The sequence below is a fragment of the Strix uralensis genome, chromosome 17 (genome assembly GCF_047716275.1).
Source record: "Strix uralensis isolate ZFMK-TIS-50842 chromosome 17, bStrUra1, whole genome shotgun sequence".
In the NCBI taxonomy this organism is placed as follows: Eukaryota; Metazoa; Chordata; class Aves; order Strigiformes; family Strigidae; genus Strix; species Strix uralensis.
Genome location: NC_133988.1, coordinates 1,419,406 through 1,556,372, shown reverse-complemented (window position 1 = coordinate 1,556,372; position 136,967 = coordinate 1,419,406). Strand labels below are relative to the sequence as shown.

Below are 136,967 nucleotides of genomic sequence, written 5' to 3'. Positions count from 1 at the left end.
GTACCTTGATTCCTGAGAGGAGGTAAAGATTAAATCTCTTCCAAAGATAGCAAGCCTGGAGCACAGAGATGCTCTCTCACTCCCGAGTAGTCCCCTCTGCTTGTCATCATCTTTGTTCCTCTGCCCAGAAAGAAGAATCTTTATAGGGTGGCATTGGATGTCCAGCATTGAGTGATAAATCATATGATCACCTTTTCTGAGAGAGGAAATGCTTCGGACAATTACTCTTTACCCTTCTTAGGCTTCTCAAAGTTTTCTTAAAAACAGATGTTGATACCACTTTGTATAGCAAAAGGGTTCCAGTAGCCCCTTTTCTGACCAGGCTTTAAAACTAACACAGTAATAGTCATAGTAATAATATTACCATCATCACCAGTATCCTTGCCCAGATCTTAAATACAAGATAATCTAACGTTTTCTTTTTTTGGCTAGAAAATACTGCAGTAGGCTGAAGGAAAGGACTCTCATCCGGTCAAATGTTGGTTTTGAAATAGCTGTGGACCTCCATTATGAACATACTGAACTGAGGCAGTGAGGTGCTTGCACAGTTGTTCTCCTGTAGTTTTGCCTTGCAACTTGTGGTGTTAAGTCTGAATGTCATTTCAATGGAAAATGGCATTTTGACACCCATCTCGGTGATTTTGTGTTGGACCAATGGTATTAGTACTAAATGTCTCACCGTAAAAACTCGCTGTCAGTATTAGTGGACCTGGGTAAGTTCTCTGCATGCTTAAACCCAGCCTGTCCCATGGGCCCAGCTTCTGTGTAGCTAACTGATGGGGTGAGTGTTGTCCCGTGCTCCTTCACAGCTTGTGTACGCATTTGAGGGCTGTAATTGTTGTTAGCCTTCCTGTCAAGGCACTTTGTGTTCCTTGTCTCTGGAATTGCATTTAATTTCTCCCAGTAAATTCTATGGTCAAACGATTGCTGTCTCTTGGGGGAAGGGAGAGGAATTGTTCTGTCCTATGGATGATGTTAAAAGGCTTTGTCCCTTGAACAATAGAAAGGCTTGAACTAAAAATGACAGACCCTCTCAGCTGTAAAGCCATCATGTCCTTTCATTTTGTCCTGTGCTAATAAAATACTCTGTTAATTGCTGTGGTACTTGCTAGTAGTGCCTTTTCACACACAGCTGTCTGCTGTCAGTAGTCCAGCAATCTGCTGCAAAAGTTAGCTTTTGTATTACTAGTGCATTAATTAATCATAGTGTTCAGTTCAACACCATGAAGAAAAAGTAACGTTTATCCCAAATTCAAGACCTTTTTTATAGTACTGCCTTATGCTCTGGTGCCGGTGGTTTTGAGTCTGTGGTGTCAGCAGTGCAGCAGAGCTGCAGTGCTCCAGGGGATGTTTTGGTTTATGGTCACGTTGATATTTGTGGTGGACACAACACACAATCTTGTGGACATTTTTTGTAAAAAGAAATGTCTTCATGCAGTTCAGATGGGGCACTGGGCTAGTCTGAAACTTAAAATTATTTTTGTCAACATACAAAGCTTTTGATAATGTAAATGCCATTGAGCAATGTGTGTGAATATATTAAAATAACCTTTTTTGTTCCCTGTCTCTCGTTCCAGATGAAGCTGCCAGTGTTATTCAGTTTGGTAAATCAGCTAAGCGGTCACCTGAGTCAACTCAAATTGGGCAGTATGGGAACGGCTTGAAATCGTAGGTATAACAAAAGCCAGCCTCCTGAGATTATGGAGGTTAGAGTTGAGATAGTAAATGTATTTTTTGCTTGGAGGTGTATATCTTCTTCACTGGAAAAAAAAAAAGGCAGTTGAAATCTAAATAAAGATACCATAATTTGGTAGATGGGAGCTCTATGAACACTTGCTGTAGTTCTTCATTGGCAGAGAAGTCTGTCCAAAACTGGTGACAGTGTTTTGCCATTATGTTTGCATGATGCAGAGGTTACAGATGAGAGCTGAGGAAAAAAAAAAAGAAAGAGCAGGGAACAAAACCTTAATATGCATGTGGCAGACAGATAGGAAGATTGGAGCAAAATAGTGCTGCAGCCTCTCACTAGGAAAGTTGTCTGGTGCAAGGTGGATGGACTTAAACCTTTTCTTTTTTTCTTAAATCAAACAGATGCATTGAGAAGGAGAGGAATGATGGAAGGAATGAGAGGAGGAGTGGGATTAAGTGGCAGAGAAATAGAGGTGGGAAAGAGATCTTACTGGTTGGAGGGGATGTGCTAGGAAAGAGGAAGGTGTTTGCTGTGGTGAACTGATGTCTGTGAAAGTTAGAGGGCTTTTATGGCTTACTCCGGCTGTTCTGCTTTATGCTCTTCCATGTGGCTTAATTATCTATATGCATCCTACTGGGGAAATCTGGGACTCTTACAATCTGGGGGGACAGAAAAAAAGGGGATGTAAGGGCTCTTGAGATACTATCGATCCAGCTACAGTGCAGGACAAATCCCAGCTCTTGCCTGTGCACTTCCAGGACAGATCTCTGTCCTGTTCTTAACCTTGAGCAAGAGGCATAACGTATTACAGCTGCAAAATGCAGACTGAAGCCTAGACATGCGAAAGGTGGGCTTTGGAAACATGTTAAGCCAATCTAAAGAGAACTGAACTGACAGAAGACTAATCCTTTTTTTGAGGCAGTGTTAATTTTTCTCTGTTAAGGTCTTTTTGGATGAATTGGGTAGTAGGATAAAAGAGAAGATGTGGAAGGCACTATCGGGGATAGGAGAGTGGGGAGGAAGATGGGACTGTCTCTTTTGTGACAGCTAGCTACTAAATTGCATTAACTGAAGTGTCAGTGAGTCTCTTGAGTTAGACATTAGGAAATAAATTCTGTCTCCCAGAAGCTTGTCTGCTGCTGTTCATTCTGTCTGCAGTGAAATGAAGTGTCCATTTGCTTTCTCACTTACATTTCTGCTCATATATTTGAAGGTTGTTGTCACATCTCACCTTAGTCAACTTTTTTTTAGATTTAAACTTTCTACATTGTATGAGCCTGGAAAGCCATGCTTACTTCTGCACCTTTTAATTGTGACTGGTGTTAAATGTTTTGAAACCTTGTGAAAATGTGCAGATTGAGATGCCTTTTGAAAGGAATGAGATGTTTAGAGAGAAATGGTAGTTGCTCTTTAAGCCTTTCTTCTGCCTTACCTGGTGTTGGCATCTCATAATTGAAAATAATGGGGAGAAAACTCAGTAATGTGGTCTACTTCCTAGAAAGTGTTGTGCATCAGGTGTAAAAATAGCCTCAAATCTGTCTCCAGGGGTTCCATGCGGATTGGGAAGGATTTTGTCCTCTTCACGAAGAAGGAGAACACCATGACTTGCCTCCTCTTGTCACGGACGTTCCATGAGGAAGAAGGCATTGATGAGGTTTGCATGTACTTTGGTGTAATGAACTAATGTGGTGAATGCTGTCTCTTCTGAACTTCCCTGGCCCTCACAGGAGAAGAGTCTGTGTCAGTGTTGGCTGCCACTCTGGTTGGATCAGTGTATGGTTTTCTCTTGGTGGTACACTTGTAGGGTTTCTGCAGAGTCATCAAAGATTTTTCTTCCTTTTGGTTTTAATTCTGTTTGAGAGGTCTCTCTAAACTACAGCAAGTTTGAAGGGCTTGTTTCAGTCACTTAGTTGCTTATGCTGAGTTCAGGACATACCTAGACTTCTTGCATTTTCCCACAAAATTTGAGATGTATTTAAATTTATTGCTCGGTTTTGATTTTCTCTAGAGAATTAAAGGTGTGTTTGAAGTTGCTACCCGCAGGCCATAAACTGCAGCCATGTCTCTTTTAGATCTTTTTTTTTAAATAAAAAAAAAAAAATCAGTGTGGTTCTACCTATTGAAAACTTGTATATCTTAACAGACAATTCAGGCATTGTTGTTCTGTATCCAGACTCTTAACATGGAAGTATTTTTGTGCTCAAGCACAAGTATTTTCCAGGCAAGGCCGATAATGAAAGGTTTTAAATTTGCTCTGGGATAGTATCTAAGAAAGCATTTTCCACTGTGATAGTGAAGGGAGCTCTACAAAGAAGCTGTTGAGGGAGCAGTGCTTGCTAGTAGCCAGCTGATGGCTGAAGCAAGTTGGGAACAGTGATGTAGTTCCCACAGTGGCTCTGGAGCCACAAATTTTGGCTTGACCTCAATTCTAAAGTGAGAATGGGATTCACCATCCTTGATAGGCAGCTGTGGCCTATCTGTGTTTTTGTTTTAAATGACAGAAAACACCAGTAACCTTGATAGAATCCTATAAAAATAATAGAGAGAGATCAGGATAAATACAAGGGAAGGTCAGGAGAGAAGTTAAGCACAGAGGTTGGCATTTTTAAAGAAGCAAAGTTTGGGTGTTTTTTTAGTGTTATGAAAGTTGTTACAAGAGGAGTGGAAAAAAGATGAGTGTGTGAGTAGCCAGTACCATATAGATTACTTGGGAATGGTTCAGTCTAAGACTAGATGTTGTAGGAAGGCAACTCAGAGGTTGGCAAAGCTGTCCTTGAGCATTTGACAGATGTGCAAACCACTGAAAAGCTAGGAAGAGCCCTTGCAGTGACTTAGGGGGCTGTCGGAAGGGCTGAGTTGTTCGGCCATGGTCTGCGGGAAGGGGCTGGCTGGAGTGGGTGAGCCTGAGTCATTCTTAGTACGATGCGATTTGCAGGTCATCGTTCCCCTGCCCACCTGGAACACACGAAGCCAGGAGCCTGTGACTGACAACATGGAGAAGTTTGCTATTGAGACAGAGCTAATTTACAAGTATTCCCCCTTCAAATCAGAACAGGAAGTGATGGAGCAGTTTAATAAGATCTGTGGTGAGAAAGGTACGTATGGACAGTGCTGGTCACAGACAGGGTGTTTGGGGTTTGGCTGGGATTCACCTGATGAACTTGTTCCTTGCTCAGGCACCCTGGTGATCATCTTTAACCTCAAACTAATGGATAACGGAGAGCCAGAGCTGGATGTGACTTCTGACCCCCGAGACATTCAGATGGCGGAAACACCCCCAGAGGGAACGTAAGTGTGATGGATGTTACAGGCCCTTGGGCTCTGATCAAATTATGTGTAGGGTTTGGCTATATACTGTGTTCATGTGTTTTTTAAAGTCTTCTCTTTCTATGGTGAATTGGAAAATTGAAATGATTAGTTTCTTCTTTAGCAGTTTGGAGTTCACGGATGTAAATGGCCCGTGGGTGTTATGGTTGTGAGTTTGCCTGCATTGGCTTGTCTCAGCTTAGTCAAAGCAGCAAACTTGATGCCCTTCTTTAGGCACCTTAAAACAAAGGAGCCCTAAGCTATAGGTTTAATTTTCTGCACTCAAAGATGTTTTTGTCAGAATGACAGCTGGTTGTGAGTCTGTGCTGCTCTCAAACTGACGTTCAGTTTTGTGATTAAATGAACCCTAGAGAAATGCAAGGTGCTGTGCAGATAAGCCTCCACAAGTGAAAGGTATGGTTGGGTGCAGGTGGGGTGTATCACCACATCTTTCTGGGAGCAGGAGCAGCTCCTGGACTTCCCTGCAAAGGAGGAAGGATGCACTCAGAGGACCCTCTTCAGGGAGAGCTGAGTGCTGAGTAGCCTGAAAAGGAGAAACTGAGATGAACTGAGCCGAATGCTTGGTTAAATCCCAAACCTTCGTGGGCACACCTAGCAAGCTTTACTTTTATGAGATTACCTGCTTCCCTCGAGTGCTTGAATTTCCCATCGAAACACTGTAAACCTAGCAATTTCTGTATGTATTAGCTTGATGTTATTGAGTACACAGATACAGCAAACTCCTTGGGGACCTCCAGGGGTCCAGTATGCTTCTCAGTTTCTTTAATGCCTGCTGGTGAGCTTTTGGGATTACCACTGATCACTGGAAGGAGCTTCTTCCTCCTGACCTTGTGATACCTTTTCTGTGTGTAATCAGTGCAGTTTCTGTCGGAGCATGCTCCTGACTAACCAAATGGTAAGAGAATTCGCTAGCAAGTGGGGCACACACCTAGTGTTAAATGGTCCAGTTTATAGGTCTGACCTTTATTATCCAGCTGTATCCAAAACATCCTTTTCAAGCTATAGTAATATGTGCATCAGTGTTTTGTAACAGCATTTAAAATGTACAGCTCAACAGAAAATCTCTGTAGAAGACAGGGAGAAAAAATTTAAAAGAAAAGCCTCACTTAATGTAGCTGCATTGTAATTAAAATGGAAAGGCCTTTTACCTAGCTTTCTTGCTGAAGAAAGCATGTTTTGTCATGTTTTGAAGTAGATGGCTATGAGCTGAAATAACAGTCACAGTTGCATGAGATGTGAGTCCTGGCATAGGTGCTTAAAATACATCAGGGGTAGCGCAGAGCAGTGTGGGGAGGTGCTTCTGTTGGTCCCTTGGCTCCTAGGTAGCAGTTTATTGGGAAATGAGAATCTTAAGTTTTGTCCATGGAGAAACTTGTTCATTGGGTTTGGATAGAGGAGGAGGCTCTGTGACAGTAGTATGTAGTTGCTCTTAATTGGAGGGGAATGAGGGGGGAAAAAACTGTGAAGAAAAGAGGAAGCAGAATCCAGACTGAAAGAGACTCCAAGATGAGCACTGACTAAAGAGACACTTGATTACTCAGGGGGTGAATCGATGGAGTCCTCTTTGGGCTACGTGGACCAGAGTGGGAGAATGTCTGCCTGTAGTCCTACAAGGAAATGCTGAACAAACTGCTCCGTCTCTGTAAGCATCCCTCTCTTGCAGAAAGCCCGAGCGCCGCTCCTTCCGTGCCTATGCTGCTGTGCTTTATATTGATCCCAGAATGAGGATCTTCATAAATGGACACAAAGTCCAAACCAAACGACTTTCATGCTGCCTGTACAAGCCAAGGTGAGTGTTGGACACACAATCTGCAGATGTGTGGGACCTTTTGGAGTTGCCTTACAGAAAACGTTCAGCATTTTGCTCTCCAGGTGCATCCAGTGTAATTCCATGTTAAAGCCACAGAAACAGATTGTGAGAGAATGGGATGTGGTATTCACATCATGGAAAAAGAGCTAGGTAGTGGAGAATCTAATGCCTTTGAAAATTGCATGAGCAATATGTGCAGTTTGGCTCCCTTTCAGAGCAAACAGAGATGAAGATGCTGGCTGTTCAAAATGCCATATCCATACAAAACTGTTGGGTAACTGCTTTTTTTTAAAGTAGGACAAGGAAATACATATGGTAGGTGTTGGAATTATTACTGAAAAGAAACTAGACGGAGCACTTTGAAACAGTTGCATTGAAAATTAACTTATATGTAGCTGATCTAGGTTTGAATAGAGATTGGGAAATACTTTTCCCTATCTTGCTTTTTAATTCCCTTAAACAAAAATTTGAAAGTGAGCTGAGCCGAGTGCCAGTTGGCTTGACAGGAACTGGAAAACATTATAAGGATGGAAGTGGAAAGGAAAACATCTATTTAAGTCTGCTTGAGGCAATAGTGTTCTTCAGTCCCTGGGATCACACAGGCTGTGTTCTAAATACCTTAACATGTCTTAATAAAATAGTAGTAATTTTATAGAGTATTTGCAGATTGGTTTAATACAGCATTTCGGATTGCAGTAGTGTTTCATTAGTATGGGTCCCCTATCAACCTGTTGGGTACTTTCACTAACTGCAATCTGATGGCATGCCCTTGACTGCTGCCCTAAGAGCCTGGCCAGTTTTCAACTTACAAGCTTGACACACAGACCACGCTGTACTTCCTCAGCTTCTTAAATGAAAATGTGTGAAATGGTATCAGAAACTTGACTGAAGTCAAGGGAGATTACATCCAGTGTTCTCCCCATGTTGACCAAGCCAGTCATTTCATTGCAGAAGGCAGTTGGTAGGTGCAGCTTGACTTGCCACTGTAAATCCTGATTTTCTGGGTAGAGAATCTCTGAATTTCTGACTGCATTTTACCTACCTGTGAGTGCCTTGTGCTGCAGTCCAACAAAAGTACTATGGAGAGAAAGCAGAGGAGGAGGGTGCAGGTTTTCTCATCAGAGAACAGCTTCTTGTGAGACTCAAAGACAGGATGTCATCACTATGGGGTGGTGCTAGCATTTTCATGATAATGTAACACAGACCAGGTCACCCCAGATGTTCATCTGCCTCAGTATCTTCTTTTTCAAGTGGTCAATAGTCAGTGTCTGGGGAGGAACACGAGAATTTTGTTCTATACCTTAAGACTGTTTCTGTTGAAAAGAGACTGTGTTTTTAGGCAATTTAGGCAGCAGCTCTTCTGGGTCCCTATCACCAATTCTGTATCTGCTTTTCATTGTTTTTGAGGAATAGTTGCAGCTGTAGAAGGGGAAATTCAAGTTGTGACTGCTCAGCAATGGTAATTTGTGACCTAGGAATGATCTGGCATGGAGGGCAAGAAGGCTGAATCACAGAACGGGTTGCGCTGGCTGATGAGATGAGAAATGATGCAGTATTGTCTCCTAACAGTGGTGTAATGCCAGGTGTTATGGGGCCAGTTGTGGTAAATGGAGCTGGTGCTGGGCTAAGGTGCCCCATGCTGATGCTCACAGGATCAGTGCTGGTGCATGTGTATCTAACAAATCTGCTTGTGCTGCATTTTTGCAGGCTCCTTGTAGATCTGCTTATGGTGGTAGGCCAGTAAAAATTCACCAACACTGTAAAAGACACATTTAAAATCCCCACTCCGGCAGCAGAGTAGTAAAGACTGTGCAAACAAGGCCTTCCTGTAGAGCACAGTGTAGATCTTCTTGGACTTGGGGCAATTATTGTAGCCTTACCAGGTCTTTCTGAAGAGTGTCCAGACTGCTTCCTTCTAGTCTCAAACTCCTGATGCCAGATTTGGACTCCAGAACCTACGTGGCCATCGGGACGAGCCATTGAAGCCTTCACCGTGGGTCCTGAGAGCCCTTGGGGTAGGTGCCAACACTGTGCCCTAGACAGGTTGTAGAAACTCAATGTTTTACCTTCAGACACCTGAGCAGAGCTTAGTCTGCTCTGGGTGGCTATTTCCTGAAGGAAAACCAGTAAATCAGCCCTTTCTGAGGGTGCAGTTACTCTGCTTTTACAGCTATAGGTGACTTTTTTTTTCTTTTTTCTCCCTGAACCTGCTGAAGAAGGTTGCCTATGCACTGGGTTTTCCGTTTGGACCAGAGCTCACGTGTTCCCATTTAACTACTGGGCTTTGAGTGCTCTGCAGGGTAACACTACTCCCCTGCACTTGTACAGGGACTCCAGTTTGTATAGGGGCATACGAGGGAAGTGTACCACCATTAAGGTGTTCCTTTAGAGGGCAGTTGATGCATCAGCAATGCTCAGCTCTTTAGCATAGCTGTTTTTTGCAGAGCCTCAATAGTTTCGGCCAGGTAACTGTTCAACTTTCCTGGTCTGGCAAAAGGGTGGGTAACAGGCAGTAAGGGTTCTCCTGTCATACAGCCTAAGTAGGTGGTGCACTGTGTGTGGTACGTACTTAAGGGTTCTCTGCTAGTCTTTGGGGAAGTGTCATGATACCTGAGCCTAAACAGGTATTAATTTTATTCATATCCTCCTGATAAAGGCAAGTGAATTACTGTGAGGGAATGCCATTCCTCTGTCAGTATGGAGACACCTCTGTCCATCCATACTGCTGGTTTTGTAAGAAAGTCTGGTATAAACCAGCCTGGCATGCAAAGGGCAGGTCACTACCTGATGGTGAGCTGACAAATGACTCCTGATGGCTGTCTTTTTACATACTTCTTGGTGAACTTTGGGTCAGGTGTCTTTCTGTTTGACATGATGCTTTCATGCCTTTTGTTGGGTATTGGTAGGTACAGCTGTTGGCTGGTCTCTCTGCTGCCCAGCCTGCTTCCAAGCTCTGCTGGGGAGGATTGCCTTCAGGAGGTGGTGGCTGCCTTCCTGCAGTAGGGCTGTAAGTCGGATTGCCTTCATCTCTGAAGGAAAAGCTTGTACAGTAGCTTGTCTGCAGGTTCATATGTTGGTGTTAGAGAACAAAGAATGTAATGTCATGGGCTGTCATGGGCTTTAGGATATTTATGTGCCTTTACTAAAAACAGAGGTTTTGCAGCTGTTGCACTGTTCCTTGTCAGGAATAACAGCTTGACTCCTGAGCATGGCACGCATGTTCTTTTGTCATCAGCCTTTCTGGAAGCTGTAGTTCTGTGGGTAGAGGCTTCTCCATACCTTTCTGGAGCCTGTAACATCCCAGTGGCAGGGGCAGGTTTTGTGCAGATCCTTCACCAGTGTTTGCAGGCGTGATACCTCAGTACCAGCCTCCCTGGGAATGGCTTGTGGCTCCTGCAGGATTGCTTCCGTCTGTTCCCTCCCTCAGTAACAACAGTTACTTCAGCTTGTTTAGCAGCGTGGGCTGTGCAGATAGAAGTGCCCAGGCCAAGTGCAAGGGTGTTCCTTCATGAGGGCCCTCCAAGGCAGTCATAATGAACATCTTGAAGATGGGAGGGTATGTTTTACTATTGTGTCCTTCAGACTTCTTGTCTGTCTGACCTGTTTCTGTACATCTTTATTAGGATACACTGCTCCAGACCACTTGAACAGAGGCTTTCCTGGCTCTGACTGAAGTAATTTGGTGTTGGAAAAGAAAGTGAAACAGGAAGGTGGGCACAGTGATCACTCACAGTGCCTATACCCTGCCATTGCTCATCCTGCACCCTGTTGCAAACGGGTGCTCTCTGTAAGGTCCGCTTCAGGTACTGCCCTACCTTATGAGCTGGGTGTGTTAATTCAGCTTCACCCTGCTTTTTTGTTCTTCTCCCCCCCTGCTCTCCCCAGAAAGTCAGGTGGGATGTGGATGAGGTAATCTAATTATGCCAGCATATTGAAAGCAGTTTTCAGAATGTGTTCTCTCTCTCTCAGCCCCAGGTGACTTTAATCACCCTTAAGTAGATTTGAGGAGCATCAGAAACCTGACTGCATCTCCTAACATGGCTATTGGGTGATTTCTGGAAGAGTTAGCACCTGCCTGCTTTTTCCCCAGTGAGGAGATCCTTATGAATAGCAGAAAATTGCTTTAATAAATGCAGAAATGTATTTAAGTGGACTGTGCTTGTGGTGTGAATTTTCTGGATTTGGGAACAAGGTATTTCTGTTGGTGTGGCTATTTCTGACATCAGTATCGACATCCCTGCGTGCTCACCCACAGAAACATATCTAAGTGAAATTTTTCATCTGTGCAAGGTGATTTCTCATGGATCCTGATAGATTATCTGCCATTTGGGGGGGGATCTTGTGTCTCATTGGGATCTAAGTGTGGTTCCTCCTACATTAATGAGTTGATCAATCAAGCCTTATGTCCTTCTGTGTTTCTGCCTCTCTGTAAAAACAGTGTTTCTATTGGCTTTTGCATTGGCTAAATGCTGGAGAGGTTTATTTTTTCATAGAAAGTTATTTGGGATGGGATTTTTCCTCTCAGTACATCCAAAACCTTGTGTCTTAAGGCAGTTTGAGTTCCTGCAGGCTCTAATCAACCTTCTTGGTGTCATCTCTTCCCCAATTATGTGCCTCTGCACAGAGGTGACACTCACGAGCCTCTGCCTCTTATACATGCCTGACTCTTTCGCTCTGCAGTAGTTGGTCAGATTGTGATCTGCATTTGGCATGTTATGATATAGGGAAGGTGAAGCAAGCCGTTGCAACTCAAGCACAATTTACAAGGTTGTGAGTCAGATTTGTGACATACAGAAATGTCCTGAAACTTCAGAGTTGAAACTTGAAGCTCCATTCAGAGAGTTGCTCTGCCACTTAGAGGCTTTGAGCTAGCCCTGCATAGAGATGGGCTCTGTCAGACTGTACCTGTGGACAGCTGTTTGCAGGAGAAAGGAAGGGTTATTTATCTGTAATGGGAGTTTTTTGAGAAGCTTTCCATATATTTTCACTCCTCCTTTCTGCTTCTGAAGAAGTTACTCCTCTAAACCTTGCGATTTCCTCCAGGAATATGGATATATATCTCCCCCACTGGCTAATGCAGAAGGGGATATTGTGGTTGCAGCTACTACTAAAGCATCTCTTTAAAAGTTTTTGCCTAGCTGCATCCAAAACTGCCCTGTTCCTGACATGTAAGCCTCCTTTTCCATTTATTGAATCTACTGAGAATAGTAAAGTAGTATGTGGAGACCTTATTCTCTCATACAATGCTGAAATCTTGGTTTGACCTTACTGCTGAGTTTGCTCATTAATAAGTTTTGATCATCACAGGATGTACAAATATACTTCAAACCGTTTCAAGACCCGTGCAGAGCAAGAGGTGAAGAAAGCAGAGCACATGGCAAGGATAGGTGAGTCTCTGAGGTATGCATGCATCATGATTTTGCTGTAGCGAAGGAAAGGACTGAAAGAGGCTGCCTTGCTGGATATGACCTGAAATTGCTTGCTTCTGTGATCATTATGGTTGCTCAGGAAATTAGTTATAACACCGACTGCAGATGACCCAGACCTACTTCCATGCAATAGAAGGAACATACATTGTTCCCTAAGACCAGTTCTTCCTCTGGGGAATACAGGTACAGAATAACCCTTGAAGTCACAGCTGTCTGCCCTTGCTCCATCTGAAGTCTGGCTGCGCTGCTGCCTGTTACCCCACAGTTCTGCTCTCACTATCTGCATATCATTAGCTTTTGGTTCTATTCTCCTTCTCCTTCCCTGTTGAGGCAATTGTTCAAAAAACAGATTTTTATTCTGTCACTTGATGTAAAGTGATTGGTATGGGTGTGCACAGGAGTCCTGGTTTGTTTCTTGGGGTTTTTTTCCCCCTTCAAGATATACCTTTGGTCCATCTAGTCTTTCCTTGCTATTATATCCTGTAGTCCTTAAGAGAAACCCGATTTGACGTTACTGGATATTCAACATATAAGAATTGCATAAGCATATAAATATAGCATATAATTTCATTAAATTTGCACAAACTTAACATACAGAACAGTCTCCCTAACCCCTGATGGGGAAATGCCGTAGTGAGGGAGGAGTCTTGGAAGTTGTAAGACATTGACCTATATCTTCTGGTATGTTTCATAAATCAACTTCATAAATCAGAGGCCTGTGTCCTTTTTCCCTGTGTAAGAGCTGCTCTGGGCACGTGTGTGTGTGTATTCAGGTCAGTATGCAAGTGATGATGCCACATTCAGCCTGTGCAGTCATTAAGGGCAGCATGACTTTTGACCCTGCCCAAAGCAAAGCAGCAAAGTGAAGTTGTGTAAATTGCTATGTTCCCTATTCCTTCTTTATAAAGTACAACCTAACACGATAGACTTGAAACTATGACGTTTAAGCAGATTTTATCCTGCGCCTCAATCCTCATAGATGAATTTATTTTTTAGATTGAATCTTCTAGCCAAAGCAGGTGTTCAGCACAAGCTTGCATTACCTTTCAGGAAGGTGATTTAGAGAGGCTTCTTTCTTGCTGCAGTCCATGAGGCTTTCATGATGTTTAAAAGGTGAGCTTTAGTGTCTTGACACTCAAAAATAATGGCATTCGTGTCCCAGTGCTAAGAACAGGTACTATTGGCACAGAAACGTAAACTGACTTTCATCACCAAAGCTAACTCAGAGCCTCTGGTGGTGAAGTGGGTGCTGAGCAAAGGGCTTTGAACATGGTGGTGAAAACTCACTGCAGACCTCAGACTGTTTTCAGCAAGATTTGACCACGTGAAGCCTCCAGGACTAAAACATTCTTGTTACATTAACCTCAGCTTCAATGGCACAGATCTCATTTATTTGCTTCTAGGAAAATGGATTTAATCTGTAAGAAAGAGAACAAGTTCTCTTGTTCTGCTGTTGTTAGAAAAGATTAACTTCTCATCATCTCTAGCATACGCTTTCTCTTGAGGATGCACACCACTCTTACGAGGGATCTTCACCAGGGAATGATTTGCAGTTTTCTCTTTCAGAACTAGGGTTGCGTTGTGTGAAACAGTGGGCCTCAGCTGAGCTAGTTGCAGTTCCATTATGCCATGGCTGCTTGCCGGGGATGTGTTGAAATCCATCATACTGTAGAGCTCTTCTGTGGGATCAATGGGTCTCTGCAAGTAGCTTATGAGCTTGTTGAACCAAAACTTATGATAACTGAAAAATAGCTGCAGAGGAAGAAGGAAAAAAAAGACATATAGGCAGCACTATCGGTGTCATGGCTTTGGCATGTCCAAAAAGCCACAGCTCAAGAGTGAAGATATACATATATTTAAGATGAGGAAAAGCCAGTCTTCATTCCCTGGGAACTGACTTCCTGGCTCATGCAATAAGCTGTAGCATCCAGATCCCTCAGTGAGCAGATGTACCTGGGAAAAAGGTACCACTCCTGGACAAGGTAGCAGTGAAAGCCCATCAGCTGCTTTCTGTGTATTTCTGAACCAAGACTGAATGCTGCATTGGGGCATCTCAGTGTTGTCATGGTCTGGTTTCGAGAAATCCTCTTAGAAAGTTTGAAAAGCAAACAGACAGAAAGGCGAGGAATTATGTGGGTGTCCCATACTGAAAGTCATTAGCAGCTGTGTTCTGCGCTGGGTATTAGTCTGGAGTATTTTTGTGTGTCCAGTGACTTGCTTGGCAGTACATGGGTATGCTGTGCCTTTTGTCTCCTGGGAGGACGTGAATGTGGATTCTAGCTGCCGTATGCTCATCGTCCTGCTTAGGGTGTGCATTTTTGCCCATTAGGGCCTCAACCCTCAGACTTGTGTCCGAGTCATTCCCTGTCAGCCCTGCCATCTCAATTGTCATTGCGTTAATGAATCACGTTTGACCTGTGCCCTTATGGGTTACCACTGTGGTGTTCCCTTTAGACACAGTTGCATTTAGCCCACCAGCTCCTACCATACAAGCTTTGACTTAAATGGACCAAGTGTTTTAAGCAGTCTCTAGACTCCTGTGTTTTCATGTTTAGCCAAGCTGTCTCTGATGAAGTCTGTTACACAGTGCAGTTCTGCCCTGACTTGCTTGGAAAGCTGTGGTGAACCTCAGAGCGTGCTTCTGTGGGAATTAGTGGAGTCGAACTCAAATGTAACACTACATAGAAAGGAAAGGTGATTTTTATTGTAATGGTCTAAGTTGCCTGTGTTCATTTGCTTTCCCATACCTGCACACACCAAAACCGTGCGTTTCTTCAAGTAGTGCTGAGCAGGGCCTGGAGGACAGTGGATACAGGTTATCAAACACTGGCTACAGCATCTGGATTCCTTCTGGCTGGGAACTGAGTGCTGCCTTTTGGAGAAGTGCTTGGTAATCTCTAGGAGCCAGTTGCTATCCTGTCATCTTGTTTACCTCATGCTCCATAAATCTCGCGCAAGGTCGCTCCTCCACTGTTGTGTTTCCTTGTTTTGGGTGTCTCGCAGCCACAGTGGGCTGTAGTAAGCTCATTCCTTACCCACCGAGTAGTCTATCCATCAAATCCATGTGTCTCCAATTTAGAGACAAGGATGTCATGCAGGACAGTGTCAAATGCTTCGCACAAGTCCAGGGGGATGGCATCAGTTGCTCTTCCCTTGTCCACCAACTCTGTAACCCCGTTGTAGAAGGCCACTGAGTTTTAGGCGTGAGTTGCCCTTAGTGAAGCCGTGTTGGCTGTCACCAGTCACCTCCTTACTTTTCATGTGCCCTAGCATAGTTTCCAGGAGGATTCATGCCATGATCTTGCCAGGCACAGAGGTGAGACTGACTGGCCTGTAGTTCCCTGGGTCTTCCTTTTTTCCCTTTTCAAAAATGGGGCATATGTTTCCCCTTTTCCACTCAGTGGGAACTTCACCAAACTGCCATGACTTCTCAAATGTGATGGATAGTACCACGAATCATGTCTGTGCCTGTCAGCATGTGCCACTCTTCTAACCTGTGCTTTATCATTTCTTCTAGTCATCTTGCATATAAACATTTCTGTTCTTTATTTATACCAGTCTGTTTCTGTTAGAAATTTTTACAGTTCATGAAGTCTGTGGTGTCACTGCATCGTCTTTCAGGAATTTTCCGTGCTCGGAAGTGAGCTCAGGGGAACATTGTGGCAAGGTCAGTGCTGCATCCACAGCACACGTGCCTGAGTCGGGTGCTTGCAGGTGACAGCTGCAGCTCCGACTTTCCCTGCCCAAGCAGGGTATTACTTGCCAGTCCATGTTTACCCCTGTGGATCTCATAGCCTGTGGGACAGAGGAAGATTACTCACTCAACGAGTTCTTGTACAGCTGTGAGCAGAACAGGCTTCTGGCCTGAAAGGGAACGCGAGAGAGTTGTAGCCAACATGCTTTTGGATGGAGGGCATGCAGATGCAAGGTACATGGTGCTAATTTGCCAAAGTACCTTGTGTCTCAATTTTAGGAAGGGATTTCCTTGCTGAAAAAGAAATTTATTGAATGAATCTTAAGCAATATGAGGGTGATGTGTACCTATTGCCAGGCAGTCTGAGAGAGAAGAGAAAAGGGGAATTTCTTTAAGTGATAGGCTGTGTGCGCAGAGATCAGGTGTAGTGGTAGGTTTTCAGTACACTCTGTCCTGTTTTGTGTGTAGCACAGATCTGACTTTTTTCAGGCAAAATTTAACAATTATCAAAGAGAAAAGCATTTCTGAGAGTCTTCTTTTTCCTTCATCCCTGCAAGAAAATTACCTCTTTGTAACTTTTTTTTTCAAGCCTGAATTCAGTCTTCCTTATGTGAGAGCCTTTCTCTGCCTTCACACCTGTGGGCAGAGCAGGCAGGGCCACTTGCATCCTTATACTCTTTCCACTGGCTCACAGGCTTCCTCATGGATCTTTCCTTTAAACGTGCTTTTGCAGAGTTTGGCCCTACTATTACGCCGGTGTTGACTGCAACCTCTGGACAAGTTTAAGATGGCATGTCGGTGGTGCACTCTCATATGTGAGGTTTTATTTTGTACCTTTTTGTGTTACCTTTGTACCTTTACACGTGTCAGTCCAGCAGAGGCTCTCGGGAAATCGGTCTCCTCGGGTGAATACCTTACGCTACGCTGTCTGTACTGAATGGTTGACGTTATCCTTTTCCCTGTGTGTTTCAGCGGAGGAGAAGGCTCGTGAGGCAGAGAGTAAAGCCCGTGCCCTTGAGCTGCGCCTAGGAGGGGATCTCACACGGGAGTCCAGGGTGAGCCTTATGCTTTGGCAGCACATTATGTGTTAGGCAGTGAGGGACAGTTCAGAGCTCTGGCTTTGGAGCAGCACTGGCTGGTCCTAGTGTGTAGGTTAAGCAGGTGGCGACTTCAGTTGGTGAGTTGCCAGCACTGTTCAGACAGCTCTGTGGTCTCTCACCGCTGCAGTTTCTTCAACATCTACATGTGGTTTCCAGCCCAAGTAGGAAGGATGCTGACATTCCCTTGCCCTCAACCTCCAGTATATCCTGAGTGGGAAGGCCACCCCCAGCCCCTAGGCACTTTGTTTGATGTCAGCCTCTGCAGAAAAGGCATGGGGAATGTGAGGCATTTGAACAGAAGTAAAACTGGGTGCTTTTTGATTGTTCCCTCTCCCTGCCTGTGCAGCTGGCTCCAAAGCATTTTGGGGGGCTTTTGAAGGGACTGTTTGCTTCTTCCCACCGGGGCTGTGGCTTTTGACGGGGGCAAGGCTGAGACCCAGCCTGCTGCTGGGTGGGAGGAGGGTTTGTGGGGACGCCAGGTGAGTCAGCAAGTGACACCAGATTAAAATCACCGTACTTCCTAGTGGCATCTAATGGAAACAGTAGTATCCAAGTACCCTGGCTGTTTCTCTGTGCCTGTTACTCTCTGGTATCACTTACATTAGATATTTAGCTATGTTTAGGCATTTTCTTCTGAGCAACTTTGTAGCTGCTTAAACAACCCAGCAGCAGGTGCTGCCCTAAATGTAAAGACAGGCTGATTGTCACTCTCTGCTGTTTGTGAATTCTTTACATTTAAAACATTTCTGAGATCTGTTTGAAGGGGGGAAAAAAATCATAGAAGTGAGTTAATTTCATGAATTTCACAGCAGCAGTGTTACTGTGTGATGCCTGTTTGCAGGTTATGCTACGTCAAGTCCAAAACTCTGCAATAACCATGCGCCGGGAGGCTGATGTCAAGAAGAGGATCAAGGATGCAAAGCAGCGGTGAGTGCAAGGTGCTTCAGAGCTCTGATTTTCTCAGGCAGTTCATTCCATGTGCTCAGATGTGTCTCCTACTTTGCTTGTGTGGTGGAGGGAGCAGTTCAGCTCAAAGCTTACATCTTTGAGGGCATGCTGTATGCCCTGGCTGTTAAACCAAGGGGACTGAGTTTGCTGTTCTGGTTGCTTCTGCTCTTCCCCTCTTACTTGCTGATAGACATCTTTGGATTTGGCTTGGTTTTTGTAGATGGTTATCTGGTTTTCACATCTGCTCTTTTGCTTTTTCATCTGCCGGTAAGAATCAGGAAGGCAAACAAATGTTAGCAAGTTACAGTGAAATGGCTTTTAGGATTGTAGAGATGTTTTCTAAAAACTTGCTGAGTTCTGTTATACTGCTGTGAAATCCCAAGACAATGTTCTAACTTAGCTCTGGTTGCAATTAACTTCATTAACGATGTTCTCACATGAATATTTCACTCTGTATGCAGTTTTTTTCAAATTTGTCATATGCATTTCACAAATTAAGTCATAACCAGAAACAAATGCTCTTAAAACAAATGCTGAGTCTGAGAAAGTTAGGGATTTGTGTATAACAAGTCTCTGTTCCCACCTAGTTGTTTTGCATGCTAGTTTACATGGCTGCTTAGGTCAGATCTATCCCAGACTTGTTGCCAGAGATAGATCTAATGCACCTTAAGATGCTATAAATAAATAAAGCTTTTAATTTAAAGTGCTAGACCTGTGATCTGAAGAATGCAGAAACTCTTGGAAGAAGCTGTTTTTTTCAGCTTCCATGTACAGCTTGTCTTTTAATTCTTGGTTTTGATGACATTAGTGCCCAAAGTAAAATGTTGTGAATAGTCTTCTGGCCTTCCTGCTAATGGGCAAAATATTTTTTCCTTTTAAAAAACTGAAGAACAAAGAACTTGGACAATGTAAGTTTGAAAATAGCTTTTTTTATGTCCTTTATTGACTAGTTGGAAATGAGAGATTCCAAGTTTTCTTCAGCAGTTCTTCCTGTTTGAATCTAAGTTTTGTAGGCCACATGTAACCAGCTGGTTTGGAAGAATACCCCAACTGTGGATATGTCAAAAGGTTACCTCTAGTCAGGTTTCAAATATGTGATGATGAGTAAAATAGATGTGTGTGACTGCTAACCAACAGCAGAGGAAAAGGCCTTTGTGCAGATTTCTGTGCAGATTCGGCCATGTGTGCTCCCAGGCGAGAGCTGCCGGGTGCTCTGCCAGCTCTGGACAGGCATATGACTTGCCCTGTGTCCCTGCATTTGTCACTGGTGATCAGAGACACTTCAGAGGGTCACACTATTCCATAATCTTGTATTTTATCCAGAAAACAGAAGAAATTCCTGAAAAATGTGTATATAATAGGCAATCTCCTGTAAGAAATAATTTCTGTAGCCTGTCAGAAAACTCTTGAGTTATAGAGAATGTCTTAGGACAGTTTTCAGCTGTTTCTCTGGTGCTGGATGCATCAGTGAAAGAAATGCTTTCTGGTTCCCAAAGCCTGGGTAAGGTCAGGTTATAAATCCAGCAGATGGGACACATACTGAAGTCCTAGTAATGAAATCCTGGGCTTTTGGTCCTCCACTTAATTTTCCATGGTTTGGATGATAATTTGACTTCTTGTCCTCTCTGACAAAAATGAGGAGATGCCCTTCATATTTTGTAGGTGAATGCATGTTGTTACTAGAAATGTAAGGCTCTACATCCTTTTCCAGCAGTTAGAAGAATAAAAATAATCCATGAGGTGGCTGTTTTACCACACCTAGTCATGTTCTCAGATCACAGTTGTCCACTTGGATGAGCTGAAACCAAAAGGGTAACATTCTAGCCCAGCTTCTATTGACACTTGGCAGCGTTCAAAACACCTCCTAGCAAAGGTTTAGGTTTAAAATTACTGAAAGCTGCTATTCCAGGTGTCTTCCTAGTAACTTGTTTTAGAATCATCTGTTTTAAAGAAAGGTGTGTTACAGGGTACCAATACACCTGTGTGGGGAAGAGCATGGCTTTAAACGGAAAATGAACATGAGATTAATCTATTTCAGGGATTTATTTTGAGATGCTTGACCGTTAAGACAGACTTACATCTTACGTCTGCAGATTATTATTGTGCAGTGCTCATGCATGCACAGCTCAGGTTCTTTTAATATCTGATATTAGTAGACAGTCAACAGACCATTTTAGAGAATTCACTATCTTCAACTAATCACTTAAGGAGAAGTCAAATTCTTAATTGGGATAAAGGACATCAGTGCTAAGAATTTGATATGGGGGAAAAATTAAGGGAGGTCAGAAATTAGAGGGGTGGGTAGAACAATAGTTAAAAGTTTAGACCTTATGTTTGATACTTCCAGCCTGAAACTGAGGATTCTCATTATGAAAAATCCTCAGCATGGATTTCATGGAAGCTGTGGAAACTGCTTGATTTAGTCTGTTAAAGAGCAGTAGTTCTGTTTGTGAGACACGGGGATTTTGTTTGATTTATAATGCAAAGAGAACAAAATCTCCTGAGGCTTTCTGCATCGCAGGAGATACGTCGTTCCTGATAATCAAAGATTCAGACTCAGAAATCCATATGTGCTCATAAACATACTGGAGACCAACTTTTGAAGTCATCTGCTGCATAGATAAAGCAGAAATCATACAAATTGCTATCCTGTCATTTCCAGGGAAAAAAGCTGTGTTTGGGTTGTGTGTTGTATCTTCCAGATTTCAAACTTGTAGTAGTAGCATTGTAACACTTGTAATTATGAGAACTTTCCCAGAATCGGAATATTAAGACTGTAGTTTCGTATCAAAATCTTAATTTCCATTTTTTATCTAGCAGAGAGATCTACGTATGGAAAATACAAACCGAAATAGCATTGGAGAGGACCAGTCTGTACCTAACAGTACTTTCATAAAACTAGTTAACTAGGATTTTTTTGAACAAGCACATCTGAAGTAAAAACCAGAATCCATTCCTGAAGGACAACACATATCCAAATGAAGAAATTATCTGAACAGATACTGTCCAGCCTAAATTGGTGTCTGTACTACAGAGGTTTTGTATTTTGTTCATGTTTACTTGTAACGCACATTCAACAAATGCTTTGTGTTTTTAGACACAGCAGACTACAGGACAGATGTTAGTAAACCCATAATGCTCAGTGGTGCTGGACTTCCATACCCTCTGTCTAATGACAGAAAATAATGAGTTTTATTTTCAGCATCTCTTGAGACTCTTTCATTCTCTTACAGGGCACTGAAGGAACCCAAAGAATTGAATTTTATCTTTGGTGTGAATATTGAGGAGCGCGAATTGGATGGCATGTTCATTTATAACTGCAGCCGACTGATAAAGATGTATGAGAAGGTGGGCCCGCAGCTGGAGGGTGGCATGTGAGTTCCTGGAGATTTTTCAGCAATTTTTTTGCTTAAGTCTGGCATGCTCCTACATACAACTTCGGCTGTGCAATAACCTTGTTCTGCATGAATCATTCTTCACGAGTGTGAGGCTTACTCATTTTGTCAGCCTTTAGTTTGGACTCTTGACAAATAAATTAGATGTAATTTATTGCCAGATATTTCCCTGGTTTCTTGATAAGAGTTCTCTACACAGCTTTTCGTCATACCTGCAGAAGTATGAGGCTTTTGTTCTCAGTGCTGGCATTTGGGGCTGATGAATACTGGTAGCAATACTGCCTCATTCTAGGTACAGGGAGAATGGGTCATGAAAGCAAATACAGGTATTTAAGCCCACCTTGCTTTTTGCGTGCTGGCTCAAGTCTGATTTAAAAAGCTGATAAATTAAAACTGGTACTGCTGCAGGAGTAGGTGGGTATTTGAGTGTGTGTGTGTGTGTGTTACCTGCTATTTCAATATTGTTTCTCTGAACAACGACCTGGTGGTTTAATGATGTTTGTGACTGTGTCCCGCTTCCAGGGCATGTGGTGGAGTGGTAGGTGTGGTGGATGTGCCCTATTTGGTGCTGGAGCCCACCCATAATAAACAAGACTTCGCTGATGCCAAAGAGTATCGACACTTGCTGAAGGCCATGGGAGAGCATTTGGCTCAGTATTGGAAGGATGTTGCTATAGGTAATGAAGCTGCACGATTACCAGGGGCTGGAAGGGGAAACTGGTGGCTGGAAGTCAGCTAAAGGGAAGGGCAGCCAAGAATGCAGGTGGTGATTTTTGTGGTAATGGCTCTGTACTGAGCAGGGGCTTGTTTGTTTTCCAGCCCAGAGAGGTATTATCAAGTTCTGGGATGAATTTGGTTATTTGTCAGCAAACTGGAACCAGCCTCCATCTAGTGAACTGCGCTACAAACGCCGGAGAGCCATGGAGATCCCCACTACGATTCAGTGTGGTGCGTCTGAGCAGGCTGTGGATAGGACACTGGTCCTCCCTGGGGGAGGGGGGAGGGACTCCTGCTGCTGTTGGGGAGCAGCTAAATGGGTAGGAGATTTGAGATGAACTTCACTACCATTATCCCCTTCTAGAGCTTGTCTCCTTCTGTGAGTTGCCTTTGTCTGCACTTGATGGGTGTTTAGACCTCTTGGCGTAAGGTTCCTTTCCTGCACAGTTTACTAACGGTGATGTTCTTCAGGTGCCCTTACAGAACGGGGCAGGTGTGGCCAGTAGCAGTGTTGAGAGTGGGCTGAGAAATGTCATATGAGCTGAAACTGGCCAAAGCCACCCATCTCAGCATTAATCTGGAACTTCCCCATAGGCAGTGGAAAGTGGCCAAGTAATTTGTATTCTAATGTGCTGTCCTGCTAACTGGTACGAGCACAGAAGGGAATCATTTCCAATCGACTTTCGAATTTAATCCAAGTTCTCTTCTGTGCACCTCTAAACCCCTCTGGCTAAGCCCTTACTGGAGTAAGGGAGATCTCAGCACAACCACTTTGCCTCTTAGAGGGACACCAAATGCTCTCAACCTAATTTTCCCCACAGGACTTGGGGATAAGGATGTAGCAAGGAATGTGAGGCCAGTTTTGTGGAATTACTTTGTTAGGCTCTCCTGCCTCATCAGTTTTCTCAGTCCTTTCCAAGTTCCTCACAAAGAGGAGGGGCTTTCCTGTCATTCTTCTTGTCCTCTGCTGTTGACATATTTCCAGAGCCTGATTTAAGAATGTTTGTATTTTTGTGGAAAAACTTCTTTTTTTAGCTGTTGATTTCCTGGTAGGCCAGCAATGCTCTGGAACCCAAATCTGTCTTCCTCGTTCATCTAAAATTTATTAGATTATTATAACTTTTTTTTTAGTGGATAAATCTCTGACTTGTTTTGTGTTGATACCAGTAAGAGACAGCCTTACTTCTGAGATGAGCAGTGATTTCAGAAATGGCTCTTCAGTTTGGTTTGTATGTATTGTCATTGCAGCAGTGAGTGTGAGGTCCTCTAGCATTGGTTGATGCCAGGCTTCATCAGATTCTTGTTATGGACGCCTTGTACAAGATTTGAGGTCTTCCTCCAAACATTTTGTGAGCACAAAGCAATAATTGATTCAGTATATCCTGTGGCTGTCTCACTTTTTTTTTTTGCCACTAGTCTCACTGTTGTTGGATATACTTTGTAAATTGGTGTGGTCCTTGGGTGTTAAATGGGCTTCAGAAGTGCTATAGAAAAAAATGATTTTGTGACTCAGGCTGTATATTTCTGACTTGCAAAGTGTTTGTTGAACAGATGTATGTCTGAAGTGGCGGACTCTCCCATTCCAGCTGAGTTCAGTGGAGAAGAACTACCCTGATAGCTGGGTATGCTCTATGAACCCTGATCCCGAACAAGACAGGTAAGAATCACTTCATGTAAAGACTTTTCTGCAGCATGCCTTATCTGCACATGGGGGTTTTTTTCCTGGTCATCTGTTCTTTGAGAACAGTTGGAGGGATAGGCAGTAATACTGTACCTTTAAGATGTGCTCACAGTCTGTGAAAAAGTACTGATGATGTACGTATTTGGAGCTGACATGTTGGTGGGCATTTGTGCAATGTACAGATTGCAGAGTGCACCCTCAGCAAGTTGTAGATGATACCAAACTGGGAGGAGTAGCTGACACACCGGAGTTGTGCATCCATCCAGAGGGACCTGAACAGGCTGGAGAAATGAGCTGGCAGGAACCTCATGGGTTCAACCAGGAGAAGCACAAAGTCCTGCCCCTGGGGAGGAACAACCCCAGGTACCAGTATATGCTATTCAGCCTGGAGCAGAGAAGGCTCAAGGGGATCTCATCAGTGTATAGAAATACCTGAAGGCAGGCTGCAAAGAGGACAGAGCCTGGCTCTTCTCAGTGGTGCCCAGCGGCAGGACCAGAGGCCGTGGACACAAGCTGGAACACAGGAGGTTCCCTCTGAACATCAGGAAACACTTTTTCCCTGTGAGGTGACCACACCCTGGCACACATTGCCTGGGGAGGTTGTGCAGTCTCCATCCTTGGAGATATTTGAAAACATCCTGGGCAACCAGTTCCATAGCCCTGCCTGAGCGGGGGTTTGGACCACACGACCTCCAGAGGCCCCTCTGACCTCAACCAGTGGTTTGGTGAGAATAAGTTCCTCTGTGGTTTTTCTGCCCTGCCACTGGAAATAGGATTGTAGCCTTAGTTTATGCATGTTAATTTTAGTGTAGGTAGCATAGACAGCAATTAAAGAATAGTCATAAGCACAGGCTGGCAGTGATACATGTTCAGTGGGGTCTTTGCAATTCTCTTTATTGCTACTATCGCAATTAGACACACAAACTGCAGCAACGCCTGTGAGTTGCTGTGAGCTCAAGAATGACATCTTGCACACTTGAGGGAGCAACACATAGATTCATTTCCCAGCAGTGTGTTTCACAGTTATAAAATTTAGGTAGAATCTAGTAATTTAGTTGAATGAGGAAAATGATTGCTCTAGGCTGCTGTGGAGAGAGACACTGCTTAAAAGCTGATTCTTGTCTTTGTATCATGAGGGAGGCTGCTCAGCTGTAATTCAGGTGCCTTGGCTCAGTCCTTAAAGACAAAGGAAATCAATCCAGGTGGTAACTTTTAATTGGAATAAAAATCTTAACTTCTGTGTCTGAAAAGGCTACAAAGAAGTGTTCGTGTTGATATTTGGAAAGTATCGATTTTTCCAGCTTCTTCCTTTTGGCACCTGTCATTGGAAGAATACCAGTGCTAACTTCCCTGTTGCTCCATGTGTTTGTGCCCTGCTGTGGAGCTAAGAAGAGTGTGGTTGTGCTGAGGATGTCCTCTGGCTAAACTGCTGGGGCAGGGCTGCATCTGCAAGCCTGAGAAGAGGCTGCCACACCTCCAGCCCCCCAGGTGGAAGCAGTAGCAAGGCTAGGAATGTGTTGCTGGGAAAGGGCAGGTGAGGTGCTTTGGACAGGTGATCCAAAATTCTGGTCATTTCAGCTTCTTTGAAACGGATCTCAGGAGTCTTGCTCTGGGAAGATAAATAACTAGAATATTTTTGGATTGAATAGGCTCAGATGCACTTCCCAGCAGTGAGTATGGTTGTGTCCTTTTACACAAGCCAGAAGGTTTTCTACAGAAGTTGCACTAGCACTCCTCTGGCTTGCTTGGTGCCAGTAGAAGCAGGGCTTCCTTGCAGTCACTGCACTTCTGAACTTCCCTTCCAAGTGCTCTACTGCCTGATGTTTCTTGCTTGTGTCCTTGTGCCGTGGGTTTGGACACCTTCACCTCTGTCTTGACCATGTACCCCAGCTGTTCCATTTCAGGTGTTTGTACTGTCTGAGGGAGGAGTGAGGATTTGGGAAGCATTGCTGTTGCCACCATGGGTGGGGGGCCTCAGGCTTGTCTGTCATGACGGTCTGTGCAGAATCTCATCCAGCCAGGTTGAAGATGAAGCACTGTCAGAGTTGATGTTCAGACTCTCTCCTGGCGTCAGAAGACCATGTGGTGGTTTTGCCTGCCTTGGCATTGTCTGCCTGCACTGTGTTCACTTTGGCACTGAGTTGTTCCCCATCCTTCTGACTTGTCCACCTACACCTCAGTTTCTGCTGGTGGCATGTTGTCCCAGATCACAGGAGCGGAATGCTCTTCTCCATCTCTCATGTAAAGCAGTCACCGTTTTTGATGTCATGGTCTATGCTGGGGTCAGCACTAAGTGGCACCATCGCTCACTTTGTCACAGAGGAGGCAGTGTCACACTTCAGTGTCAGGCTCACTCTCCCTTCTTCTACCTAAAATCCAGCTGGGTCCTAAATGGTGTTTGGATTCACGGCTGAAACACCAGCTGAAGATGACTGTCTGGCTCAAAGCTCCTTGTGCGTCACCAAAGCCTTGGTGCTGAGTTGCAGACTATTCTTACTACAAAGATAATTCCTTTTTTCTGACTTGCTGCCTGTAGTGATGCAATCTGTGGTTTTGAATGTCATATATAATCTTAATTTTTTCCTGTCAGCAGAACTAAGGCATGCTGTCATACTTTCTAGTGCTGTAAGATACAGCTTAACAACGTTTTCAGGCTCAGTCCGTACAATGGCAGAGGAGATGGCATTTCTCTGCTGGGAAACTTGTGTATGGTGCCACCCTTTCAGCTTTATCTTTGGGAATTGCAGCTTTGGTGTCAGGCAGTCATTTTGCAGTCATTTTGACAGGTGCTTTCTTAGCCAAGGAAGTAATCACTCTGTGAAAAAACAACCCTGCAGTGCTTCAGCTAAGAAGAGGCTGGTGGAGAAACTGCTGCTTGTGCTCCTTTTCACTGACAGAACTGATCACAGTACGTCTCTCGCAGACTAGGGGATATCCCATCAGTTAGCAGGTTCGGGGTCAGAGATACTGATAAAATCATCTCTCATCAGCCTCTTGGAGCTCTGTGTGATCCACAGCGAGAGTGGGGTCTTCCCTTTGTCTGTAAGACCCACACTTGCAGGAAGTTTTTATTGGCTTGACTCCAAGGCAGCGGAGGAGTCAGCTGGATCTCTTGTGTTGTGCAAGAGTTGTCTTGGTACTGCTGCTTTCCTCCTGTCTCACATCATCCCTGCATGACTTTGCCCTTTGCCCAGGTTGATCCTGTGTGTGTCAGTCCATGACTCAGTTCTGTGACAGGAGATGAGCCTTGGAACCTCTCAGTCCCCTCTTCTTCCTCTGGCAATGCTCCTGATGGCCAGCTGCTCACCCAGAAGTTTAAAGGTGATGCCAGTCCACTTTCATGTATTTCCTACCTGCGTTTTCCTCCTCTCTCAAGGACTCTTCCAGGATCCTGCATCTGAGAGAACCTGAGGGAGTAGGATACTCACCACTGTTTTGTAGGCCGTAAGCTGAACAGGATGGGAAGAGCAAATAGTTAAGGGATATGGCAAAGGAAAACTTTGTGGCCTTGGGCAGCAAGGCAAAGCGCATCTTCTGTTGGAAGGCTTGTGTAAACATTGTCTTAATCACGGGTTACTGGTAATAAGCTTTTCTTTCTAAATGGAAAGGAAGCCTATGCAAAGATTAACCGATATGAAGACATAAGTTGGTAGGAAGGAAGATTGCTATAGAACTCCAGAGTACAGAAACAGTCTAGAAAAGCAGTCACACCTATTCCTAAGCTTTGTCTAGCTCCTGGGCTCTGAACTGATAATTCCCAGTGTAAATGGCTTTTTTTTTAACAACTGTGCTTTTGATCCTTAAATCGTATATGTGTTTCCCAAGAAGAAAACTACTGTTTTTGAGGCTGTGGCTACTGCAGAAAGGAAGGTGGTTTTACTGCTGCATTTGGGATGGGATATGGGGACAGTGCTGTGTGTGTGAGGCAGTGCAGATTCTGCTGTTGTTGCTGAGGTTGTCTTGAATTCCCTTTGTGCTAGATGTGAAGCTGCAGAGCAGAAGCAGAAGGTGCCACTGGGAACTCTGAAGAAAGACTTGAAATCACAAGAGGAAAAGCAGAAACAACTGACAGAGAAAATCCGCCAGCAGCAGGAAAAGCTGGAAGCTCTGCAGGTGAGGAGGTCTCCAGCTAGGCACAGCAGGCTTGAGGGACCTCCTAGTGCCGATGGATGATGCTGAGTCATGTCTGTCTCAGCCTCTCATGCCACCTGTGCTCCTTCATGGGTTGGGGGTTGTTTTAATAACAGAAAACGAGCATCTCAGCTTGCGTTTCATTTTTCTGCCAGGAAAATGGGAGTGACTGTTGGTGTTCAGATGAAGGGATGTCTCTTGAAGGACACAGAACACACCGTATAACTTTATTTTAAACTGGAAAACTGCTGGGCTGGGTTCAGGCAGGCCCTGACAGCTTTTAAAGATGCCCTTTCTGATATATTTTTTTTTTTAATAGAAAACCACTCCAATTCGATCTCAAGCTGACTTAAAGAAACTGCCTTTGGAAGTGACCACACGGCCTGCAGGAGAGGTAAATGGGATACTGCTGTGGGCTTTATACTCTTCCGTGCTATCCTTAGCTGCTCTGAAAAGCAGTGCCCAACTCTTCTGTCCTTTCTCTATACCCTCATTTGTTTCAGAACACGCAGTCACAGACCCGAACTCAGCGCCCGCGATCTCCTCCTTTACCTGATGTAATCAAGAATGCTCCCAGCAGACCACCACCACCTATGCCTCTTACCAAGTCCATGAGTCAGCTGAAAAAGAGCTCTTCAGCTTGGCCAAATATCAGCACTCCCAAACTGGCAAGCATGCTCTCCAGGGAGGAGGCCAGCACTTCCAGGACACACCAGCACACTGTGACAGCTGGAAAGTCTAACAGTGCTTTAAAAACTCTTGCCAAACCAGGTACAACAACGAAGCCACCCTCTGCTGTCCTGCAGAACCCCAAAAGCTCACGTGAGACACCCAGTCCAAAAGCTACCAAGGTGCCAGCACTAAAGAAATCTGCAGCTGTCAGATGCTCACAGGTGAGACTTGATGGGATGAAAACTGTCAGCTCCTTACCTGCAGTTCTGTATAGCCTGTCTTGCTGTGTTGCATGGGATTTGCACTGTAGTCCCTGTGCAGAACAAGGTAACTCTTATTTCACCCTTGGGTTAGGGTGCTCTTCTACACCCTTGTGAAGACTTGTTTCATCTCTTTCCTGTTAGACCAGACTGTTTTCCCACGAAAAAAAAAAAAATGTGGAGTGGCAGGGTGAGTGCTTGTATGATCACGTAGCACCTGCTAAAACCTTCTGGAAAAGCTAATTAACTATCAAATGAAATAGTGGATGCTGAACGGTTGGGGTTTTTTTTAAACTTGGCTAAAAGAAAGTTTTGGTTGGTAGCATGCTGGAATTATAGCTAGAGCTTGTTTGCTTCCTACAGACCTCCACCACTCGGAAGAGGATCTTGAACACCATAGAGGACGGGTCTGAGGAGGAGGGGGAACACAAGGAGAAGACAAAACGGGGCAAATTTGTGGCAGTGAAAGAAGAGAAGAAGGATTCCAGTGAGGTGGTGGTGGAGGTGAGAGTGCACTGGTTTCCCTAGCACGAGGTATTTGTCAAGTGTTCATAATCTTGGTGGGAGGCAGCTAATCTGAGTTCTCTCTCCTCACAGCTCACAGACAGTGCTGGGGAAGAAGAGCTGGCAGAACTGAAGAAAGCTCAGAAAGGTGAGAAATGAACCCTTGAACTGCCTCCACTATCTTAACACAGTGGTAAAGAACTGTTGCAGGACTAGACTCACTGGTTAAACGTGTGATTTCATTAATGAGCTTTTTAAAATAAGAATTAGTGTAAATTTGGGTTCCAAACCCTGAGATGACTCTAACTTGCATGATACATTTTGGCCAGGAACCCCTTGCTTAGACAAGAGGCAACTGTGGCATGGGAGGATCTGTGATCTGAGGGCTGCATCATGTTAACGGTGTGATGCTTGGCTGTGTGGTGTGGTCTGATGTCGTGCTCACCCCTCCTAACTGATTGGATCATGGAGCTACGTGAGCTGGGAAATGCTGAGAAGTGTATGTAGACCTGCTGTGAGAGGAGAGGGGCTGAGATACCTCTGGGAAAGACGGTAGCCAGGATGGTACTGCAGCTTCTGCCAGAGTAAGGCATTTCTTCAGCCCAAGGGGCTGTCTGGAAAGTGACCCACTAGGAACATGTGGCAGATTGTCCTGGTGGCCAACACGAGCCTGGAAAGCCCGTGTCGAACAGCCCAGATTACAGGAGAACGCTTCTGTCTGAAAATGCCATATCATTTCCTTGCATCTGAATGTTTTTCTAAGCAGGAGTTGAACTGTGTGACAGTGGTGGGTTTATGGTTTATGTACCATTTGAAGGACTGTCACAGGTTTAGGTTTGCCCCCCACTGAGGGTGGCTGTCCTGTCTGGAGCTCACGCAGAATGTGCTCTCCAGCACCTGAATGTTTGCAAACATTTTTACTGTCATCCTCCTTGCAGATAAAGGGCTGCATGTGGAAGTGCGTGTGAACAAGGAGTGGTTCACAGGCCGTGTCACAGCTGTGAAAATGGGCAAGCATGCAGTGCGCTGGAAGGTGAAGTTTGATTATGTACCTACAGATACCACACCAAGGGATCGCTGGTAACTATCTCTAGCTACTGGATTTTGGAGGCTTGTTTTGCTTTCAGGAGGAAGACCCCATTTTACTTCCATAGATGCTGAAAAGAAATACGTTGCTGTCATGTCAGGGAGTATGTGTGTGCTCCGGACTGTCCAGCTGCTTCTGAAGGAATGGGCATGACGGAGTCCATACAGTCTGCCCGTGGCTTTGATGGGATGCTCCTGTGGAGGCAGCTGTTGTGTACTGTAGAGGTCTTAGAGTGACAGCTGGGTACAGGTTCTGATGAAGCTGTTGGTGGTGTTTCAGGTATAGCCAATGTAGAAAAAGATACCTGACTTTCCTGTAATATTTTTTTTTTCAGGGTAGAGAAGGGCAGTGAGGATGTGAGGTTGATGAAGCCTCCCTCTCCTGAGTACCAGGCTCCAGATACGCAGCAGAAAGAGGAGGTTGTTGTGGCTGAACCTTCTACCTCAGACTGTGTCAGAATTGAGCCAGACACCACTGGTCCCAGCAGCAGCCAAGAAACTGTAGACTTACTAGTCCAGATCCTTCGGTGGGTTCATTGCAGCTATTGTGAGCTGCTGCAATCTGATGGCTTTAGTCTTTTAAACTCCCAATTCTGGCTTTGTGTTTTTCTTTCCTGCATAGAAATTGTTTGCGGTACTTCTTGCCTCCAAATTTTCCTATCTCCAAGAAGGAGCTGAGTTCCATGAGCTCGGAAGGGTTGTTGGTGTTTCCCTTGGTGAGTTCAGTATTTCTAGAAAAGTAAGTTTGGGGTTTTTTGCCACACACATTCCATTCTTATGGCAAGTTTGCATCCTGTTGATGCAAGATCTCACTCCTCAGAAGGTTATTTGGATCCTTACCAGACTAAAGTCACTGAGAAAAAGAACGAGAGCCTCTGAAACATGGTCTTTTGACAGTTGCGTCTGAGGATTTTTTTTAATTACCATACATCTGTGTGGGAAAGCTGTTGGCTGCTACTATCCTAACTGCTTATACATTGCTGTTAAGCTTTTGAAAAAGAGAGGCCAGGTTAGAGGCTTGTAGAAGTAGGATGTAGGCATACCTGCTCGTTCTGCCCCTGGCCTTATAAATCTAACTTATGCAGAAGCAATCTTAAAAATGGGAGAGAACACAGAAGCCAACCCCCCTCACGCTTTTCCAGGTGAGCAGACTGACTGCCTGTGAGTCAGCTGTACATCTTAAGGCTTTTGGTGTGCCCTCCATTTATTTGAGCAAGGAACAGGTGAGGCTGAGCCTGCACCAGTATCTGCGTGCTGTTATTGGAAGGTCCAGTGCAGGCTGAAACATGGAGAAAGGGTACTGGCTTCTCTGACTTCTGTCTTCTCTGACATACCAGAAAGGGAGATCTTTTCAGGACTTTTGTCACCTACAGGTGACCAAATGACAAAAGACACTGTTTATTTGATAGTGCTCCCTCACTCACAGTGTATATATTGGCAGTCCTCTTGTTTCTTCCTCTTTTGTCTCTGTTAATTCAGGCATCTGCTTGAGTTACCAGTCCTGCTGCTTCTGCAGGACATGTTGGTCTTGTCTGGAGTCTTCTGCAAGTGTTTTTTTGTTCCTACCTTGCAGTAATAAGCTGTGTTGTCTGGGTGGCCTACGCTAAGGAAGCTCACTGCTTACAGAGGCTGTCAGATCCTTCTGCAGCATAACTGTGGTTTTGGGCTTTTTAAAACATGCTGTGTCCTTAATCTGAATTCAGGCAGCTTTTGTTGCAGTTCTGGTCTTTGAGGAATGTGAAAACCTGTGTGATTTTTGTGCTGCCTGTAGTAGGCAAATCAGAAATGTAAATGTGAGCATGCGGGCAGGGCGTGCAGGGGCGCGGTGTTAGGCGGGTGGTGTTCGGTTATGGAGTGCTGGTAGCTGGACTCTTCTACAAGCTGCGAGTGCTGGGGTTTTCTTGACACTCGGTGCTGCTTCTTAACGTGTCATCTGTTGTGTTTTGTCTTCTACAGAAAGAATATTTCAAACAGTATGAGGTAGGTCTGCAGAACCTCTGCAATTCGTACCAGACACGTGCTGATGCCCGGGCCAAAGCCTGTGAAGAAAACCTCCGCAACTCGGAGAGGAAGCTGAAGGAAACAGAGGAGAAACTGCAGAAGCTGAGGACTAACATCGTGACCCTTCTACAGAAAGTGCAGGAGGTGGGTGAGGAAGGGGTGTAAAACCAGAGCTGCCCCAGGCATAGCAACCTGACCCAGACCCAGGCCCCTACAGGCCCTTGACATGTTTTAGTCCAGTATTTAACTGGGCTTCAGCTCTCTCTCCGTTGGGTGCAGTTTAGGCTTACACCATCAGAAGCAGCTGCTGTTGCTGCCCACCTTTTGGGATCCGTGTCTTGGGGGTCCTGATGAGTGTTAATTTTCACAGATGGATTTTTTCATGGCATGTACATAGTGCACAGCTTCTATTTGTTTTCTGCTTTCTGCTATGAAACGTGGGGCTGCAGGAGAATTTCCCTGGGCATAGGCAGTGTTCTACAGGGAATTTCTGCCCCATTCCTGAGCAGAAAGGTGGTGCTGGATTCTGAACCCCATGTATAGAAATGCAAACCTTTAAACAATAATATAAAAAACTTTATGGTGAAATCTATTAATTATACTATTAAATATTAAAATAGCAAATCTGTCTTTAAATAAAAGCTTTAAATAATTAAACTTTAAATAAAAAAGCTACTTTAAATAAAATTAAGACCACCCAGTGGAAAAGCTGATGGAAGCAGTTGCTCCCTATTAGGAAAATGTGTGTTAAAGCTAAAAAAAAAAACCCAACACCTAACTTGACCCAGATCAGCAGATAGTAAATCTATTGCTTGAGTGCATTGTTTGATCATCAGGTACTGACTGGTTTCCAGGCATTGTCCATCAGGCTCTGACAGGGAAAGCTGGTGGTGTTTCACAGCAGATGTCAACAGCTGGGAAGTGCTGGAAGTCGGGGTGTAAAGGCTGACCAGGACAGGTGTTGCAGAGGATGCTGTGCTGCTCTGTCTCGTCTGTTCTTGCACTGTTCTTCAAGATTCACTTTTCACTGGTATTTCTTGTGTCTTTGGTTTCAGGACATTGATATTAACACAGATGATGAACTGGATGCATATATTGAGGACTTAATCACAAAAGGAGATTGAGCAACCCCAGTACAAGCCCTAGAGAAGTGCAGAGGAGCGGATTGCTGCGATGGCAGATGTGGATTCCTGCTGTGGAGGACTGTGACAGCTGATGAGGAGAGGGTTTCTAGACAGTACTTATGTTGTGTTGGTGTACAACTTGTCCTTGTGACTTTACATGAAAAAGACATTTGTGCTGTTGGCAGGAAAAATTTTAACATTGTAGTTCTCTGAATATCTTCCTTTTGTTTATAAATATTTATTTTTAAAAGAAATGGGAACTGTGCCTGATATGATGGGAGGATTGCTGTGTGTTTTTAGTGAGGTAAAAGTGTGAGTACTGTTTTTGCATCTGGGGTTATATTCATATGCTGGACCTGGAAGACCAGAACATCCTGCCTAGCAGGTTGTCTCAATTATGAACCTGGCAGCAACTTAAAAATAAGCCTTGAGTTCTGGAAGAGGAGATCGGGACTTAGACTTCAAAGATACTGAACTTGGGCTGGAGAAAGCCTAGTCAGGAATTTGAGCTACACAGAGGAGATCAAAACGCAGTCCCTGTGTGAGTGGAGGGGATGACATCTTGGTGGTTCTGAGGGGGTTGGGGGTGGGGATTGGCACTTGCCAGTGCAGTGAGGCTCCTAAATGAGGTCTGTGTGAGCAGGTGGAGTTGTCACCGTGCTAACAGTCAGAGGCTGAGGATCCTTTTAGAACATGATGGCCTCCTAGGCTGCTCGCAGTGGGTTGTGGTCATCAGAGAAAGCTGGAGTTCAGATTCTTTTCTAGCAGTGACCCTTGCACACTTTTGCTGCTGTTTCTTTGAGACATAATTGCAACAGCAAAAGAACTGCTCAACCAGCTGAAAATAAAGTGACCCTCTGTTCTGTTGTCACTCCCTCAGGTTTGTGTTGCTTTGATCAACTTGCTCTTCCAGGTAATTGTATTAGAGTGCTGGAATTGGGAGCCTCTGGAGCCCTGCATCCCTGAGTTATGTCTGGCCCTGGGTCAGCAGCAAGGACAATGCCTTTCCCTCGTCCTTCCAGCTGGAGGCTGCACTACAGCTCCTGGCAGATCACTCGTAGCCAAGGTGATTCGGTTTGAGTTTGCTGGCTAGCCAGCTTCTCAGGTCTGCTAGGACAAGATGCCCATGAACTCAGTGCTCAGAAAACTGAAATCTGCTACAGCCTGGTGGTTTGAAGAAACACAGCATGAGCAAGAGGTGCCCGCCTGCAGGTACATCAACTGGAACGGACCAGTGGGGTTCTTTTGACAGCTGAATGTGTAATAGATGTTTTGGGGGGGGGGCGGGAAGCCAAATTAAACATCTGTTGTACAGAATCTTAAGCACTAATGGTTTATAGTCCTGGAGAACTCCCAAGTTCTACATACCACAGGAGAGAGGGGAGACTTTTGCTTATTAGCTGAATTTCAGGTCTTTGTAACAGCACACAGTGAGACTGACTGCTTTCATTCAGGATCTGGGTTTGGACATCCTAGTATAAATGCAGGTAAGGAGCATCCCCCCCGACCCCTGTACACCTTCCTGGACAGAGGGGCAGCATTCCTCAAGTGTAGGAGCAAGCTCCACCACTCTCCTTGATTTCCTTACACATATTGAAGGTTTTAATTGTGATGGCCACACATGGTGCTCCAGATGAAGATGATCCTTCTGTAGAAACTGAGTTTTTTATTACGGTGAAAAAAAATCTTTGTCCTTTCCAGGTGACCAGCAGAAATTCTAAAGAACCTAATTTCATTAAAATACAGTTTAGAGATGCTGCTGCTTGCAAGCTTCAATTTGTAACACCCAGAGTATACCAGTGTGGCACAAATAGCTCTTACACATTTCTTGAGCTTCCTGACACAGTTTGATCCCCTACTCCTGCTCTCCTGTTAGGAAGGTGTTACTCTGTTTTTTTTCCTGTTCTCTGAAAACTTCTCATTTCCAGTTTTAACTTTTTTTAATGGCATTTTATTTTCTTGATCTTGTACTAAGTATTTTGGTTTGAGTTACATTTCTTCCCTGGAGTTACTTTGATCAGTACAATTGAGACGTCCTCTCTAAACTTCCATTTTGCTAGGAAAAGCAAGCCAAGAACTTTTAAGTGCCAATAAAGTTTTTCATTCTCAAAACCTTCCTGGTAGTCCTCTGCAGCTGCTTCAATTTGATTTTTTTTAAATTTTTTTTGTCACCTTGTTAAGTAGACCTATGCATAACATTTGATTTTAGTAATGCCTTTAAGAAACGTAAGAACAAAATGACCTCTGGAGGTCATCTAAACAACCTGCTCCAAGCAATGTGTACTCAAAAGCTGTACCACATTGTTCAGGGCCTTTTCCAGTTCAGCTCTTAAAATCTTTGAGGGTGGAGGTTGCACCACTTTTCTGCATCACGCAGCTCTCCAGTGAGTGTGTTCCTTCCTTGTGTCTAACAGGGTGTCCCTGTTGCAGCTTTGGAGGCTGTTACAGCTGCCTATTGAAAATACCTTAGCTGCTGCAGCCTTGGCAGTTAGACCTCGTGCTGAGGTCAAGCCTTTTGGTAACCACGTCTGTGCTCAGTTCCCTCAGTCTTCCTCTCAGCTTCCAGCTGTTTCTTACAGCAGAAATACTAAGGAGTGCACAAGTTGCATTTTGTACAGCATATCCCCTCTATAAGAGCACCCTGAGTCCCTCCTTTATGCCCGTTGTTACAGTCACCCGTTTTGGAAATTCCTCCCCCAGCTGACACCTAGATACTTCGTAGCATACATGTTTCTGTAGGTAAGGTTGCTAATGGGTTTAATAAAGAGGCAGGAAGATAACATTAGCTTTTGGGTCTCATGATTATTGCTCCAGAATGATTGTCTTGGGGGCTTCTGTTAGCAGGACCATGATTGTCCTTGGTGCTTCCCTCACTGGGGTGCCAGCACTACCCTGGAACGCGAGGTCCCTGTCGGTGATCCTCCACCTCGGACAGATTTGCCATTTCTCTTGCAGAGTGGAACGAGAACACCTGAGCTTGTGGCAGTTGATCCCTCTCCCAGGGTGAGGGACACAGTCCTGCCTGCACATCTTTGAAGGGTCGGGCATTGCAGCTGTTCCTTAACTGGAGGCTTGAAACTCTGTGTCACCAGCACTGGATCTGGGGTTTGATTTTTATGACAACGTGATCAACGTTGCCTTTTTTTATAAGTCATTCCTGCAGCCTGTAGCAAGGACTGGCTGGGCTTTGGGGTGCTGCTTGCTCTCAGCTACCTTACAGGGTTATTCTTTCTCACGTGATGGGGCACACTCGGTCTCCTCTGCCGCTTCCTTACCCCAGAGGCACAGCAAACTTCTCTGCCAAGAAACCCAGCCTGGTCTCCAGGCCCCAGGCTATCTTTATCTACTCAGGACAGTACCAGTTATCTTAAAATCCCTCTTAGCAGCATCTGGATTTGTTTGTGGTCCCAAGAGTGCTGTCCTGGCCCTACGTACTGGTCAACCTCACTTGACCAGTGCCCACTCCATTGAAGTTACCAGATGGGCAACTCTTGGATGATCTTGTGATCCCCTTTCTCATCAGCAAAGCTGCAGCTGCACAGCACGAGACCCTCTAAACCTGCACTGGAGGGAAGGCTCCAAGAAAGCCCTGGGGAGGCCTGGGGGAATCAGGACACCTGCTGCAGCAGTGAAATGAGAGACAAGGTCCATGGGGACCTCAGGGGTCCCTGCCATGTGGTTTCCCTGTGTGGAAACCAGGTGCTTTGGGCCACTCCCTCTTCTACCGGGGCTGCAGCCCACTGAGCAGAACAAATCCTAAATGCACTGTCCCCTCATCCTCCTGGGAGCCCCCCACTGCAGGGTACCACCACTGTGCCTGCCCCAGAAGAGCACAGGGGACTGGGCTGGGGATCCTGAGGCCTGTCTAAGGCTGCTGTTGTTGCTTGAACACACTGAGCAAAGTGTCTGAGCGGGGAGGGCCGTGTTGAGTCGTGTGAGTACAGCAGGAGCACAGTGTTGCAGAGCCCATTGCTCTCACTGGGAAGGAGGAGCCTGACTCCTGGTGTCGGGCAGCTGGGACTGGAAGAAAAAACCCCAGCAGCCTTGGCTCAGCCTGGAAGAAGGGAGGGTGGGTACCAGTCCGGGGTGTTTGCATAGTGCACTGAGCCCACAACCCTCGTTTTCCCTGTCCTTTTTCTGAGAAGCTGTGGCTGCCCAAAGCAGTGGTGCCGTGTTGCTGTGTGCAGGGCTGCCGTGCCTGGGGCTGAGTGCGCAGGTGCTGGGGTGGGCTCTGGTCTGGCTGGGCTCTGCAAACAGCTGCTGAGAAGCTGCAGGGAGAAGCCAGGCTGGGGCCAGCACCACCATCACCCTGGCTCCTGCTGCTGGCGTCCGTCTGATCTCAGACTACACAGCTTTGCTTTTGCTTACCAAGGAAGGCACAGGCAGCTGTGGTGCTGCAGGTCTGGTAGTCTCGTGCCCTCCTCACCCAGCGTGGCTCTGGCGCCAGGGCCATTCCCCTTCTGCTGCCCTGGGCCATGTTCAGCCAGGCTGAGGTGGAGCTGCTGGCTCAGCTGCCAGGCGTGGGCTGCATGGCAGGACCCCTTGAGCGAGGGCACTGCCACCGCTTTATCAAGTGCCTCTTTGTGCAGGAGCCACCAGTGCCTGGGAACACGGGACACATGTGAAAGCATCAGCCCCTGGTGCTGCCCTGTCTCCAGGGAAACGTCCCCCAGTGGGAGAGGCATCCCCGGCCCCTGCCAGGGCACCCCCACCCTGCCTTTGTTGGCTCCCCTACGTTTCTTTGGGAGACAAGGGGATAAAGTCTTCCTTTTCCTGCCAGCCGCCAGCTCCTGCTGCAGCTGCCTGGAAGTGGCTCCCCTTGCCCTGAAAGGGTCAGCTGGCATCTCCCGGGAGGAGTGAAGGCAGGCACTCAGCACCGGATCCAGCCCTGGGCCAAGGTGCAGCAGCACCTGGGGCTGAGCACACAGTGGGGCCCTTGTCAGAGCACCAGGAGCCACTGGCAGGAGCCTTGTCCTGGGCCCTGCAGGCAGCTGGGCATCCTCTGCCCAGTTCAGCTGCTCCAGCCTGGAAGGAGGAGCTGCCCAGCCACAGCGGTGATGCTGCTTTGCCCTGGGTGCATCACTATGGGTGCCAGGGTGCAGGCGCTGGCTCTGGGCCACTGAGACTGCCACATGCCCTTGTCTCCTGTCTCTTGCCTCTGCCCGCCTGGCACAAGCCATGGCCCTGATGTACTGAGCCAGGGGAAGGCTGGATCAGGATGGGTAGTTTTATTTTAAATCTTCTTCAACCCTGCAGCACCCGAGTGTGACCACAGGAGGTTTCTCACATCCTCCTCCCCCCACTGTCAGCCCAGCTCCCTCCTGGAGGGCCATGGCACAGGCATGTATGTCCCTCTGGGGTGATGGGGGAGGCAGCTGCAGTGGGATGGAGAGGATGTGACTGAGCATTCAGCATCTGGAGCCGTGCCGGGTTGGGGGGAGCCCACTTCCTACTAGTGCAGCTGCCCAGGGACTCCCTGGGAGCCTTGGGGCCCATCTCCCAACTGCTCCTCCCAGATCCTGCTCTTGCCTTGCGGTCCTTTGGCTTAGGTGGGGCCATGGGCTCAGCACTGTCTGCTCCTGGCAGCCCTCCACTCCTCCGAGCTGCTCACCTGTCTTCAGGCACTGGAGAGGAGAGCTGCTCTGCCCCATGGCATGGGCAGGACCAGCCTCCCACTGCTCAGTTCCCCCCAAACCCATCCTGTAGCATAGGTCCAAAGCAGCTGGTGCCCAGAGAGCCTGAGCTCTGGAAGCTGGATGCAGCGCCCATGGGCAGCAGGCGCATGGATCGTCTGGATGCATCTTCCAAATGCAAAGCAGTGATGCACATGGAGCAGAAACCCTGGCAGGGCGCAGAGCTGTCTCTGCACTTCCTCTGCCAGGGGCTTGCACCCAGAGCAGGGAAGGCATGTGCCCTGGCTGGCGTGGTTACTCTTTGCATGGCCCTGGCCTGTCCCCATGCTCACCCCACGCCTGACCAGCTGACGCTCAGGGTCTGTGTGGCACCACCCTGGGTCTAACGTGGCTCCACCCAGAACAGGGGCTGTGGTGGCTGCAGAAGCGTGGCAGGGCCAGCCCCTGTCGCCTCCACACAGGCTCTGCTCCCGAGTATCGCTCAAGGCTGGTGAGAGCGATGGGACAGCCTGCTCTGTCCCTGCAGCCCAGGACAAGGCCCTGCAGCCCACACGGCTGGTGTGGGGCAGGTGCCTCGGGGTCGGGGCTGGAGGACAGCTAGTGTGATTTGTTCTGGGGCGAGATGCAGAGAGTGGGGCTTCCAGGGAGGGTCTGAGGACAGAGCAGGTGACCAGCGTGGACACAAGCGTGTGGGTCCACCCCGAGGGCAGCAGGGCCATGAGCCCTTCCCTTTTTCCCTGCCTTCCCTCCACAGAAAGCAGTGCCCGCAATGGGACAGCTCCCACCTGCCAGTCCCATGGGCACCATCTCCTCTCAGCTGTGCTTCCGTGGACGAAGGGGGCTGTGGTGGGTGCCTGCCCCTCTTGGGATCCTCCCCGTACCCTTGGCCCTTCCTCAAGGGCTTCTTACCAGGATTCATGTTTCCTTCCTGCAGTCTGGAGCCATGTCTGTGGCTGCCCTGGCAGGTGTCCCAAATATTCTGGTTCAAACTTTTTGTAGGGAAGAAGAGTCCACAGCCCTACGGCAGCAAGGCTTGGGCAGGGGGAGGCACTGCCCAGAAGGAGGGATGGGCAGGGTTTGGGGGTTTTTAACATGCCGTTAGAGAGCTGCCCAGCTGAGCTGAAGGGGAAAGAGAAGCAACAGGAAGCTATAGAGCATGAGCCTCCCCAGTTTGGTGCTGGTGTCCTGCGCTGGCATGGGGAGATGGCAGCTTTCCCCAGGGGTGCCCCAGGAGAGCAGCAGCAGGGGCTGCTCCAGGGAAGGACTCTTCACCAGGTGCCTGGGGGGGACAGTGCTTACAGCCCATGTTACACTGCCCTGATGTCCTGTCCAGACGTCCCATGACCGGTGGGCCTGAGGACCTACCTCCTACCTATGTCTGTGCTGCCTGACTCTCCTCTGCATGGAGGGGAGGGACTCTCCCCGTGCATGGCTCCGAGGGGGACAGCCTGTTACTCTCCGCAACTGTGCAGGTCTCACTTCAGTCTGAGCTCAGCAGGCTGTGCCTGCAGAGGTGTATGAGCGCCGAGACCAGACAGCAAAAACCCAGCAGGATTTGCAGAGCCAGGGGAGGAGGAAAGCACATCCACTCGCACGTGTGGCGCTGCCAAATGGGGTGTCCGCTCTGCTCAGGCTCAGCTGTCTCTAGTGTAGCTCCTCTGGTGGGGCAGCATCCACACCACGAGGCTTGGCTGGGCCTGTCACAGCTCCCACAGCAGCACCATCAGCAGCTGTGCTCTCTGAAAGCTCAACCCCCAGAGATGGCCATTAGACTCCACAAAAGGGCTGCCCGTTGCCAGCTGGAAAGGGGTGATGCATCCGTGGCGTTCCAGAGATACCATCACAGCCCTAAGTAGGGCAGGCTCATGCTGACAGCAGCACGGGATGGGTAACGTTCCTTACTTCTACCCAGTGCAACGCTCCAAAGACCCTGTGCTGCCTGCCTGGTGTCAGCTCAGCGGGCAGAAACTCAGGGGCCCAGGTGACACCCCTTGGATATGGGCAGGGTTTTCCGAGAGGACACCTCCAGCACCAGATTGTGCCTGGGGAGAGGCTGGCTCACCTGAGCTGAAGGAAAATGCACCCAGCTCCTGGCAACCTGGGTCCAGCAGACTGCAGGGCCCCCTTAGGACAACCATGCCTGGAGGATGGCAGCACGCCCGTGTCCTCACCCAGCTGTCTTGGACAACCCTCAAGGAGCTTCTGTCTGCGAGGAGAGGAGCTGAGCAGCCTCCAGACACGGCTGGACACAAGCTGGATGGGCCCTGAAGGCGGGCAGGGCGGAGGGGACGCTGCCTGGACGACGGTGAGAGTGGTGGCTCAGAAAGGTGACAGCGGCCGTGCCAAAGCCCCCTCACCGCAGGGAGCCTCCGGTGGAGGGAGGGGAGGTCCCCAGGCGGCGGGGAGGGACGGACGGGGCTGGGGCCGGCCCCACCCCGGGCTGGCGGGGCCGGCCGTTCCCCCGCGGGGCGCAGCACCCGCTCCTCGGGCCGCGCGGGGGTCCGGGGCGGGGAAGGGAGCGCGGGGCTGCCGGCGCCCCGAGGTGACCCGAGGCCGCGGGTGCTGGGAGCCGACACCCCGTCGCCGGTCTCCGTCCTGCCCTGCCGGCGGGGGGCCGCGCGGGGCTGCCGAGCGGAGCCGGAGGAAAGAGGCAGCGGGCTCCGTCGGCGGAAAGGGCGTTTATTGGGGCGCGGCGGGGCCGCTACAGCTTGGTGCCGGCCGAGGGCAGCTCGGAGCGTTGCGTGGGGCCGCTGAGCGTGGAGGAGGCGGCGGCGGCGGGCGGGCGGCGCGGCCCCAGCAGCAGGCGGCAGCGGGCGCGGAAGCGGCCGTCGAGGAAGGCGTAGAGCAGCGGGTTGAGGCAGCTGTTGAGGTAGGCGAGGCAGGTGGCGTAGGGGTGCAGGCGGGCGATGAGCCCCAGCAGCGCGCAGGGCAGCTCCAGCAGCCCGGCGGCCGCCAGCGCGAAGAGGCTCTTGAGCAGGTGGAAGGGCAGCCAGCACCCGGCGAACACGGCCACCAGCGCCGCCAGCAGCCGCAGCAGCCGCCGCCGCGCCGCCGCCTCGGCCCGCGGCGGCCGGAGGTGGCGGCGCACGGCGCTGCCCACGCAGCAGTAGCAGACGGCCATGAGCAGCAGCGGCGCGGCGAAGCCCAGCGCCGTGGCGCCCAGGCTCAGCGCCGCCGCCCGCCCCGCGCCCCCCGCCGCCAGCTCGCACAGCGTCCGGTTGCGGGGCCCCCGCCGCGCCTCCCGCAGCAGCAGCGCCGGCAGCGCCGCCGCCGCCGCCGCCGCCCAGAGCGCGGCCAAGGGGCCCAGCCCGGCGGGGCGGCGGCGGCGGGGGGCGCGGGGCGGCGGGGCGGCGCGGGCGGCGGCGCGGCAGCGCTCGGCGCTGAGGCCGCCGAGGCAGAAGGCGGAGGCGAACATGCTGAGCAGCACCAGGAAGCTGCTGAGCTTGCAGAGCGCGGCGCCGAACGGCCAGTGGAAGCGCAGCGCCGTGTAGGCGGCCCAGAGCGGCAGCGTGGCCACGAAGGCCAGGTCGGCCAGCGCCAGGTTGCCGATGTAGGCGTCGGCGGAGCGGCGCCGCGCCCGCGGGCCGCGCCACACCGTCAGCAGCACCAGCCCGTTGCCCGAGAGCCCCAGGGCGAAGACCAGCAGGTAGAGCAGCGGCAGCAGCGAGAAGGACGCCTCCCAGTCCGCCTGCCACTCGCACGCCTCCCCCGTGGCGTTGCCCGCCGGCTCCTCCCCGTAGTAGTACTCCTCCGCCTCCGCGTACTCCATCGCGACCGCCGCCCCCCGCGCCCCGCCGCGCCGCTATAAGGGGGCCGGCGGCCCCGCCGCCCCCCCCCCGCCCCGGGGCGGCCCCGGGACAGTCGCTCCGCCCGGCGCAGCATCCCCCCCCCCCCCCGCCCCAATCCGTCGGGTGCTGCCCGGCAGCCCCGCAGGCGGCTCGGTTGGCTGCGGGCATCCCGCGCCGCGGCGGCGGGAGCGGTTCGCTGCCCGCGGGGCACCGAAGGCGACGGGCGAGGAGCGACGGCAGGCGGGCGCGGGGGCATTGTGGTAACACAATTCGCGATGCCTCTTGCAGCGCTCCGCGAGGGGCTGCCGTGCCCGCGCACCCCGCGTGCCTGGTGCGGTGCCCGAGCTGAGGACTGGAGCAGAGTGCCGGGCATCCTGCGGGATGAACAGGCAAGGGTGCAGAAAGCAAAGGATGCAGACGCCTCCCGGTGAGCACGGCACGGAGGCAGAGCAGCACGCAGCGTGGGGAACCTGCGGGGTCCTTGCTCTGGGCATGTCAGCACTGTGTCCTTGCACCCGGCGCTCCTTGGTGGTGCCGTGCTGGAGCACAGCCTTGGCCGAGTGGGACTTGGAGGTCTGGTGGAGGGAGATGAAGCAAGCCCCAGAGCATCCTGGCCTCGTGAAGCACCCCCCCCACATCCCCGCCAGCACCTCATGCCTTCCTCCAGCAGCTCCCTCCAGCACCAAACCTGCTCTTGCCTCCCTGTTCAAGCGCAGAGGAATGGAGGAGATGTGGCAGGGTGTCCCTCCCACTGCTTTCTGCAGAGACTTGCACGTTTACTGTGTTTCCTCAAAGACAGAAGTGAGTTTGTTCTGTCCTAGCCAGTGTTTTCTAAGAGCCTTCCCACTGGACCTGGTGATAAGGAGAAGGTGGCCACCTCCTGCAAAGGAATCTCTATGTGGCGAGCACAGGAGGAGAGCAAGCCTGCCCTGGAGCAAGGGCAGGAGCTCTTATCACCACTCGGTTCAGGCAAGGGGGAAAGAGAGGCTGATGCTGTGGCTCTGAGAGCGTGGAATTCCTTTTGAAATTGCAGCTGGGTTAGCTGGACGTGCTGGCCACCTCCTGGTTTGCAGCATTCAGCAGCAGCAGAGCCCCGTGTCAAGTGTTTACACATTCCCCAGTGACACTGCACCCACTACACCCACTAAGCATCCTCAGTGTCCCCTTCCCCAGCCGCGCCGAGCACGGGGAACAGGCAGGGTCGTTGGGAGCCCTGGAGCCAGCAGCATCTGCAACATCTCCGGAAGCAAGTTCTCTCCCCCCTGGGCTGGTTTCCTATGGATCACAGTCTCAGTATTTCAGAGAAATTTTATTTTCTTTCTTTTCCTCCTCTCAGACACACCATAAAAACGTCCTTGTTCGAGGAGAGCCTTGCAGAAGACGCTTCCCCTGTGTTGGTCCCGAGGTGGCGGGTGGCCAGCTGCAGCACTGCCAGGAGCGGGGAGGGAGTGCTGGGCTGTGGTGGGCTGCCCGCTCACTGGGAGGGGAGCGGTTCCTGTCCTGCAGTGGGAAGTGGGCAAACTGAACCCGGACCATGGCCAGTAAGTACATGGGAGCCAGGCAAGAGGACCTGCCTGGGTAGCAGGGACATTTCTGGGTCTCGTCCTCTGTCCTGTGTGCCCGACACTGCAGAGCCTTTCCTCAGCTGCCACGCTGCGTGAAGCCGGGGGTCATAGGGGGTGCGGGTCGGGCAGGAAGGGTGTCACACACCTGCTGCAGCTTTCGAGCGGGCAGTGGTGTCGGTGCTGGGGCGCTGAGGGTGGTGAGGACATGTCGGTGCCGCTGAGGACATGGCGAGGCTGTGCTGCATATGCACACGGGAGGGATCCCTGAGCCCTTGTGACTGCGCGGTGACGAGGTGGACTCTAGGAGAAGCTGGAGATGTCTTTGATGACGACCTGGAGCTGTGATGTCTGCAGGGGGGTGATGTTCTGAGAAGAGTTTTGCACCATCCCAGCCCTGCCACCCAGGGCAGGGTTGTGGTGTTTCCAGGCCCTAGCCACTGTCCCCAACCCAGCTCGGGTGCAGGTCCGGGCCTGATCCTGTTCCTTGGGCCCAGGGCTGCGCCTGCACACGCTGCCCACTCCAGGGGATTTTGGCAGACGCTGCCCTGCCGGCAGCCTGGGTTTCCCCGGGCCTGTCCCCGCGGGCAGGGATGGGACAGGAGCCTCTTGCCAGATCCCGGCCCCTCTCCGCATCCCCACATCCCAGCGGGCAGCCCCGGGCCTGCCACCCTGCCAGACCCAGCAGCAGCGGGCAGGGGCAGGGCCGTGCCCAGGGGGTCCGGAGGGGCTGCGGGGAGGGAGGGGAGCCCCCCCCAGCCTGGCCAGCATCCAGCCCTTTCCTCCCGGGAGCGGCAGCGTCTGCCACGGCCGTGCTGGTGTCCCGCCCGGAGGGATGCCCAGCGCTGCCAGCAGCAGCGGGAGCTGCTCTCGGGAGAGCGCTGGAGCCTGGGGCCCGGGGCTGCTCCTCTGCCTGCTCCCGCGGGGACCCGGTCCCGGGGCTCTTGGCCCTGCCGGTGCCTCCACAGCCTACCCCGGAGCGAGTCCGCCCGCTCCCTGCCTCCGGGCGGCCGGCAGCTCTCCGCTCCTGCCGCGACCCGCTGTGCTCCCGCTGCCCGGAGCCGGGCAGCCAGCCCGCTTCTCGCTGCGGGACGCGGCCAACCGAGCTCTGCCGCTCAGCGAGCCCCCCCCGCACGGTGCTGCACTCCGGCTGCCCCGGCCTGCAGCCCCCGGCCCCTGCCTGCAGCCCCCGGCCCCTTCCTGCAGCTCCCCCGACCCTTGCCCGAAGCCCCCCCGGCCCCTGCCTGCAGCCCCCTCGTTTCACACCGCTGCAGAACAGCCAGTAGGAAAAGCAAAGACGTGAGAAGCTCTTCAGGGGGTCCCCGCGGGGCAGCGCGTCCGGACGTGGGACCCGCTGCCTGCACGCGCTGCCCACCCGTGATGTGGGGCGTCACCGGCAGGACACTCCCCACCCCACGGCGGGGATCATCGCCGACGGAAAAGTCTCCCGTGGGAGATGCTCCGCGCCCCGAGCCTGGAGCCAGCCGGGCACCCCGGCCAGGGCCCGCTCGGTCCGGGGAGCTGCTGCGGGGGGGGAGCGCGTTTGGGGTCGGCAACCGGGTGCCTTTTGCACCCTGTTTGGTGCCCGGGTCCCACGGGTGGGCGTGGGACATCAGTCCCGGGACAGCCGCTGCTGACTCCTCTTTCCCGGGAAGGGCGGGTCGTTATCGCCGTGTCTCTGCCCTGCGCCCACCAGGGTTTCTTTGTCCTGCCAGCTGCTGCCCAGCCAGGAGGGTTGGGCTGAGCTTAGCAGGGATGTCCCATGCCCCGCCTAAGGCGGTCAGCATCTTGACCGCTTTGCCTTGGCGGGGGCTCCGGCACTGTGCCGAGCCGAGCCCAGCCGAACCCAGATGAACGGAGCCGAGTTCAGCCGGGTCTTGCCGAGCTCAGCCCAGCCGAGCTCAGCCCAGCCGAGCCGAGCCCATCGTAGCTGTGTCGAGCCGAGTCCAGCCGAGCCCAGCCGAACCGGACGGAGCCGAGCTCAGCCGAGCTGATTTCTAGCCGAGCCCAGCCGAGCTCAGCTGAGCCGAGCCGAGCGCAGCCGAGCTCCGCCCAGCCGAGCCGAGCCGCTGTCGAGCCCAGCCGAGTCTAGGTCAGCTGAGCCGAGCCGAACGGAGCCGAGCTCAGCCCAGCCGAGCCCACCCCAGCCGATGTCGACTCGAGCCGAACGGAGCCGGACGCAGCCGAGTCTAGCCGAGATCAGCCCAGCTGAGCCGAGCCGAACGGAGACGATGCCCAGCCGAGCCGAAGTCTAGCTGAGCCCCGTCTAGCTCCGCCGAGCCGAGCCGATGTCGAGCCGAGTCGAGCCGGGCCCAGCCGAACCGGGTATAGCTCAGCCGAGCCGGGCCCAGCCGAGCTGCCCGCAGCGGCACGAGCGGGCAGGGCGGGCAGCGCTGCCTGCGGGCGCGGGGCGGCTCCTCCGCCGCCGGTGATGGGGGGCAGGAACCGGCTCCTCGGCACCGCGCCCCGGGCGCTGCAGCTCCTCGTCGTGCTCCGCTGCGGCCGGGGAGCGCGGGTCGGAGAGCTCCTGCCCACGGCGGGGGGAGGCGGGCAGATGGGGGGGGACCCTGCCCGGGGCCGGGGAGCGGGGGGGTGGGCAGCACCCGGGGGTCCCCGTGTCTCTGGCAGCGACTGCCCTGGGGACAAGGCCACGGAGCGAAGGGCCGGGGCCGATTCGCGGGGTTCTGGCGCTCTCTAGAGGCACCAAGCGCCGGCCAGGACCGAGGCTGCGCCCGCCCTCGGCTGCCCCCGCGGCAGCTCTGCCCCGCGCTCAGCACCTGCCCCGGCCTCGTTCGCCAGCCGCCTCGTTCGCCAGCCGCCTCGGGGCTGGCCCCGCCACGCCTGAACCGTTGCCCGGGGTCGCCCCGAAAGCGGAACCGCCCGAAAGCGGAACCACGGCGGTTCCCTCGCGGGTCCCCGCTGGGCTCTGCCCGCAGGACGGGGCCCCCGGGGCTCCGTTCGTGCAGCCCGGCCCCGCACGCTGGGCGGGGGGAAGCGGCGGGTCCCGCTACCGCGGGGACGAGCCCCCGGGGGAGAAGGGGCGGGCCGGGGCGAGGGCAGCACCGGCCGGGGCTGTCCCTGGCGGGCCCGGGCCGGCCCGGCGGGGGATGCCGGTGGCCGCTTTCCCCGGGAGGGGCAGAGGAGCTGCGGAAGGAGCGGGGCGGGAGCGTGAGGAGGGGCAGCTGCCAGGCTTTGTGCTCCCCGGGGACACTCGGGGCTCCCCGGGGGCCGGGCCGGGCGTTCCCCCCCGCCCCCCCGTTTCTGCCAGGATCTGTGCTCTGACCCGTGTCGCACCGGAGTGTGTGTGGGATGAGCTCTGTTGCCCGCCCTGCAGAGATAACCCTGGCTTTCCTCGAACAGACGAGCGGGAATCTTCTCTCGAGCTGGAAGCAGAAACTCCTTGGGTTTTGGCATGCGGATTTTCTCAGCTTGCTCCCGCCGGCACCTGAGGGGACTAGAGATTTCATGGAGCACCGTGGGGACGTTACTCTCAGGAGTGTTCCTTCCTGCTGGTGGACAGATAGATTGTCATGATTTTCTCGCAGAACGCCCACTCGATCGGCAGTTGCTGTTTTTAGCAGGCCGTACAAACGTCACCGTTAGGCTTTCACGGGGTAAAAAGGGGCTGCTTCTTGGACTGTTGCTCAGCTGGGTCACTGTTCATCGGAGCTTTCCAGTAGTGTCTGGTTTAGAAGTAAAACGTGGCTGCCAGAAAGGCTCAAGAGCGCTGTCTAAGAGGGTGTTTCCTCTCCAGAACCCCAGGCAGAGCTGTCATTAGGCACCAGAGTTAATGCTGACGTGAGAGGCCTGGGCTCTCCCTTTGCAAGACCTGCCACAAGGTCAAGGCCAACTCCTCTGATGCTTTGGGCTCATGCTGGAACCCAAAGCGCTCCAAGCCCCCAGATGCAGCTGCCTCTGAAGGGCAGCAGCAGCCAGGGCAGAGCAGCACGTGGCCGTGGGGAGCTGGACAGGTCAGCTGACTCCAAAACAGTCTTCCAGGGCACGTATCAGTACTTTGAGTGTCTCTTCTACCTTCCTCATATTTCATTCCTGTGTCATCCTTTGCCCCATTTGTCTGCTTCCTTCTCTTCCATAGGTGACAGAATCTAAGCAGCATTGCCAGTGTTTGGAGAAAAGCTGTCAGACGCTTTCAGGTCCCCGTGTCCTTAAGCAGAGGTTCTTCCTGTTTACCTCCTCTGTGTTCACGTCATCTGTAGAATCACAGCAGGGTGAGAACTCAGTGACTAGTCAAAGCAGTGCACTGGCTTGCACACCTGAGCCAGGGGTGACAAGGGAAGAAGAGTTTTCTAGCTGCCTCCCAGCCTGTTCCTCTGAGTCGGCTGATGAATGCTGCCCCTCAGCTCCAGGCTGAGACCTGTATCTGTGGCTTTCCCAGAATCGTTGGGGTTGGACGGGACCTTTGAGATCATTGAGTCCAACCCCTCCCGCTCAAGCAGGCTCACCCAGAGGAGGATGCCCAGGACGTGACCCCTCAGGTTTTCAGTGGACTCCAAGGGTGGAGACGCCACAACTTCTGCGGGTAACCGGTTGCAATGCTTGACTACAGCTGCAGTCAAAAAGTTTTTTTCTTGCGTTCAGATCTGATTTCATGTTTTGCAGTTTGTGCCCTTTGCCTCTTGTCCTGCCAGCAGGTGCTGCTGAGGAGAGCCCAGCTCCCTCTTCCTCGTTCCCTCCCATCACGTGTACGTTGACAAGATCCCCCCGAGTCTTTCCCAGGATGAACAACCCCAGCTCTCCCAGCCTCTCCGCATACGAAAAGTGCTCCAGTGCCTTCCTCATCTTTGTGGCCCTTTGCTGGGCTCAGCCAGGTGAGTCTTGGCCTGGGGAGCCCGGTCTGGCCAGAGGACCCAGAGTGGCCTCAGCACCCTGAGCAGAGGGAAGGATCTCGTCCCTCGGCTGCAGCAGAACTCTTCCTCGTGCAGCTCAGGGTGTTGTTGGCCCCTTCAGCCCAAGGGTGTGGTGCTGGCTCGTGGTGGCTTAACTTCAGGCTTGGGTCTTGAGTACCTTTCAGAGGCAAGCCCGTTATTAGTTATAGTCCAGCAGGCTGCTTTCTTCCGGAGAGCGTAGCTTTCAAAGAAAGAAAATTTGTGCCTGCGCTTAATAATCACAAGCATGCGGCAGCCGGTTCCAGATGCAGCGCTGTGGTCAGAAGCATTTCTGCTCACCTTTCCCCTTCCATGGCGATGCACAGACCATGTCAAATCATCTGCTTGTTGCCTTCTGTTCTGCCCAATTCCCAAAGGTATTTCCTGCAGTGATTGATAGGGGAGAAGTCTGAAGCCAGTTCTTTTCCTGCTCATACAAATGTAGTCCTTTCATTTCCCTCCCCCGCTGACAGTTTCTAGTCACAAGAAAACTGCTGGAAATGAGTGAAGAATGAGACCAGGATCCAGAATGCTTTCTAATCTCTTCTAGCCAAGGCGTGAGTTGTAGATTCAGAAAACACAAGGCCAGAAATGGCTCTGTCATGATCCAGTCTGGCAGTTCTCTCTTAGTCCTGTGTCTTGCCCCAGAAGTTAGGCTATTCCAGAAAAGATTAAAACAGTAAATAATTTTAAAGTGTATTCTTGATTTCAGGATTAAATCGGGGAGGCGTCAACTTGAAGCCTTCTGTCATTTTCTTCTGTTAGACTGAAGAGCTCATTCAGCCTGAGCACTGCCCCGCCCCGGGAAGGAGTTTGTCTACTGCAGTCAGATCACCTCTTGATCTTTTTTTCTTTTCTTTACTAGAAAAGCAGAAAGCCCAATACTGGAACGAGTGCATATTTTCATTTTTTAAGTGAGACTTTGAAACTTGAGTACAACTAGAGATTAAGGGTATCTGTCTTGTTGGCTAGAGGTGCTAAAGCCCTGATTTCTAATGAAATATTGGAGTAGCCATTTAGAGGATTGCTTCCTTTTTGTGACTTTTTGTAAACTCATTTCTTACTTATTTCTTTTTAGGACTGAAGCAGAGTGTGTTCACCATATGAGTAAAGCAAAGCATGGATTTGAAAGGGTAAGCTACAGAATATTCAGAGGGAGACAACAGCATCTGCTTAGTCCTAGATTCTTAAACTGGCAAGCATAAAAATGCCTTCAGGTATTTTTATTCCCCTTTTCCCTGCATCACCTGCATTTGTGACTATTGAGAGTATTTTCTGAGGAAGCAAACTCCTTCCTCTTGGGATTGTCCAGAGACAGTTGCCTGGAGGTATAAAAGGAACAACTGCTTCTCCCACTGTTCCTTGGGAGGTGAATAATTGCGTTAAATACCTGGATTTCTGCGTGTTTCTGCACAGTGACACGCAGGAGCCTTTTGGGCCTCTCCACAATTGTGGGCTTGTGTAAAACATCAGGTGGCCAGGGCGTACTGCCGGGGTTTCGTGAAACCTGAAGGAAATCTGTCTGCCCGGCACACGTGGGATTGCCTGTACACCACGGGCGCTCGGTCCCGCAGGAGCAGCGTGGAAGTGCCGCAGTCCCGTGGCTGTCCTGAGCAATGGCCTGAGGAGGGAAGGGCGGGAACACGTTGGTGAAGAAACTCCTCCAGGTCGCAGGAAAAAACCCAAAATAACAGAACAAGAGAGTAGGCCTTGCCTTTTAGTTCTTGAAGCAAGCAAACCAACCAAAATCTCCTGTCCAATAGCATTTTACATGGTGTAACAGTTCTGGGGTTCCTTTTCCTTTCAGAATCCCTCCAAAGAAAGTGTCAGTGGAGTCCAGCATCCCTTACTGTGGGCTGCAGCCACGTGCGTTTCTGTAAGTAAGGAATTCCTGGATTGTTTCGTTCAAATTGGTCGTATTAAATCAAAAGCTGCAAGGATTACGCTGGTATTATTCCTCAGAAATCATGTTTGGTATTTTCCAGCCTGTGAGATCAGGAATCAGAAGCACTGTGAAGCGGTAGGTCACCAGTGATGTTGGCAGAGACTCTCACCCCGTAAGGAATTCCCACCCATAGAGCTGGGCTGGGAGATGGGAGCCTACCTCCAGGTCAGTCTGCAGTGGGACTGCCTTGGAAGCTCCCAGGCGTGGGGTCAGTCAGAGCCTGGAGCCACCTCTCAGTTCAGGGTCTGCCGCTGGGTGCGCGGGGAGCGCGGGGAGAGCCAGCTTGTGGTTTTGTTCCTGCTGCTGTTTCTTACAGGGGGACCTGTGGAGTCTGACCCTGGACACGGAACAGCAGCTGGTCAGGCTGAGGGTGCAGCGCAGCCACTGCAGCCGATGGACCGCAGGGTCAGCACAGGAGTGTGGAGTCAGGAGGAAGAGGTCTCTCCGGGTTCTGGAGAAGGTACTAATGCTGCTGCTGTGAGCAGCTGCTGTCCTGGCTCTGTCCCAGCCCGTGTCGGAGCCTGAGCCTGGCTCTGGCCGTTCAGGTGACACCACAGCATCTTGAAGCATGGATACCTCTTGTCCATGGTTAACCCCAGGTCTGCCAAGGCAAAGGAACATTCAGGGAGGTCCTTTTGTCTCGTGGTAAGGTGCAGTGTTGCCAATAAATGTTCCTCTTCTGAGCTGTCTTTGGGAAGAAAACACCTCACGGGAGGGTCACTGACCTCAGTCACAGCCCCCGTCCAATGTGGCTTTTACCAGCTGAGGAGGGCCACCTCCAGCCCCATTTCAGAAGGACTTAGGCACTGCCCCTTCTAACAGGGCACAGGTTATTCTTTGTTTCCTCTGTTTTTTCCGTCTTTCTCCGTATTATTTTGGGCTGGGGTTGTGTCTTTCTGGAGGACAGAAATTACCTTGTTATTCCAGTTCTCAGAGGAGTATTTTAAGTACAATGTGCTCTTTTTGCTGTTGTTTCCCCAGCATAATCTTTTCGCCACTACAGCATCTTTTTGGTGGAAAGAACTGACCTGGAACTGCTAATTGTTGTGGAAAGGTAAACTTGTAGCATGAACATTGGGTTGTATTGTGTCTTTTGTAATCCAGCTTTTCACATTGCTTGTCTCAGCTACTAAAAACTTTAAATTAAGTTCTACTTTGTTTCCATTTCCAAATCAACGTCCTGATGATGTTGGGTTAGAAAGTCTTTTTCTTTACCGCCTAGAGTTTCTGGAAAACAAGCTTTAAGATTTTGATCCTTGAGTGTCATAAACTGGGAATTTTACATTTAAGAACCGTTAGATGAGATTCTAATAAAACAAGCATCAACTTGGAAGTGCATGTTGTTTTAATCAGCCTTACCCTGGCAGGAACACTCTGTCCCTCCAAGAAGCAGCAGCGGTTTCTGGTATTAGATGGCCTCCTGTACTGTGCTTCACAGCATTAAAAAGGTGAAAATTGGTGAAGATGTTTTGGGGTAGGTTTTACCACTACACTCCAACCTGTGAAATTATTTATGCCTTCGATATGTAGTGGGATGATGCAGAAGATTGGTGTGGGAGTTAAACGCATGCAACTGATCACACAGTGATTAAGCTATGCTACTTTAATATGGTGGACAAGCCTTTTATAATGAAGGTGAGAATCACAAGATACAATCACATGGTACAGTTCTTTCTGATTAGGCAGTTAGCTTTACACATGCTCCTTAGGCTCTCTTCTGGTTGGATGAGAACTGCCACATCGACATTCTACAAACTTCTCTGCCAAGACCAACACCCTGAAGTTGTTTACCTTCCTGGGTTCTTCCTCATTCTTCCCGGGTCAGTCCCTCGTCACATCCTTGCTCATACATAGGGTTGCTCACACGTCCACTTTCTTGCAGGGACTCCTTCTGAATCCCCACAGGATGAGGCTGGCGGTTAAGGTTTCAGACGTGCCTAGGGCACGCTGAGGCAGCTTTTTACCATCACACTAGTGCATTTGCCATAAGCCATCATTCTTCAGCCACCTCCTGAGCTGGGACAGCGTAAGCACGTCCGTGCACAGCGCCAGTCTGCCACAAAACACCGAGCGATTGGTACTTTACCAGCAGCAACACGCGGCCGTTTGACTGCGTCTCGGGGGTAACTTGTCTGGCAGAATGAGCCGATGCTCTAAATGAGTCAGAGAATGCAACACATGGTCTCTTTGGCTTCTTTCCACCCTGGAGCAGGGATTATGCACCCTGCATACTGACATACTCATTGCTGGACTCCCCTCGGCAGTGAAACAATGCTTTCCCTCAGGAAGAAATGGAGTTGAGAAACTAGATCCGTTTATCCTGGAGACCGTTTGATCGGTGTGTGCAAACCCCTGACGGGAGAGCGCAGAGAGGACGGAGCCTGGCTCATTCCACTGGAGCCCAGCGGCAGGACCAGAGGCCGTGGGTTTGACTGAAGCACGGGAGGTTCTCTCTGCATGTCAGGAAACACTCTCTCCCCGAGAGGGTGACCGAGCCCTGGCATGGGCTGCCCGGGGAGGTTTGAGAGTCTCCTACCTTGGAGACAGTTCAACACCGTCCGGACACGGCCCTGGGCAGGTGGCTGTAGGTGGCCCTGCTTGAGGAGGGGCTTGGACCCGATGAGCTCCAGAGGTCCCTTCCGACCTCAGCCACGGTGTGATCCTGTGAATATTCCCGAGGGAGTTTCCTTCCCTCCTTAAACCATCTGTATCTTGGTCCATGAGTTTCTTCTCACTTTTAACCTTCTGATTCTCTCCCCCATCCTGCTGAGGGGGCAGTGAGCAGCTGGGGGGGGGGTCACCTGCCAGCCAGGATCAACCCCCCCTCGAAGGGGCTGCAGCTGGCAGAGGAGCCCAGGTAAAGCCTGAGAGCCCCCGCCGCTGCGCAGGGACCCCGACTCCTGCACCCCTTCACCCTCCTTGCCTGGCTGGTGGGACCGAGTGTGACCTGCAGCAGGAACGAGCAGGAGAGGAGGAGTCTGGGGTGAAGCTGGGCCTGGGAAAGGGGAGGAAAGGAGTTAAACTGGTCTACTTCAAACGAGCGTGGTTCACATCTGCCTCCACTGGGGAATCTGACACTGTCCCATGCCATGGAGCACTGTCATCCCTGAGGCCAAGCACCTTCTGGACAGCCTGGCACTGGTTATTTTTCTGCTCAGCACCAAGGACTCAGCTGTACCTTGTGCGATCTCCCCTCTCACCGACTCCTACCACAGCACAGCAAAACACAGCCCGGTGACGTCCCGTGAGGACTTCAAGTCTGTCCAGCACCTGTCCTGTAAACTCACCTGCAGGCAGGGTCAGGAGGAATTGCCACCTGTGGTGACCAAAAGCTGCGACATGTATAAAAAAAAATGAAACGTTTTCGTCTGACTGTAAACTGTTCCTGTCAACCAGACTGACACAGACGGACATGCGCTCAGGAGACACGGGCAGAGCAGGAGGGTGACAGAGAGATGATCCTAGACCTGAATTACTGACAAGAATCAGCAGAGGAAATCTGGCCGAGAATTAGGCAGACAAATGTAGGCTGGGACAGCTCTCAGAGAGAAGCAATGCCTGATGAATTGTTAGCAGAAAGGCGGGCAGGCAGCCGGCCATGTGATGGTGTCAGTGGTGGGGTCGGCGGAGGAGGAGCACTTGGCTGGCTGAAGCTGCAGCATGCACACACAGACCTTTTGATTTCTCCACCTGGAAAATGCCATTACAGAATGGTGGGTAATATTTTCAAGACATGCATCCATCCTGGTAAATCATTTTAGGCGATAAAGAAAACGGTTTAATTAAATCTAAGCAAAAGCATTTATGATTTTTAACTGGGACAGGCATTCTTTTATCTTCGAGGAAGCGTTTTGTCCTTTAAACAAGCGGCCTTCTTCTAAAAGGAAAGGGAAGTTACTTAACATTTAGAAACAAGCAAGCGGGGCTATTTCTCGGGGAACAACCCCCTCTCTTTCCCTCGGCATCCCAGACGCTTCCAGAGGTACCTGGGCTCAGGGCACTGATGCCGTACTGTGGGCACTGGGGACTATGGACCGCGATGCTCCCGGCTGCTGACGTCAGTGTGATCAGGCCGGGGAGCTCGTTGGAGAGAGAAGCTGGAACCAGAAAAGGCTCCTCTGTTTTTCCTCCTCACACAGGACAGTTTTGCGCTCCTTACCCACCCCCTCAAAAGGGGGGATCTCATCTGCCCTGGTGCTGCTTGTCCTGCTTCTGGCTTTGCATTTGTGTGTATTCAGTGGGGTGTCCTGCCTCTCTGCGGTCCCTTGTGCTTATTTTTTCCTTCCTCTTGCAACCAGTGGCCCTCGAATGCCTCCCATGTGCAGGTCTGCAAACCATCCCCCTGGCCTGCCTGGCCTTGCCGGGTGCCTCTGGCCGGCGGGCGTGAGGCTCCGGGAGCGGGAGGCCCGTCAGCGGGGATGCGGGTGGCGGGTCCGTGTGCCAGAGGAGCTGCCGAGGTCGCAGAGGCCTGTGCCCGCATCACAGCCACCTCCCGGGGCATCGGGAGAGGTTCAGAGCATGTCGAGAGTCACCGGGATGGCCCAGGGAGGCTGTGATGTGGATTTGTACTGACCCCGGGGAAGAGACCTGCAGAGGCAAATCGAGTCACAGAGTCACAGAATCCTCGAGGCTGGAAAAGACCCTGGAGGCCAAGCGTTAACCTGATGGTTAGAATGGGCTGGAATGATTTCCATGGAGACTGGGGACGCCAAGGGGGAAGGGAAGGCCTCCCGCTGAGCCGCGAGGCTCCCAGTGGGCCCCTTAGAAACTTCCTAAGCTGCTGGTGGAGCTTAGGTGCAGCTAGGCCCAGTCTTAGTCTCAGGCTAGGACAAGGGTTTATGTCTACTGGAATTAGCGACGTGGATTTCATGAGTATTAACTCAGCATGCTGTGAGTCCCTGAGCAAGGCTCGACTGTGGATAAGGGTTCTCTCTGCCTTGGCTCAGGAAGGATCGTTTAGTCTCAGGTGAGGGATCTCAAACCCTGAGGCACACCCCTGCTCAAGGGGAGAGGCGCTGGGCCAGTTGTAACTTGGAGAGAACCCGGATTGGGCTCATCCAACGATCTGTCGTTGGTAAAAGGTGTCTCTGCCTGGAGGAGCAACCTGGAGAGGCGTCCCAGCTCAGGGGGCGATCACGGCCGTGCAGCCACGCTGCCCACGGGGAGAGCTCGGAGAAGGCTCCTTTTGGCTGTCGTATTTATTGGCTCACAGGCCAGCTGCACGCAATGGGAAAGGTGTGCACGGCCGTCCTTGCAGCCACGACTGGCTTTGTTCCTTAAGAAACGAGTCTTGGAAGAACCACCTGCTATTCCTGGGTGAATCGCGACTGGTGATGCGAGCTCACAGGCATCGAGGCTCACTGGGTCGCTCTGTTCCTTTGGGGGTTTCTGGAGGAGTTCTTGGCCCTGCTACAGCTCAGGCCTTTACCTCCTTTGGAGCCTGTGCCGAACTGTTGCTGGTTTGGTTAAGGGGTGGAGTGCATCCGTCACGCTCCAGCCTGTGACTACAGCCAATCCGCTCGATCAGCTCACAGGCACGGTTCCCTCTTGCCTCCTGTCGTAAATAGGTGGCATATTGCAGAGCAGTGGTGAGAGTCCAATTATTGGATAAGCTGGTTAGTTTAAGGGCCAAAACTAGTGTTGTTTATACACTACATTGGCACGCTTGCTGGCCCGTGCTAAGGAAATAGCTTTCAGTATAAAATATTACTCTTAATCACACTGTTGGGGGGTTCCTTGCGATGAGCAGGGAGTATTCGCTTTGTTATGTACCAGACCTTCACACGCAAAATGGTTCTAAGAAATAAGCTATCAAAATCCCAGTCAGACGGAGTGCTAGATTCAACGTTCCTGTTGCTGTTGGTGACCATCCAAACAAGGTATCCCACCAGTGACGTTCTCCATCCTTTTTCACTCTTTCTAGGACGTGGGGTTTCTTCTCGGCATCGTGGTGGACAGTAACCAGGGTTCTTTGTCCGTTGTTCTGGATTCCTGTTAGCAGCTGACTCTGGTCATCGTGTTGCAAGAGTTTTCTCACCAACGTAGGATTCATCCCAGTGGGGGTAAGTAGTAAATCTTGATACCATGTGTAGTTTGATTGTAGCCACTGGGAGGCTGTGACAGGAGCTGAGCAGTTAGTTGCATCCCATGATTTTGGTAATAGTACAGATAGAGACATCTGAGTGACTATTCGCCTCTGCAGTGGTGTTGTCTGTAAATGTGGAATTATAAAGCGTTCTCACACAAATACATCCATTTCCAACGGACACGGGTACAGTCTCGGGGGTTTCATCAGGATGTATTTCCAAATGACACACGTTTTGTTCCGTGTCAAGACAAATGTCTTGGGTGTTATTGGTATTACTTTCAGAAACAAATCTTTGTTGTTCCCCTAGAACACGTGCACCAAACCCAGTAGTTTTCCCCATTTTGTTGGGCCCACACTCTGTGTTCTGGTGGACAGAGTACAGTTCCATGGTGGTTTAATCCCAGCGCAATGATCTGGTATATGGGGCGTACCGCAGCGTTGCGTGTTGTCAGAGCCAAAGCTGTGGCTCTGCTGCTGGTGGGGTCGTGAGGGGGAGTGACTCGAGGCCACCAAGAGTGGAATTCTCTCTCAAATTCAGTGGCATTATCCCAGACCTCTTTTTGAATTCCAGTGGTAAGGTGCCCTCTTCACCTTCTCTTACAGTCGCTGCCACAGTAGATGGTACCCACAGCGGAGCCTGAGTGTGGCTGAGAGCGAGAGCCGTTACTTTGGGCTGCACCTGGTGCATTCACAGTTAGCAGGGGGAATTCCTGACCACGTGGAAGGAACCTACCCAGGCAAATGGAGTTAGAATCGAGCTAGAATGATTTCCACAGAGACTGGAGATGCAAAGGGTAAGGGAAAGCCTCCCGCTGAGTCATGAGGTTCCGAGTGGGTCCCCTTGGTTTCTAAGCTGCTGGTGGAGCCTGGGTGGGGCTGGATCCAATCTCAGTCTCAGACAATGGTTTATGTCTAACGGAATTACCTATAAAACATTTATAGTGATACTGAATAGCTCCATGGATGGAGTAGTGTTTCATGAGTATTAATTCCGCACGTATCAGTCACTAGGTGAGGATCTCTGGGCCTTGGGTCAGGGGGGCCTTTCTGCCTTGAGAGGTGTCCCTGCTCAAGGGGAGTCACCTGGCGTGCAGTCCAGCTGCGGTTGGTCCCATCCTGATGGTCATATCTATAGAGTGAAGTAGCTGATTGCTAGTCAATAGTAGAGACAACGTAGATGACTTTGTTTTACAAATGGAATCTGTTCTGACCTTGGGCTATCTTGCAATTTTCAAAACCACCTTTTGAAATACATTCCTGAGGCAACATGACTCCCTTCTACATGAGCCAGGATCTTGGGCAGATCCCAGAGAAGAGAGCGTCCTTTCAGGGAGAAAAAACCTCTGGGTATCTCCCTTGGAGGAGTCTGGGGCGGCTACCTGGGATCTGATGACCCTAAAACAAAGGAGATAAGAGACCAGGGGATGCCTGGCAGTAAGCCTGGGTGGATGCTGGAGGTGAGAGCTTTCCCCAGAAAATATTTCAGGTGGCTTCCTTGGAGGAGTCTAAGGCTGCTACCTGGGATCTCAGGTCCCTGCAGCAGGACTCAGGACGGTCTGGGACATGTCTGGGAGGAATCTTGGGCAGATCCCAGAGAAGAGAGTGTCCTTTCAGGGAGAAAAAACCTCTGGGTATCTCCCTTGGAGGAGTCTGGGGCGGCTACCTGGGATCTGATGACCCTAAAACAAAGGAGAGACCAGGGGATGCCTGGCAGTAAGCTTGGGTGGATGCTGGAGGTGAGAGCTTTCCCCAGAAGGTAAAAAATATTTCAGGTGGCTTCCTTGGAGGAGTCTCGGGCTGCTTTTACCAGGGATCTCAGTTCTCTAAGAGAGAGGTCAACACATTTTGGCATATGTCTGGGAGGAATCTCTGGCAGATCCCAGAGAAGAGAGTGTCCTTTAAGGGAGAAAAATCGTCTGGGTATCTTTACATAGGATCTATTCCTTTATTTCCTCCTGTTCTTCATCCTGTCAGTATAACTCTTCCCTGAGAGGAGGTTTGTGTTTGAGGAAATGCAGTTGCTAAAATTGCTGGTTTTTTTCTTTCTAACATTTATTTTCTTGTTTTGTTTCTCCTTCTCCAATTCTTCCTGTTATTACATACATTACATGTATTTTCTGTTAACTGAGATAATTGACATTCCAGACATGCTGTCTACTTTTTGTAACTTTCTTCTTATATCTGATGCTTACTGCCCCATGAACGAAGTAGTAGAATTAATTTTATTCGCCTCATTCTCAGGATCCAAATCTGTCCACCTCCGTGCTCTTTCACACAGCCTTTCATAGAAGGCAGGGGGGTCCTCACTTTTACCTTGTACCATCTGATATAGTTTTGAAAGGTTTTTAGGTCTGGTTACCCCATGTTTTATTCCATACAATATCAACTGTTGATACTGTTTATTCATCAGTCTACCTGCCCATGTATTTAGATTCCAGTCTGGCTCTTGTGCTGGCACAAAACAACCTGGAGCATTCCTTGTATTTAGCCTCTCATTCTCCTCCCGAGCTTTTCCCAGCACCATTCCCTTTTCCTCCGGCAGAGGATTGTTTAGCATCACCTGCACATCATTCCAATCTGGATTATAATTTTCAAGTAGCATACATTTTCTCCAGATTTTCTCAATATGACCCAGCAGACTCTTTCCAGCTCATTAAATCTGGGGTTGAAAAGGGAACTTTTACATCTGCAGGTGTTCCATCTGGTCCTACTGCCTGGAGCAGCGAAGCTTGAAGCACAGGATTCTGTTGTGCCCGAGTTCTGCCTGCAATGGGGCTAAATCCTTCACCTCCAATTTTCCTCACTTTCAACACTAACCTGATCTTTATCTAGGGAAACCAACAACTGCTCATCCTCTTCTTCATCCTCCATTTTCAAACATTTTTTTCCAATATTACAAGCAAAGCAATACTGAGGCAATTCCTTTCTATCCTCCATCATCTTTAATACATTCGAATCTGATACCAACAGTTTGCATTTCTTCCTTGTTTCATGATCATTTATTAAAGTAAAGAACAAATCCACATATGGGATTTCATGCCATTTATCCAGCCTTCTGCAAAACAACATGAGTTGCAAAATTATGTTATAATTCAAAGTCCCCATTTCTGGCCATTTTTCCTCATCCTCCAGTTTATACTTTGGCCACCACTGAGTACAACAGGCCTTTAATTTTCCCTTTATTAGGGGATCCCCACCAAACTTATCCCAATGTTTTCAGTATGCATCCTAATGGGGAGCAAGGGGAAACCTTCGCAGATTGTCCTGTCCCTTGTCCTGCTCCCACATTGTTACCTGAAAAGAACATTCTTTACCAAACACCATTTCTGCCCAGGCCATCAAGATACTATAGGGGGTGGTTGGTTTTTTTTCTGCACACATTGGCTGCTGCTCCTCTGAGAGCGAGATGTCTTGACTGTTTGTTTTCCTTTGTTCAGCCGAAACAACTGAGTATTTCTGCAGGTCAGACTTTTTCTAATGAAGCCTTTAAAACAAAATCTGCTGCCCTTTTCGGGGGAACATTTTTTATTCAAATTTTATTCATATTATTATCTCATTTAAATGTGTGACAGTTTCACACCTGGTAACTTTTCTAGTAGTAATCCCTTATCACTGAGAACCTAAATAGGATAGTTCCTGAGCTTGGATTTCTGGTTTCTTGTCACAGGGTAAGAGAATTAGACTGAGTGACTCCAGCTGGGGAATCATCTGCTGTAGATATGAGCTGCTTGCTGGCTTTTGGCTAAGCTCAGCTCTAAATAATTCTGTAGTTTGAAGAACCTGTTCTGGTCATTTATAACTGAATTTTTGAAACAAAACAAATTAAAATCCAAAGAGACTTAACCCGGTATACTTTTCTTTCCAATGAAGTATATCCCTTATGTAAACAGTTTAGGTGAGAAGCATCTTCTATTGGAGTTGGGACTTCAAAAATCACACTGAAGAAGTGGCAAATCTCAACCACAATATTATGTACATCAGCCTCAAAAATACTGAGCTCAGGATTCTGACTCTGTGTTGCAGCTGTTAAGCATCTTTCTGAAATCAGGCCTGCAGAGTCAGTGTGCCAGTAGTGGGAGAAGAGAAGGTAGCAGCATGTGGAGCTGCACAGAGAATGAAACTGGTGAGTTTGGAGAAAGAAGAAAGAGAAAGATGGTCAACAAGTTGAAGGGGGAGAGGACCAAAGTGCTTATTTTGCAAACTAAGAAGGTGTGCTACTTGCCAGCCATGCATGTTCTCTACAAATCTGGGAAAATATGGAAATTGAAGAAAAAATAGTAATATTCTGTATTTTAACAGGTCACAAAAAGGTGGTTGAAAGTGCTGACAGAATACCTAGTTTAAAACAGTGATTTTAAAGAATATTAATATTACTGTACAGATTGGTGGAGCGTGTAGCACGTTTATCTGCTTGCCACGTCTGAAGTAACATACTCTTCAAAACAATAACCACTATTTCTCTTGAGTTTCTGTTGTCAAAATGTGTTTGAGCATTGTTACAGTTTAGAACAGAAAACAAGACAACAGCAAGATGTATTTTCTGTTCTGTTTAGGGGAAGCAGAAAGGGAAATAACCGTATCCATGTCTTCCTGCAGATGTGCCACTAGAATGGAGAATGATGTGGTGCACAAGAGACACGTATGACAGTGGTATTCTCTAGTGCCATCTATTGCCGGAAAAGCAGAACGAAAATGAGTATTTTTGTTACGTGTGTGTCTAAATTGAGCAGAAAATGAAGGGTACCTGTTCATCTTATTCCAAGGTCATTTTAACTATGTGGATTTAAGTCTGACCTTGTTTTTATGGATATGATAGGAAATACATTTTCAAAAAATGGATTTATCGCACAGTGGCATCAGAGAAGGTGTGGTAAGTTTCTATTCCAGAAAGCTTGCAACTGTTGGCATGTGGTTAAATGTCAGTGGCTGTATTTTGGCTAAATTTATTAATCCTGATTATCACCACCACCCCCCCCCCTTCTATTTATGACACTCAAGTTCACATAATGCACTAGAAGATTGATCCTAATAGTCCTAAAACTGCTTTAGATTTAGCAAAACACTGAAAACTGGCTTTTTGTAGTGCTGGAGTTTTATATTAAATGTGAAGAGAATAAAATGTTTTTTAACATGCATCCCAAAATTGTATGAAAAGTAATTTGCTAATGATGAAAATCCTTTGAAGACAAAGACTTAATCTGGATCTGGAGCATCTTAATACTTTATCAGGTCTTTCAGTTAGCAAGCATGAAACCTGATTTCTCCACCTGCCCCTTGAAGGATGATATTTGTTTTATTATACAAGTCTAACTAATGCTAATGGTAAGAATAATGAAAGATTTATAGGGCCAGCCTGAGATCAGTTTTAAGTTCTAATTGTGGTTCTCAGCATTACAGATCCTTCTTACTGCCTCAGTGCTGTTGTTCATCTCTACCAGAGAAACACCATATCCTAAAAAAAATGTACATTTTTGGCTTGTAATATATAAGGGAAAGAAAACATGTCTTCTCTGTGTTGTTTTCCTCATGAAGCACCTAGATGGCAAGGTGAGAGCAGGAAAAGGTGGAGCAGCTCGGGAGTAATTTGTTCTTCCTCAGGTCCAGGCAGATCTCTCTCTGGAGTTTACTGCTGCTTCACAAAACTAACATTGTTTGGCTGAAGCTGTGCTCTGTCCTCATAGACAGACAAGTGTCCTGTTACCCTGCTGAGCTTCTGAAGGACTAGATTGGTGCAAAACTTCAGGGAATCAAAGGAAGCAGCTCTCGAGTCTATAGGCATCCGTAGATTGAGAGAAGGTTCAGAAGGAGAAATAAAGCATGGCCTACCCATCTCCTGAGCGGAGAAATGATGTGGAGAAATCTGACTTCGTCATCCTAGGTAAATTCAGGACCGAAATCTAATTTAACCAAATGGAAATTATTTATTGATTAAAAAAAAAAATCCCTTCAAATGATATCTAACTTCCTTTTCTCCTGGTTGCATCTTGGACCTGAATTTGAGGTCACTTGTATTCTTTGTGCCTTTCTCCACTGATCCAGGATATGCTTTCTCTTCCAAAACCTGTTTTAACGTATTTTTTTTCCTGTATATTTGTGGTTAGCCCCTCTGTCTTTCTCATTCTGAATGCTGCGACAGCCAGAAGCAGCATAAACCCTTTAGCAACTACATTTTGCAATATGAGGAACAGGAAGGATGTAGGTGCCTGCTGGTTTACTTCATGGATGGGTTTTATATGTTCTCTGTTCTTGAATCTCCGTGCTGAATCTCTTCTTCCATCTCTGTTCCAATACATTTAATCTTCTATTGTGTGTTTGTAGCTACCTGCTCTCTTGCTGTTCCTTAGCACTGGTCCACCTATTCTGCTGTTTTCTTGTTCGTTCACCCGCCTGTCATCTCTCCACAGAATTAGAGCATCTGAGCAAAGCCAAGAAAGTTTCAATTCTTGGCGCAAAGTTTAGACCCCCTTTATAATTTTCCCTGCAGATCCTGTTGATGTAAAAAGAAAAATAATTTTTAACAATTAAATTGTATGTCTTTATAGGAGTCTGTGTGCCCTCTTCTAATGAAGTTTCAGGTTTTAAAAAGGTTATGTACAAAATGTATGAGCAAAGGCATCTGGAATCATGTCCAGCAGTGGGCACTTCAGCTTGAAAATGAGAATAGTGCTGAAAGCTGTAGTCTAAATACCTTTAAACTGGCTATCTTTGTTTAAAAATGGAATATTTTTTTAAAAAATATTAATGAGAATCATTTAGGCAAGGGGTCTTTGCGTTGTGATTGGTATTTTGTTGGCACTGTCTTCTACAAACTATCTGCGGCCAAACACCACTGTACCATGTAAGAATCTGGGAACTGAAGGAGAAAAAACACTCCCCATATAGTTTCAGGTGTGACTTTACCAAAAGAAATGGTACCTTTGTTGTGACCTGGTGTCATCTAAAATTGAACATAATAACATATGTTAAAGCCATCTTTTAAAAACATTTTTCCCTAAAATGGGTGCTTCTGATTTATTTTTTGTTGCGATTTTATTTATTCTTTTAAGTAAAAAGAAACTGAAATTAGACAACACTGCAACCTATAAATTGGTTTTTGAGAATGATGGTGTAAATGACTTAACACCAAATAGTAATTTATTTCCCCTTTCAATTCAGTGCTGACATTGTTATCTCGTAATGCAATACTAACTTACGATTCTGTCTGCCATTAATGCATTTAACAGGAGATGATGACAAATTCTATTAAGATGAGAGGGGCCTCGTGCTCGTCCATTTGCCCTGGTGTAAATCAGAAGTTACTGCCTTGAATTAAAAAGATTTATTCTTGTGTAAGAACTTAATGGTGTAAATTAGGAAAGTCAAGCCTCACATGTGGTGATGTACCAAATTCTAACGGGACATCTAAATTCTGCCTTCTGCTGAACAGCAGGGTACCGTTTTTATCCTTCCTGTCAAATGCAGAATCACTTTTCCATTTATGAATTGAGCCTGAGCAGAGCGCTCTCAGTACTGGCTGCTCCTCTGTTACTCCACATACAGAATATATTAAGGCACCTGTTCACCCTTGTAAGGCAAGCGACAAAGAAACCAAAATACTTTCCTGCAAGCAAATTGGTCTGTGATTAGTGGAACGAATGAAGCTTCACTGCCTGCAGATTCCTGTCCTTCATCCCTGGTCCCCTCAGCAACCCTCCCACCAGAAGGATTACCAGTTTCTCTCTGCTGGTATTCCCTACGCTCTTCCCCTTGTCCTTTTTCCCCTACAGTCATGCCAGCTCCTGTTTTCCTCCATCCTCTGAACCTTCCTGCAATACCTTCCGCAGGCTCCTCCTGCCCCCGTAACCCCCAGCAGCACTTCTGCCTGGCCCGGGGTGGCTCGGGGGCTGAGTGGCAGCTGGCCAGCTGGCCAAGAGTTATTAGCCTGAAATTTCTCTTCTCAGGGGTGATGCTAGTTGCAGTCTCTTGGTTTACTGTCTGACTCTGAGACTTTCTCAGCGCTCAGGGGAATTTAATACCTTCAAGACAACTGCCCCCTGTTAAATTTCATAGAAGTGGATCAACAGATTAAAGTGTGTGTGTATTCTCTGCTCCTCGTCCCAGTGATTGGTCTTTGTTAGACGAGTTTCTCTTTGGTTTTGCTAAACTGCTGATCTTTCTCCTACCTTGCTCTCTCTTGTTTCACAGATCCAGTGCCGTGGTTACCACTCTTGTACTGATGTTATTAACTGGACAGAAGCCAGCACAGAGCAGGAAAGGAGTGCTTAGCCCCTCGGTATTCTGAAGGGCATGTGTGCAGCTTCCATTAATAAACTTCTAGATCTTGCACTTGAGGACAGTATGCAGTGTTTGCCTTTAAGCATAGCAAAGAGAGGAAAATGAATACTGAAAATCTTTAGCTTTTAATACTCAAAAATCCTATCCAAGCGTATTTATGCTCACGCAGGTGCTGCCCTGTATTCGGTAGCTGAATGCCAATACTCTCAATTCCTTCAAGCTCATTTGTTGCATTGAGTCTTTTCTGTGTTTTGTAAAAATGAAAGCATGCACAGTATTTTTCATCAGTATGTGTTTAATGAAAATGTCTGCAAGTTTCCAGATTGTCCCATTTCCTCAGTGCAGAGCACTGGTGGTAGAGACAGCTGGGAGCAGAAGAATTACACTGTGCTTGGCAAGATGGCTTTTTGCTCATCTCCCAGTAAATATAAAGTTGTTTCCTCTACGCGTTACTTTCCCAAAGGTGTATTTAAAAAACAAACAAAAAAAACCCCCAAAAAAGCCCCAGTAATTTTTATCTCAGTAAATAAACTTAAAAAAAAAAAGATATATTTTTATGTTGTCATGGTTACCATATAAATATACCGAGCAGAAATTTTTTTCAAACAAATAAACCACAGTCAGTGAATCCTATGCTGGCAAAGAATATACACGTGGCTCTTTGTGGACTAATGAACAAATTAAATTATTTTTGTTAATGAGGGACTGCTGATAAGCCATAAACATTTACAGATATATGTTTTATTGCTGTGTGGTATCAAGGTCCTGGCTTAAGCCCTAAGCTAAGGAGCTGACCGGTATTGTAAGAGACAATGAGCAGAAATAATAAACAGAACGTTCACATAATAAGCAAATCTTTCTTTAAACTGCAATTTGTAAAATTGTAAGTTGACTTCAATCCTATGATAAATAGAACCCTTACCTAAAAGGCAGCTGGCAACTTGCTTCTTAATTCTCCGAATACTTGGTACTGCTCACTTTTGGAATACATATGCCAGATTTCTTTATCATTTTTTTGTTGTTTGAGGTTTTTTTAATGAACTGTGAAGGCTCTTGCCTTTTCCACTTTCATAGCTGAGAGATGACAGGACTTGTAAAAATGTAATATTTAAGTATTTCATGATTTAGAAATACTGTACTTTTATTTATGTACCTCATTCTGTAAGTGTAATTAGGGAAAAAAACCCAAACAAGCAAGAAAAAGATGTATGAATTTCTCTAAACTGTTTAATGAGGCCTAATGTAAATCTGAATTTCAAATCACATTAGGATTGTTGTATGCCTGTTGCATTTAAGGTGATGAATTAATTCAGTAAGAGATGAATCCCCTTGCATTCTAGTCAGTCCCCAGAGAGAAGAGGGGCTGTGGGCAGCTGGATTTATCTCGTAATAGGTATGTCAGTGATTGCCATGAGGGCAGGTCTGACACCAACAGCCGTGTGCTGTAGATGCAGCTGCACCCGAGAGCAGCCCTCAGGGTCACGGATAGCACCGTTTATTCTTATGCAACATCTACAGATTCTCTGAGATTGCCTACGATAAATGCACAAACTGCAGGGTGGCTACCTAGCACTGCACACAGAAAATGATTGCAATCCCACACAATTCCGGGGTAGTCACTCGGCATAGTGACTGCGGGGGGGGGCGAGGAGCACAAACCCATCGATCCGTCCCACCGGTTTGGTGTCGGATTTTCATCCCTCTGAGTTAGATACAAACTCAGGGTAGTATTTATCTAAGTGTGTGTGTGAGTGGGTGGGACTGTGGTCAAGCCATTGGTTCTTGAGTAACAACACTGCACATTTCTTGGTGCCAGGTGTGTGCAGTTTTTGTGGGAAAAGAGGAAGAATGAGAGATAATGTCTACAGAGTTGTTCAAAACAGTCCTTGAGAGAAGAGGACGAGCAGGAGATAAATCTGTATGGTTGTGTCAAATAGTCCTCGAGAAAAGTGGAAGAACGGCACCACGCAGCCTCCACCTCACTTTGCGTTCCTCCTCGGAGCTGTGACAACACCAATCACGGGATCTTCATCCTGTGCTGTGTTTGTTCTGGGCACCGTGTGTTAAGGAAATGTGTGTTTTGCAGTTTTTTCGTTGTTTTGCTTTTCCCACACTTCCAACAATGCCCTGATTTCAAACGGCAGTTCTGGCTTGCCACTCAGTTGGCATTTAATTTTGTGTCACAAATTAACAAACCATGTGGATTTACATCGCTGTTTCATTAGAGCAGGGCTGTGCTTAGAGAAAATTTCATTACAGTAGTTTTGTTTGAAGGCAACTCACATTTGTGGGGGGAAATAAAGACAGTTTCAGGCCATATTTAGGCATTTGAATTATGGATAAATATAAAGCAGTGAAAACTGCCTTCTAGTTTTCCACGCTTCCTAACACCTCAGTTCAGTGCAAAGTGCAGTTTATGCTCATTAGCATGAGCATCCAGGTGCTCCATTGCTCTTCAGAGCCGTTGTTGATAATGCATGACTAATACTGTATACAATAGAGAATTTATTTACAGGTGAAACAGTTCTTGAAGATGTATGGTGTTTGTAAAACAGTGTCTGCTCTCTGTAACTGAAGAAAGAGGATCTATTAAAATTATGAAAGGACAAAAAGCAACCATGTGCTGTTTGCTGAAGGGGATTAGCATCTCATAATGCCTTTTTTTTTTTTTTTTTTTTTGTTCTGTGGCTTGTTTCTGTGTCTCTAAGTCATAGCATCTTGTGGGTCTAAATCAGTAAGGTAATACACAGAGTTTGTTGCACTGATTTAATATTTTGGGATTGGATTAATAGTCTGGGGAAAGGTGAAAATATAACTTGGCTTGACCACACGCCAGGATTCTGAGGACCACAACAAGAATACCATGATTCACAGGTCTTTACATTAAATGGTCAAAATCCCAGTGTGCTTTGGTCAGATCTGAAGATGATGAGCTCTACAGCAGAGGCCACCTTCCCTTCCCCTGTCCGGGCATTTCAGAGGAACACCTTCCCTCTCAAGGCCATTCCTGCCTGTGAAAGGACATGGGACACTTCCTATGGCAGGCACCTGGCTATTTATCACTGTGTCAGAAATCAAGCTGTTTCAAATGTTTAGATTTTGTTTCCTGTTACCACCTCTAGTGACAAAGTACCGTATATTGTTACCACTTTCTGCACTTTTGACTAGCTTTGTCTTACTATCCTTTACAAGTCATGTCTACTGATGACTTCTCTTTTGCTAATCCATTTATAGCAGTGTCCAGTGTCTGTACAACTCATAGCTAAGATTAGCTAAGAATAGGTCCCAGTTTTGCATAATGTCTTAGCCCTGAAATGTTTCAGATAAGTGAAGTGAAACCAAATTTGTGACCCTGAGTAGATGGACTGGGCTTTGCATCCTGGGTTTAAGTTGTGAGGAAAACAGAACTTGGAGAGTTGTGTCATTCTAATCTTGTTTTTTTGTGTTGTACAGACTTCTGGGACACGGCTGGGCAGGAGAGGTTCCAGAGCACCCATGCACCTATTACCATAAGGCTCCCGCTTGTATCATGGTAAGGGTAGTGTCACAGCTGTGATCTGGTGGAGTTTTGACTGATAACAGTCCTGGTTGACACTTGGCCTCTGTGGTGGTTTAATCCCTGCTGGGGTCTGGGACCACCCAGCCGCTGCCCCTCCCCCACAAAGGGAGTGACATACAAAGCCCCGGGGCTGAGATAAGGAAAGGTTTAATACAACAGTGCAACAGCAACACAACAAATAATAACAATAAGAATAACAGTGATAACAATGAACAGAGAAAGTATATACCGATACAGCAGCGAGAGAACCGGCTGCGCCAACCCACGCGATCACCGATTCTTCCCGTGCTTGCGCCAGGAGGTGACGTCAGCATGGTATTGAATAACCCGGCTAGAGCTTCCCCCCCACTGCTGGGGAAACTTAACCCTATCCTGGCTAAACCAGGACATAATCCACCCCTTTATTCTATACCATCTGCGTCACATCCAGCTGCCATTTAGCAATTAGCAATAACGAAGAAAAAATTTACAAAAGCACAGTATAACTCACGGTGTGTTTTCACCCACAATCAAGTCCCCTTGTGGTACGCATCGGACCTCTCCATCCTTCTGCATCACCCACCAGGTGCACCCAGGTCCTTGAGCAAAAACAATCCCATGGATGGGTTTGCCTTTGCCCGGCACAGGACTAACCCAGACCATTTTTCCCAGCAGGTCCCTCATGCGCACCACAGGGACTCTATCCCTGTCCACAACACGTGGAAGTTTTGACTGAGCAGCACCAGCTCGATTGGCAGATCCTCTTGTGTTCACTAACCAAGTGGCCTTTGTCAGATGTGTGTCCCAGTGTTTGAAGGTTCCACCCCCCGTTGCTTTCAGTGGAGTTTTTAACAGTCCATTATAGCGCTTGATCTTCCCAGAGGCTGGTGCGTGGTAGGGGATGTGGTAGACCCACTCGATGCCGTGTTCTTCTGCCCAGGCATCTATGAGGTTATTTCGGAAGTGAGTCCCATTGTCCGACTCAATCCTCTCTGGGGTGCCGTGTCGCCACAAGACTCGGTCTTCAAGGCCCAGGATGGTGTTCTGGGCAGTGGCGTGGGACACTGGATAAGTTTTGAGCCACCCAGTGGTTGCTTCCACCATTGTGAGCACGTGGCGCTTGCCTCGGCGGGTCTGTGGCAGTGTGATGTAGTCGATCTGCCAGGCCTCTCCATATTTATATTTCATCCATCGATCTTCATTCCGCTGGGGCTTCACCCGTTTGGCTTGTTTGATTGCAGCACATATCTCACATCCGTGGATGATCTCTGCGATGGTGTCAATGGTGAGGTCCACCCCTCGATCTCGAGCCCACCTGTATGTTGCATCTCTGCCTTGGTGGCCCGAGGTCTCATGGGCCCACTGGGCTATGAACAGTTCACCTTTACGCTGCCAGTCCAAGTCCACCTGAGCCACTTCGATCTTAGCAGCCTGGTCTGCCTGCTGGTTGTGTTGATGTTCATCAGTGGCCCGACTCTCGGGTATATGGGCATCCACATGGCGCACCTTCACAACGAGGTTCTCCACCCGGGCTGCAATGTCCTGCCATACTTCAGTGGCCCAGATGGGTCTGCCCTTGCGTTGCCAGTTGCTCTGTTTCCATTGCTGCAACCACATCCACAGGGCACTTGCCATCACCCACGGGTCAGTGTAGATATAGAGCCTCGGCCACTTTTCTCGCTCAGCAATCTCCAAAGCCAATTGGATGGCTTTCACCTCTGTGAACTGGCTCGATTCACCTTGTCCCTCAACAGCTTCAGTGGTTCGTCGTGTGGGATTCCACACCACAGCCTTCCATCGTCGATGTTTTCCCACAATGCGACAAGACCCATCAGTGAACAGGGCCTATCGCTTCTCCTCCTCTGGCAGCTCGTTATATGGTGGGGCCTCCTCAGCACGTTTCACCTCTTGTTCTGGTGACATCCCAGCATCTTTGCTCTCTGGCCAGTTTATGATCACTTCCACTAATCCTGGGGGGTCGAGGTTCCCTATTCGAGCCTGTTGTGTTATCAGCACAACCCCTTTACTCCACGTGGCATCTGTTGCATGATGTGTGGAGGGAGCCTTTCCTTTGAACATCCATCCCAGCACTGGCAGTCGGGGTGCCAGGAGGAGCTGTGTCTCAGTGCTGACCACTTCTGAGGCAGCTCGAACTCCTTCGTACGCTGTCAGTATCTCCTTCTCAGTCAGGGTATAGTTAGCTTCAGAGCCTTTGTATCCCCGGCTCCAAAAGCCTAGAGGTCGGCCTCGGGATTCCCCATGTGCTCTCTGCCAAAGGCTCCAGGAAGGGCCATTCTCCCCGGCTGCGGTGTAGAGCACGTTCTTAATCTCCTGCCCTGTCCGGACTGGCCCGAGAGCCACTGCCTGGGTAATCTCCTGTTTAATTTGTTCAAAGGCTTGTTGTTGCTCTGGGCCCCATTTAAAATCGTTCTTCTTGCGGGTTACGTGGTAGAGAGGGCTCACAATCAGGCTGTAGTTTGGGATGTGCATCCTCCAGAACCCCACAGCGCCCAGGAAAGACTGGGTCTCCTTTTTAGTGGCTGGTGGGGCCATGGCTGTTATCTTGTTTATCACCTCCACTGGGATGTGGTGACGCCCATCTTGCCATTTTATTCCTAGGAACTGAATCTCCCTTCCAGGCCCCTTAACCTTCTGTCACTTGATGGCAAAACCGGCCTTCAGGAGGATTTCAATTACCTTCTTTCCTTTCTCAAAGACTTCCTCAGCTGTGTCCCCCCATACAACGATATCATCAATGAACTGCAGGTGTTCTGGAGCCCCACCTTTCTCCAGGGCAGTATGGACCAGTCTATGGCAAATGGTGGAGCTGTGTTTCCACCCCTGGGGCAATCGATTCCAGGTGTACTGGATGCCCCTCCAAGTGAACGCAAACTGTGGCCTGCACTCTGGTGCTATTGGGATGGAGAAGAACGCGTTAGCGATGTCAGTTGTGGCGTACCACTTGGCTGCCTTCAACTCCAGCTCATACTGGAGCTCTAGCATGTCTGGCACTGCAGCACTCATCGCTGGTGTAACTTCATTCAGGCCATGGTAGTCCTCAGTCAGTCTCCATTCGCCATTAGGTTTTTTCACTGGCCATATAGGGCTGTTGAAAGGTGAGTGAGTCTTGCTGATCACCTCCTGGCTTTCTAGTCGACGGATCAGCTGATGGATGGGGACCAGGGAATCTCGGTTAGTGCGGTACTGCCGCCGGTGCACCGTCTTGGTGGCAATTGGCACTCGCTGCTCTTCAACCTTAAGCGACCCCACCTCCGAGGGGTCCTCTGAGAGGCCGGGTAAGGTGGACAATTGCTCAACCTCCTCCAGGGCAGCTATACCAAAGGCCCACCGGTACCCTTTTGGGTCTTTAAAGTACCCTCTCCTGAGATAGTCTATACCTAGGATGCACGGGGCATCTGGGCCAGTCCCAATGGGGTGCTTATGCCAGTCCTTCCCAGTTAAGCTTATTTCAGCCTCTAATAGGGTCAGCTGTTGGGACCCCCCTGTCACTCTGGAGATGCAGATGGATTCGACCTCACTGTGGCTTGAAGGCATCAGGGTGCACTGTGCGCCAGTGTCTACCAAGGCCTTATATTCTCGTGGTTCTGATGTGCCAGGCCATCGGATCCACACCTTCCAGTAAATCCGATTATCCCTTTCCTCCACCTGGCTGGAGGCAGGGCCCCTCTAATCCTGCTCACCATCACTCACTTGATCTAAGAGTGACTCCTGCAAGAATGACTTCCTGGTCCCCTCAAGAGGTCAAGCATACTGTTGGCCATTCTATTCTGTCTGGGGGGTTTCTGACTAGACACTGGAGCTGCATCTCTCTTGGAAGACTCCCCTTTCATGGTGGTCTTCCCTTTCAGTTGCTGTACTCGTGCAGCTAGGGCGGAAGTGGGCTGTCCATGCCACCTCCTCATGTTTTCCCCATGGTCGCGGAGGAAGAACCACAGGGTGCCCCGTGGTGTGTGTCTTCCACTGCCCTTCTCTTGGGTGGGGAAGCGCCTGCTTCTAATGGCTGAGACATCGGCCCGTGCAGGTGGAACGTAGGACATGTCCTGTTCCACTTTCTGGAGCCTCTGAGACAGTTCCTCTACAGCTGAAACCAAAGCATGTTGGGAGGAAGGGAGACTTCCCTCATATTGCCAGAGCTGGATAATCACTTTGTCCACTGTCTGAGTCTGGGTGTCTCGCCACCAGGACGCTACTGCTAATGCTTTGGAATGTCCCTCTGGTCCACTTTGCAGGAACTTCCACCACATCAACTGTGTGCAAGGGACCTGATCTGGATCCACTGGTGACCGCTCATCATTCAGATCACCATAGATCATGTCAAACACAGCCAATTCCCTGAGGTTTTGAATGCCTTTCTCCATGTCGGTCCACTTGCCTAACTGACATAGAGCATCATCCTGTAGGGGTACCTCTCCCTCACATCGAGCAGGAGTTGCCTCCAAAGGCTGAGGGTTTGAGCCTGTTTCCCTATTGCCTTGTCAATACCAGCCTGCCTGGCTAAAGGTCCCACCTGCTTGGCCTCTCTCCCCTCCAATTCCAAACCAGCAGCTCCACTATCCCAGCACCGGAGCAGCCAGGTGCAAATTTGCTCACCTGGACTGTGGCCGAAATCCTTCCGCATATCTCGCAACTCACTGAGGGATAGAGATCGGATGGTTACCTCCGGCTCTTCCTCCTGCTCTCGTGATGGGCCTGGTTCATTATCACCCTGTGCACTGCGAGGGGATTTTTTGGTATATTTGGTTTTCTGTATCGGGGCGACTCATACTGGCACTGCCTGTCCCTCTGGCCCAGCTGCTGTGCTGGTGGAGGCGACCGGTACTGGCGCTGCCTGTCCCCCTGGCCCAGCTGCTGTACGAGCAGGTTCACTTTCAGACCCTGCAGCTCTTTCTCCCCCTTGAGGGCAGTGATCAGTGTTAAGGGCGATGCGGTAAGCATGGGCAATCCCCCAGCACATCGCAGCGTGTTGCATCTCCCGGGGTTTGTCAGATTGGCAGCACACCTTTTCCAAACACTCCACCAGTTTATCAGGACTCTGCACTTGTTCGGGAGTGAAATCCCAGAACGTTGGGGGTGACCACTGACTCAGGCACTTGCCCATCTTCTCCCACACACCTTGCCATTTATAACTATCTGCCCCCGGGGCAGGTTTCCGGGTGGTGCTATTGTTGAAGTACTGCATGGCCCAAAACAAGATCTGGCAGACATTCAGAAAGCACAGAGCCACAAGCACACTGGCCTGGGTGCTCCAGGGATAGCTGAAACTCTCAAAAACCAAGAGAATCTCCTCCCCTGGCTCACCCATAGAGGGGGTGAGACCCCAAACAAAAGACCAGGCAGCAAACAGGTAGCGGTTCACCCCCACAAGCAGCGAAACGAGCCCATTATAAGCAGACAGTAACCAGTAGAGCAGAACAAGACCCCTGATACATTTTCCACTGAGAACAAACACCAGCACTAGGAGCACAGAGTGGAGATGAGGATTAATCCAGCCCCAGCACACAAGCAAATTGCCCAGCATTGCAAACATTTCCTATCAAACAAATGCAAATAAAACCAGAAAAAATTACACCTAACAGATTGCTCTAACACACTTCCCCTTTTGTCCTTATCTCAGTCTTCTCCAGCCCCACGTTGGGCGCCAAAGTTGTAACGGTTTAGCCCCTGCCGAGGTCTGAGACCACGCGGCCACTGCCCCTCCCCCACAAAGGGAGTGACATACAGAGCGCCGGGGCTGAGATAAGGAGAGGTTTAATACAACAGTGCGACAGCAACACAACAAACAACAACAGTAACAGTAATAGTGATAACAATGAACAGAGCAAAATATCTACCAATATAGCAGTGAGAGGAGCAGATGTACAAAACCACAAGCCCCGCGCTCCTGCGCCAGGATGTGTGACGGGCCAGGATGTGACGTCGGCATGGTATCTGAATACCCCGGCTAGAGCTCCCCCCCCACTGCTGGGGAAACTTAACCCTATCCTGGTTAAACCAGGACCCCCTGCCTGCAGTGTCAGTGCTGCCAGAGCATGAACCCCCTGCCTGCAGTGTCAGTGCTGCCAGAGCATGGACCTGCTGCCTGCAGTGTCAGTGCTGCCAGACCATGAAGCCCCTGCCTGCAGTGTCAGTGATGCCACGGCATGGACCCGCTGCCTGCAGTGTCAGTGCTGTCAGACCATGAACCCCCTGCCTGCAGTGTCAGTGCTGCCAGGCTCTGGGACCCGCTGCCTGCAGTGTCAGTGCTGCCAGGCCATGGACCCCCTGCCTGCAGTCTCAGTGCTGCCAGGGTCTGTGACTCACTGCCTGCAGTGTCAGTGCTGCCAGACCACGAAGCCCCTGCCTGCAGTGTCAGTGCTGCCAGACCATGAATCCCCTGCCTGCATTTTCAATGCTGCCAGGCTCTGGGACCCGCTGCCTGCACTGTCAGTGCTGCCAGGTTCTGGGACACACTGCCTGCAGTGTCAGTGCTGCCAGACTCTGGGACCCCCTGCCTGCAGTGTCAGTGCTGCCAGGCCATGAACCCGCTGCCTGCAGTGTCAGTGCTGCCTGGCTCTGGGTCCCGCTGCCTGCAGTGTCAGTGGTGCCAGGCCATGAACCCGCTGCCTGCAGTGTCAGTGCTGCCAGGCTATGGACCCGCTGCCTGCAGTGTCAGTGCTGCCAGACCATGGACCCCCTGCTCCAGTGTCACTGCTGCCACAGCGTGGACCCGCTGCCTGCAGTTTCAGTGCTGCCAGGCTCTGCAACCCGCTGCCTGCAGTGTCAGTGCTGCCAGAGCATGAACCCGCTGCCTGCAGTGTCCGTGCTGCCAGGCCATGAATCCCCTGCCTGCATTTTCAATGCTGCCAGGCTCTGGGACCCGCTGCCTGCAGTGTCAGTGCTGCCAGACTATGAACCCCCTGCCCGCAGTGTCAGTGATGCCAGGCCATGGACCCGCTGCCTGCAGTATCAGTGCTGCCAGACCATGAACACCCTGCCTGCAGAGTTCGTGCTGCCAGACCATGAAGCCCCTGCCTGCATTTTCAATGCTGCCAGGCTCTGGGACCTTCTGCCTGCAGTTTCAGTGCTGCCAGACCATGAACCCCCTGCCTGCAGTGTCAGTGGTGCCAGATCATGAACCTGCTGCCTGCAGTGTCAGTGCTGCTAGGGCATGGACCCCCTGCCTGCAGTGTCAGTTCTGCCAGGCTCTTGGACCCCCTGCCTGCAGTCACAGTGCTGCCAGACCATGAACTCCCTGCCTGCAGTGTCAGTGCTGCCAGGCTCTGGGACCCGCTGCCTGCAGCATCCGTGCTGCCAGACCATGAACCCCCTGCCTGCAGTGTCAGTGCTGCCAGACCGTGAATCCCCTGCCTGCAGTGTCAGTGCTGCCAGACCATGGACCTGCTGCCTGCACTGTCAGTGCTGCCAGACCATGAACACCCTGCCTGCTGTGTCAGTGCTGCCAGCCTCTGGGACCTGCTGTGTGCACTGTCAGTGCTGCCAGACCATGAACCCGCTGCCTGCAGTGTCAGTGCTGCCAGGCTCTGGGACCCGCTGCCTGCAGTGTCAGTGCTGCCAGAGCATGGACCCCCTGCCTGCAGTGGCACCGCTCCTCCGGCCCGGCCCGGCTCATCCCCCGGGTCCCGCCCAGGATTAAGTCGGGTCCCGCCGCGGCCGCTCCCGGTAGCGCCGCCCGCGGGGTGTAACGGGGGGCGTGTCCTGGGGCGGGAGGGGCGTGGCCTGCGGGGTCGAGGGGCGGGGCCGCGCTTGTGCCTAACTTACGCAACAGCGCCCCCACATGGCGACGGTTGCCGCGTCCCCCGCGTCCCCCGCGGGGTCTGGTTGGGGGGCGACAGCGACCCCGGCGTCAGTCCGCGGCAGGACACAGACGGAGAAGGAGCGAGGAGAGAGTAGGGAGAGGAGAGAGGAGAGAGCGAGCGACAGCGACCGAGAGCGACAGCGAGAAGGAGCACGAGCGGGCGGGGGCAGACCCCTGCCCGGCGCCGCCCCTTCGGGGACCGGCGTGGAAGCTCCGTGTGGCGGCGGCGACAGGAGGGCGGTTCCTCTGCTACACGTGCGCGCCGAGGTGGCGGGGACCCGGATGGTGAGTGCAGCCGGGGACGGAGGGGACGGGAGGGAGCGGGAGCGGGAGTGGGAGCGGGACGTGTCGGGAGCGGGGCTGGGGATGGGACGGGACGGGACGGGACGTGTCGGGACCGGGACCGTCACCGGGAGGTGCCGGGACCGGGACGGGGCCTCGGGATGGGACGGGAGGTGTCGGGACCGAGACCGGGAGGTGCCGGGTTCGGGGCTTGCGCTCCAGCCGCCGGTACCGGGCGGGCCAGATGCGGCGGGGGGGGCAGCGCTGAGGGTCGCTGTCGGGAGGACGCGGTGTCCGTGGTGACAGTGGTCGGGGACGCGCCCCCCCAGCCCCGGGCCCCTGCGGGACGTGGGCCGCGGCCCGTTGCCCTGGCAGCACGCTGCCCCGCCGCGGGAGCGGAGCGGCCGGTGCCCCCGTTCAACCGGCCGCTGCCTCCCCACAGCCGGGGCCGCCGGGCCCCGACATGCCGATCGCGGAGAAGCGGACGGAGGCGCTGAGGCCGGGCCCGGAGGCGGGCGAGGAGGCGGAGCCGCTGCAGCAGGTGGAGGTCGAGCCCGGCACCTGCGACAACGCCAGCCCGTGGGAGCTGCTGCGGGACAAGTACCAGGTGCTGAGCCCCTGCCCCGAGGCCACCGCCCGCCAGCCCAGCCCCGGCCAGAAGCCCCGTGGCCGCGAGGCGAACACCAGCCCCCTGGAGAAGGACTTGTCCCGCAGCAAAGCTGCCAGCCTGGAGCACAGTGCAGCGGGGAAGGTGGCCAAAGTGTCCCAGAAGGCCAAGAAGGGAACCAGCGGCTCCCACACCTCTCAGGAAAGAGGCTGTGGCACGGGGCTCCCTGCAGGCCCCGGCGCCAAGCCGGCTGCCCCCAAAGGCTCCAAACCGGCACAGCTGAAATCTTCAGCAGCTGTGTCTGTTCCCCTCCCCTTTCTCTGGGCTCCCCTTTTTATTTCCCCCCCTTGGCTCACAGAAACATCTTTTCTTTAGACCACCAAGTTTTTATTTCTGTCAATACCTGCAGGGCAACGCTCCGCAGAAGGCGAGCGGAAGTGACCGCCAGGCACTGACTGTCCACACCAAGGCCACGACCACCACCCCCCCCGACTCTGCTCCGCAGCCTTCCGGCAAGTCGAGGTAAGCGGTGCCAGTTGCTGCCGGGCTCCGGTCGCAGCCCTGGGCTGCTCCACCAGGCGACTGTCCGGTGTCGCAGCTGGCTTGGGGGCAATTCTGGCAGCCGGCTCTCCTGCTCTCCTGGGCTGGCCGGGCTTGCTCTGGGTTCTAGAAGCAAGGTGGTTTCTCTGAGTGTTGGCACAGGGTGGAGGGGAGCTTTGCAGTCCCTGACCATGTAGTAGTCTCCCGTGGATCGGGAGGCAGCAGCCTGGTCTGGATCTTGCTCCGGGTCTCCCTTGTAACCTTCACCATCAGCATGTGCTGCAGCAATGCCCACCCTTGCCTAATCCCCCGTGGGACAGCGTGTGCCCCGCGCGTGGCTGGCCCTGGGCAGGTGCAGGGTCGCTCTGCGCCTGCAGCTGCTGCCCTGGGAGCGGGGACTGATTCACATTTCGTGGCAGAGATGGTAGCAGTTGGGTGCTGAGCTCCTTCACCTCGGGGTGGGGAGGAAGAGAGGGGCTCCCGCTCCTGACCTGCCCACCAGATCATGTCAGCCTCTTTTCCTGTCCTTCAGACTGTCCTCATTGGCTCTCAAACTGCCAAATAGTGAAAAGCCTTCCTCCAGCTTCATCTTCAACTCAGCCCCTCAGCTCCCAGCCTCCCCCCTGACCAATGGTTGCACTGCCCACCCTTCATACCACCTTTCTCCCCGCAGCAAGGAGGAGGGGCTCGGCCAGGTCACCTCTGGCTCCTCCAAAAAGAAGGGGCAAAAGCACCATCATGGAGCAGATGACAGCCCTGGCGCTCTGGCTGCGAAGGACAAGGATGAAGTCTTCGAGCCCCCCAAAAAGAAGAAGAAGATGAACCATCTCCCTCAGGAGAGCTCAGTGCCCCTCGCAGAGAAGGCGGCGGTCGACAAGTGCCCCGGCAGTGGTGGGAATGGGCTGGGCTGTCAGTTGCTGGAGAGCAGGCCCAAGCAGCAAGTGTCCGAGCCCAGAAGTCACCTGGGCATGGATCCCACCTCTTTCCTCAAGAAGAGGAAGAGGAGGATGGAGGAGGCAGGAGAGTGCTGCAGCAGGACACTGTCCTCGGGCAGGTGAGGGACTGGGGTCACACCTCCGCTCTGCCTGCGGGCTGGCTCCCTGCACTGCCACCGGCTGCACGGAGCAGGCTGAGGGTGGCTCCCCCCTCCCCGAGCGCAGCGCTGGGGTGCAGGCGTCCCTGTCCCCCATTGCCCTGCGGAGAGCTCAGACATCCCCCTCGGGCCTGGCTGGCGCGGGCTGACCCCAGCTGCCTTCCCCAGCTCTAGGGAGGCCGAGTTGGAGCCGCCGAGCACAAAGCGGCAGCGCACTGTGGTGCCTGAGGCTGGGCAGAGCGACCAGCGCAAGCGCAAGTGGAGGGAAATCCTCAGCAGCCCGAGCCTGGAGCTGCCAGCTGCCAGCAAATTCTGTGCCACGGACAGCAGCCGAGGTACGGCCATGCGCCTCCACCCTGCCCGCTCCCCTGCCCACGCAGCCCCTCGGAGCACTGGGGCGCAGTCACCAGCGCTTCCTGGTCCCCACCATGGCCCGGTGGGTGCCCGTCTCCCTGCCCCTGTCCCTGGCTGAGCTGCCGCAGGCCTGCATGCTGCTCGTGGCGGGGAGCTGCCTGCTTGCACCCTGCCTGAGGGTGTGCTCCTCTGGGGTGAAGATTTACCCCCCAGCTCCTCCCTGCCCCAACACCTTGGGGAGATCTTGTTAGTCCCGACAGCGTCTCCTGGGGCGAGATCTGCCTTGGCGATGGGGCAACACAGGAGCTGCCTGCGGCTTGTCCTCACCCCGCCTGCGTCCGCAGGGACAGCCCGTGACCGGCTTGGCCGGGCTGGAGATGACTGTGGGGCTGGCGCAGCACCCGGGAAGCTGGCGGTGTCCAGCGTGGTGGAGGAGCTACTCAGGGAGTCCTTGGACAAGGCTTATGGCAAACAAGGTAAACCCCGCTCGCCTGGGTGGGCAAAGAGCCACGCGGCTCCCTGGCCTTGAGCCCCGGACGTGGGCAGAGCCCTCGGTGCTGGAGCCTGAGCTCCCCCCAGCACCAGTGCGGGTGGCTGCGGGGGCTCCTGGAGCCGGCCGAAGGGCTGTTGGGGGGTGCCACAGAGCGGGCTGCTCCCCCCCTGACCGTACTGCTCCGCAGTCTTGGCCTGGTACGGCGGGGCCTCGCCGTCAGCCAGGATGCCATTTGGGATGCGACACGGCCCCGGGGCGAGACCATCATTGACAAGTGGGACGAGGAGTTTGACAGAGGGAAGGTGGGTGCTGGCCCCGTCCCGGGCTGGGGTGGGTGGGAGGAGGCTGGGGGGGGGACTCTGCAGTCTGAGCCCAAGAGCCTTCCTGCCCCTGCACAGGTAAAGAAGAGCAGACAAATGAAGAAGCGGGGGACACACCGCTTCAGGCCCTTCCCGCAGCAGCAGGACAAACGCAGGTTCTGTTCTGCCAAGTCCTCCAGCCTGAGCCCCCAGCCCTGAGGTGAGTGATCCCCAGGGCGGGCAGGGAGGGGGACAGCTGCCCGGCGGGGTGCTAACGCTGCCCTTTCCTCCCAGGTCCCCCAGCAGGCGAACGGAGCAGTCCCGGGTCAAGGACGGGCTGGGGAGCGGTGGGGACGCTGACCCCGAGTGTCGCCAGGGCCCCAGCCCTGGGGTCAGGCCGTGCTTGGCGTCCGTCCCCTGCCCTCCCCTCCTCGGGGCGGCTCCCCGCTCCCCTCCAGCTCAGCAGGGGCCTCTGGAGCTCTGACCGCCCAGTCCAGGCCCCTCCACCATCTCCTCTGGGCCTGGAGCAGCCCCTTCGCCCCCACTCCCAGCCTGCACTTTAAATCTCGGGGGCTCCTGGGAGGTTCCTGGGCCAACCACAGGTCTGATGGGGAGCGGCTGAGGGAACTGGGGGGGTTTAGTCTGGAGAAGAGGAGGCTGAGGGGAGACCTCATGGCCCTCTACAACTCCCTGAAAGGAGGGTGCAGAGAGGGGGGATGAGTCTTTTTAACCAAGTAGTAAGTGATAGGACAAGAGGGAATGGCCTCAAGTTGCACCAGGGCAGGTTTAGACTGGATATTAGGAAGCGTTTCTTTCCAGAACGGGTAGTCAGGCGTTGGAATGGGCTGCCCAGGGCAGGGGGGGAGTCCCCATCCCTGGAGGGGTTGAAGAGTCGGGTTGACCCAGCGCTGAGGGATCTGGTGGAGTTGGGAATTGTCAATGTCAGGCTGATGGTTGGACTGGATGATCTTCAAGGTCTTTTCCAACCTAGACGATTGTGTGATTCTGTGATTCTGCTCCGTCCCCGGTTGGGACCCCTCACCCCCCCCTTTCCCCTCTGCCTGTTGCAGTGAAACCCTTAGGTCCCCCCCCTCCCCTTCCCCTCCCCATCCCCTCCCCGCCCGGCCCGGCCCCACGCTGAGCGCGGGAGGCGGTGGCCGGTCCCCGCGGGCTCGGGGCCACCGGACCGTGGCAATAAACTCGGTGTCTGTGAACCGGCTGCTCTGATTGGTGGGGCGGGGCCGGCCGGGGAGGGGCGGGGATAAGGGGGGGGCGGTGATAAGGGGGTCGGGGATGGGGTGGCGCCGCCCACGGCGGGCTCGGCGCCTTCGTCACGCGGGCGTGACCGGGGCGGCGGCGGCTCCGGTCAGTGCGGCTCCGGTCAGTGCGGCTCCGGTCAGTGCGGCTCCGGTCAGTGCGGCTCCGGTCAGTGCGGCTCCGGGGGGCTCCGGGACCCTGCCTGGGCCGGGCCCCGGCGGGGCGAAGGGCCGGGCTGGGTGCCGAGGCTCCGGGCAGGCAGCCGGCGGGGGCCGGGGCTCGGGGCTCGGGGCCGGGGCGGTCCGTGACCCGCGGAGGGGGGGGCGGGTCTGTGTGCGTCTCCCGGTTTGGGCCGCGCCGCTCCCGGGTGGAAGAGCGGGGTCGGCGGCTCCTGGTCGGGCTGGGGGGGCGGCGGAACCCGCGCCCGCAGGTGCCAGGGGCGGCTGCTCACCCCGGCGTGGCCGCGGGCACCGGCCGGGCGGGGCCGTGGGGCGGTGGAGGAAGTGCCGGGAGGAAACGGGCACCCGGTGCCCACAGACAGCGCGGAGAGCGGGGCCCCCCCGCAGCCCCCGGCGCTCCCGCTTCGCGGGCGGCGCGGCCTCATCCTGGCCTGGGGCTCGGCCCCAGCGGCCCCGCGCAGCCCCGCTGTGCTGCCCTGCTGCCAGGCTCTGGGACCCGCTGCCTGCAGTGTCAGTGCTGCCAGACCATGGACCCGCTGCCTGCAGTGTCAGTGCTGCCAGACCATGGACCCGCTGCCTGCAGTGTCAGTGCTGCCAGACCATTGGAATCTATCGTTGTGGGAGAGTGGGACATTTTGAGAGAGAATGCCCATAGTTAAAGAAGGAAGAGAAATTAATTCCGATCATGAACTTTGAAGACATAGAATAGAGGAGTCAGGGGTGACTCCCAGCTCAGCTGTACCACGCGGTGTGGCGGGGGCTGGCTGTCACGGAGCCCGTCTGCTGCCTCTCCACCCATTTGATGTCAGAGCCGCTCCGGTGCCATCAGCCCCAGAGCCGGCATCAGCTCCAGCACCACACGCCAGGCTGCCCCCCGTTTCACCCACAAATTGCCCTATGCCCCCAGATCCGTGTTTGACCGCCAAATGCCCCACTTTTCCCACAGCATTCCCCCGTTTGACCCCCAAACCCAGCTTTGACCCCCAAATCTTTCACTTTGACCCCCAAAAATATTGCTGTTTGACCCCCAAGTCAGCCTCAGCACCCCAAAAATTCTATTTTTCATGCCAAAATCCATCGTGAATCTCAAAATCCCCCAGTTTCCCCCAAAAATCTGCTCCAGCACCCGCAAAGCCACCCAGTTTCACCGCAAAATCCTCCTTGGACTCCAGAATCCCCCATAAAAGTTATGAGCACAGCACTATTTTTTTAGTTTGGATTTTTATCTCTTTTAGATTTAAAGTTTGAATTTAAAAAAATTTAGTTGAATTGATGTGGAAAACATGTTCAAATCACCAAGTATTTCTTTCAAACTAGAATAAGCAAAGTAGAAGCTACAAAGAGTATTCTGGCTTTAAAGCGTTTCGTATTTTTGAACCCAAATCTACAAATGCCCTAGAAAAATTCTTTTATTACTGTGCCACAAATGTTATGATCCACACCTTCTAAAACATTATTGTCGAAGTTGTGTGGTAGAGACGCAGGCGATCAGTGGCTGGGCTGTGGCCTCTCAGGCCATGGATCTCCTTTTGTTCAGAAGACTCTCAGGCTGCAGCAAGCGCCCAGACGTCACAGCGAACACGGAGGGTCTGAAAGGGAAGTCAGCAAAATAAAAAGAAGGAATGGGCAAGAAAAAGGCAGAAGCCTGAATCCCGTCTGTCCTAAATAATGAACTGCTCGGCTCCGGGCTGGCCGCACAGGCCACCGGCAGTTCAGGGTCTTGGGCAGAAATCTTCTGCAGTTTGGTATTATCTCCTTCCTCACAAACTAAAAATAAACCAATAAAAGGAGACGCCTGTTCCTTAGTTCAGTGAAGGGAAAAGCAACTTCTCTTGAGGTCTGTTTGCCTCTTTTGGAGGATGGGCCGGAGCCCGAAGGAGAAGAGCGCCCTGACAGCAGCTGCTGGGCAGGCTGAGGGGGTGCGGGGAGTCTGCTCCCGGGGGAGCTGCGCCACTGTGTGTAGCTCAGTCGCTGTTACTGGGGGTCGGAAGCCAGTTCCCAGCAGGCACACCGTAACTCCTTGCTCTCTCTCTCTGCCCGCTGACTGTCCCGGTACCGCTCCAGATGTGCAGCCAGTGGGACGCCCACCGCTAACGGGAGATTCTCGCCTCAGGACGCCGCAGCCCCGAGCTTCGCCCTGCGCTTGGCCCGTGAGGAGCCGCGGCTCCGGCTGCAAACCCCGGTGAGGGGGGGATGCGGGTGTGGGGCTTGTGCAGGGAGCGCCTGAGCCGCCGGGTGCTGGGCGGGGGCAGACCCGTGCCAGCCAATTCGCCTTTTAGCCCCAAACGCCTGTTGGCAGAGATGCCGGTCTCCTGGGGGCGGTGGGGACGTGCTCCTGCCTCTGGAAAAGGTGCCTGAGTTCCGGGCGTGAGAAGGGCGCTGGGGTTTAGCGGTCAGGGTTGAGGCAGGTGTGGAAGATGGCAATAGCTGTGATCTTTAGTCAGAAAAAAAATATTTGTATGTTCAAGAACTTTGTTTCCTCTCTTCTGCTAATCCAGTACGGAATATGAGCCAAAAGAGGAAGCTGGCGCTGTACACACTGCACACTCCTAAGTCTTCGTTTTAAAGTATGTGTGAGGTCAAGCTAGGACATGCTTTGCAATTTGTGTATTTACTGCAGCGAATTTTCTGCTCTTCCTGGCTGTTTCCTGTGGTTTTCAGCTGGCTTTACCTCCACAGAAAGAAATACTGTGTATGTGGAAGAGGCCATTCAGAATCTTCCCTTAGGAGGGTTTTTTTATGTGCTCTGCTTTTAAATGACAATCTGTATTATTGATGCCAGTGTTTACAACAGCTTTCTGATTCCCTGGTTGAAGTATTCTGAGCCTAATCCAGCCACATGCGTTGGTGGCTGGGAGAAAGCCAACAGGTCGTCACAGCAAACGGTCCCAGCCGAGTCCTGACGTGGCTTCTGCAGTGGGGGGACGGGCAAAGGAAGGATGCTTGTGATTCACTGTGATTTGGCAAAGAGTCTTTGAGTTCTAATTTCCATCATGTTTTTACTCTTCCCTTCTTTCCAGGGAGTGAAACTGATTTCAGCTCTTCAAGAGGCATGCACAGTATTTAGTGCCTGAACACCACGTGTCTGCTGCTGGAAGCAAAAGATCTTCTTTTTCTCACAAGTAAGCAAAGCAATTTTTCCTGGGTAGCGCAAGTGTTGCTAGTGCAGAGGTAGACTGCTGTGTGAGGTCTTGCAGCTAAGACATACAGTATCAGCACTGTGAGTTTTAAAACTGTTTGGGTAACTCTGTGCTCTCGGTCAGCACTTACACTGATGAGAACTGTGATAGGAGAAAGGGGAAAAAATGCTGTGTTTGAAAAATAAGAACTGTGACTATGCCAGGTCAGCTGACTGGTATATTTTTGTTGTTTATTCATCAAATAAACGTGGGAGGTACAGTCAGGTAAGCCAGAAGAGGCATCGGCTGGAGCGGAGGAGACAGCTGGGTGTATGTTAGTGAACAGCAGTACTTCTAACCAGTTGCCCTTATCCTTTTGCTCTTATCACTGTTCTCTCTCTGTAATAAACTGTCAGCTCAGCAGGTGCCTTTCCAGATCATGATCTTATTTTTTGTAGGAAGGAGGAGACAATATTGCCTGTGATGCTTTTTTCTTAAACACCCTTGCCCAACCTTTATATAACTAAAATTGGATGCAAATAAAACCCATTATCATAGTCAACTATCTAAATGAACCTTTCATGAAAGATTTCTGTAAGGTTTCTCCCTATCACGTGTGAAGTGCAAATCCAGACAGGGGTGTTGGGATGGAGCCGCGCCCGCTGTGCTCCACCCAGGCAACCCCTGCTGGTTCCATTTTTGGAGCGGGCGGAAAGAGTTCACATGGACAGGACTGTTTGCTGCCCTGTGTGGAGGAGCTGGCAGGCGGGCTGGGACCGGCAGCAGGTCACCCCTGTGCTTAAGTCAGAGACGTCTCCAAGGTCGCAGGGTGCCCCGGTGGGCAGAGATGGGCAGAATGATGCTGAATGAGCAGTTTCCTCTCTGTGTGGTGAGACTGTTAGAGAAACAAACATTACTTAAGTGCTCTCTGGGTTAAATCTAACAAGTAAAGGTACTGGCTGGGGGAAAAAGCAATACTAAGTATATGAAGGCCTAAAATCATCTTACTTGCAGTAAGATTCTGTATCATTTCGTATGTTATTGTGCATTTAAATGTAACCTTAAATTAGAGCCTACTGAGCTACTGAGTTGGACAGAAGTGCTCTGTAGCAGTGCTCCTTGCAGTGCATCGCACAGCCTGTGCCAGTTCTGCCTCACACAAGAGCTGATGCTGTACCGTGCAAAGTGGACAGAGATGTCTCCTTTGCAATGTTCTCTTTTAACTGTTTGACGTGAGTGAAAAACTGGGCTGCACTTAGTGGTGATCATGACTTAGTCAGGAACTGAGCTCGAGGGATAAAGCGGCGCGGTGTGTACAGTTTGATTCAGTAAGTGTGAAAATTTGCTCTGCTCACATATTAAGGGGACCGAAGGTCCATGTATCTTGCCAAATTCAGCAACTTAACTCTGAAAGCAACACCTCCTCCCTTGGTTTTACATCTTCTCAGCTCCTCTCTTCGATGTGGCACAAGCACAGCGTGATGAACCCAGTCACAGGCTGAACATCGACTGGATTTCACAGCGGGGCGGTTCATAGCAGCAGTTTGTAACGCCCACGCTCACCCTCTGACTGCCTTAGCCCATTGCTGCTCTCGACACCGAGTTTGGCAGCCTGGCTTTTCCTGAACAGCCGGGCTGCTGATGGATTTATCCAAACGTGGGTGTTTCTTTCTCCACGTGCTGAAAGCAGTGGCAGAGGTTGTTGGTGCCGTCTGTGCTCATGGAGCTCCTGCGGGGAAAATGTGTCAGGCGTGTTTTCACGCTTGTGATGGGTGACCCCGGAGTCGTATCAACTTTTAAATTGGGTAATGTCCGTCCTGGGTTGGTCTTCTGCTCCTCATTAAGGGATTAAACAAAGCTTTTGCTCTGTGGGGAAGTTCCAGAATTTATCAGGGACATTTCTGTATTAAACAAGCCTTGTTTTTGTCAGTATGACCAACTGTAGAAAGTAGTATATGGGGCTTTTCTGCCAGTGTCACTACTTAACTTCTGATAAGTATGTGTCATTAAACCCGTCATTTGACAAATCATCTTGCTTATGTTAGGTTAATAGTAACAATAGTGATAAAAATGTGACTTTTTTTCATACAGCCCTTCTCATCCTTTATAAAGGACAATAAGGTTTGTTATGTCCCTTTGTAGATGGGGAAATGACTATAGAAAGATTAAATGACTTAAAGACACATTTCATGTAAGAAACAGTGACTGTGAGCCAGCAACGTGCACTTGCAGCCCAGAAAGCCAACCGTGTCCTGGGCTGTGTCCAGAGCAGTGTGGGCAGCAGGTCGAGGGAGGGGATTCTCCCCCCTGCTCAGCTCTGGTGAGACCCCCCCCTGCAGTGCTGTGTCCAGCTCTGGGGACCTCAGAGGGGATCCCCCAGCTCGAGAGGGTCCAGAGGAGGCCACGAAGATGCTCGAGGGGCTGGAGCACCTCCCCTGTGAGGACAGGCTGAGAGAGTTGGGGGTGTTCAGCTGGAGAAGAGAAGGCTCCGGGGAGACCTTAGAGCGGCCTCCCAGGACTGAAAGGGGCTACAGGAAAGGGGGGAGGGACTCTTGATCAGGGGTGTAGAGACAGGACGAGGGGTAACGGTTTTAAACTGACAGAGGGAAGATTTAGATTAGATCTAAGGAAGAAATTCTTCCCTGTGAGGGTGGTGAGGCCCTGGCACAGGTTGCCCAGAGAAGCTGTGGCTGCCCCCTCCCTGGAAGGGTTCAAGGCCAGGCTGGACGGGGCTTTGGGCAACCTGGGCTAGTGGAAGGTGTCCCTGCCCGTGCCAGGGCGTGGGACTGGATGGTCTTTAAGGTCCCTTCCAACCCAAACCATCCTGTGACTCTATGACAGGGCAGTGATGGGTTTGCCAGGTCTGCTGGTAACTCGGCATCTGGGTCTGTTGTGATCTCCTGGGCTTCCCCTGCTGCCCTGGCTGGGTTTGGTCCCTGCTCTGGCTTTCTCCAAGGGCCGGCAGTGGGGTCTCTCGCCGGCTTTGAATGATGGCGACACTGGAGATTCAGGGGTCTGTAAACACTCTGAAAAAAGGAAATACAGACAATCTCTTGAAACTGCAACCAAATTCTCAGCCAGTGAGGAGTGTTCAAGCCCTTATCATTGTGTTTTCCTTGTGTTATTCCATGGGCTTTTCAGGAGAAGGCGCAGGCTGTGTGCAGTGAGGGTTGCTGCGATTGCTATGGAGGCACCACCGGAGAAATGGCTGTAACCTGTTAGTGGAAGGTGCTGCTTGTCATGGCACAAATGGGGTTAATACACAAGAACAACCTACCCAACCTCCAAGCAATTGTTCCTCTCATGGGGTGTGTTCTAGTTGGTTTAAAAGAAGGGAAAAAAACCCCACACAACAGAAACCACCATACGGACTTATCATGTCATGTTTCACTGTAGGTCGAAGAGGTGAAATTCATCCAAGTAGAGAAAACCAGGAGGACGGACGTTGTCTGGGATTGGTGCCGCGTCACCCACGCGCGTGGGAGCTGCGCTGTGGCTGCTGCAAGGCTGCGTGGCGCTGCTGGCGTCTGGGCAGGTTGTGAGCGACCCACCTCTCGACAGCCTCGCAGACGGCGTCGGCTCGTGTCCCGCCGCGCTCGGCCTGCTCGACGAGGAGACTGAGCTCGGGGACGGAGAGGTCGAGCAGCTCCGCGGACACCCGGGTCACCTCCGCGAAGTGGCGGAGGATGAACGCGTCGGCCGCGTCTCGCAGGTCGGGAGAGTGATAGCACCCTGTGAGCCTCCAGATGCTGATGCAATTTTCCAAGCAGAGCTGGGATTTGAGGAACTCGCAGCACAGCCCGACGATGCCCATGACATTGAACTGGTCTGCTGCCATGAGCAAACTCTCCACATTGTCGGCCGTGACCGGCACTGTCCCGGTGTAGGCGTAGTTGATGATGAGCCTCATCGTGTCGGGTGAAGTGCCGGGGATTCTATATACTGGCTTCTCGGCTCTGTTGCACCTGCTGCTGAACAAAGCCCTGCAAAACCAAAGCAGCGCTGGGGGAAAAACCAGCTTTGCTGGGTTAAGCCCGGACCCCGTGATCCCCTGGGCCGCCTTCCCCGGGGACCAGGGTGGGCACCCGCAGTAGCCGTGCCGGGAGGCCGGGCAGTGGGTTAGTGCCGGTTTGACAAGCTGGGGGCTGTAAAAAGGAGCCACAGCCTCTGGCTGTGGCCAGAGAGTGACAGGGCGAGGGGTCCCCTCGCTTCAGCAAGAGCAGCTGCGAGTAACGGCCTGTGGGGAAGGAAAACCTCATGCCCGAGGGCTGCCAGCCCTGCACCGCCTCGGGGCTCGTCAGGCACCGCCTCAGAGCTGCTGGTCGGTGCTGGGCTGGGGGTGATTTCTGGTGCCCAGGGAGGGACCAGGACCACAGGAGCTGCTGGGTGAGAGTTCAGTGCTGTTGGAAGCGCTGGAGATACCCCCAGGCGCTGTGACCCAGGCCAGGAAATGCCGTTTGTCCCCATCCCCTCCTGCGTCCAGCACTGACCTGAAATAGTCACTGCAGCTACAGAGGACGGTCTTGTGAGCCTCGAACTTGACGCCGTCCACGCTGATGGTCACGTCACAGCCGTTCCCCTCCAGGCAGCGATCGCTGAAGCTGGCACAAGCCATCTCCCTCACCTTCCTCTCCGGGCGTGAGGATGAAGAGCTGGCTGGTGCTGAGCTGTCACCCCTGCTGCAGCCCGAGGCAGTGGCAGGTGCTTCTCCCTGCGGCGCTGCGGGGCTTTGTTGTGGCCCTCCAGCATCGTCCTGGAAACCCTGCCCGGTGGTTCTGGAGTTGCCCCATTATGATGTCACCCCCTCACAACGTCACAGATGCGGGGGAGCGGGACCGGCCGTGAGCCCCTCCGCAGGCGACGGGGTCCTGGTCCTTCCGGCCCCTGGCTCCATGGCTGCCATCGGCCTTCACTCAACCGCAGCCCCGGTGACCCGGGACCCCCATCCGCCCCATTTCTGCCCCATTTCTCCCTTAACCTTCATGGGTTAAAACCTCCTGGGTGGAGCCTTCCCGGGGGTGTGGCCTCTCCCCAGGGGGCGGAGCCTTTGCTCTCCCCCCCCCCCCCCCCTGCAGCTGTGGGTCTGTCCCGGTGGGGGCGTGGCCTGACCACAGGGGCGTGGCTTGTCCCAGTATTGTCCCAGTAGGGCTGTGGCCTCTCCTGGGGTGTGTCACAGCACAGGGGTGGAGCCTTCACTGTGTTTCCTTTTCCAAACCAGGGGATAAATGGGGGCTTTGAGGGGTGTGGCTTGTCTTGGTGGGTGGGGCCTGCTGCAAGAAGGGTGTGGCCTCTCCAGGGGGTGTGTCCCACCTTGAGGACGGGGCTTTCCCCACTCTCCCTTGCCATAATTGATTATTGAGTGCACTAGCAGGTGTATTCCATCAGGGCCCATGAACTTCCATATGTCCAGTTTGCTTACGTATTCCCTAATCTGATTCTCTTCCACCAAGAGTACGTTTTACTTGCTTCGGACTTTTCCCCTGATCTTCTGGGGCTGCGATTCCTGAAGGCTGGTCTTCCCAGTAAAGATAGAAGTGAAGAACTCGTTGATGACCTCGGCCTTTTCCATGTCCTGTGTCACCAGGGCCCCTGAATGGGGATTGAGCAGCAGACCCACACTTTCCCTAGTATTCCCTTTGTTTACATCCTTGTAGAAATCTCTCTTGCTTCCCTTCACATCTCTTGCCAGATTCAACTCCAGGCCAGCCTTGGCTTTCTCAGCCCCATCCCTGAATGATCGGGCAGCTCTTCATTCCATCAGCCATCATACCCTGCCTCCATCTCTTGAACACTTCCTTTATATGTCTGAGTTTACTCAGGAACTCCTTGCTCATCCACACAAGCCTTCTGCTACTTTTGCTTGATTTCTTGCTTGTTTGCAGGAAATATATAAGAAAAAACATATGTAACAAAAACATGTCCCCTGTCTTATCTACTTTGCTTTTGGGGTGAGGACTGTGGGCTGCTATCCCCCACTTCCATGGGTTCCTCTGCTTGTGGTGGCAAGCTGGGTGATGCAGAGGATGGCGCATTTCCTCTGTGACTGAAAGGAGTGGGATTTCCACCCCTCCACATCTGCTTGTTAGCAGCAGACGAAATAGGCAGGGAATCACAAAACCACAGTGTGTTCCTAATGGGAAACATTATTACTTGGGTAAGGAATGGGAGCTGCAGCCTCCAGGATGAGCCCAGGGTGGCTCTGTCGCGTGGCCAGATGACTGCAGGAGGAGAAGGTCCTTGCCTGAGTCCGGATCGGCCTCTGCAGGATGGGGGAGCACAGGCTGGGTCTTCAGCCCAGAGATCACAGCTCAGGCTTCTCAACCCCCACCAGCACTGACAGCACCAAAGAGTTAAACACAGCTGGAATGTCAGCCCAGGTGCCGGAAGCGTTTTACCAACTGCTTGGGACCAAAGGCACCAACAGCATATGGGCAACCTCTGCGTACTGTGTTTGCAGCCTGTTTTTTCATATTGTTCTGATAGCTGTTTTTTCTAACGTAAGTCTAGGTACATTTAAAGGCAACATAGAGCGCTGGAGATACCGTGATCACAGTCTTAAGGGATTTTTCTACTCTCTTCTTCACGGAACTTTATAGCATTCCTCCTCTACTGTTTGGCTGTTTCGTTACAGACATAACATCTAAAAAATCTGTAGCAGCAATTTATCCAAATTTAAGTCAACTGGGTTATACAGAGGTAGAAGCGTATGTGGTAAAATGCTTTTAGGCAAACAATTGGAGGAGAAAGAAACTTGGCATTTGTAGTGGCCATGACATAATAAAGGCATTATTATACATTAGTGTCTCTGATACATGAGTATCAAGAGAAAGCTTTCCCGCAGCTGACTTTCCCTTAGTGCTAGCTGTTGGACTGCAGGGTCAGGAGCGTCACAACTGTTTTTTGGACTGCTTACGTGCTGCCCAGTAGCCAGTTCTTCTGTATGCAAGCCCATAGATTTCTGTATGCAAGCCCAAGACCCCCAGATCTCCATCTCCATCATAATCCAGTTATTTAGAACTCTGCGGTTCTGGTTTTAGACTGTTTTAATTTACACATGCTACTCCCAATGCAAGAAGAGCAACTGCAGGAATTTTGGTCCTCAGGGAGGGAGCGATGCGTCAAGCTCCCCTACGGCAAATCCAGGCATCTGGAATCCCCTGGAGGACCCTGTTGTCCAGATCTGCGGGATGTCCCGGTGTCACGGAGGCCTAGGATGCTCCAGCATTGCCAGGTGGCCCTGGGAGGCAGAAGGAGGAATGGAGAAAGAGGAGGTGAATGGAGAAATCTGGGGTGGGGGGAATCATGGGGCATAGGGGGGGCCCTAGGGGCAACTGATGGGTCTAAGGGTGAAAGTACGGGACCCTGGGGGCAACTGGGTCAACTGACTGTAACTGCAGCCCGCAAAGGGACAGTGGGGGTTCTGGGGAAAAGGGGTGAAAAGTGGCAGGGTCTCAGGGGCAGTTAGGGAATTTGGGGGAAGCAAGGCAGCCTGGCGTTGTCCTGGGTGCAAGGGAGGGGTCCTGGAATGGGCCAGAGGACAATGGGAGTCCCAGGGGAAAACAGAGGGCCTTGTGAGTTTAGGAGTCCTGGCAGTCTCTGCGCCACCTTGGACACCTGGGAGCCCTTGCATCTGTAGGGAATCCCGAGGGATCGAGGGTCCAGGGGGGTTTGGGAGTGCCATGCAGGGAGCCCCAGAAGCACGGGGATGACAGGGTAAGGTTCACCAGGTCAGGAGGACTCACACCAGCAGCAGCACGAGCGCCATGAAGCCAAGTGCCAGCCCCAGCCCCAGCGATGCCATGTGGTGCAGGGGAGTCCTGCGTTCGGGCCAGCGCAGCACAGCTCTGAACTGAGCCTGGAGTTCCTGCTCTGCCTCCAGGCTTCCCCCTGATACTGTGGGGACCAAGGCACCTCGGGTCACGGGGCACTGCCCCCCAGGGACCAGGTGTGCCTGCAGCACCTGCTCCAGCCACAGACCTCCCTGCCCCAGGGACCCAGGTGTCCGGGGGCCCCTGCGCCACCCCACGTGCCCCACTGTCCCCAGAGGAGCCGTGCGTCAGGGACCACCTGCTCCACTCCACCTGTGGTGTCCTGGCACCCTGCTCACACCCCCATGCACCCCCCTCCCATGGACCCAGGTGTCTGGGGTCCTGCTCCACCCTCCACTGCTCATTGCCCCCAGGGCACGCAGCTGTCTGGGCTCACCGTTGAGGTAGAAGTACTTGCGGACCAAGGGCTCAGAGAGGACCCCCAGGACACAGGCGACGGTTCCTGGAACGGGGTCCTGGAGGGTCAGACTGAGAGGTCCCTCCACACTCTCCTGCAGCTCATCAAACACTGCCAGATCCTGTGTGCGCAGCTGGGGACGGGGGAACACATCACTGCAGCCTGGTCCACCAGGTACACGAGACAGCATACATGTGCACACAAAGGCACCCGTGTCCTGCACATGCCCATCATGCCCCCTTCATTCTTCTTGTACCCTTTGCTCGTGCACACGCATGCACCTTGTGTCCCACACGTGCTCCTTGTGCCCTGTGTGTGTGCACACAGGGCTGCACAAGCAGAGCACATGGAGAAGTCGCTTCCTTCACACACAAGTGCGCACAAGCGCACATGAATCTGCAAACACACGAGTGACCCGCCTCCTGCTTGAGTGCACCCTGCACGTGGGCGGGCACTCGCTTGCATCCTGTGCGTGCTTACACACGTGCTGCTGACAGCACACGTATCTCCTGTACAAGCAATACCCGTATCTATCGATAGTCCTCGCACCAAGCACACAGCTGTGTGCACGCAGGCCTTGTTACCCATGCCCAGTCCTCTCACGAATGTCTACGTACACCCTTGCCCACGCCTGTGCAACTCACATCCTTGGCAAACATCCAGGTAACGGGCAGGTCGGACGGGGTGGCAAAGGGCACGTCGCAGTGCAGTGTGATGGCTTCACCCGCGTGGGTCCACGTGTCCTGCACTGGGAGCATGGACAGGCACGTGAGCTCCCACCTGCTCAGTCACTGACAGAAATGACCGCGCTTCTGGGTGGCTGCACGCGCTCTGGGGCTCGCGGGGGGGTGGCTGGGCACGCACCTTGGCACTCACGGTGGGCCCTGCCCACGTGCCCATGTGTGCAAAATGAGGGTTGCCCCCGAGCCCGGGAGGCACCCAGCTCCGGGATGGGGCTGTGGATGCCTGGGCCCCCCACGGCCCCGTACCTGGGCAGTCCAGGGGAAACTGGCAGTCCACGAGGCGGCAGGTAGCACACTGGAAGACGCGGGCGGCTGGCTGGTACCCTGGGAGGAGAGAGTGCGTGGTCCCAGGGAGAAGGGAGATGTGCTAGGGGACAGGGGGTGGCAAGACAGCGGGATGGGCACTCACCACAGGGCGGGACGCAGGCTGGAGCTGGTGGGGAGGAAGCAGCATTAGACTGGGGATCAGTGGGCATCCACATCCCTGTGACGAGCTGTCAGGGCTCAGCCCTTGTCCAGCCCAGATGGGGTCCCTGGGGGTTTCTCCAGGACGGGGGTGCCCAGGGTGAGGGTCCATGGGGTGTAGATGTGCAGGGTGGGGATGTCTGTGACAGTCCCTTGAGTGGGGGTCCCAGGGCTCAGGGGTTCCCCAGGGGGGGAGTCCTGGGTGGGTGTCCCCACTGGTCCCGTACCTTCCTCCAGCTGGCTCAGCTTCGCCCAGATTGTGTTGACGGCTTCCTGCAGAGACGCCTCAAAAGACTCTGGGGTGTCCCACCAGTCCAGGTGAGACGATGTGCGCTCCTCCCAATCCCCATAAACCCTCCCCGGACCCCGCAGATCCCCTGTACAATTCACCTCGACCCCATATATCCATCCTGGAGTCCCATATATCCCCAAATACCCCCTCAAAACCCCCCAGAAGCTGTATACCTTGAAGGCCATATACCCTCAGATTCCCCAAATATCCCCTTACAGCCCCCAGACCTCCACATAGCCTGTATTTCACCACCCTCCCCATTCAAGGCCTCCACGTCCCATCCCCCGTGCCCCATGTCCTGGCCCTACCCCCTCACATGTCCCACGTCCCCTGCTCACTCATGTTCCTCTGCTTCTCCAGAAAATGCAGGGCATCCATGATGATCTCCCGAAGGGCCTCACGCTGCCTCGACCCTGGGACCAGTAAGGACTGGGGGTTTCCAGGGGTTCCTGGAGTCCTGATCAGGGCTTAGGGATACTGGGAAGGGTCAGGTATCCCTGGGGATTCCTGAGGTCTTAGGTAGGGCCAGAGGGTCCCAGGAAGTCCCCAGGGTGTCCCTGGCCAGGGTTGGGTGATTCTCAGAGTCTCAGGAAAGGTTGGGATTCACAAAGGTCCCTGGGGTCCAGGTTAGGAGTGGGGACACCGTGGCATGGTTGGGAGTCCCTAGGGTGTTTGCCTGGGGTGGGTCCCTGGGGTCCCTGTTTAGGAAAGGGGTCCCCAACTGCCTGGAATCCTGGCTGGCGTCAGTATGAGGGCCTTGGCTGAAGTGGGGAACCCCAGAGGGTTCTCGGGGGTCCTGTTCAGGGTGGGAGACTCTTGGGATGGAGGTCCCTGGTGGGATGGAGGTGCCAGTCAGGATGGGGCTCCTTGGGCAGGGTCCCCATTGGGTTGGGTGTCCCTGGGGTTCCATGACTCACCCACGGTGACAGAGGCAAGTGGCACAGCAGCCTGGACGAGGGCCTCAAGGCACTGTCGATGTCGGGGGTCACTGACGGGGGCCCCAGTAATCTCATGGCAGAGCCGTGACCGCTGAATGGCGGGCCCAAAGCAGAACAGGCAGGTGTGCACCCCAGGGACCCAGGGGGCCAGCACCAGCATCAGGAGCACCCACCACGCCATGGCTCCAAAGCCTAGCACCCAGATGCCTGGGTTTCCAGGCAACAGCAGGGTTACTAGGCGGAGCCCAGGCAACGGGGTTCCAGGGGACAATGGGGGTCCTACGCTGGTCCCAGATGCCCGGGTCCCCTCCTGAGAGGAGTGGGGATTTCCCTGTTAAAAACCTTCGTTCAAACTGCCTTCGAGCACTACATTCATTTTTCTTGGAAACCATCTTTGTTGTGGACCCCAGATGTCAGAGGTGTGGACATGTTGCTGATGGCCCCTGGCCTGGAGATGTGGGAAGTTTTGCCAACAGTCTGGTCAGGATTTTGTTTTCTGCTGGAACGGGTTTCCAGATGGCTTTAACAAACGATTGCCTTTCTGCTTGCTGTGGCTCTCTGCAGCAGGGCCCTCCTGTCTGTTTGGATTTAACCAGTGTAAGGGCTTTGCAGGAGGACTGGCTAAAACAGCCTTCTCTCGATGGAGATCACTAGCATTTGTGTAGAAAAGCAGAGGTTCAGTCAGTAAAGCTCATAGTGTAGTGTTGTGCTCAGACCATGATCTCTGTCTCCTGGAGATACTGATCAGCTGGACTCACACTCCAACTAAATCTTTCCGAGTCCTACAGAACAGAGTCCCACGGGCTCATGATGTTGTAGTTAGAGTGCCCAATGGCAGTGTTTGATTTGCCATCGCTTTGCCAAGGCAAAGCCCATTTCAAGATAACAGTCCCACAAAACTCCAGGACTGCAGTCTTCTCAGTCTTTTGCAGCCTTCACACTGCCAGGGTGTTGATGCTGTTTCATCAGAAGTGAGGTTCGGCCTAATCCTGGGATTTCTTTCCTGGCCTGTCTGGACTAAGCAACCCCTGGTCATTCACTAACTGGTCCTGCTCTACCTTCAGCCTAGGTAACTTTCTGTTCCTCATTCCCATCTTCTTCTGAATGAAACATCACAGTTGTGATAAACATGAAAAGGCTGAATGTTTACACCGTTAGATCTCATATGCGTGTTGTTTCCTCGTACAAATATTATTTTATAGAATAGCCTCTTCATTTCCCTGTTCTGTGTTAGTAGCTCTGAACATTTAATTTGGTCTACAGGAGTCTACTGAACCCTGAAGCAGTGTTCAGAAGGAGGCCTTACCAGGGATTTCTTCAAACGCATTAAAATAAAAGCTGCTTGCTCCCAGCAGCCAAGCAACTGCACACCCACGACGTCCCATTTCACCTCCTGGACACACACCACCGCTGGCTTCCGGCTCTCTGCCTGGCTCGTGCCCTGCACCGGGGAGGAAGAAAGGTCCTACGTCGGCAGCTGCAGTGCCTGCACACTGGGAGAGAGCTGTAACGAGGAATTTTAATGGGCACTAAATACAACAGGCAACTTGCCCGTGTTTCAGCCAGTGCCTGCTCTGGGGTCTGCGAGGCAGGCGGTGCTCCAAGGGGCTCTTTACAGGAGCTGTCTGCAGGTTTATGCCAGGGGTACTGAAAGAAGGAGCAGAGCCATGTCTGTCACTGTTTTACAGGACATTTCAAGACAAAGCCCCAGACAAACCCCCACCTCTAGCCAATAACTCAAACCCTCCCCAATCCCAAGTCCCTGGCAGGCAGGCCTTTTTCAGTCACTTTTGCTGTGAAGCAGCAAGCCCCACGAATGTGACGCACAGGGTGTTTTGAAACTAGGCTGTGCCAGATCTCCAACACACGGCCCTGAAAATGGGATCCTGGGACAAGGACAGGAACGAGAGAGCTGCTTGCAGGGGCTTTTCTCATCCTGTAGACACTATGAGCCAGAAGCAGCCCTCAGATTGCTCCAGAGCTGCTTCAGACCTGGCTATTGATGCGGGTGCTGGGGCCAGCTGTAGCTGTTTGCACTGGGTTTAGAAAGGTGTGTTCAACATTTCCAACACCCTTGGATGGCTGCCACAGGCCACATCCAGCAATGTATTCGTACTCCCTTGCTCCACAAACAACAGGTCCAGAATCAGCTTTGCCATTTAAGACTCTGCTTCCTCTTGTGCTCTTCCTCATCGCAGAGAGCTCACCGATAGCAGGGCGTTTGCTCAAGTTTAGCCCAGGACAGCCAGCACGGTGAGCCAGGGAGGAGGCAGTACGGCACTGACACACAAAAAGCCTACATGCGGTCATTTTTTAAAGCTGGGAAGTCAGGAGCCAGGTCTGCAAAGAAACAATACACAGAGGACGGCCAGGACTCCACCAGCCATGGCATTCAGTCAGCTCTCGTCCTGCCTCCTCCATAACAGGATATAACCACGCTGCCAAAATTGACTGCTCCGACACTTGTAATATTTTGCTCCAGTAACACTGCAGAGAGCTCTCGCTTCTCCAGGGGCAGGTATCTGCAAGTCCTGCTTCCCGACCCTCACCTCACCCAGCCTTGGCAGCACCTCGCCAAAGCTCACAGCTCCAATTGCATGTGCCCTGCACTATGGGAAACTGCCACTAACTTTGCCTGCGTCGCCTTCTGCCACTAAGGGAAATCAGAAGCGCCTTCACAGATGAAGGCAGGTGGGCAAAAAACAAAACTGCACACAACTTTGTGGGCCCTGTGACTTTTTACATGGATCTCAAAGTGAAGAGTCAGAGCTCATATCCTGGAACCTCAATTTCCCTGTCCCACCGTGATTGGTTGCCGGGCGCTCCCCAAACCCCCGTGCGTGCCCGCCATGGAGTGCAGTGGGGCCGGCAGAGCCTCGCCATATAAGGGAACCGAGCGACCCGTTCGCTCATTGGCGGGAGCCAAGGACCCAGATAGGGTCGGATGGCGAATCGGAGAGTGACGAAGCAGAACATGACCAAAAATGGAAACATGAGAGAGGTTGGGGGGCGCGGCCCAACCAGCGGGAGGTCCAGTCACCGTTAGAGCCGCCGGCGGAGGGAATGAAAGGGCTGATGAGGGAACTCGCTAGGGCGGTGCAGGAACTATCCGCTGCAGTTAGAGAGAACAGGCGGCTGGTGGGGGGGGGCTTGGCGCCATCCCCTGTGCCGAGGACACCCACAGATTGGCAACTCATAGCCAAGGAGTGCATTATGTCGGGGGTGAAGCTTGAGCCTGCAGCAATACATGCCTACCCAGTCAGGGTTACCCCCACAGGGCAGCAGGAGTGGTATCCGCTTGACGCGAAGGCCGTGCAAACCCTATTTAAGGCAGTTGCCGAACACGGCTTAGGACACCCAGAAACAACTTTGCTATTAGAAACCATTCTAGCATTGCCACTGACCCCCTCTGACATGCGACAGCTGGCGAAAGCGGTGTTAAAACCAGCAATGTATTTGCTGTGGAAGGAGGCATGGGGAAGCCGAGTTAATGCCGTAGTCCATGCGGCCGCCAATCAGCAGCACCCCTTACATGGGCCTACCCATGGCCGCCTATTAGGGCGGGGCGCTTTTGCAATGATACCGGCTCAGTTACAAGTGCGGCCCAGAGAATTCACGGCCACTACTGAAGCTGGCAAACAGGCCTTTATGGATGTAGCCAAATTGGAGAAGAAGGAGCCCGCTTGGACCTCCATCAAGCAGGGGCAAAACGAGCCATTCTTACAGTTTGTCAACAGGCTTCATGGTGTGGTTTTAGAGTCAGATCTACCCGACGGTGCAAAAGAGGCTGTGCTAGTGGAGTGTATTAGGCAGCAATCCAATCTGTTAATCAAGGGCATTGTAAGGGACATTCCCCTAAACACACCTGTCGCCGCCCTCCTCCGGCAAGTAGTACAAAAGGAGGCCTTAGTACATTCCCCAGGGGACATTCATTTCACCGAAAGACCTGTATCCCATAGGAAAGACAATATGCGAGGCGTCAATAAGAAGCCTCAGCAGGCGAACCGACAGGGGCCGCGGTCCTCAGGGAATGGGCCGTGCTGGGCGTGCGGAAAACCTGGTCGCTGGGCACGAGACTGCTGGCATAAGCGTCTACAGCAGGGAAATGGGAGCAGGGGAGCCAGGGATGGGGCAGGGCTCCTCCTATGCGTTACAGACAGCCCGCACAGAACAAAGGCGACTCCTCTTATACTCCCCGAGTGATGGTGAGATATACCCAGGGATACCCTCCGGAGAGCGACCCGGGGAGGGCCCCTCAAACGATGGGTACACCAGAGCAGGAACAGTGGCTCTGGTCTTAGACTGTAGCGACAAACCCATGGTCACCGTTTGGATAAGTCAGCCCCGCCCTGGAGGAACCGAAGAGATAGTAGTGCAGGCCATGATTGATTCAGGAGCTGACGTGACAGTTGTGGGCGAGAGATGGTGGCCAGGACAGTGGAAGACCACGTTTGGAGGGTTTGTGACAGGAGTAGGAGGGGAAAAGCCGGTATACAGAGCCATTACCACGACAGTATTTAAGGTTCGAGACCAGAACAAAGGGACCCCAACCGCGACACTAAAGCCCATTATATTGTAATATTATATTGTAATAGTGTATCAGCACTAGCTTGGCCAGCAGGGACAGGGAAGGGATCTCGCCCCTGGACTCGGCACTGGTGAGGCCGCCCCTCGATGAGTGGGTTCACTTTTGGGCCCCTCACTCCAAAAAGGCCATTGAATGACTCGAGCGTGTCCAGAGAAGGGCAACGGAGCTGGTGCAGGGTCTGGAGCACAGGTCTGATGGGGAGCGGCTGAGGGAACTGGGGGGGTTTAGTCTGGAGAAGAGGAGGCTGAGGGGAGACCTCCTGGCCCTCTGCAACTCCCTGAAAGGAGGGTGCAGAGAGGGGGGATGAGTCTTTTTAACCAAGTAGTAAGTGATAGGACAAGAGGGAATGGCCTCAAGTTGCGCCAGGGCAGGTTTAGACTGGATATTAGGAAGCGTTTCTTTCCAGAACGGGTAGTCAGGCGTTGGAATGGGCTGCCCAGGGCAGGGGGGGAGTCCCCATCCCTGGAGGGGTTGAAGAGTCGGGTTGACCCAGCGCTGAGGGATCTGGTGGAGTTGGGAATTGTCAATGTCAGGCTGATGGTTGGACTGGATGATCTTCAAGGTCTTTTCCAACCTAGACGATTGTGTGATTCTGTGATTCTGCTCCGTCCCCGGTTGGGACCCCTCACCCCCCCCTTTCCCCTCTGCCTGTTGCAGTGAAACCCTCAGTTCCACCCCCTCCCCTTCCCCTCCCCATCCCCATCCCCTCCCCGCCCGGCCCGGCCCCACGCTGAGCGCGGGAGGCGGTGGCCGGTCCCCGCGGGCTCGGGGCCACCGGACCGTGGCAATAAACTCGGTGTCTGTGAACCGGCTGCTCTGATTGGTGGGGCGGGGCCGGCCGGGGAGGGGCGGGGATAAGGGGGGGGGCGGTGATAAGGGGGTCGGGGGTGGGGTGGCACCGCCCACGGCGGGCTCAGCGCCTTCGTCACGCGGGCGTGACCGGGGCGGCGGCTCCGGTCAGTGCGGGTCCGGGGGGCTCCGGGACCCTGCCTGGGCCGGGCCCCGGCGGGGCGAAGGGCCGGGCCGGGTGCCGCGGCTCCGGGCAGGCAGCCGGCGGGGGCCGGGGCTCGGGGCCGGGGCGGTCCGTGACCCGCGGAGGGGGGGGCGGGTCTGTGTGCGTCTCCCGGTTTGGGCCGCGCCGCTCCCGGGTGGAAGAGCGGGGTCGGCGGCTCCTGGTCGGGCTGGGGGGGCGGCGGAACCCGCGCCCGCAGGTGCCAGGGGCGGCTGCTCACCCCGGCGTGGCCGCGGGCACCGGCCGGGCGGGGCCGTGGGGCGGTGGAGGAAGTGCCGGGAGGAAACGGGCACCCGGTGCCCACAGACAGCGCGGAGAGCGGGGCCCCCCCGCAGCCCCCGGCGCTCCCGCTTCGCGGGCGGCGCGGCCTCATCCTGGCCTGGGGCTCGGCCCCAGCGGCCCCGCGCAGCCCCGCTGTGCTGCCCTGCTGCCAGGCTCTGGGACCCCCTGCCTGCAGTGTCAGTGCTGCCAGGCTATGAACCCCCTGCCTGCAGTGTCAGTGCTGCCAGGCTCTGGGACCCGCTGCCTGCAGTGTCAGTGCTGCCAGGCTATGGACCCGCTGCCTGCAGTGTCAGTGCTGCCAGGCTATGAACCCCCTGCCTGCAGTGTCAGTGCTGCCAGGCTATGGACCCGCTGCCTGCAGTGTCAGTGCTGCCAGGCTATGGACCCACTGCCTGCAGTGTCAGTGCTGCCAGAGCATGGACCCGCTGCCTGCAGTGTCAGTGCTGCCAGAGCATGGACCCGCTGCCTGCAGTGTCAGTGCTGCCAGACCATTGGAATCTATCGTTGTGGGAGAGTGGGACATTTTGAGAGAGAATGCCCAGAGTTAAAGAAGGAAGAGAAAGTAATTCCGATCATGAACTTTGAAGACATAGAATAGAGGAGTCAGGGGTGACTCCCAGCTCAGCTGTACCACGCGGTGTGGCGGGGGCTGGCTGTCACGGAGCCCGTCTGCTGCCTCTCCACCCATTTGATGTCAGAGCCGCTCCGGTGCCATCAGCCCCAGAGCTGGCATCAGCTCCAGCACCACACGCCAGGCTGCCCCCCGTTTCACCCACAAATTGCCCTATGCCCCCAGATCCGTGTTTGACCTCCAAATGCCCCACTTTTCCCACAGCATTCCCCTGTTTGACCCCCAAACCCAGCTTTGACCCCCAAATCTTTCACTTTGACCCCCAAAAATATTGCTGTTTGACCCCCAAGTCAGCCTCAGCACCCCAAAAATTCTATTTTTCATGCCAAAATCCATCGTGAATCTCAAAATCCCCCAGTTTCCCCCAAAAATCTGCTCCAGCACCCGCAAAGCCACCCAGTTTCACCGCAAAATCCTCCTTGGACTCCAGAATCCCCCATAAAAGTTATGAGCACAGCACTATTTTTTTAGTTTGGATTTTTATCTCTTTTAGATTTAAAGTTTGAATTTAAAAAAATTTAGTTGAATTGATGTGGAAAACATGTTCAAATCACCAAGTATTTCTTTCAAACTAGAATAAGCAAAGTAGAAGCTACAAAGAGTATTCTGGCTTTAAAGCGTTTCGTATTTTTGAACCCAAATCTACAAATGCCCTAGAAAAATTATCTTTTATTACTGTGCCACAAATGTTATGATCCACACCTTCTAAAACATTATTGTCGAAGTTGTGTGGTAGAGACGCAGGCGATCAGTGGCTGGGCTGTGGCCTCTCAGGCCATGGATCTCCTTTTGTTCAGAAGACTCTCAGGCTGCAGCAAGCGCCCAGACGTCACAGCGAACACGGAGGGTCTGAAAGGGAAGTCAGCAAAATAAAAAGAAGGAATGGGCAAGAAAAAGGCAGAAGCCTGAATCCCGTCTGTCCTAAATAATGAACTGCTCGGCTCCGGGCTGGCCGCACAGGCCACCGGCAGTTCAGGGTCTTGGGCAGAAATCTTCTGCAGTTTGGTATTATCTCCTTCCTCACAAACTAAAAATAAACCAATAAAAGGAGACGCCTGTTCCTTAGTTCAGTGAAGGGAAAAGCAACTTCTCTTGAGGTCTGTTTGCCTCTTTTGGAGGATGGGCCGGAGCCCGAAGGAGAAGAGCGCCCTGACAGCAGCTGCTGGGCAGGCTGAGGGGGTGCGGGGAGTCTGCTCCCGGGGGAGCTGCGCCACTGTGTGTAGCTCAGTCGCTGTTACTGGGGGTCGGAAGCCAGTTCCCAGCAGGCACACCGTAACTCCTTGCTCTCTCTCTCTGCCCGCTGACTGTCCCGGTACCGCTCCAGATGTGCAGCCAGTGGGACGCCCACCGCTAACGGGAGATTCTCGCCTCAGGACGCCGCAGCCCCGAGCTTCGCCCTGCGCTTGGCCCGTGAGGAGCCGCGGCTCCGGCTGCAAACCCCGGTGAGGGGGGGATGCGGGTGTGGGGCTTGTGCAGGGAGCGCCTGAGCCGCCGGGTGCTGGGCGGGGGCAGACCCGTGCCAGCCAATTCGCCTTTTAGCCCCAAACGCCTGTTGGCAGAGATGCCGGTCTCCTGGGGGCGGTGGGGACGTGCTCCTGCCTCTGGAAAAGGTGCCTGAGTTCCGGGCGTGAGAAGGGCGCTGGGGTTTAGCGGTCAGGGTTGAGGCAGGTGTGGAAGATGGCAATAGCTGTGATCTTTAGTCAGAAAAAAAATATTTGTATGTTCAAGAACTTTGTTTCCTCTCTTCTGCTAATCCAGTACGGAATATGAGCCAAAAGAGGAAGCTGGCGCTGTACACACTGCACACTCCTAAGTCTTCGTTTTAAAGTATGTGTGAGGTCAAGCTAGGACATGCTTTGCAATTTGTGTATTTACTGCAGCGAATTTTCTGCTCTTCCTGGCTGTTTCCTGTGGTTTTCAGCTGGCTTTACCTCCACAGAAAGAAATACTGTGTATGTGGAAGAGGCCATTCAGAATCTTCCCTTAGGAGGGTTTTTTTATGTGCTCTGCTTTTAAATGACAATCTGTATTATTGATGCCAGTGTTTACAACAGCTTTCTGATTCCCTGGTTGAAGTATTCTGAGCCTAATCCAGCCACATGCGTTGGTGGCTGGGAGAAAGCCAACAGGTCGTCACAGCAAACGGTCCCAGCCGAGTCCTGACGTGGCTTCTGCAGCGGGGGGACGGGCAAAGGAAGGATGCTTGTGATTCACTGTGATTTGGCAAAGAGTCTTTGAGTTCTAATTTCCATCATGTTTTTACTCTTCCCTTCTTTCCAGGGAGTGAAACTGATTTCAGCTCTTCAAGAGGCATGCGCAGTATGTAGTGCCTGAACACCACGTGTCTGCTGCTGGAAGCAAAAGATCTTCTTTTTCTCACAAGTAAGCAAAGCAATTTTTCCTGGGTAGCGCAAGTGTTGCTAGTGCAGAGGTAGACTGCTGTGTGAGGTCTTGCAGCTAAGACATACAGTATCAGCACTGTGAGTTTTAAAACTGTTTGGGTAACTCTGTGCTCTCGGTCAGCACTTACACTGGTGAGAACTGTGATAGGAGAAAGGGGAAAAAATGCTGTGTTTGAAAAATAAGAACTGTGACTATGCCAGGTCAGCCGACTGGTATATTTTTGTTGTTTATTCATCAAATAAACGTGGGAGGTACAGTCAGGTAAGCCAGAAGAGGCATCGGCTGGAGCGGAGGAGACAGCTGGGTGTATGTTAGTGAACAGCAGTACTTCTAACCAGTTGCCCTTATCCTTTTGCTCTTATCACTGTTCTCTCTCTGTAATAAACTGTCAGCTCAGCAGGTGCCTTTCCAGATCATGATCTTATTTTTTGTAGGAAGGAGGAGACAATATTGCCTGTGATGCTTTTTTCTTAAACACCCTTGCCCAACCTTTATATAACTAAAATTGGATGCAAATAAAACCCATTATCATAGTCAACTATCTAAATGAACCTTTCATGAAAGATTTCTGTAAGGTTTCTCCCTATCACGTGTGAAGTGCAAATCCAGACAGGGGTGTTGGGATGGAGCCGCGCCCGCTGTGCTCCACCCAGGCAACCCCTGCTGGTTCCATTTTTGGAGCGGGCGGAAAGAGTTCACATGGACAGGACTGTTTGCTGCCCTGTGTGGAGGAGCTGGCAGGCGGGCTGGGACCGGCAGCAGGTCACCCCTGTGCTTAAGTCAGAGACGTCTCCAAGGTCGCAGGGTGCCCCGGTGTGCAGAGATCGGCAGAATGATGCTGAATGAGCAGTTTCCTCTCTGTGTGGTGAGACTGTTAGAGAAACAAACATTACTTAAGTGCTCTCTGGGTTAAATCTAACAAGTAAAGGTACTGGCTGGGGGAAAAAGCAATACTAAGTATATGAAGGCCTAAAATCATCTTACTTGCAGTAAGATTCTGTATCATTTCGTATGTTATTGTGCATTTAAATGTAACCTTAAATTAGAGCCTACTGAGCTACTGAATTGGACAGAAGTGCTCTGTAGCAGTGCTCCTTGCAGTGCATCGCACAGCCTGTGCCAGTTCTGCCTCACACAAGAGCTGATGCTGTACCGTGCAAAGTGGACAGAGATGTCTCCTTTGCAATGTTCTCTTTTAACTGTTTGACGTGAGTGAAAAACTGGGCTGCACTTAGTGGTGATCATGACTTAGTCAGGAACTGAGCTCGAGGGATAAAGCGGCGCGGTGTGTACAGTTTGATTCAGTAAGTGTGAAAATTTGCTCTGCTCACATATTAAGGGGACCGAAGGTCCATGTATCTTGCCAAATTCAGCAACTTAACTCTGAAAGCAACACCTCCTCCCTTGGTTTTACATCTTCTCAGCTCCTCTCTTCGATGTGGCACAAGCACAGCGTGATGAACCCAGTCACAGGCTGAACATCGACTGGATTTCACAGCGGGGCGGTTCATAGCAGCAGTTTGTAACGCCCACGCTCACCCTCTGACTGCCTTAGCCCATTGCTGCTCTCGACACCGAGTTTGGCAGCCTGGCTTTTCCTGAACAGCCGGGCTGCTGATGGATTTATCCAAACGTGGGTGTTTCTTTCTCCACGTGCTGAAAGCAGTGGCAGAGGTTGTTGGTGCCGTCTGTGCTCATGGAGCTCCTGCGGGGAAAATGTGTCAGGCGTGTTTTCACGCTTGTGATGGGTGACCCCGGAGTCGTATCAACTTTTAAATTGGGTAATGTCCGTCCTGGGTTGGTCTTCTGCTCCTCATTAAGGGATTATACAAAGCTTTTGCTCTGTGGGGAAGTTCCAGAATTTATCAGGGACATTTCTGTATTAAACAAGCCTTGTTTTTGTCAGTGTGACCAACTGTAGAAAGTAGTATATGGGGCTTTTCTGCCAGTGTCACTACTTAACTTCTGATAAGTATGTGTCATTAAACCCGTCATTTGACAAATCATCTTGCTTATGTTAGGTTAATAGTAACAATAGTGATAAAAATGTGACTTTTTTTCATACAGCCCTTCTCATCCTTTATAAAGGACAATAAGGTTTGTTATGTCCCTTTGTAGATGGGGAAATGACTATAGAAAGATTAAATGACTTAAAGACACATTTCATGTAAGAAACAGTGACTGTGAGCCAGCAACGTGCACTTGCAGCCCAGAAAGCCAACCGTGTCCTGGGCTGTGTCCAGAGCAGTGTGGGCAGCAGGTCGAGGGAGGGGATTCTCCCCCCTGCTCAGCTCTGGTGAGACCCCCCCCTGCAGTGCTGTGTCCAGCTCTGGGGACCTCAGAGGGGATCCCCCAGCTCGAGAGGGTCCAGAGGAGGCCACGAAGATGCTCGAGGGGCTGGAGCACCTCCCCTGTGAGGACAGGCTGAGAGAGTTGGGGGTGTTCAGCTGGAGAAGAAAAGGCTCCGGGGAGACCTTAGAGCGGCCTCCCAGGACTGAAAGGGGCTACAGGAAAGGGGGGAGGGACTCTTGATCAGGGGTGTAGAGACAGGACGAGGGGTACCGGTTTTAAACTGACAGAGGGAAGATTTAGATTAGATCTAAGGAAGAAATTCTTCCCAGTGAGGGTGGTGAGGCCCTGGCACAGGTTGCCCAGAGAAGCTGTGGCTGCCCCCTCCCTGGAAGGGTTCAAGGCCAGGCTGGACGGGGCTTTGGGCAACCTGGGCTAGTGGAAGGTGTCCCTGCCCGTGCCAGGGCGTGGGACTGGATGGTCTTTAAGGTCCCTTCCAACCCAAACCATCCTGTGACTCTATGACAGGGCAGTGATGGGTTTGCCAGGTCTGCTGGTAACTCGGCATCTGGGTCTGTTGTGATCTCCTGGGCTTCCCCTGCTGCCCTGGCTGGGTTTGGTCCCTGCTCTGGCTTTCTCCAAGGGCCGGCAGTGGGGTCTCTCGCCGGCTTTGAATGATGGCGACACTGGAGATTCAGGGGTCTGTAAACACTCTGAAAAAAGGAAATACAGACAATCTCTTGAAACTGCAACCAAATTCTCAGCCAGTGAGGAGTGTTCAAGCCCTTATCATTGTGTTTTCCTTGTGTTATTCCATGGGCTTTTCAGGAGAAGGCGCAGGCTGTGTGCAGTGAGGGTTGCTGCGATTGCTATGGAGGCACCACCGGAGAAATGGCTGTAACCTGTTAGTGGAAGGTGCTGCTTGTCATGGCACAAATGGGGTTAATACACAAGAACAACCTACCCAACCTCCAAGCAATTGTTCCTCTCATGGGGTGTGTTCTAGTTGGTTTAAAAGAAGGGAAAAAAACCCCACACAACAGAAACCACCATACGGACTTATCATGTCGTTTCACTGTAGGTCGAAGAGGTGAAATTCATCCAAGTAGAGAAAACCAGGAGGACGGACGTTGTCTGGGATTGGTGCCGCGTCACCCACGCGCGTGGGAGCTGCGCTGTGGCTGCTGCAAGGCTGCGTGGCGCTGCTGGCGTCTGGGCAGGTTGTGAGCGACCCACCTCTCGACAGCCTCGCAGACGGCGTCGGCTCGTGTCCCGCCGCGCTCGGCCTGCTCGACGAGGAGACTGAGCTCGGGGACGGAGAGGTCGAGCAGCTCCGCGGACACCCGGGTCACCTCCGCGAAGTGGCGGAGGATGAACGCGTCGGCCGCGTCTCGCAGGTCGGGAGAGTGATAGCACCCTGTGAGCCTCCAGATGCTGATGCAATTTTCCAAGCAGAGCTGGGATTTGAGGAACTCGCAGCACAGCCCGACGATGCCCATGACATTGAACTGGTCTGCTGCCATGAGCAAACTCTCCACATTGTCGGCCGTGACCGGCACTGTCCCGGTGTAGGCGTAGTTGATGATGAGCCTCATCGTGTCGGGTGAAGTGCCGGGGATTCTATATACTGTCTTCTCGGCTCTGTTGCACCTGCTGCTGAACAAAGCCCTGCAAAACCAAAGCAGCGCTGGGGGAAAAACCAGCTTTGCTGGGTTAAGCCCGGACCCCGTGATCCCCTGGGCCGCCTTCCCCGGGGACCAGGGTGGGCACCCGCAGTAGCCGTGCCGGGAGGCCAGGCAGTGGGTTAGTGCCTGTTTGACAAGCTGGGGGCTGTAAAAAGGAGCCACAGCCTCCGGCTGTGGCCAGAGAGTGACAGGGCGAGGGGTCCCCTCGCTTCAGCAAGAGCAGCTGCGAGTAACGGCCTGTGGGGAAGGAAAACCTCATGCCCGAGGGCTGCCAGCCCTGCACCGCCTCGGGGCTCGTCAGGCACCGCCTCAGAGCTGCTGGTCGGTGCTGGGCTGGGGGTGATTTCTGGTGCCCAGGGAGGGACCAGGACCACAGGAGCTGCTGGGTGAGAGTTCAGTGCTGTTGGAAGCGCTGGAGATACCCCCAGGCGCTGTGACCCAGGCCAGGAAATGCCGTTTGTCCCCATCCCCTCCTGCGTCCAGCACTGACCTGAAATAGTCACTGCAGCTACAGAGGACGGTCTTGTGAGCCTCGAACTTGACGCCGTCCACGCTGATGGTCACGTCACAGCCGTTCCCCTCCAGGCAGCGATCGCTGAAGCTGGCACAAGCCATCTCCCTCACCTTCCTCTCCGGGCGTGAGGATGAAGAGCTGGCTGGTGCTGAGCTGTCACCCCTGCTGCAGCCCGAGGCAGTGGCAGGTGCTTCTCCCTGCGGCGCTGCGGGGCTTTGTTGTGGCCCTCCAGCATCGTCCTGGAAACCCTGCCCGGTGGTTCTGGAGTTGCCCCATTATGATGTCACCCCCTCACAACGTCACAGATGCGGGGGAGCGGGACCGGCCGTGAGCCCCTCCGCAGGCGACGGGGTCCTGGTCCTTCCGGCCCCTGGCTCCATGGCTGCCATCGGCCTTCACTCAACCGCAGCCCCGGTGACCCGGGACCCCCATCCGCCCCATTTCTGCCCCATTTCTCCCTTAACCTTCATGGGTTAAAACCTCCTGGGTGGAGCCTTCCCGGGGGTGTGGCCTCTCCCCAGGGGGCGGAGCCTTTGCTCTCCCCCCCCCCCCCCCCTGCAGCTGTGGGTCTGTCCCGGTGGGGGCGTGGCCTGACCACAGGGGCGTGGCTTGTCCCAGTATTGTCCCAGTAGGGCTGTGGCCTCTCCTGGGGTGTGTCACAGCACAGGGGTGGAGCCTTCACTGTGTTTCCTTTTCCAAACCAGGGGGTAAATGGGGGCTTTGAGGGGTGTGGCTTGTCTTGGTGGGTGGGGCCTGCTGCAAGAAGGGTGTGGCCTCTCCAGGGGGTGTGTCCCACCTTGAGGACGGGGCTTTCCCCACTCTCCCTTGCCATAATTGATTATTGAGTGCACTAGCAGGTGTATTCCATCAGGGCCCATGAACTTCCATATGTCCAGTTTGCTTACGTATTCCCTAATCTGATTCTCTTCCACCAAGAGTACGTTTTACTTGCTTCGGACTTTTCCCCTGATCTTCTGGGGCTGCGATTCCTGAAGGCTGGTCTTCCCAGTAAAGATAGAAGTGAAGAACTCGTTGATGACCTCGGCCTTTTCCATGTCCTGTGTCACCAGGGCCCCTGAATGGGGATTGAGCAGCAGACCCACACTTTCCCTAGTATTCCCTTTGTTTACATCCTTGTAGAAATCTCTCTTGCTTCCCTTCACATCTCTTGCCAGATTCAACTCCAGGCCAGCCTTGGCTTTCTCAGCCCCATCCCTGAATGATTGGGCAGCTCTTCATTCCATCAGCCATCATACCCTGCCTCCATCTCTTGAACACTTCCTTTATATGTCTGAGTTTACTCAGGAACTCCTTGCTCATCCACACAAGCCTTCTGCTACTTTTGCTTGATTTCTTGCTTGTTTGCAGGAAATATATAAGAAAAAACATATGTAACAAAAACATGTCCCCTGTCTTATCTACTTTGCTTTTGGGGTGAGGACTGTGGGCTGCTATCCCCCACTTCCATGGGTTCCTCTGCTTGTGGTGGCAAGCTGGGTGATGCAGAGGATGGCGCATTTCCTCTGTGACTGAAAGGAGTGGGATTTCCACCCCTCCACATCTGCTTGTTAGCAGCAGACGAAATAGGCAGGGATCACAAAACCACAGTGTGTTCCTAATGGGAAACATTATTACTTGGGTAAGGAATGGGAGCTGCAGCCTCCAGGATGAGCCCAGGGTGGCTCTGTCGCGTGGCCAGATGACTGCAGGAGGAGAAGGTCCTTGCCTGAGTCCGGATCGGCCTCTGCAGGATGGGGGAGCACAGGCTGGGTCTTCAGCCCAGAGATCACAGCTCAGGCTTCTCAACCCCCACCAGCACTGACAGCACCAAAGAGTTAAACACAGCTGGAATGTCAGCCCAGGTGCCGGAAGCGTTTTACCAACTGCTTGGGACCAAAGGCACCAACAGCATATGGGCAACCTCTGCGTACTGTGTTTGCAGCCTGTTTTTTCATATTGTTCTGATAGCTGTTTTTTCTAACGTAAGTCTAGGTACATTTAAAGGCAACATAGAGCGCTGGAGATACCGTGATCACAGTCTTAAGGGATTTTTCTACTCTCTTCTTCACGGAACTTTATAGCATTCCTCCTCTACTGTTTGGCTGTTTCGTTACAGACATAACATCTAAAAAATCTGTAGCAGCAATTTATCCAAATTTAAGTCAACTGGGTTATACAGAGGTAGAAGCGTATGTGGTAAAATGCTTTTAGGCAAACAATTGGAGGAGAAAGAAACTTGGCATTTGTAGTGGCCATGACATAATAAAGGCATTATTATACATTAGTGTCTCTGATACATGAGTATCAAGAGAAAGCTTTCCCGCAGCTGACTTTCCCTTAGTGCTAGCTGTTGGACTGCAGGGTCAGGAGCGTCACAACTGTTTTTTGGACTGCTTACGTGCTGCCCAGTAGCCAGTTCTTCTGTGTGCAAGCCCATAGATTTCTGTATGCAAGCCCAAGACCCCCAGATCTCCATCTCCATCATAATCCAGTTATTTAGAACTCTGCAGTTCTGGTTTTAGACTGTTTTAATTTACACATGCTACTCCCAATGCAAGAAGAGCAACTGCAGGAATTTTGGTCCTCAGGGAGGGAGCGACACGTCAAGCTCCCCTACGGCAAATCCAGGCATCTGGAATCCCCTGGAGGACCCTGTTGTCCAGATCTGCGGGATGTCCCGGTGTCACGGAGGCCTAGGATGCTCCAGCATTGCCAGGTGGCCCTGGGAGGCAGAAGGAGGAATGGAGAAAGAGGAGGTGAATGGAGAAATCTGGGGTGGGGGGAATCATGGGGCATAGGGGGGGCCCTAGGGGCAACTGATGGGTCTAAGGGTGAAAGTACGGGACCCTGGGGGCAACTGGGTCAACTGACTGTAACTGCAGCCCGCAAAGGGACAGTGGGGGTTCTGGGGAAAAGGGGTGAAAAGTGGCAGGGTCTCAGGGGCAGTTAGGGAATTTGGGGGAAGCAAGGCAGCCTGGCGTTGTCCTGGGTGCAAGGGAGGGGTCCTGGAATGGGCCAGAGGACAATGGGAGTCCCAGGGGAAAACAGAGGGCCTTGTGAGTTTAGGAGTCCTGGCAGTCTCTGCGCCACCTTGGACACCTGGGAGCCCTTGCATCTGTAGGGAATCCCGAGGGATCGAGGGTCCAGGGGGGTTTGGGAGTGCCATGCAGGGAGCCCCAGAAGCACGGGGATGACAGGGTAAGGTTCACCAGGTCAGGAGGACTCACACCAGCAGCAGCACGAGCGCCATGAAGCCAAGTGCCAGCCCCAGCCCCAGCGATGCCATGTGGTGCAGGGGAGTCCTGCGTTCGGGCCAGCGCAGCACAGCTCTGAACTGGGCCTGGAGTTCCTGCTCTGCCTCCAGGCTTCCCCCTGATACTGTGGGGACCAAGGCACCTCGGGTCACGGGGCACTGCCCCCCAGGGACCAGGTGTGCCTGCAGCACCTGCTCCAGCCACAGACCTCCCTGCCCCAGGGACCCAGGTGTCCGGGGGCCCCTGCGCCACCCCACGTGCCCCACTGTCCCCAGAGGAGCCGTGCGTCAGGGACCACCTGCTCCACTCCACCTGTGGTGTCCTGGCACCCTGCTCACACCCCCATGCACCCCCCTCCCATGGACCCAGGTGTCTGGGGTCCTGCTCCACCCTCCACTGCTCATTGCCCCCAGGGCACGCAGCTGTCTGGGCTCACCGTTGAGGTAGAAGTACTTGCGGACCAAGGGCTCAGAGAGGACCCCCAGGACACAGGCGACGGTTCCTGGAACGGGGTCCTGGAGGGTCAGACTGAGAGGTCCCTCCACACTCTCCTGCAGCTCATCAAACACTGCCAGATCCTGTGTGCGCAGCTGGGGACGGGGGAACACATCACTGCAGCCTGGTCCACCAGGTACACGAGACAGCATACATGTGCACACAAAGGCATCCGTGTCCTGCACATGCCCATCATGCCCCCTTCATTCTTCTTGTACCCTTTGCTCATGCACACGCATGCACCTTGTGTCCCACACGTGCTCCTTGTGCCCTGTGTGTGTGCACACAGGGCTGCACAAGCAGAGCACATGGAGAAGTCGCTTCCTTCACACACAAGTGCGCACAAGCGCACATGAATCTGCAAACACACGAGTGACCCGCCTCCTGCTTGAGTGCACCCTGCACGTGGGCGGGCACTCGCTTGCATCCTGTGCGTGCTTACACACGTGCTGCTGACAGCACACGTATCTCCTGTACAAGCAATACCCGTATCTATCGATAGTCCTCGCGCCAAGCACACAGCTGTGTGCACGCAGGCCTTGTTACCCATGCCCAGTCCTCTCACGAATGTCTACGTACACCCTTGCCCACGCCTGTGCAACTCACATCCTTGGCAAACATCCAGGTAACGGGCAGGTCGGACGGGGTGGCAAAGGGCACGTCGCAGTGCAGTGTGATGGCTTCACCCGCGTGGGTCCACGTGTCCTGCACTGGGAGCATGGACAGGCACGTGAGCTCCCACCTGCTCAGTCACTGACAGAAATGACCGCGCTCCTGGGTGGCTGCACGCACTCTGGGGCTCGCGGGGGGGTGGCTGGGCACGCACCTTGGCACTCACGGTGGGCCCTGCCCACGTGCCCATGTGTGCAAAATGAGGGTTGCCCCCGAGCCCGGGAGGCACCCAGCTCCGGGATGGGGCTGTGGATGCCTGGGCCCCCCACGGCCCCGTACCTGGGCAGTCCAGGGGAAACTGGCAGTCCACGAGGCGGCAGGTAGCACACTGGAAGACGCGGGCGGCTGGCTGGTACCCTGGGAGGAGAGAGTGCGTGGTCCCAGGGAGAAGGGAGATGTGCTAGGGGACAGGGGGTGGCAAGACAGCGGGATGGGCACTCACCACAGGGCGGGACGCAGGCTGGAGCTGGTGGGGAGGAAGCAGCATTAGACTGGGGATCAGTGGGCATCCACATCCCTGTGACGAGCTGTCAGGGCTCAGCCCTTGTCCAGCCCAGATGGGGTCCCTGGGGGTTTCTCCAGGACGGGGGTGCCCAGGGTGAGGGTCCATGGGGTGTAGATGTGCAGGGTGGGGATGTCTGTGACAGTCCCTTGAGTGGGGGTCCCAGGGCTCAGGGGTTCCCCAGGGGGGGAGTCCTGGGTGGGTGTCCCCACTGGTCCCGTACCTTCCTCCAGCTGGCTCAGCTTCGCCCAGATTGTGTTGACGGCTTCCTGCAGAGACGCCTCAAAAGACTCTGGGGTGTCCCACCAGTCCAGGTGAGACGATGTGCGCTCCTCCCAATCCCCATAAACCCTCCCCGGACCCCGCAGATCCCCTGTACAATTCACCTCGACCCCATATATCCATCCTGGAGTCCCATATATCCCCAAATACCCCCTCAAAACCCCCCAGAAGCTGTATACCTTGAAGGCCATATACCCTCAGATTCCCCAAATATCCCCTTACAGCCCCCAGACCTCCACATAGCCTGTATTTCACCACCCTCCCCATTCAAGGCCTCCACGTCCCATCCCCCGTGCCCCATGTCCTGGCCCTACCCCCTCACATGTCCCACGTCCCCTGCTCACTCATGTTCCTCTGCTTCTCCAGAAAATGCAGGGCATCCATGATGATCTCCCGAAGGGCCTCACGCTGCCTCGACCCTGGGACCAGTAAGGACTGGGGGTTTCCAGGGGTTCCTGGAGTCCTGATCAGGGCTTAGGGATACTGGGAAGGGTCAGGTATCCCTGGGGATTCCTGAGGTCTTAGGTAGGGCCAGAGGGTCCCAGGAAGTCCCCAGGGTGTCCCTGGCCAGGGTTGGGTGATTCTCAGAGTCTCAGGAAAGGTTGGGATTCACAAAGGTCCCTGGGGTCCAGGTTAGGAGTGGGGACACCGTGGCATGGTTGGGAGTCCTTAGGGTGTTTGCCTGGGGTGGGTCCCTGGGGTCCCTGTTTAGGAAAGGGGTCCCCAACTGCCTGGAATCCTGGCTGGCGTCAGTATGAGGGCCTTGGCTGAAGTGGGGAACCCCAGAGGGTTCTCGGGGGTCCTGTTCAGGGTGGGAGACTCTTGGGATGGAGGTCCCTGGTGGGATGGAGGTGCCAGTCAGGATGGGGCTCCTTGGGCAGGGTCCCCATTGGGTTGGGTGTCCCTGGGGTTCCATGACTCACCCACGGTGACAGAGGCAAGTGGCACAGCAGCCTGGACGAGGGCCTCAAGGCACTGTCGATGTCGGGGGTCACTGACGGGGGCCCCAGTAATCTCATGGCAGAGCCGTGACCGCTGAATGGCGGGCCCAAAGCAGAACAGGCAGGTGTGCACCCCAGGGACCCAGGGGGCCAGCACCAGCATCAGGAGCACCCACCACGCCATGGCTCCAAAGCCTAGCACCCAGATGCCTGGGTTTCCAGGCAACAGCAGGGTTACTAGGCGGAGCCCAGGCAACGGGGTTCCAGGGGACAATGGGGGTCCTACGCTGGTCCCAGATGCCCGGGTCCCCTCCTGAGAGGAGTGGGGATTTCCCTGTTAAAAACCTTCGTTCAAACTGCCTTCGAGCACTACATTCATTTTTCTTGGAAACCATCTTTGTTGTGGACCCCAGATGTCAGAGGTGTGGACATGTTGCTGATGGCCCCTGGCCTGGAGATGTGGGAAGTTTTGCCAACAGTCTGGTCAGGATTTTGTTTTCTGCTGGAACGGGTTTCCAGATGGCTTTAACAAACGATTGCCTTTCTGCTTGCTGTGGCTCTCTGCAGCAGGGCCCTCCTGTCTGTTTGGATTTAACCAGTGTAAGGGCTTTGCAGGAGGACTGGCTAAAACAGCCTTCTCTCGATGGAGATCACTAGCATTTGTGTAGAAAAGCAGAGGTTCAGTCAGTAAAGCTCATAGTGTAGTGTTGTGCTCAGACCATGATCTCTGTCTCCTGGAGATACTGATCAGCTGGACTCACACTCCAACTAAATCTTTCCGAGTCCTACAGAACAGAGTCCCACGGGCTCATGATGTTGTAGTTAGAGTGCCCAATGGCAGTGTTTGATTTGCCATCGCTTTGCCAAGGCAAAGCCCATTTCAAGATAACAGTCCCACAAAACTCCAGGACTGCAGTCTTCTCAGTCTTTTGCAGCCTTCACACTGCCAGGGTGTTGATGCTGTTTCATCAGAAGTGAGGTTCGGCCTAATCCTGGGATTTCTTTCCTGGCCTGTCTGGACTAAGCAACCCCTGGTCATTCACTAACTGGTCCTGCTCTACCTTCAGCCTAGGTAACTTTCTGTTCCTCATTCCCATCTTCTTCTGAATGAAACATCACAGTTGTGATAAACATGAAAAGGCTGAATGTTTACACCGTTAGATCTCATATGCGTGTTGTTTCCTCGTACAAATATTATTTTATAGAATAGCCTCTTCATTTCCCTGTTCTGTGTTAGTAGCTCTGAACATTTAATTTGGTCTACAGGAGTCTACTGAACCCTGAAGCAGTGTTCAGAAGGAGGCCTTACCAGGGATTTCTTCAAACGCATTAAAATAAAAGCTGCTTGCTCCCAGCAGCCAAGCAACTGCACACCCACGACGTCCCATTTCACCTCCTGGACACACACCACCGCTGGCTTCCGGCTCTCTGCCTGGCTCGTGCCCTGCACCGGGGAGGAAGAAAGGTCCTACGTCGGCAGCTGCAGTGCCTGCACACTGGGAGAGAGCTGTAACGAGGAATTTTAATGGGCACTAAATACAACAGGCAACTTGCCCGTGTTTCAGCCAGTGCCTGCTCTGGGGTCTGCGAGGCAGGCGGTGCTCCAAGGGGCTCTTTACAGGAGCTGTCTGCAGGTTTATGCCAGGGGTACTGAAAGAAGGAGCAGAGCCATGTCTGTCACTGTTTTACAGGACATTTCAAGACAAAGCCCCAGACAAACCCCCACCTCTAGCCAATAACTCAAACCCTCCCCAATCCCAAGTCCCTGGCAGGCAGGCCTTTTTCAGTCACTTTTGCTGTGAAGCAGCAAGCCCCACGAATGTGACGCACAGGGTGTTTTGAAACTAGGCTGTGCCAGATCTCCAACACACGGCCCTGAAAATGGGATCCTGGGACAAGGACAGGAACGAGAGAGCTGCTTGCAGGGGCTTTTCTCATCCTGTAGACACTATGAGCCAGAAGCAGCCCTCAGATTGCTCCAGAGCTGCTTCAGACCTGGCTATTGATGCGGGTGCTGGGGCCAGCTGTAGCTGTTTGCACTGGGTTTAGAAAGGTGTGTTCAACATTTCCAACACCCTTGGATGGCTGCCACAGGCCACATCCAGCAATGTATTCGTACTCCCTTGCTCCACAAACAACAGGTCCAGAATCAGCTTTGCCATTTAAGACTCTGCTTCCTCTTGTGCTCTTCCTCATCGCAGAGAGCTCACCGATAGCAGGGCGTTTGCTCAAGTTTAGCCCAGGACAGCCAGCACGGTGAGCCAGGGAGGAGGCAGTACGGCACTGACACACAAAAAGCCTACATGCGGTCATTTTTTAAAGCTGGGAAGTCAGGAGCCAGGTCTGCAAAGAAACAATACACAGAGGACGGCCAGGACTCCACCAGCCATGGCATTCAGTCAGCTCTCGTCCTGCCTCCTCCATAACAGGATATAACCACGCTGTCAAAATTGACTGCTCCGACACTTGTAATATTTTGCTCCAGTAACACTGCAGAGAGCTCTCGCTTCTCCAGGGGCAGGTATCTGCAAGTCCTGCTTCCCGACCCTCACCTCACCCAGCCTTGGCAGCACCTCGCCAAAGCTCACAGCTCCAATTGCATGTGCCCTGCACTATGGGAAACTGCCACTAACTTTGCCTGCGTCGCCTTCTGCCACTAAGGGAAATCAGAAGCGCCTTCACAGATGAAGGCAGGTGGGCAAAAAACAAAACTGCACACAACTTTGTGGGCCCTGTGACTTTTTACATGGATCTCAAAGTGAAGAGTCAGAGCTCATATCCTGGAACCTCAATTTCCCTGTCCCACCGTGATTGGTTGCCGGGCGCTCCCCAAACCCCCGTGCGTGCCCGCCATGGAGTGCAGTGGGGCCGGCAGAGCCTCGCCATATAAGGGAACCGAGCGACCCGTTCGCTCATTGGCGGGAGCCAAGGACCCAGATAGGGTCGGATGGCGAATCGGAGAGTGACGAAGCAGAACATGACCAAAAATGGAAACATGAGAGAGGTTGGGGGGCGCGGCCCAACCAGCGGGAGGTCCAGTCACCGTTAGAGCCGCCGGCGGAGGGAATGAAAGGGCTGATGAGGGAACTCGCTAGGGCGGTGCAGGAACTATCCGCTGCAGTTAGAGAGAACAGGCGGCTGGTGGGGGGGGGCTTGGCGCCATCCCCTGTGCCGAGGACACCCACAGATTGGCAACTCATAGCCAAGGAGTGCATTATGTCGGGGGTGAAGCTTGAGCCTGCAGCAATACATGCCTACCCAGTCAGGGTTACCCCCACAGGGCAGCAGGAGTGGTATCCGCTTGACGCGAAGGCCGTGCAAACCCTATTTAAGGCAGTTGCCGAACACGGCTTAGGACACCCAGAAACAACTTTGCTATTAGAAACCATTCTAGCATTGCCACTGACCCCCTCTGACATGCGACAGCTGGCGAAAGCGGTGTTAAAACCAGCAATGTATTTGCTGTGGAAGGAGGCATGGGGAAGCCGAGTTAATGCCGTAGTCCATGCGGCCGCCAATCAGCAGCACCCCTTACATGGGCCTACCCATGGCCGCCTATTAGGGCGGGGCGCTTTTGCAATGATACCGGCTCAGTTACAAGTGCGGCCCAGAGAATTCACGGCCACTACTGAAGCTGGCAAACAGGCCTTTATGGATGTAGCCAAATTGGAGAAGAAGGAGCCCGCTTGGACCTCCATCAAGCAGGGGCAAAACGAGCCATTCTTACAGTTTGTCAACAGGCTTCATGGTGTGGTTTTAGAGTCAGATCTACCCGACGGTGCAAAAGAGGCTGTGCTAGTGGAGTGTATTAGGCAGCAATCCAATCTGTTAATCAAGGGCATTGTAAGGGACATTCCCCTAAACACACCTGTCGCCGCCCTCCTCCGGCAAGTAGTACAAAAGGAGGCCTTAGTACATTCCCCAGGGGACATTCATTTCACCGAAAGACCTGTATCCCATAGGAAAGACAATATGCGAGGCGTCAATAAGAAGCCTCAGCAGGCGAACCGACAGGGGCCGCGGTCCTCAGGGAATGGGCCGTGCTGGGCGTGCGGAAAACCTGGTCGCTGGGCACGAGACTGCTGGCATAAGCGTCTACAGCAGGGAAATGGGAGCAGGGGAGCCAGGGATGGGGCAGGGCTCCTCCTATGCGTTACAGACAGCCCGCACAGAACAAAGGCGACTCCTCTTATACTCCCCGAGTGATGGTGAGATATACCCAGGGATACCCTCCGGAGAGCGACCCGGGGAGGGCCCCTCAAACGATGGGTACACCAGAGCAGGAACAGTGGCTCTGGTCTTAGACTGTAGCGACAAACCCATGGTCACCGTTTGGATAAGTCAGCCCCGCCCTGGAGGAACCGAAGAGATAGTAGTGCAGGCCATGATTGATTCAGGAGCTGACGTGACAGTTGTGGGCGAGAGATGGTGGCCAGGACAGTGGAAGACCACGTTTGGAGGGTTTGTGACAGGAGTAGGAGGGGAAAAGCCGGTATACAGAGCCATTACCACGACAGTATTTAAGGTTCGAGACCAGAACAAAGGGACCCCAACCGCGACACTAAAGCCCATTATATTGTAATATTATATTGTAATAGTGTATCAGCACTAGCTTGGCCAGCAGGGACAGGGAAGGGATCTCGCCCCTGGACTCGGCACTGGTGAGGCCGCCCCTCGATGAGTGGGTTCACTTTTGGGCCCCTCACTCCAAAAAGGCCATTGAATGACTCGAGCGTGTCCAGAGAAGGGCAACGGAGCTGGTGCAGGGTCTGGAGCACAGGTCTGATGGGGAGCGGCTGAGGGAACTGGGGGGGTTTAGTCTGGAGAAGAGGAGGCTGAGGGGAGACCTCCTGGCCCTCTGCAACTCCCTGAAAGGAGGGTGCAGAGAGGGGGGATGAGTCTTTTTAACCAAGTAGTAAGTGATAGGACAAGAGGGAATGGCCTCAAGTTGCGCCAGGGCAGGTTTAGACTGGATATTAGGAAGCGTTTCTTTCCAGAACGGGTAGTCAGGCGTTGGAATGGGCTGCCCAGGGCAGGGGGGGAGTCCCCATCCCTGGAGGGGTTGAAGAGTCGGGTTGACCCAGCGCTGAGGGATCTGGTGGAGTTGGGAATTGTCAATGTCAGGCTGATGGTTGGACTGGATGATCTTCAAGGTCTTTTCCAACCTAGACGATTGTGTGATTCTGTGATTCTGCTCCGTCCCCGGTTGGGACCCCTCACCCCCCCCTTTCCCCTCTGCCTGTTGCAGTGAAACCCTCAGTTCCACCCCCTCCCCTTCCCCTCCCCATCCCCATCCCCTCCCCGCCCGGCCCGGCCCCACGCTGAGCGCGGGAGGCGGTGGCCGGTCCCCGCGGGCTCGGGGCCACCGGACCGTGGCAATAAACTCGGTGTCTGTGAACCGGCTGCTCTGATTGGTGGGGCGGGGCCGGCCGGGGAGGGGCGGGGATAAGGGGGGGGGCGGTGATAAGGGGGTCGGGGGTGGGGTGGCACCGCCCACGGCGGGCTCAGCGCCTTCGTCACGCGGGCGTGACCGGGGCGGCGGCTCCGGTCAGTGCGGGTCCGGGGGGCTCCGGGACCCTGCCTGGGCCGGGCCCCGGCGGGGCGAAGGGCCGGGCCGGGTGCCGCGGCTCCGGGCAGGCAGCCGGCGGGGGCCGGGGCTCGGGGCCGGGGCGGTCCGTGACCCGCGGAGGGGGGGGCGGGTCTGTGTGCGTCTCCCGGTTTGGGCCGCGCCGCTCCCGGGTGGAAGAGCGGGGTCGGCGGCTCCTGGTCGGGCTGGGGGGGCGGCGGAACCCGCGCCCGCAGGTGCCAGGGGCGGCTGCTCACCCCGGCGTGGCCGCGGGCACCGGCCGGGCGGGGCCGTGGGGCGGTGGAGGAAGTGCCGGGAGGAAACGGGCACCCGGTGCCCACAGACAGCGCGGAGAGCGGGGCCCCCCCGCAGCCCCCGGCGCTCCCGCTTCGCGGGCGGCGCGGCCTCATCCTGGCCTGGGGCTCGGCCCCAGCGGCCCCGCGCAGCCCCGCTGTGCTGCCCTGCTGCCAGGCTCTGGGACCCCCTGCCTGCAGTGTCAGTGCTGCCAGGCTATGAACCCCCTGCCTGCAGTGTCAGTGCTGCCAGGCTCTGGGACCCGCTGCCTGCAGTGTCAGTGCTGCCAGGCTATGGACCCGCTGCCTGCAGTGTCAGTGCTGCCAGGCTATGGACCCCCTGCCTGCAGTGTCAGTGCTGCCAGGCTATGAACCCCCTGCCTGCAGTGTCAGTGCTGCCAGGCTATGGACCCGCTGCCTGCAGTGTCAGTGCTGCCAGGCTATGGACCCACTGCCTGCAGTGTCAGTGCTGCCAGAGCATGGACCCGCTGCCTGCAGTGTCAGTGCTGCCAGAGCATGGACCCGCTGCCTGCAGTGTCAGTGCTGCCAGACCATTGGAATCTATCGTTGTGGGAGAGTGGGACATTTTGAGAGAGAATGCCCAGAGTTAAAGAAGGAAGAGAAAGTAATTCCGATCATGAACTTTGAAGACATAGAATAGAGGAGTCAGGGGTGACTCCCAGCTCAGCTGTACCACGCGGTGTGGCGGGGGCTGGCTGTCACGGAGCCCGTCTGCTGCCTCTCCACCCATTTGATGTCAGAGCCGCTCCGGTGCCATCAGCCCCAGAGCTGGCATCAGCTCCAGCACCACACGCCAGGCTGCCCCCCGTTTCACCCACAAATTGCCCTATGCCCCCAGATCCGTGTTTGACCTCCAAATGCCCCACTTTTCCCACAGCATTCCCCTGTTTGACCCCCAAACCCAGCTTTGACCCCCAAATCTTTCACTTTGACCCCCAAAAATATTGCTGTTTGACCCCCAAGTCAGCCTCAGCACCCCAAAAATTCTATTTTTCATGCCAAAATCCATCGTGAATCTCAAAATCCCCCAGTTTCCCCCAAAAATCTGCTCCAGCACCCGCAAAGCCACCCAGTTTCACCGCAAAATCCTCCTTGGACTCCAGAATCCCCCATAAAAGTTATGAGCACAGCACTATTTTTTTAGTTTGGATTTTTATCTCTTTTAGATTTAAAGTTTGAATTTAAAAAAATTTAGTTGAATTGATGTGGAAAACATGTTCAAATCACCAAGTATTTCTTTCAAACTAGAATAAGCAAAGTAGAAGCTACAAAGAGTATTCTGGCTTTAAAGCGTTTCGTATTTTTGAACCCAAATCTACAAATGCCCTAGAAAAATTATCTTTTATTACTGTGCCACAAATGTTATGATCCACACCTTCTAAAACATTATTGTCGAAGTTGTGTGGTAGAGACGCAGGCGATCAGTGGCTGGGCTGTGGCCTCTCAGGCCATGGATCTCCTTTTGTTCAGAAGACTCTCAGGCTGCAGCAAGCGCCCAGACGTCACAGCGAACACGGAGGGTCTGAAAGGGAAGTCAGCAAAATAAAAAGAAGGAATGGGCAAGAAAAAGGCAGAAGCCTGAATCCCGTCTGTCCTAAATAATGAACTGCTCGGCTCCGGGCTGGCCGCACAGGCCACCGGCAGTTCAGGGTCTTGGGCAGAAATCTTCTGCAGTTTGGTATTATCTCCTTCCTCACAAACTAAAAATAAACCAATAAAAGGAGACGCCTGTTCCTTAGTTCAGTGAAGGGAAAAGCAACTTCTCTTGAGGTCTGTTTGCCTCTTTTGGAGGATGGGCCGGAGCCCGAAGGAGAAGAGCGCCCTGACAGCAGCTGCTGGGCAGGCTGAGGGGGTGCGGGGAGTCTGCTCCCGGGGGAGCTGCGCCACTGTGTGTAGCTCAGTCGCTGTTACTGGGGGTCGGAAGCCAGTTCCCAGCAGGCACACCGTAACTCCTTGCTCTCTCTCTCTGCCCGCTGACTGTCCCGGTACCGCTCCAGATGTGCAGCCAGTGGGACGCCCACCGCTAACGGGAGATTCTCGCCTCAGGACGCCGCAGCCCCGAGCTTCGCCCTGCGCTTGGCCCGTGAGGAGCCGCGGCTCCGGCTGCAAACCCCGGTGAGGGGGGGATGCGGGTGTGGGGCTTGTGCAGGGAGCGCCTGAGCCGCCGGGTGCTGGGCGGGGGCAGACCCGTGCCAGCCAATTCGCCTTTTAGCCCCAAACGCCTGTTGGCAGAGATGCCGGTCTCCTGGGGGCGGTGGGGACGTGCTCCTGCCTCTGGAAAAGGTGCCTGAGTTCCGGGCGTGAGAAGGGCGCTGGGGTTTAGCGGTCAGGGTTGAGGCAGGTGTGGAAGATGGCAATAGCTGTGATCTTTAGTCAGAAAAAAAATATTTGTATGTTCAAGAACTTTGTTTCCTCTCTTCTGCTAATCCAGTACGGAATATGAGCCAAAAGAGGAAGCTGGCGCTGTACACACTGCACACTCCTAAGTCACACTTTAAAGTATGTGTGAGGTCAAGCTAGGACATGCTTTGCAATTTGTGTATTTACTGCAGCGAATTTTCTGCTCTTCCTGGCTGTTTCCTGTGGTTTTCAGCTGGCTTTACCTCCACAGAAAGAAATACTGTGTATGTGGAAGAGGCCATTCAGAATCTTCCCTTAGGAGGGTTTTTTTATGTGCTCTGCTTTTAAATGACAATCTGTATTATTGATGCCAGTGTTTACAACAGCTTTCTGATTCCCTGGTTGAAGTATTCTGAGCCTAATCCAGCCACATGCGTTGGTGGCTGGGAGAAAGCCAACAGGTCGTCACAGCAAACGGTCCCAGCCGAGTCCTGACGTGGCTTCTGCAGCGGGGGGACGGGCAAAGGAAGGATGCTTGTGATTCACTGTGATTTGGCAAAGAGTCTTTGAGTTCTAATTTCCATCATGTTTTTACTCTTCCCTTCTTTCCAGGGAGTGAAACTGATTTCAGCTCTTCAAGAGGCATGCGCAGTATTTAGTGCCTGAACACCACGTGTCTGCTGCTGGAAGCAAAAGATCTTCTTTTTCTCACAAGTAAGCAAAGCAATTTTTCCTGGGTAGCGCAAGTGTTGCTAGTGCAGAGGTAGACTGCTGTGTGAGGTCTTGCAGCTAAGACATACAGTATCAGCACTGTGAGTTTTAAAACTGTTTGGGTAACTCTGTGCTCTCGGTCAGCACTTCCACTGGTGAGAACTGTGATAGGAGAAAGGGGAAAAAATGCTGTGTTTGAAAAATAAGAACTGTGACTATGCCAGGTCAGCCGACTGGTATATTTTTGTTGTTTATTCATCAAATAAACGTGGGAGGTACAGTCAGGTAAGCCAGAAGAGGCATCGGCTGGAGCGGAGGAGACAGCTGGGTGTATGTTAGTGAACAGCAGTACTTCTAACCAGTTGCCCTTATCCTTTTGCTCTTATCACTGTTCTCTCTCTGTAATAAACTGTCAGCTCAGCAGGTGCCTTTCCAGATCATGATCTTATTTTTTGTAGGAAGGAGGAGACAATATTGCCTGTGATGCTTTTTTCTTAAACACCCTTGCCCAACCTTTATATAACTAAAATTGGATGCAAATAAAACCCATTATCATAGTCAACTATCTAAATGAACCTTTCATGAAAGATTTCTGTAAGGTTTCTCCCTATCACGTGTGAAGTGCAAATCCAGACAGGGGTGTTGGGATGGAGCCGCGCCCGCTGTGCTCCACCCAGGCAACCCCTGCTGGTTCCATTTTTGGAGCGGGCGGAAAGAGTTCACATGGACAGGACTGTTTGCTGCCCTGTGTGGAGGAGCTGGCAGGCGGGCTGGGACCGGCAGCAGGTCACCCCTGTGCTTAAGTCAGAGACGTCTCCAAGGTCGCAGGGTGCCCCGGTGGGCAGAGATGGGCAGAATGATGCTGAATGAGCAGTTTCCTCTCTGTCTGGTGAGACTGTTAGAGAAACAAACATTACTTAAGTGCTCTCTGGGTTAAATCTAACAAGTAAAGGTACTGGCTGGGGGAAAAAGCAATACTAAGTATATGAAGGCCTAAAATCATCTTACTTGCAGTAAGATTCTGTATCATTTCGTATGTTATTGTGCATTTAAATGTAACCTTAAATTAGAGCCTACTGAGCTACTGAATTGGACAGAAGTGCTCTGTAGCAGTGCTCCTTGCAGTGCATCGCACAGCCTGTGCCAGTTCTGCCTCACACAAGAGCTGATGCTGTACCGTGCAAAGTGGACAGAGATGTCTCCTTTGCAATGTTCTCTTTTAACTGTTTGACGTGAGTGAAAAACTGGGCTGCACTTAGTGGTGATCATGACTTAGTCAGGAACTGAGCTCGAGGGATAAAGCGGCGCGGTGTGTACAGTTTGATTCAGTAAGTGTGAAAATTTGCTCTGCTCACATATTAAGGGGACCGAAGGTCCATGTATCTTGCCAAATTCAGCAACTTAACTCTGAAAGCAACACCTCCTCCCTTGGTTTTACATCTTCTCAGCTCCTCTCTTCGATGTGGCACAAGCACAGCGTGATGAACCCAGTCACAGGCTGAACATCGACTGGATTTCACAGCGGGGCGGTTCATAGCAGCAGTTTGTAACGCCCACGCTCACCCTCTGACTGCCTTAGCCCATTGCTGCTCTCGACACCGAGTTTGGCAGCCTGGCTTTTCCTGAACAGCCGGGCTGCTGATGGATTTATCCAAACGTGGGTGTTTCTTTCTCCACGTGCTGAAAGCAGTGGCAGAGGTTGTTGGTGCCGTCTGTGCTCATGGAGCTCCTGCGGGGAAAATGTGTCAGGCGTGTTTTCACGCTTGTGATGGGTGACCCCGGAGTCGTATCAACTTTTAAATTGGGTAATGTCCGTCCTGGGTTGGTCTTCTGCTCCTCATTAAGGGATTATACAAAGCTTTTGCTCTGTGGGGAAGTTCCAGAATTTATCAGGGACATTTCTGTATTAAACAAGCCTTGTTTTTGTCAGTGTGACCAACTGTAGAAAGTAGTATATGGGGCTTTTCTGCCAGTGTCACTACTTAACTTCTGATAAGTATGTGTCATTAAACCCGTCATTTGACAAATCATCTTGCTTATGTTAGGTTAATAGTAACAATAGTGATAAAAATGTGACTTTTTTTCATACAGCCCTTCTCATCCTTTATAAAGGACAATAAGGTTTGTTATGTCCCTTTGTAGATGGGGAAATGACTATAGAAAGATTAAATGACTTAAAGACACATTTCATGTAAGAAACAGTGACTGTGAGCCAGCAACGTGCACTTGCAGCCCAGAAAGCCAACCGTGTCCTGGGCTGTGTCCAGAGCAGTGTGGGCAGCAGGTCGAGGGAGGGGATTCTCCCCCCTGCTCAGCTCTGGTGAGACCCCCCCCTGCAGTGCTGTGTCCAGCTCTGGGGACCTCAGAGGGGATCCCCCAGCTCGAGAGGGTCCAGAGGAGGCCACGAAGATGCTCGAGGGGCTGGAGCACCTCCCCTGTGAGGACAGGCTGAGAGAGTTGGGGGTGTTCAGCTGGAGAAGAGAAGGCTCCGGGGAGACCTTAGAGCGGCCTCCCAGGACTGAAAGGGGCTACAGGAAAGGGGGGAGGGACTCTTGATCAGGGGTGTAGAGACAGGACGAGGGGTACCGGTTTTAAACTGACAGAGGGAAGATTTAGATTAGATCTAAGGAAGAAATTCTTCCCTGTGAGGGTGGTGAGGCCCTGGCACAGGTTGCCCAGAGAAGCTGTGGCTGCCCCCTCCCTGGAAGGGTTCAAGGCCAGGCTGGACGGGGCTTTGGGCAACCTGGGCTAGTGGAAGGTGTCCCTGCCCGTGCCAGGGCGTGGGACTGGATGGTCTTTAAGGTCCCTTCCAACCCAAACCATCCTGTGACTCTATGACAGGGCAGTGATGGGTTTGCCAGGTCTGCTGGTAACTCGGCATCTGGGTCTGTTGTGATCTCCTGGGCTTCCCCTGCTGCCCTGGCTGGGTTTGGTCCCTGCTCTGGCTTTCTCCAAGGGCCGGCAGTGGGGTCTCTCGCCGGCTTTGAATGATGGCGACACTGGAGATTCAGGGGTCTGTAAACACTCTGAAAAAAGGAAATACAGACAATCTCTTGAAACTGCAACCAAATTCTCAGCCAGTGAGGAGTGTTCAAGCCCTTATCATTGTGTTTTCCTTGTGTTATTCCATGGGCTTTTCAGGAGAAGGCGCAGGCTGTGTGCAGTGAGGGTTGCTGCGATTGCTATGGAGGCACCACCGGAGAAATGGCTGTAACCTGTTAGTGGAAGGTGCTGCTTGTCATGGCACAAATGGGGTTAATACACAAGAACAACCTACCCAACCTCCAAGCAATTGTTCCTCTCATGGGGTGTGTTCTAGTTGGTTTAAAAGAAGGGAAAAAAACCCCACACAACAGAAACCACCATACGGACTTATCATGTCATGTTTCACTGTAGGTCGAAGAGGTGAAATTCATCCAAGTAGAGAAAACCAGGAGGACGGACGTTGTCTGGGATTGGTGCCGCGTCACCCACGCGCGTGGGAGCTGCGCTGTGGCTGCTGCAAGGCTGCGTGGCGCTGCTGGCGTCTGGGCAGGTTGTGAGCGACCCACCTCTCGACAGCCTCGCAGACGGCGTCGGCTCGTGTCCCGCCGCGCTCGGCCTGCTCGACGAGGAGACTGAGCTCGGGGACGGAGAGGTCGAGCAGCTCCGCGGACACCCGGGTCACCTCCGCGAAGTGGCGGAGGATGAACGCGTCGGCCGCGTCTCGCAGGTCGGGAGAGTGATAGCACCCTGTGAGCCTCCAGATGCTGATGCAATTTTCCAAGCAGAGCTGGGATTTGAGGAACTCGCAGCACAGCCCGACGATGCCCATGACATTGAACTGGTCTGCTGCCATGAGCAAACTCTCCACATTGTCGGCCGTGACCGGCACTGTCCCGGTGTAGGCGTAGTTGATGATGAGCCTCATCGTGTCGGGTGAAGTGCCGGGGATTCTATATACTGTCTTCTCGGCTCTGTTGCACCTGCTGCTGAACAAAGCCCTGCAAAACCAAAGCAGCGCTGGGGGAAAAACCAGCTTTGCTGGGTTAAGCCCGGACCCCGTGATCCCCTGGGCCGCCTTCCCCGGGGACCAGGGTGGGCACCCGCAGTAGCCGTGCCGGGAGGCCGGGCAGTGGGTTAGTGCCGGTTTGACAAGCTGGGGGCTGTAAAAAGGAGCCACAGCCTCTGGCTGTGGCCAGAGAGCGACAGGGCGAGGGGTCCCCTCGCTTCAGCAAGAGCAGCTGCGAGTAACGGCCTGTGGGGAAGGAAAACCTCATGCCCGAGGGCTGCCAGCCCTGCACCGCCTCGGGGCTCGTCAGGCACCGCCTCAGAGCTGCTGGTCGGTGCTGGGCTGGGGGTGATTTCTGGTGCCCAGGGAGGGACCAGGACCACAGGAGCTGCTGGGTGAGAGTTCAGTGCTGTTGGAAGCGCTGGAGATACCCCCAGGCGCTGTGACCCAGGCCAGGAAATGCCGTTTGTCCCCATCCCCTCCTGCGTCCAGCACTGACCTGAAATAGTCACTGCAGCTACAGAGGACGGTCTTGTGAGCCTCGAACTTGACGCCGTCCACGCTGATGGTCACGTCACAGCCGTTCCCCTCCAGGCAGCGATCGCTGAAGCTGGCACAAGCCATCTCCCTCACCTTCCTCTCCGGGCGTGAGGATGAAGAGCTGGCTGGTGCTGAGCTGTCACCCCTGCTGCAGCCCGAGGCAGTGGCAGGTGCTTCTCCCTGCGGCGCTGCGGGGCTTTGTTGTGGCCCTCCAGCATCGTCCTGGAAACCCTGCCCGGTGGTTCTGGAGTTGCCCCATTATGATGTCACCCCCTCACAACGTCACAGATGCGGGGGAGCGGGACCGGCCGTGAGCCCCTCCGCAGGCGACGGGGTCCTGGTCCTTCCGGCCCCTGGCTCCATGGCTGCCATCGGCCTTCACTCAACCGCAGCCCCGGTGACCCGGGACCCCCATCCGCCCCATTTCTGCCCCATTTCTCCCTTAACCTTCATGGGTTAAAACCTCCTGGGTGGAGCCTTCCCGGGGGTGTGGCCTCTCCCCAGGGGGCGGAGCCTTTGCTCTCCCCCCCCCCCCCCCCTGCAGCTGTGGGTCTGTCCCGGTGGGGGCGTGGCCTGACCACAGGGGCGTGGCTTGTCCCAGTATTGTCCCAGTAGGGCTGTGGCCTCTCCTGGGGTGTGTCACAGCACAGGGGTGGAGCCTTCACTGTGTTTCCTTTTCCAAACCAGGGGATAAATGGGGGCTTTGAGGGGTGTGGCTTGTCTTGGTGGGTGGGGCCTGCTGCAAGAAGGGTGTGGCCTCTCCAGGGGGTGTGTCCCACCTTGAGGACGGGGCTTTCCCCACTCTCCCTTGCCATAATTGATTATTGAGTGCACTAGCAGGTGTATTCCATCAGGGCCCATGAACTTCCATATGTCCAGTTTGCTTACGTATTCCCTAATCTGATTCTCTTCCACCAAGAGTACGTTTTACTTGCTTCGGACTTTTCCCCTGATCTTCTGGGGCTGCGATTCCTGAAGGCTGGTCTTCCCAGTAAAGATAGAAGTGAAGAACTCGTTGATGACCTCGGCCTTTTCCATGTCCTGTGTCACCAGGGCCCCTGAATGGGGATTGAGCAGCAGACCCACACTTTCCCTAGTATTCCCTTTGTTTACATCCTTGTAGAAATCTCTCTTGCTTCCCTTCACATCTCTTGCCAGATTCAACTCCAGGCCAGCCTTGGCTTTCTCAGCCCCATCCCTGAATGATCGGGCAGCTCTTCATTCCATCAGCCATCATACCCTGCCTCCATCTCTTGAACACTTCCTTTATATGTCTGAGTTTACTCAGGAACTCCTTGCTCATCCACACAAGCCTTCTGCTACTTTTGCTTGATTTCTTGCTTGTTTGCAGGAAATATATAAGAAAAAACATATGTAACAAAAACATGTCCCCTGTCTTATCTACTTTGCTTTTGGGGTGAGGACTGTGGGCTGCTATCCCCCACTTCCATGGGTTCCTCTGCTTGTGGTGGCAAGCTGGGTGATGCAGAGGATGGCGCATTTCCTCTGTGACTGAAAGGAGTGGGATTTCCACCCCTCCACATCTGCTTGTTAGCAGCAGACGAAATAGGCAGGGAATCACAAAACCACAGTGTGTTCCTAATGGGAAACATTATTACTTGGGTAAGGAATGGGAGCTGCAGCCTCCAGGATGAGCCCAGGGTGGCTCTGTCGCGTGGCCAGATGACTGCAGGAGGAGAAGGTCCTTGCCTGAGTCCGGATCGGCCTCTGCAGGATGGGGGAGCACAGGCTGGGTCTTCAGCCCAGAGATCACAGCTCAGGCTTCTCAACCCCCACCAGCACTGACAGCACCAAAGAGTTAAACACAGCTGGAATGTCAGCCCAGGTGCCGGAAGCGTTTTACCAACTGCTTGGGACCAAAGGCACCAACAGCATATGGGCAACCTCTGCGTACTGTGTTTGCAGCCTGTTTTTTCATATTGTTCTGATAGCTGTTTTTTCTAACGTAAGTCTAGGTACATTTAAAGGCAACATAGAGCGCTGGAGATACCGTGATCACAGTCTTAAGGGATTTTTCTACTCTCTTCTTCACGGAACTTTATAGCATTCCTCCTCTACTGTTTGGCTGTTTCGTTACAGACATAACATCTAAAAAATCTGTAGCAGCAATTTATCCAAATTTAAGTTAACTGGGTTATACAGAGGTAGAAGCGTATGTGGTAAAATGCTTTTAGGCAAACAATTGGAGGAGAAAGAAACTTGGCATTTGTAGTGGCCATGACATAATAAAGGCATTATTATACATTAGTGTCTCTGATACATGAGTATCAAGAGAAAGCTTTCCCGCAGCTGACTTTCCCTTAGTGCTAGCTGTTGGACTGCAGGGTCAGGAGCGTCACAACTGTTTTTTGGACTGCTTACGTGCTGCCCAGTAGCCAGTTCTTCTGTATGCAAGCCCATAGATTTCTGTATGCAAGCCCAAGACCCCCAGATCTCCATCTCCATCATAATCCAGTTATTTAGAACTCTGCGGTTCTGGTTTTAGACTGTTTTAATTTACACATGCTACTCCCAATGCAAGAAGAGCAACTGCAGGAATTTTGGTCCTCAGGGAGGGAGCGACGCGTCAAGCTCCCCTACGGCAAATCCAGGCATCTGGAATCCCCTGGAGGACCCTGTTGTCCAGATCTGCGGGATGTCCCGGTGTCACGGAGGCCTAGGATGCTCCAGCATTGCCAGGTGGCCCTGGGAGGCAGAAGGAGGAATGGAGAAAGAGGAGGTGAATGGAGAAATCTGGGGTGGGGGGAATCATGGGGCATAGGGGGGGCCCTAGGGGCAACTGATGGGTCTAAGGGTGAAAGTACGGGACCCTGGGGGCAACTGGGTCAACTGACTGTAACTGCAGCCCGCAAAGGGACAGTGGGGGTTCTGGGGAAAAGGGGTGAAAAGTGGCAGGGTCTCAGGGGCAGTTAGGGAATTTGGGGGAAGCAAGGCAGCCTGGCGTTGTCCTGGGTGCAAGGGAGGGGTCCTGGAATGGGCCAGAGGACAATGGGAGTCCCAGGGGAAAACAGAGGGCCTTGTGAGTTTAGGAGTCCTGGCAGTCTCTGCGCCACCTTGGACACCTGGGAGCCCTTGCATCTGTAGGGAATCCCGAGGGATCGAGGGTCCAGGGGGGTTTGGGAGTGCCATGCAGGGAGCCCCAGAAGCACGGGGATGACAGGGTAAGGTTCACCAGGTCAGGAGGACTCACACCAGCAGCAGCACGAGCGCCATGAAGCCAAGTGCCAGCCCCAGCCCCAGCGATGCCATGTGGTGCAGGGGAGTCCTGCGTTCGGGCCAGCGCAGCACAGCTCTGAACTGGGCCTGGAGTTCCTGCTCTGCCTCCAGGCTTCCCCCTGATACTGTGGGGACCAAGGCACCTCGGGTCACGGGGCACTGCCCCCCAGGGACCAGGTGTGCCTGCAGCACCTGCTCCAGCCACAGACCTCCCTGCCCCAGGGACCCAGGTGTCCGGGGGCCCCTGCGCCACCCCACGTGCCCCACTGTCCCCAGAGGAGCCGTGCGTCAGGGACCACCTGCTCCACTCCACCTGTGGTGTCCTGGCACCCTGCTCACACCCCCATGCACCCCCCTCCCATGGACCCAGGTGTCTGGGGTCCTGCTCCACCCTCCACTGCTCATTGCCCCCAGGGCACGCAGCTGTCTGGGCTCACCGTTGAGGTAGAAGTACTTGCGGACCAAGGGCTCAGAGAGGACCCCCAGGACACAGGCGACGGTTCCTGGAACGGGGTCCTGGAGGGTCAGACTGAGAGGTCCCTCCACACTCTCCTGCAGCTCATCAAACACTGCCAGATCCTGTGTGCGCAGCTGGGGACGGGGGAACACATCACTGCAGCCTGGTCCACCAGGTACACGAGACAGCATACATGTGCACACAAAGGCACCCGTGTCCTGCACATGCCCATCATGCCCCCTTCATTCTTCTTGTACCCTTTGCTCGTGCACACGCATGCACCTTGTGTCCCACACGTGCTCCTTGTGCCCTGTGTGTGTGCACACAGGGCTGCACAAGCAGAGCACATGGAGAAGTCGCTTCCTTCACACACAAGTGCGCACAAGCGCACATGAATCTGCAAACACACGAGTGACCCGCCTCCTGCTTGAGTGCACCCTGCACGTGGGCGGGCACTCGCTTGCATCCTGTGCGTGCTTACACACGTGCTGCTGACAGCACACGTATCTCCTGTACAAGCAATACCCGTATCTATCGATAGTCCTCGCGCCAAGCACACAGCTGTGTGCACGCAGGCCTTGTTACCCATGCCCAGTCCTCTCACGAATGTCTACGTACACCCTTGCCCACGCCTGTGCAACTCACATCCTTGGCAAACATCCAGGTAACGGGCAGGTCGGACGGGGTGGCAAAGGGCACGTCGCAGTGCAGTGTGATGGCTTCACCCGCGTGGGTCCACGTGTCCTGCACTGGGAGCATGGACAGGCACGTGAGCTCCCACCTGCTCAGTCACTGACAGAAATGACCGCGCTCCTGGGTGGCTGCACGCGCTCTGGGGCTCGCGGGGGGGTGGCTGGGCACGCACCTTGGCACTCACGGTGGGCCCTGCCCACGTGCCCATGTGTGCAAAATGAGGGTTGCCCCCGAGCCCGGGAGGCACCCAGCTCCGGGATGGGGCTGTGGATGCCTGGGCCCCCCACGGCCCCGTACCTGGGCAGTCCAGGGGAAACTGGCAGTCCACGAGGCGGCAGGTAGCACACTGGAAGACGCGGGCGGCTGGCTGGTACCCTGGGAGGAGAGAGTGCGTGGTCCCAGGGAGAAGGGAGATGTGCTAGGGGACAGGGGGTGGCAAGACAGCGGGATGGGCACTCACCACAGGGCGGGACGCAGGCTGGAGCTGGTGGGGAGGAAGCAGCATTAGACTGGGGATCAGTGGGCATCCACATCCCTGTGACGAGCTGTCAGGGCTCAGCCCTTGTCCAGCCCAGATGGGGTCCCTGGGGGTTTCTCCAGGACGGGGGTGCCCAGGGTGAGGGTCCATGGGGTGTAGATGTGCAGGGTGGGGATGTCTGTGACAGTCCCTTGAGTGGGGGTCCCAGGGCTCAGGGGTTCCCCAGGGGGGGAGTCCTGGGTGGGTGTCCCCACTGGTCCCGTACCTTCCTCCAGCTGGCTCAGCTTCGCCCAGATTGTGTTGACGGCTTCCTGCAGAGACGCCTCAAAAGACTCTGGGGTGTCCCACCAGTCCAGGTGAGACGATGTGCGCTCCTCCCAATCCCCATAAACCCTCCCCGGACCCCGCAGATCCCCTGTACAATTCACCTCGACCCCATATATCCATCCTGGAGTCCCATATATCCCCAAATACCCCCTCAAAACCCCCCAGAAGCTGTATACCTTGAAGGCCATATACCCTCAGATTCCCCAAATATCCCCTTACAGCCCCCAGACCTCCACATAGCCTGTATTTCACCACCCTCCCCATTCAAGGCCTCCACGTCCCATCCCCCGTGCCCCATGTCCTGGCCCTACCCCCTCACATGTCCCACGTCCCCTGCTCACTCATGTTCCTCTGCTTCTCCAGAAAATGCAGGGCATCCATGATGATCTCCCGAAGGGCCTCACGCTGCCTCGACCCTGGGACCAGTAAGGACTGGGGGTTTCCAGGGGTTCCTGGAGTCCTGATCAGGGCTTAGGGATACTGGGAAGGGTCAGGTATCCCTGGGGATTCCTGAGGTCTTAGGTAGGGCCAGAGGGTCCCAGGAAGTCCCCAGGGTGTCCCTGGCCAGGGTTGGGTGATTCTCAGAGTCTCAGGAAAGGTTGGGATTCACAAAGGTCCCTGGGGTCCAGGTTAGGAGTGGGGACACTGTGGCATGGTTGGGAGTCCCTAGGGTGTTTGCCTGGGGTGGGTCCCTGGGGTCCCTGTTTAGGAAAGGGGTCCCCAACTGCCTGGAATCCTGGCTGGCGTCAGTATGAGGGCCTTGGCTGAAGTGGGGAACCCCAGAGGGTTCTCGGGGGTCCTGTTCAGGGTGGGAGACTCTTGGGATGGAGGTCCCTGGTGGGATGGAGGTGCCAGTCAGGATGGGGCTCCTTGGGCAGGGTCCCCATTGGGTTGGGTGTCCCTGGGGTTCCATGACTCACCCACGGTGACAGAGGCAAGTGGCACAGCAGCCTGGACGAGGGCCTCAAGGCACTGTCGATGTCGGGGGTCACTGACGGGGGCCCCAGTAATCTCATGGCAGAGCCGTGACCGCTGAATGGCGGGCCCAAAGCAGAACAGGCAGGTGTGCACCCCAGGGACCCAGGGGGCCAGCACCAGCATCAGGAGCACCCACCACGCCATGGCTCCAAAGCCTAGCACCCAGATGCCTGGGTTTCCAGGCAACAGCAGGGTTACTAGGCGGAGCCCAGGCAACGGGGTTCCAGGGGACAATGGGGGTCCTACGCTGGTCCCAGATGCCCGGGTCCCCTCCTGAGAGGAGTGGGGATTTCCCTGTTAAAAACCTTCGTTCAAACTGCCTTCGAGCACTACATTCATTTTTCTTGGAAACCATCTTTGTTGTGGACCCCAGATGTCAGAGGTGTGGACATGTTGCTGATGGCCCCTGGCCTGGAGATGTGGGAAGTTTTGCCAACAGTCTGGTCAGGATTTTGTTTTCTGCTGGAACGGGTTTCCAGATGGCTTTAACAAACGATTGCCTTTCTGCTTGCTGTGGCTCTCTGCAGCAGGGCCCTCCTGTCTGTTTGGATTTAACCAGTGTAAGGGCTTTGCAGGAGGACTGGCTAAAACAGCCTTCTCTCGATGGAGATCACTAGCATTTGTGTAGAAAAGCAGAGGTTCAGTCAGTAAAGCTCATAGTGTAGTGTTGTGCTCAGACCATGATCTCTGTCTCCTGGAGATACTGATCAGCTGGACTCACACTCCAACTAAATCTTTCCGAGTCCTACAGAACAGAGTCCCACGGGCTCATGATGTTGTAGTTAGAGTGCCCAATGGCAGTGTTTGATTTGCCATCGCTTTGCCAAGGCAAAGCCCATTTCAAGATAACAGTCCCACAAAACTCCAGGACTGCAGTCTTCTCAGTCTTTTGCAGCCTTCACACTGCCAGGGTGTTGATGCTGTTTCATCAGAAGTGAGGTTCGGCCTAATCCTGGGATTTCTTTCCTGGCCTGTCTGGACTAAGCAACCCCTGGTCATTCACTAACTGGTCCTGCTCTACCTTCAGCCTAGGTAACTTTCTGTTCCTCATTCCCATCTTCTTCTGAATGAAACATCACAGTTGTGATAAACATGAAAAGGCTGAATGTTTACACCGTTAGATCTCATATGCGTGTTGTTTCCTCGTACAAATATTATTTTATAGAATAGCCTCTTCATTTCCCTGTTCTGTGTTAGTAGCTCTGAACATTTAATTTGGTCTACAGGAGTCTACTGAACCCTGAAGCAGTGTTCAGAAGGAGGCCTTACCAGGGATTTCTTCAAACGCATTAAAATAAAAGCTGCTTGCTCCCAGCAGCCAAGCAACTGCACACCCACGACGTCCCATTTCACCTCCTGGACACACACCACCGCTGGCTTCCGGCTCTCTGCCTGGCTCGTGCCCTGCACCGGGGAGGAAGAAAGGTCCTACGTCGGCAGCTGCAGTGCCTGCACACTGGGAGAGAGCTGTAACGAGGAATTTTAATGGGCACTAAATACAACAGGCAACTTGCCCGTGTTTCAGCCAGTGCCTGCTCTGGGGTCTGCGAGGCAGGCGGTGCTCCAAGGGGCTCTTTACAGGAGCTGTCTGCAGGTTTATGCCAGGGGTACTGAAAGAAGGAGCAGAGCCATGTCTGTCACTGTTTTACAGGACATTTCAAGACAAAGCCCCAGACAAACCCCCACCTCTAGCCAATTATTAATAGCATTCCTGACAGACACCTTTAGGCAGCAAGGAAACATTGCTAAGGGCATTCAGCACTTCAGGCGTTGGACATATTTAGGCCATTTAAAACAAT

At 52.6% G+C, this 136,967-nt stretch overlaps 9 protein-coding genes and 1 long non-coding RNA gene across 19 annotated transcripts in view; 3 read left to right on the top strand and 7 right to left on the bottom strand.

Moving 5' to 3' along the window:
- Positions 1–35,685, top strand: part of MORC2 (MORC family CW-type zinc finger 2) — a 49,649-nt gene extending 13,964 nt beyond the window's left edge. For 6 of the 8 annotated variants that reach the window (XM_074886782.1, XM_074886781.1, XM_074886786.1 and 3 more), the window contains 22 exons: positions 1,578–1,668; positions 3,236–3,344; positions 4,626–4,785; positions 4,867–4,978; positions 6,681–6,806; positions 12,135–12,214; positions 16,923–17,005; positions 17,892–17,977; positions 21,232–21,372; positions 21,916–22,070; positions 22,213–22,341; positions 23,662–23,767; positions 27,772–27,904; positions 28,242–28,316; positions 28,426–28,815; positions 29,218–29,358; positions 29,452–29,506; positions 30,297–30,438; positions 30,780–30,971; positions 31,067–31,160; positions 32,401–32,589; positions 33,501–35,685. In XM_074886782.1, coding sequence (XP_074742883.1) covers positions 1,578–1,668; positions 3,236–3,344; positions 4,626–4,785; positions 4,867–4,978; positions 6,681–6,806; positions 12,135–12,214; positions 16,923–17,005; positions 17,892–17,977; positions 21,232–21,372; positions 21,916–22,070; positions 22,213–22,341; positions 23,662–23,767; positions 27,772–27,904; positions 28,242–28,316; positions 28,426–28,815; positions 29,218–29,358; positions 29,452–29,506; positions 30,297–30,438; positions 30,780–30,971; positions 31,067–31,160; positions 32,401–32,589; positions 33,501–33,569 — 2,858 coding nt within the window. In that variant the 3' untranslated portion in view covers positions 33,570–35,685. Of the gene's footprint in view, positions 1–1,577; positions 1,673–2,091; positions 2,163–3,235; positions 3,345–4,625; positions 4,786–4,866; positions 4,979–6,680; positions 6,807–12,134; positions 12,215–16,922; positions 17,006–17,891; positions 17,978–21,231; positions 21,373–21,915; positions 22,071–22,212; positions 22,342–23,661; positions 23,768–27,771; positions 27,905–28,241; positions 28,317–28,425; positions 28,816–29,217; positions 29,359–29,451; positions 29,507–30,296; positions 30,439–30,779; positions 30,972–31,066; positions 31,161–32,400; positions 32,590–33,500 lie in introns of all 8 variants that reach the window. The other 2 variants (XM_074886788.1, XM_074886787.1) reach the window with 2 other exon arrangements.
- Positions 35,686–41,861: 6,176 nt separating this feature from the next.
- LOC141951233 (apelin receptor A-like) lies at positions 41,862–42,986 on the bottom strand. Its single transcript, XM_074887211.1, has one exon. The coding sequence runs from the start codon at positions 42,969–42,971 to the stop codon at positions 41,904–41,906; it is 1,068 nt and encodes a 355-aa protein (XP_074743312.1). The 5' UTR covers positions 42,972–42,986; the 3' UTR covers positions 41,862–41,903.
- A 4,491-nt stretch (positions 42,987–47,477) lies between these two features.
- LOC141951200 (uncharacterized) lies at positions 47,478–57,439 on the top strand. 3 transcript variants are annotated; one of them, XR_012631287.1, is made up of 7 exons: positions 47,478–49,092; positions 49,205–49,381; positions 50,517–50,571; positions 51,246–51,314; positions 51,424–51,843; positions 52,365–52,437; positions 57,307–57,439. It is a non-coding gene; the product is annotated as an uncharacterized LOC141951200 (long non-coding RNA). The 3 variants fall into 3 exon arrangements; XR_012631288.1 differs by lacking the exon at positions 57,307–57,439 and having other exon boundaries at positions 47,478–48,781; positions 48,949–49,092; positions 52,365–52,707; XR_012631286.1 differs by lacking the exon at positions 57,307–57,439 and having other exon boundaries at positions 52,365–52,707.
- A 19,639-nt stretch (positions 57,440–77,078) lies between these two features.
- Positions 77,079–81,361, top strand: LOC141951436 (uncharacterized). The gene is made up of 9 exons (XM_074887657.1): positions 77,079–77,384; positions 77,824–77,988; positions 78,398–78,510; positions 79,202–79,582; positions 79,790–79,956; positions 80,320–80,451; positions 80,656–80,770; positions 80,867–80,987; positions 81,062–81,361. The coding sequence occupies exons 1-8, from the start codon at positions 77,079–77,081 to the stop codon at positions 80,868–80,870; spliced, it is 1,383 nt and encodes a 460-aa protein (XP_074743758.1). The 3' UTR covers positions 80,871–80,987; positions 81,062–81,361.
- A 7,407-nt stretch (positions 81,362–88,768) lies between these two features.
- On the bottom strand, positions 88,769–89,353 carry LOC141951257 (kelch-like protein 10). The gene has a single exon (XM_074887268.1). The coding sequence runs from the start codon at positions 89,230–89,232 to the stop codon at positions 88,789–88,791; it is 444 nt and encodes a 147-aa protein (XP_074743369.1). The 5' UTR covers positions 89,233–89,353; the 3' UTR covers positions 88,769–88,788.
- Positions 89,354–93,060: 3,707 nt separating this feature from the next.
- Positions 93,061–96,167, bottom strand: LOC141951259 (sperm acrosome membrane-associated protein 6-like). The gene is made up of 8 exons (XM_074887272.1): positions 95,966–96,167; positions 95,387–95,461; positions 94,984–95,052; positions 94,701–94,724; positions 94,538–94,615; positions 94,193–94,296; positions 93,528–93,681; positions 93,061–93,215 (listed from the first exon to the last, which is right to left on the bottom strand). Exons 1-8 carry the CDS (start codon positions 96,165–96,167, stop codon positions 93,061–93,063), a joined length of 861 nt encoding a protein of 286 aa, XP_074743373.1.
- Positions 96,168–108,279: 12,112 nt separating this feature from the next.
- Positions 108,280–108,904, bottom strand: LOC141951282 (kelch-like protein 10). Its single transcript, XM_074887332.1, has one exon. It carries the CDS (start codon positions 108,784–108,786, stop codon positions 108,343–108,345), a length of 444 nt encoding a protein of 147 aa, XP_074743433.1. The 5' UTR covers positions 108,787–108,904; the 3' UTR covers positions 108,280–108,342.
- Positions 108,905–112,613: 3,709 nt separating this feature from the next.
- LOC141951246 (sperm acrosome membrane-associated protein 6-like) lies at positions 112,614–115,720 on the bottom strand. Its single transcript, XM_074887246.1, has 8 exons — positions 115,519–115,720; positions 114,940–115,014; positions 114,537–114,605; positions 114,254–114,277; positions 114,091–114,168; positions 113,746–113,849; positions 113,081–113,234; positions 112,614–112,768 (listed from the first exon to the last, which is right to left on the bottom strand). The coding sequence occupies exons 1-8, from the start codon at positions 115,718–115,720 to the stop codon at positions 112,614–112,616; spliced, it is 861 nt and encodes a 286-aa protein (XP_074743347.1).
- A 12,169-nt stretch (positions 115,721–127,889) lies between these two features.
- On the bottom strand, positions 127,890–128,495 carry LOC141951234 (kelch-like protein 10). The gene has a single exon (XM_074887212.1). The coding sequence runs from the start codon at positions 128,375–128,377 to the stop codon at positions 127,934–127,936; it is 444 nt and encodes a 147-aa protein (XP_074743313.1). The 5' UTR covers positions 128,378–128,495; the 3' UTR covers positions 127,890–127,933.
- Positions 128,496–132,205: 3,710 nt separating this feature from the next.
- Positions 132,206–135,312, bottom strand: LOC141951243 (sperm acrosome membrane-associated protein 6-like). Its single transcript, XM_074887244.1, has 8 exons — positions 135,111–135,312; positions 134,532–134,606; positions 134,129–134,197; positions 133,846–133,869; positions 133,683–133,760; positions 133,338–133,441; positions 132,673–132,826; positions 132,206–132,360 (listed from the first exon to the last, which is right to left on the bottom strand). Exons 1-8 carry the CDS (start codon positions 135,310–135,312, stop codon positions 132,206–132,208), a joined length of 861 nt encoding a protein of 286 aa, XP_074743345.1.
- Positions 135,313–136,967: the final 1,655 nt, after the last annotated feature.

Excerpts from the sequence above, each read along its gene's own strand:
- LOC141951243 (XM_074887244.1), bottom strand. The coding sequence starts at position 135,312 with ATGGCGTGGTGGGTGCTCCTGATGCTGGTGCTGGCCCCCTGGGTCCCT. Across the intron at positions 133,870-134,128 it reads GCTGAGCCAGCTGGAGGAAG|CTCCAGCCTGCGTCCCGCCC; the intron begins GTACGGGACCAG and ends CCTCCCCACCAG. Across the intron at positions 132,827-133,337 it reads CCTGGATGTTTGCCAAGGAT|CTGCGCACACAGGATCTGGC; the intron begins GTGAGTTGCACA and ends CCCCGTCCCCAG.
- LOC141951246 (XM_074887246.1), bottom strand. The coding sequence starts at position 115,720 with ATGGCGTGGTGGGTGCTCCTGATGCTGGTGCTGGCCCCCTGGGTCCCT. Across the intron at positions 114,169-114,253 it reads AGCCTGCGTCCCGCCCTGTG|GGTACCAGCCAGCCGCCCGC; the intron begins GTGAGTGCCCAT and ends CTCTCCTCCCAG. Across the intron at positions 113,235-113,745 it reads CCTGGATGTTTGCCAAGGAT|CTGCGCACACAGGATCTGGC; the intron begins GTGAGTTGCACA and ends CCCCGTCCCCAG.
- LOC141951233 (XM_074887211.1), bottom strand. The coding sequence starts at position 42,971 with ATGGAGTACGCGGAGGCGGAGGAGTACTACTACGGGGAGGAGCCGGCG.
- LOC141951282 (XM_074887332.1), bottom strand. The coding sequence starts at position 108,786 with ATGAGGCTCATCATCAACTACGCCTACACCGGGACAGTGCCGGTCACG.
- LOC141951234 (XM_074887212.1), bottom strand. The coding sequence starts at position 128,377 with ATGAGGCTCATCATCAACTACGCCTACACCGGGACAGTGCCGGTCACG.
- LOC141951436 (XM_074887657.1), top strand. The coding sequence starts at position 77,079 with ATGGCGACGGTTGCCGCGTCCCCCGCGTCCCCCGCGGGGTCTGGTTGG. Across the intron at positions 77,989-78,397 it reads TGCTGCGGGACAAGTACCAG|GGCAACGCTCCGCAGAAGGC; the intron begins GTGCTGAGCCCC and ends CAATACCTGCAG. Across the intron at positions 78,511-79,201 it reads CAGCCTTCCGGCAAGTCGAG|CAAGGAGGAGGGGCTCGGCC; the intron begins GTAAGCGGTGCC and ends TTCTCCCCGCAG.
- LOC141951259 (XM_074887272.1), bottom strand. The coding sequence starts at position 96,167 with ATGGCGTGGTGGGTGCTCCTGATGCTGGTGCTGGCCCCCTGGGTCCCT. Across the intron at positions 95,462-95,965 it reads ACTTGCCTCTGTCACCGTGG|GGTCGAGGCAGCGTGAGGCC; the intron begins GTGAGTCATGGA and ends TACTGGTCCCAG. Across the intron at positions 93,216-93,527 it reads CAAGTACTTCTACCTCAACG|TATCAGGGGGAAGCCTGGAG; the intron begins GTGAGCCCAGAC and ends TGGTCCCCACAG.
- LOC141951257 (XM_074887268.1), bottom strand. The coding sequence starts at position 89,232 with ATGAGGCTCATCATCAACTACGCCTACACCGGGACAGTGCCGGTCACG.